At 41.9% G+C, this 144,179-nt stretch overlaps 4 protein-coding genes across 8 annotated transcripts in view; 3 read left to right on the plus strand and 1 right to left on the minus strand.

Moving 5' to 3' along the window:
• The first annotated feature begins 8,260 nt into the window (after nucleotides 1–8,260).
• On the plus strand, nucleotides 8,261–34,243 carry UNC93B1 (unc-93 homolog B1, TLR signaling regulator). The gene is made up of 12 exons (XM_070727984.1): nucleotides 8,261–8,421; nucleotides 8,880–8,983; nucleotides 15,141–15,282; nucleotides 17,903–18,056; nucleotides 19,506–19,667; nucleotides 20,977–21,106; nucleotides 21,312–21,405; nucleotides 25,784–25,908; nucleotides 29,250–29,432; nucleotides 30,106–30,379; nucleotides 31,288–31,406; nucleotides 32,696–34,243. Exons 1-12 carry the CDS (start codon nucleotides 8,412–8,414, stop codon nucleotides 32,999–33,001), a joined length of 1,803 nt encoding a protein of 600 aa, XP_070584085.1. The 5' UTR covers nucleotides 8,261–8,411; the 3' UTR covers nucleotides 33,002–34,243.
• Nucleotides 34,244–39,091: 4,848 nt separating this feature from the next.
• Nucleotides 39,092–66,479, plus strand: MAX (MYC associated factor X). Of its 4 annotated transcripts, none has more exons than XM_070728243.1 (5): nucleotides 39,092–39,379; nucleotides 39,592–39,621; nucleotides 53,956–54,062; nucleotides 63,579–63,709; nucleotides 65,226–66,479. In XM_070728243.1, the coding sequence occupies exons 1-5, from the start codon at nucleotides 39,344–39,346 to the stop codon at nucleotides 65,411–65,413; spliced, it is 492 nt and encodes a 163-aa protein (XP_070584344.1). In that variant the 5' UTR covers nucleotides 39,092–39,343; the 3' UTR covers nucleotides 65,414–66,479. The 4 variants fall into 4 exon arrangements, with proteins under 4 accessions (XP_070584344.1, XP_070584346.1, XP_070584353.1 ...); XM_070728245.1 differs by having other exon boundaries at nucleotides 39,094–39,379; nucleotides 53,956–54,063; nucleotides 63,586–63,709; XM_070728252.1 differs by lacking the exon at nucleotides 39,592–39,621 and having other exon boundaries at nucleotides 39,097–39,379; nucleotides 53,956–54,063; nucleotides 63,586–63,709.
• A 12,313-nt stretch (nucleotides 66,480–78,792) lies between these two features.
• FNTB (farnesyltransferase, CAAX box, subunit beta) lies at nucleotides 78,793–113,062 on the minus strand. Its single transcript, XM_070728281.1, has 12 exons — nucleotides 112,699–113,062; nucleotides 104,444–104,508; nucleotides 102,816–102,888; nucleotides 102,148–102,239; nucleotides 97,157–97,303; nucleotides 94,130–94,213; nucleotides 92,270–92,356; nucleotides 91,992–92,121; nucleotides 88,934–89,066; nucleotides 87,156–87,267; nucleotides 84,185–84,299; nucleotides 78,793–81,328 (listed from the first exon to the last, which is right to left on the minus strand). The coding sequence occupies exons 1-12, from the start codon at nucleotides 112,861–112,863 to the stop codon at nucleotides 81,221–81,223; spliced, it is 1,311 nt and encodes a 436-aa protein (XP_070584382.1). The 5' UTR covers nucleotides 112,864–113,062; the 3' UTR covers nucleotides 78,793–81,220.
• A 13,886-nt stretch (nucleotides 113,063–126,948) lies between these two features.
• Nucleotides 126,949–144,179, plus strand: part of RAB15 (RAB15, member RAS oncogene family) — a 33,392-nt gene continuing 16,161 nt past the window's right edge. Inside the window, exons 1-2 of one of the 2 annotated variants that reach the window (XM_070728294.1) lie at nucleotides 126,949–127,652; nucleotides 142,343–142,403. In XM_070728294.1, the coding sequence (XP_070584395.1) occupies nucleotides 127,529–127,652; nucleotides 142,343–142,403 (185 nt within the window). In that variant the 5' untranslated portion in view covers nucleotides 126,949–127,528. Of the gene's footprint in view, nucleotides 127,653–128,215; nucleotides 128,378–142,342; nucleotides 142,404–144,179 lie in introns of those variants that run through there. The other variant, XM_070728302.1, reaches the window with a different exon arrangement.

Genomic DNA, 144,179 nt, shown 5'->3' on the forward strand with positions numbered 1-144,179 from the left:
ACCCAGAGTTTTTGAGAGTCAGACTGCATGCAATTTTAACAAATTATTGCTAAATTATTGTTATATTGTTTTAAAGAATTTGTATAGATTAAGAATTCTGCAGCTTACCTATCCCCTCTAGTGGTGGCATTTCATATGGCCACTCACCTGAATTGCAAGCATTGTGGAAGAGCCATGTTAATTTGTAGCAGCAAAAACATAGGAGTGAGTAATTTTATTAAAAGAAATAATCTTTCATGAGCTGCTACACAGTTCATCAGCTGCACAGAATAGCTTGACTAAGGGTTAAGGTTAAACCCTGGTGTTTACTTTGCCCACACTAACAGCACACTAACAGCACTACCACTGGCCCCACATACATGCTCTCTCCTTCTAATGTGACATATTCCATCATCTGCTAGCAATGCCCCAAATGGATTCTACATAGGACAAAGGGGGAGGGATACATAAAAGTATTGATGGGTACAAGTTTGACATCAAGACTCCAAAGAAAGATAAAATAATATCAAATCATGTCAACTTCCAAAACACTCTATTGCAGGTCTGGTCAGGAAATGATCAAAAAGTGACTACATACTGTATTTTTCGGAATTTGGGGCACACCTTTTTCCCTCCTAAAAGAAGGTGGAAATGTCAGTGCATCTTATACACCAAATACACCTATTTTTGGCCTTCCAAAACCTGTCCCCGCGTCCCATTTTTGCAAATATTGTGTCTATTTTTCACAAAAATGGGGTAAACAGAGTGTTTAGGAGGCCTGCAGCATGCTCCTGGGGGCTGGGTAAAGTTAAAAACACCCCCGTTTTTGCAAAAATATGGGGAAAAAACAGACCATTTTTCGTAAAAGTGGGGGCAGTTTTGCCTTCGTCCAGTCTCCAGAAGCATTCAACCCTCTGCCCACCCCATTATTTACAAAAGTGCAAACTAGCATAAGTACAAATAAGTATTTTTTACCAAAAAATTGGTGAAAAGCAGGCACATTTTTGCAAAAAAATGGGGCACACAGAGGGTTTGGGAGGGTTGCAGAGTTCTCCCAGGGCTGGGGAGGACAAAAACTTTTTTCTTACTTTTTTTCTTTGAAATCTTGGTAAGTCTTATACACCAGTGCATCTTACAGTCTGAAAAATACGGTATGTTGTAAAATAAGACTTTAAGGATACTACTGAATGAATGATTGTTCTTGCTTTTGTTCTCTCTCCCCTCCTCTCCTCCCTCTACAAAATGAATAATTATACTTCCAATGATTTTAAATTATCTTACAAATACAAATTTTAACACAGCATCGCTGTTAATTGATAATTGTATTCACATGTAACCTGCATCTGCGTAACTAACCTGTCTCCTCCCCTATACACCATGACTGAAATCCTCCTTCAGAGAAGTGATGTTGCAATTCATGAACCCTTAGGCCTTTTAATAAAATGTGTTTGTCAGAAGAGGTTCCACCAGACCTCTTCCCCATGGTCAATTGAATTACCTTATGTAATCTGTGAGGACTTCCTCTCAAATTGCCTTTAGTCAACCAGCCTTTCTGATTCCACATCAAAATTACAAGCTGATATTGACTTGGCTGTTTTCATTATTTCCATATTTGTTTAGTTACCACACAATACTAACAGAACAGGTAGATTTTCATATTTGTGAGTCTATGGAATGCAGAGAATCAGCAACCAATCACGACCTATTCTTTGTGGTTAATGATTAATTATACCAAGTATTTAGCTAATTAGTGTTTAGTTTCTGAACCAGGAAGAAGTGCCTCATCCTACAAACCTGTTTCATACAAAAATAACCACCCTCTTTTCCTTTCTTTAAAAAAAAATAAAGCAGAAAATGAATAATGAATAATCCTTATATTTCTACGGGAACAGTACTGCCACTCCCCCTTATGCTGATTTGAGCCATTTTACTGCTTCCAATCATAATATATCGCCAATAAAGGAAGGTATAATTAACAGAAAAACTTCCTTTTGGGGATATCACCAATCAAACTTCTCATGGAAATTCTGCCCTGAAACTATTGCTTCAGTATGAGTCCCTGCTTCTTATCTTTAGGGAAGTCTCTCAAAGCAGGATGCGGGAAACTTCTGACTGACTCAGGAAGACTCTATCTGCAATAGATCAGAGGTCTCCAACCTTGGCAACTTTAAGACTTGTGGATTTCAAAGCCCTTCTGGCTGAGGAATTCTGGGAATTGAAGTCCTCAAGTTTTAAAGTTGCCAAGTGTTCTGTCTGGGTTCCCCCAGACGCCAACACCAACCAAAAAGAGTAGCCAGACACACTGGTAAAAAGCAAAGGCAGTTTATATACTGGAAAGCAAACACAGGTAACAAAAACTGTTCTTACAGACAGGAACACGATGAAGCTTCACAGAGGTTTCACGAAGGCCAGGCAATAAAACAGGATTCTTGCTGGCAAAAACAACACTGGAGATAATAAAACCCACGCCTCCCCCAAGTCTTTCAGCCTTCTAGGCCACAAGCCAAGATCAGAGATGCCAAGAATCGAAGCAAGGTCACAGGACTCCCAGTTGATAACTCTCCACAAGACTGTAAGGGCGGGCCTGCCTTTTCAACCCTGCTGAGCAGAACCACACCCAAACCCAGCTGTTGCCAATTCAGGGATGGAAATATCTTTCTAATTGGCCCCTTCTTTGAGCTGCACGTCTCTGCCTCATGTCTATTATAGCCTGTGCGTCTTCATCCAATGAATCCAGGCTACTAGCTGGGGAGAGCCCCCCCCCGGGGGGTCTCAGGCTGCTCTCCCTCCTCCTCTTCCTGACGTTCCTCTCCCCCGTCTGCCTGGTCCTCCCCCTCCTGGTCACTGTCCTCCTCCTCTGGGCATGGATCCGGCAGAGCTCCAGCCGGTTCCTGAGGAGCCTCAGGCTGAATCACAACACCAAGGTTGGAGACTTCTGCAATAGATTTACTGTAATTGTCCAAACATAATCTTTGCCACTAGTGTTACCAAGATACTTAGAGACAGATGCAATCCAAATTGTTAACTTCTCTTCCAAAAAAGGATGAAATCCATATAGGGGAAAAAAATGAGCCACCAAATCTGTTTTCCGAATAGTCAATAGACCTCTGTCTTGTTTTGATTTAAGTTCAACTTGTTCATTCTCAGTCAGCCCATTACTGAACACAGGAAATGGTCAAAAGAATGGTTTGCATTTTCTTGAGAATTGGATTACAAAGAGCAACAACTGTCCTGGTTTTGGTACTTCATTTCAAAATGCTAGACATTGTGTCCCAGATCTAAATATTAAATAGGACAGGCAACAGAATGTGATGGTCATCATAAACCATAAAGTATTAAATATTAATCCCCCCCCCCAAAAAATAACCTGCTTTCAGACATTATTTTAAACAACAGACCAGAAGGGATTCAAAATAGCATCCGTAAAATATAATATAATCCAGGTTAATATTATAGTAGTTAATGCTAACAGCTGCAAGAGATTTATGAGGAATGGTTGTTGATTGCCCAGCAAACCAATTGTCCATAATGAGCAGTTTTTGCCAGAAACCTGAAATAAATGCCAGTTTCTGACAAAAAAAATGTAGTAAAATTGTTATTACAAGATCGTAGAATGCTGCAAATAGTTCTAAATGTGGGCTAGTAGATGAGTATCCCAGAGGCAATCAAGTGACTGCAGGGTAAGCCCAAAGGCTGGAACTTTGAATCTTGGTCATAAGTACCTCCTTTTTTGGGTCCTTTGTAATTTCAAATGGTCACTAAACAACTGGCCAGAATTCCAGAATTACCTTTTATCAAGGAGTGAAATTAATCATGTGGTGCCTTCCCCTCTCCAGAAAATTCATTCACAGCCTCAAAAGCTACATCTGTGTTGTGGTTAGCTCTGGCCCAGCTCCTGCCCCAAGGACTGTGGATGTGGGGGAGACATCCACATGCTGCAGGCCTGTTTTGCTCCCGGTGGAATCTGCTGATGAAGGCTCCTCTGACCAAGAAGACATGAGTGACAGGGAGGAGGAGAATGTGGCAGACAGCTCAGAAGGAGATCATGTAGCTCCTCCTTGGATTCAGAACAAGAGTTAATGATACAGCCACGCATGTGGAGAGCGATGCATAGGCAACAACAACTGAGAGATTATTATCAAAGAAAATGAGGCCACCTGTGGTTGGGTGGGGCTGTGGTCATTAGTGAGGCTGCTATAAATAGCAGGCTGTGGGTTTGACCATTGTGGAGGATTATCTGATCGTTGTGTTTCGTGACTGCTTTACTGACTTTGACTTTTTGTGTGCTGATTTTCCCCCGCTTTGAAACTAAACCAGAGCAACGTGTGTTTCACTTTGTGAAAGAAGAACTGTGAATTGCCTCACAGCTGCAAGCTAAGTATCACAGAACTGATAAGGGACTTGTACAAATTACCAGTTTGTTTGGAGACGAGTGCTCTTTGCTATACCAAAAGAGGGCTTGGTTTAAGTGAATTTTCATTATAAAGAACATTGTTTTGAATTTTCAAACCTGTGTGTGTCTGAAATTTGTACCTGTGAATTTCTGGGAGGATTCTACCAGAGAGCCTGACAGAACACATCTGAAAGGCATCTAAAATAAGCATCTGAAAGAAATGCTGTTCCAAAACTGATCTGATTGACTTTATCGATCAAAACTATTTTTACAGATTGCAAATTACGGTATATCTGCAGTACACTATAATATCTGGTATACAATCTAGACTAGAGAGAATTACAATTTTGGTTTCCTTGTTACCATTTCCACCTCTGTTTTAAGTATTCTATTTGGCACACATTTTCTGAATTTCTATAAGATATATAGAACTGAAAAAGAAATTCTCAAGATGACTGTGTTTAAAAGCAGAAGTTAGTATGGGTGTCAAGCTGCAGAAATGAAACTTACAAAATATGAAATGAAATATCAATCTGTATTTACTTAATCCCTCATACAGGCGGCCTTGAGATGGCAACATGCTAAATTCCAAAAATATGGCGGTGTCATTGTTCACTCTTCACAGATCAAGTTTCTTCAAATATCTGTGGGATTCCTATGGAAATGTATAGGCTTTATTATGGCAAATCTTCTACAAGAGAAAAAAATATTTTTATCTTTAAAGTATATAATATTTGGGAATCATTGTTGAACTGTTGGTTCATTGAGAATCATTGGTACAGCTATTTATTTAATTATTTATTTATTTTATTAGATTTGTATGCTGCCCCTCTCCGTAGACTTGGGGCGGCTAACAACAATAATAAAAACGGCATATAACAAATCTAATATTTAAAATAACTAAAAAACCCTTATTAAAAACCAAACGTACACACAAACATACCATGCATAAATTGTATAGGCCTAGGGGGAAGAAATATTTCAATTCCCCCATGCCTGACGACAGAGGTGGGTTTTAAGGAGCTTATGAAAGGCAAGGAGGGTGGGGACAATTCTGATCTCTGGGGGGAGCTGGTTCCAGAGGGCCGGGGCCGCCACAGAGAAGGCTCTTCCCCTGGGTCCCGCCAAACGACATTGTTTAGTCGACGGGACCCAGAGAAGGCCCACTCTGTGGGACCTAACTGGTCGCTGACTAATCTGTATATCATACAAATTAGTCTTTGGTTTTCACTCTACCATACATTTCCAACTCTCATGAACCTCATTCCTCACAGAAAGCTTTAAAAATAGGCCTGGTATCTTCATTTCTGCTGACCATAAAGCATACAGAACATGTAGAGATCACCACAAACCCATCAATACTCATATTTTTTTCCCTGTCTATCTGCATCAGTAAGAAGATGCAACCAATTACTGTACATGCAACCAGGAATATGCCATAGGTATTTTTTTCGCAATAGCTGTCACTTCAGTTGCAAATTAGTACAATGAATGGACTGCAGGCTGAATTTTAAACATAAAGAAAGAAGCAAGGTATAGGAAAAGCTAGGTACAGTGGTACCCCTACTTAAGAACGCCTCTACTTAAGAACTTTTCTAGATAAGAACCCGGTGTTCAAGATTTTTTTGCCTCTACTTAAGAACCATTTTCTACTTAAGAACCCAAGCCCGGAAAAATTTCCCAGGAAATTTGAGAACGGCATGAAGGCCCGGCAGTTTCCTGCCACTCCCCCTTTAATCCCAGCCATCTCGGGCTTTTCTGAGCTGCCAGAGGAGCCTTTCGGTGGCGCTTAAGGAGGTTTTGGCAGTCCAGAGTGAATGGAGCATTTTCCTTTCTCCGGGTGCTTGAGAGGGAATAAACCACTTTGCTGTGGTGACTCCCTCGCGTAGCCTCCCATACACCGGCACGAGGTTGTCTCCCGGGGCATCTGGGCGCGGAAAGGTAAAAGGGGACGCTCACCTCACCTTCTTCCTTCGGCAGTGACTGTCCTCCTCCTCCTCTTCCTCCTCCTCCTCCTCCCGCCCAAATTCCGAGCTTTTATTTCTTTCCTAATGGGTTTGCACGCATCATTTGCTTTTACATTGATTCCTATGGAAAAAAATGCTTCTACTTAAGAACGTTTCTACTTAAGAACCTGGTCACTGAACGAATTAAGTTCTTAAGTACAGGTACCACTGTATAAGCAAATGGATACCATGAATGATTGCAAGAATCAGGTATGTCTGGTCTAACTAAGAGAAGGACTATGGGTGACATGATAGCAGTGTTCCAATATTTGAGGTGCTGTTACAGAGAAGAGGGGTTTGTTTGACCTATTCTCCAATGTATCTGAGAGAGAGAGAGCAGAACAAGAAGTAATGGTAATGGGTATAAGATTATTAAAGAGAGTTCCAGCCTAGAAATTAAAATAAATTTCCTGACAGATAGAAAAATTAATTAGTGGAACAGCTTGCCTCCAAACATTGTGGGTGCTCCATCACTTTTTAAGAAGAGTTTGGACAACTATTTGTCCAAAATGGTGCAAGGATAGGCAAAGTTGGCTCTTCTATGACATGTGGACTTCAACTCTTACGTAGCTTCTTCTCTAGAAACACTGATTTATTAACCAGAGCATACAAAACATTTGTCAGACCTGTTCTAGAATACAACTCACTTGTATGGAATCCACACTGCATATCAGACATTAATACAATTGAAGGAGTCCAGAAATACTTCACAAGAAGAGTCCTTCACTCCTCCTCACGTAACAAAATACCCTACTTCTCCAGACTTCAAATACTACATCTAGAAAATTTACAACTACGTCATCTCCGAACTGATTTAACTGTTGTTCATAAAATCATACATCACAATGTACTCCCCCTCAGTGACTACTTTACCTTTAACAACAACAACGCAAGAGCACGTAACAGATACAAACTGAATGTAAATCGCTCCAAACTTGACTGCAGAAAATACGATTTCCGCAATAGAGTGGTCACCGCTTGGAACTCATTACCTGACTCTGTTTTGCTTCCCCCGACCCCAAAATCTTCAACCTTACATTATCTACAATCGACCTCTCCCCTTTTCTAAGAGGTCTGTAAGGTGTGTGCATAAGTGCACTTTTGTGCCTAATGTCCCTGTCCTACTGTCTTATTAACCTTTCTATTACTACACTCTACTTACTTACTTACTTACTTATTTATTTATTAGATTTGTATGCTGCCCCTCTCCGAGGACTCGGAGTGGCTCACAACAACAATACAAATCCCATTAATATAAAAACAATCAGACATCTCATACAGACCATGTGTAAAGCGGAAGCAGCCCAGGGGAATCAATTACCCCACGCCTGACGACAAAGCTCAGTTTTGAGGAGTTTGCGAAAGGCAAGGAGAGTGGGGGCAATCCTAATCTCTGGGGGAGTTGATTCCAGAGGGTCGGGGCCACCACAGAGAAGGCTCTTCCCCTGGGTCCCGCCAGATGACACTGTTTCATCGACAGGACCCGGAGAAGGCCAACTCTGTGGGACCTAACCGGTCGCTGGGATCCGTGTGGCAGAAGGCGGTCCCAGAGATATTCTGGTCCGATGCCATGAAGGGCTTTATAGGTCATAACCAACACATGTTATGTTAATATGTACTTATAATACTATACTTGTTTGACAAATAAATAAAAATAAATAAATAAAATAAATTCCCAGAATTCCTGAGGTAGCATGATTTTGCCTCAGGAATTCTGGGAGTTGAAGTCCACATGTCCTATATCCCTGGTATATAGGGTCTCCTGCTAATCGATCAGCAAACCGCTCGCATTATCTCGCAACTCGACGGCACGCAACCCCCGAGCCCCAGGCTGTCCTTACTACCCCTTTAAGAGAGCGTCTGTATACGCGTAGCTCTCAGCCCATCCCACCCGAGGCGGAAAAGAGAAGTGAATCCTCGGTGTTTCTGAAGGATCGCGTTGAAAAACCGACAATTTTATAGCGTTGCTTCATTCAGTCTGCGAGGAAGAGCGTCGCGCTTGCAGGACAACTGGCCCCAAAGCGGGAGGGGTCATGGAGGAAGGTACGTTTCCCCCCTACCACCACCCCCAGCACCTTCTGGGTTGGAGAGTATGGAAGGGGATCGGGGGCAACTCCAAGATCTCCCCAGTCACCGCGTCCCTTTCGGGGTTTCCGCTCTTAGGTTTTGTCTCCTTCAAAGTGCACAGAAAGTGTATAGCGCGCGCGATCCTGGCGTGCCCTCCAGTTAAGCGCAACTTTGATCCCGAAGACAACTCGCGGTTTTTTTTTAAGCCCTGATCTGACTGGCGCTTTCCCTTCCCTTGTTTACCCGCTACAGGGTTAGTACAAGGTTTGTTTGGGAGCAAGGAGGAAGTGCAGCAGGGAGCGCGCTTTGTGGAAAGGAGAAACGGGGCGCACTGGAGATCCGAGGGCAAGGCTTGTCCGTCCCTGCCTGGGCGCAGCTCCGACGCAGGGGCGCGGACTAGTAGGACTTTCGTTTCCTCTGCATGTTTCCTACAGGCTGCAACATGTACGAGGAGCCGCGGGAGGGCGGGGGACCTCCGGAAGGACGCGAAATTGATGACGTGATGAATGGACCTGTCCCGAATGGGGCAAATGTACAGGTAAATAACTTCCTCGGTCAATGTCGCATTGCATAGCATACATTAATCCAGAATATTAATATCAGACATTAATCCAGAAATACTTCACAAGAAGAGTCCTCCACTCCTCATGCAACAGATTACCCTACTCGTCCATATTTCAATTACTACGTTTAGAAAATTTACAGCTACGCCGCCTCCGAACTGATTTAATTATTGTTCATAAAATCATACATCACAATGTACTACTTCACCTTTAACAACACAAGAGCACGCTATAGATACAAACTAAATGTAAATCGCTCCAAACCAGACTGCAGAAAATATGATTTCAGCAATAGAGTGGTCAATGCCTGGAATTCACTACTGGACTCTGTTGTTTCCTCCCACAATCCCAAAATCTTCAACCTTACATTATCTAAAATAGACCTCTCCCCTTTTCTTAGAGGTCTGTAAGGGGCGTGCATAAGTGCACCTTCGTGCCTATTTTCCCTGTCCTTAATGTCTTTTTATCTTTTCTATCTCTACTTTATACTTATATTATGTTAAACATACTACAATACTACTGTATATTTGTATTACAAATAAATAAAATATATAAATATATTTTATAAATATATAAAATATAAAAATATAAATATATAAAAATAAAATATATAAATAAAATAAAACAATTGAGAGAATCCAGAAATATTTCACAAGAAGAGCCCTTCACTCCTCCGCTCCCAACAAAATACCTTATTCCACCAGACTTGAAATACTGGGATTAGACAATTCACAACTGTGTCACCTCCAATCTGATCTACGGTAACTATAGTTCACAAAATCATATACCAAAATGCCCTTCCTGTTAATGACTACTTCACCTTCAACCACAGCAATACACGAGCACATAATAGATTCAAACTAAATGTAAACCACTCCAAACTCGACTGCAGAAAATACAACTTCAGCAATAGAGTGATCAATGCCTGGAATGCACTACCTGACTGTGATTTCTTCCCCGAACCCCAAAAACTTTAACCTTAGAGTGTCTACAGTTGACCACTCCCTGTTTCTAAGAGGTCTGTAAGGAGCGTGCAAAGAATAGAATAGAATAGAATTCTTTATTGGCCAGGTGTGATTGGACACACAAGGAATTTGTCTTGGTGCATATGCTCTCAGTGTACATAAAAGAAAAAGATACATTTGTCAAGAATCATGTGGTATAACACTTAATGATTGTCATAGGAGTCAAATAAGCTATGAAGAAACCATCAATATTAATAAAAATCTTAGGATACAAGCAACAAGTTACAGCTATACAGTCCTAAGTGGGAGGAAAAGGAAGATAGGAATGATGAGAAAAAAAACCTAGTAGAAATAGAAGTGCAGACTTAGTAAAAAGTTTGACAGTGTTGAAGGAATTATTTGGAATTATTTGAAGGAATTATAAGGGCACCACTGTGCCTACCGTCCCTGTCCTATTATCCTCTTTTATCGTTATTTTTTATTTATGTTATGTTTATACAAACTACTACTATATATATTTGACAAATGAATAAATACATAAATAAATAACATCCAAGGAGCTGGATGAGTTTGGCCCACTCTTTACATCCCTGCCCACCTCGCCAGCTTTGACTCTGACTTCAGAAACTAAGCGAGATGACCTTTAGTTGTGGGATAGTCTGGGTCACAGTAGTCCCCAAACTTGGCAACTTTAAGACTTGGGGACTTCACCTCCCAGAATTCTGGGAGTTGAAGTCCACAAGTCTTAAAGTTGCCAGGTTTGAAGACCTCTGGTCTGGGAAGTCATAAAAGCATCCCAGAATAAGACAGTGGGAAATCACTTGCACATTGTTAGGTGGAAGATCCACTCACAATATGGAGCTGTCTATGAAATCGCTGCGTGGCCAGCTTGCTTAAGTGTATCTTAGCTTACAGGACAGGACAGAACAGAATTTTATTGGCCAAGTGGGATTGGACACACAAAGAATTTGTCTTGGTGCATATGCTCTCAATGTACATAAAAGAAAAGTTCATCAAGAATCATAAGGTACAACACTTAATGACAATCCAGATACAAATAAGCAATCCAATCATATTAGGAACCAGTCAGTATAACACAGTGGTACCTCTACATTGGTACAGCTGTACTGTATATCAGCGTTTCCCAACCGGTGTGCCGCGGCACACTAGTGTGCCGCGAGACACTGTCAGGTGTGCCGCGGCGAGAGGCGGCGGAGGAGAGTGGGCGGATCGGGCGGGCAATGGGGCAGGGCGGAGAAGCCAGGGGCGCGTTTGGCCGGAGGCACCTACTGCTGCACCTCCCTGCCCCTGCCTCCCCACGGTGCCTCCGGCCAAATGCGCCCCTGGCTTCTCCGCCCTGCCCCATTGCCCACCCGATCCGCCCACTCTCCTCGGCCGCCGCCTCCTGCCTTGGGGCGAGCAATCCGGGAGTCCGGGACTGTGTGGCTTTGCGCCATGAAGAGAAAACGGCCGACTTTTCCCTGCTGCCGTTTTCTCTTCATGGCGCAAAGCCACACAGTCCCGGACTCCTGGATCGCTCGCTTCTCCGGTCAGCAAAGCCATCTGCCCAGGAAAGCGCCGCGCTGGCCGGAGAAGCGAGCAATCCGGGAGTCCGGGACTGTGTGGCTTTCGGCCGGGCTAACGGGAGGCGGCGCGAGGCCGGGCGCTGGGGACGTCTGGGAGGGCGAGGAGGCCGATGGCTGCTACGCACTCCACTCTCTCTCCGGCTCTCTCTCGCTCTTTCTTTTTCTCTCTGTTGCTGGCGTGGTGAACGAGAGAGAAAGAGAGAGAGAGAAAAAGGAGGGGAGAGAGAATGAGAGAAAGAAAGCAAGAGAAAGAGAGGGAAAGAAAGCAAGAGAGAGAGAGAAAGAAAGGGGGGAAGGAGGGAAAAACATAGAGGGAGGGAAGGAGGGAGAGAGAAAGAGAGCAAAAAAGAGAGGAAGAAAGAAAGAAAGAGGGATGGAGAGAAAGAAGGGAAGGAAGGAAGAGAGAGAAAGAGGGAGGGAGAAATAGAATGAAATGGAGGAAGAGATATATTTTTTGTCCAAACTTTTCTTTAGCCCCCCCGGTCCCCCCCTCCCTTCAGTGTTCCCCAGAATTTTGAAAACATGAATAATGTGCCGCGGCTCAAAAAAGGTTGGGAAACACTGCTGTATATCATACAAATTAGTCTTTGGTTTTCACTCTACCATACATTTCCAACTCACACGAACCTCATTCCTCACAGAAAGCTTTAAAAATAGGCCTGGTATCTTCATTTCTGCTGACCATAAAACATACAGAACATGTAGAGCTCACCACAAACCCATCAATACTCATATTTTTTTCCCTGTCTATCTGCATCAGTAAGAAGATGCAACCAATTGCTGTACATGCAACCAGGAATATGCCATAGGTATTTTTTTCACAATAGCTATCACTTTTCTAGATAAGAACCCGGTGTTCAAGATTTTTTTGCCTCTTCTTAAGAACCATTTTCTTCTTAAGAACCTGAGGCCGGAAAAATTTCCCAGGAAATTTGAGAGTGGCACGAAGGCCCAGCCAGTTTCCTGCCATTCCCCCTTAATCCCAGCCATCGCAGGAATTTCTGGGCTGCCAGAGGAGCCTTTCAGGGTATTGGAGGTGTGTGCTCTTCCTCGCCACCTCAGAGTCCCTCTTTTTTTTTAAAGTATTGGATTTTTTAAATTCCCCTTTCCTCACCTTCTTCCTTCGTCGGCGACTCCTCCTCCTCTTCTTCCTCCTCCCACCCAAATTCCGAGCTTTTATTTCTTTCCCAATGGGTTTACACGCATTATTTGCTTTTATATTGATTCCTATGGGAAAAATTGCTTCTGCTTACAAACGTTTCTACTTAAGAACCTAGTCATGGAACGAATTAAGTTCTTAAATAGAGGTACCACTGTAATTGATAAATCTAAGGTAGCTTTCCACAACTTGGTGCTCCTCTGAGATGTGGGTTTTCAGATTCCATCAGTTGCCAGACTGGAAAAGGTGTTTTTTTTTTAATTAGTTTGATTTATATGCCACCCAACTCCCTAAGGACTCTGGTTGGCTTACAACAATAAGAACAATATCTTAAAAAATCAATTTAAGGCATAGTTTAAAACTCATTAAAAATCATACATATCTCTTATGGATGGATCTAGATAATAACCTCATTTAATCAATGGCCCCAGGCCTACGGGAAGGCTAGTAGGGTTGGGGCGGTATGAATCTCCGAGGGTAGCTGGTTCCAGAGAGCTGGAGCCGCTACAGAGAAGGCCCTTCCCCGTGGCCCCGACAACTGACAGGACCCAGAGGAGGCCAACCCCGTGGGCCCTTATCCGTCACTGGGAGTTATGCTGGGAGCATAAGGAAATTATCTGAGGAAATTTTCTTGTGTGTGGTGTGCATTTGTCTGTGTATTTCGTCTATTGTAAATTGTTTACAGAGTTTAAAGAACATTGATTTTTGGAGGGGAGAAGGGCAAACATATAACAAGTGATTACCTTCCTCATTCTTATTCTTTCAGAACTAGTGCTGGAAAGATGGAGCCTGCCCAGTCTGACCGTGTGTATGTATGCATGTATGTGTGTATGTATGTATACGAAGTAATATTTTGCAGTATGGCTTTAAACCAGCCTAAGTATGCCGTTTCTTACAAGTTGCAACCTTCTTCAATGCCTTTTTCAGGGAAGTGTTTGTTTTAAAGCTGGAATACTCTGTGGCATTTTCCCAATGCATAAACTGCAGTATTTTGTCAAGGTATTAGAGGCAAGTCTTTGCTACCTTGATATGTTTATGCCTTTATAAGTGCTAGAGGGATATTTCATATTTTGTTGTAACTAGCACTTTCATGCATCTTCCAAATTTGCTCTGAACGTGATTGGATACAATTCTTGCATTTCCCCCCCATTTTTAAAGAATGATCATTTCTTGCATACAACATTTAAATGCCAGAATGTATCACTTTAAAAGCAACAAAATGAGATAAAGCTACCCTCATTCTTAGACCTATTAACTTTACCTAAACAATAAAAAAAAGCCTTTTAAAAAATTACAAGGGAGTTATTTGTAACCATTAGGAAACAAACATACATATTTATTTATTCATTCATTCATTCATTCATTCAATTTTTTATGCCACCCTTCTCTTTAGACTCAGGGTTGCTTACAACATGTTAGCAGTAGCACTTTTTAACAGAGCCAGCCTATTGCCCCAACAATCCGGGTCCTCATTTTACCCACCTCGGAAGGATGGAAGGCTGAGTCAACCTTGAGCCGGTGATGAGATTTGAACCGTTGATCTGCAAATCTAGCAGTCAGCTTTAGGGGCCTGCAGTACTGCACTCTACCTGCTGCGCCACCTCAGCTCCATATATTAGATCTGATGATGAAATTTATTTATTTAGTTATTTATTTATTTATTAAATTTGTATGCTGCCCCTCTCCGTAGACTCGGGGCGGCTCACAGCAGTAATAGAAAAAACAATGTACAATACAAATCTAATATTTAAAACTAAAAACCCATAATTTAAAAAACATGCAGACAACATACCATACATAAACAATATAGGCCTGGGGAAGTTATCTCAGTTCCCCCATGCCTGACGGCAGAGGTGGGTTTTAAGGAGTTTATGAAAGGCAAGGAGGGTGGGGGCAGTTCTAATCTGGTTCCAGAGGGTCGGGGCCGCCACAGAGAAGGCTCTTCCCCTGGGACCCGCCAAACGACATTGTTTAGCCACTTAAGGACTTTTAATTCTCTCAAAACGCTTTCTCTGCAGCAATGCCATATGTATTCTATTTCATAGAAATGATAAACATTTTTTTAAAAAAATTGAATGAGGCAGTGAATAAAATTCAATGAAGCAAAATAATGATTGGGTGTAACCTTCCCTTGACATCTGTTTCTGGAGAAGCCATCTGCATGTATTGTAATCATACTAAAAGTTTTACCTATACATACATATGTACATATGGGCTTGTATATGTGCTCCTCAACACTAAAACTACTTGCATTCATTGCCTGTCTTCCCCAAAACAGCCTTACATTGCAGAATAGAGCTCTTAGACGGCTACCAATCTTGGCTGAAATCCTAGCTTTGACTGCAGAGCTGTCTGTCTCCGTATAATCTTAACCACTTTGCAGAGCATTTTTCCCAACTCCTTATGGTGCTTCTGTCTTCAGCTGGAGGACTTTGTGGGGGCTCATGCAGAATATAATGAAGAAGAAGAGGAACGAAAGTACTTCCGCCGTAAGCGTCTTGGAGTTGTCAAGAACCTTTTGGCAGCCAGCATAGCAGGAATGCTGACCTATGGGGTTTTTCTAGGTAGGCATTGCAGGAGTTACCATTCTCTCCTTCTGCCATAGAATTGTTTATTTGTTAATTTATTGTTAGACAAATTTACAAGCTTTTTTTTCTGAATACTGTATCACTAAACATTGTACACTACAGGGTGCGTTCCAAAAGTAATGCAATTGAATTTCCCGCACTGCTCCTATTGGTTGGAGTGGGACCGAAGCACTTGGAGTAGGTGGGAGGGATGCTAAGCTTTGCCGCGGAACCGGTCTCAGTGCCCTCCAAGCTGTGAAAGCGGCAGGACGTCAGTTATTGTAAACTTCTGCACGTCGGCCGTGTCACACAAAAAATGGAATCGACGATCTTTGCAACGTATAGAAATCGAACCTGATTATTTGGACAACGTCATCACTGGTGATGAAACCTGGGTTTTTGAATACGACCCAGAAACAAAACGCCAAAGCTCTGAGTGACACACCGACCAGTCCCCCAAGCCCAAAAAGGCAAGAATGAGCAAATCAAAAGTGAAAACAATGCTCATTGTCTTTTTCGACAGTAAAGGAGTGGTCCATAAGGAGTTTGTTCCTCAAGGACAGACAGTTAACGCTGCCTACTATGTGGTTGTGCTGGAAAGACTCCGAAAAAGGGTCATCAGGACCAGAAAACACATCTCTGCTACCTGGCAACTCCATCACGACAACACGCCTTGTCACAACGCGCTACAAGTCTGCGAGTTCCTGGCCAAACACCAGGTGCCAACACTGCCCACCCACCCACCCCCATAGTCCTGATGTCACCCCAGCAGACTTCTTTTTGTTCCCTCAGATTAAGGCAGCCCTGAAAGGAACCCGTTTTTCATCCATAGAAGAGATCCAATCAGCCGTGACAAAGACCTTGCGAGAGGTCCCCGAAGACACCTTCCAGGGCACGTACTGGTCATGGCAAAGTTGCTGGAAAAAATGTGTAGAGGCCCAAGGACAGTACTTTGAAGAATTTTAAGTGTTTGTGCAAATCTGTTCAATGAATTACTTTTTTTAAATTACAGTAATTGCATTACTTTTGGAACGCACCCTGTATACACATCACCCGATCTGCTTGTATCCACTAAGCATTCAGGCTTATACAGATTGGAGGTGGAAAATATGCATACAGAGGATGATATGGTCAAAATACTCATCTAATAATTGTGCTTGTGGTGTAGTTCAGTTCCTACATCATGCAGAAATGTAACTTGGCTTGTTTGGTGTGGGATTGGTATGCTGTGAAAACTCAGTCTTTCTGATTTGTAATTTGTGATTTACTATAATCACAGAGACCAATAAGATCACACAGAGTCAGCCTCCCCCGCGGTCCCATCGACTAAACAATGCAGGTTGGCTGGACCACGAGGGAGGGCCTTCTCTGTGGCTTCCCCAGCTATATGGAACCAACTACACCCCCTCCCCCGATGTCTGTACTGCTCCCACCCTACTGGCCAAAAGGCCACGAAGACCTGGCTTTGCCGGCAGCCCTGGGGACCATGAATTGTACATCCTTCATGTCTAAACTGTGTGAATGGTGTGTATGCATGCGGTTATGTCTGTTTTTATAATAAATGGGTTTTTATTACAGGTTTTAGTTTTAGATATAACATTAGACTTCTTTTATTGCTTGTATCTTTTGTATTTGTATTATTATTTTGTAAGCCGTCCTGAGTCCTTCAGGATTGGGCAGCATAGAAGTGAGGAAGGAAGGAAAGAGAGGAAGGGAGGAAAGAGAGGAAGGAAGGGAGGGAGGAGAGGAAGGAAGGAAAGAGAGGAAGGGAGGGAGGAGAGGAAGGAAGGAGAGGAAGGAAGGAGAGAGAGGAGAGGAAGGAGAGGAGAGGAAGGAAGGAGAGGAGAGGAAGGAAGGAGAGGAGAGGAAGGAATGAAGGAGAGGAAGGAAGGAAAGAGAGGGAGGGAGGAGAGGAAGGAAGGAAAGAGAGGGAGGGAGGAGAGGAAGGAAGGAGAGGAATGAAGGAAGGAAGGAAGAAGAGGAAGGAAGGAAGGAGAGGAAGGAAGGAAGGAGAGGAAGGAAGGAAGGAAGGAAAGAGAGGAAGGAAGGGAGGGAGGAGAGGAAGGAAGGAGAGGAAGGAAGGAAAGAGGAAGGAAGGAAGTAGAGGAAGGAAGGAAAGAGAGGAAGGGAGGGAGGAGAGGAAGGAAGGAAGGAGAGGAAGGAAGGAAAGAGAGGAAGGAAGGAGAGGAAGGAAGGAAAGAGAGGAAGGAAGGAAGGAAAGAGAGGAAGGGAGGGAGGAGAGGAAGGAAGGAAAGAGAGGAAGGAAGGAAGGAGAGGAAGGAAGGAAGGAGAGGAAGGAAGGAAAGAGAGGAAGGGAGGGAGGAGAGGAAGGAAGGAAAGAGAGGAAGGAAGGAAGGAAAGAGAGGAAGGGAGGGTGGAGAGGAAGGAAGGAAAGAGAGGAAGGAAGGAAGGAGAGGAAGGAAGGAAAGAGAGGAAGGAAGGAAGGAAGGAAGGAGAGGAAGGAGAGGAAGGAAGGAAAGGGAGGGAGGAGAGGAAGGAAGGAAGGAAAGAGAGGAAGGAAGGAAGGAAGGGGGATCACAGGGCTAAACGATTGAAGCCTTCTACAGCAGCTGAATGACAAACCAAGGCCAAAAATGATTAATCCTTGATTTTCCAGGCCTGCTTCAGATGCAGCTCATCTTGCATTATGATGAGACCTACCGGGAGGTGAAATACAGCAACCTTGGGCTACAGAATATTGATAGCAAAATGCTGCTGGGCATCAGCCTCACACCCCTTGCGGCATTTCTCTATACTCCAATATTTATCAGGTAAAGCTTTTGCGCTAGATCAATTTTATTTCTGCCTCCCCGCCCCCATGTATTCTTTGAACTGTGGTTTTTGTTCTGCCGGCGTGTCTCAACCGCCTGTAATTACAGGGTAATTAGTCCCGGAAAACACACACCACACGATAAAAGGAAAACCCAAAAGTTTTTATAAACAGAAAAACAGAAACAGCTCCCTTTTTAAATGTCAAAGGGATTTTCTGGTACACACAAGGCACAGGTTAAATGCAGTCCAATTGCTCACCCAATAACTGGGAAATTGAGTATTTATTTATTTATTTATTGGATTTGTATGCCGCCCCTCTCCGCAGAGTCCAATTCTAAAGTCCAAAGAGTCCACACACACAATCCTGAACAGCAAAAACCACGATCATGACGAACCAATGAATCAGATAAACTGCCATGAGGCTAAAACACCAGGCTGCACTTTTATCTGTACCACTAATTACAGCAGCCCCACCCAACCACAGGTGGCCTCATTTTCTCTTGTAATGATCCTTCAGTTGTTGTCTCCTATGCATCACTCTACGCATGCGTGGATGTGTCATTCATTCTTGTTCAGAATCCAGGAATGATACAGATGACTGATCTCCTCCTGGGCTGTCTGCCAAACTCCCCTCTTCCCTGTCACTCATGCTTCCTTGGTCAGAGGAGACTTCGTCGTCAGATTCTACTAGGAGCAAAACAGGCCTGCGGCATGTGGATGTCTCCCCCACATCCACCTCCACATTCCTTGGGGCAGGAGCTGGGCCAGAGCTAACCACAACAGGTTTTAAAACGAGAAAAGCTCAAAAGCCGAACATTCAGAACATGTAGAATCCAGGCCCCTCTCTATATTTTATTTATTTATAGTTTGTGTTGGAAGGGACTCTGTGGGCTTTCTAGTCCAACTTCCTGCTGGTGCAGGAGACCCTATACCATCCTAGACATATGGCAGTCCAATCTCCTCTTGAAGGTCTCCAGTGTTGGGGTGTTCACAACCTCTGCAGGCAGACCATTCCACCGGTCGATCGCTCTCACTGTCAGAAAGTTCTTCCTTATTTCCAGATTGAATCTCTCCTTGGTCAACTTCCGTTCGTTGCTCCTTGTCTGCCCCGCTGGTGTCTTGGAAAACAGGGTGACCCCCTCCTCTACATGGAAACCCCTTAAGTACCTGTATACTGCTATCATGTCCCCCCTGGCCCTCCTCTTCGCTAGACTATCTACGCCCAGTTCCAGCAACCTTTCTTCATATGTTCTGGTTTCTTTATCACTCTGGTTGCTCTCTTCTGTACTTTTCCCAGAGTTTCAATGTCTTTTTTTGTAGTGTGGAGTCCAAAATTGAATGCAGTACTCTAGGTGATGTCTGACAAGGACATCATAAAGTAGTATTAGTACCTCTTTAGACTTAGGTTATATCCCTCTGTTGATTGATCCCTCTGTTTATCTTTCCAGATTTTTTGGAACTAAGTGGATGCTGTTCTTAGCAGTGGGCATCTACGCACTTTTCGTCTCCACTAACTACTGGGAGCGCTACTATACTTTGGTGCCATCTGCGGTGGCGATTGGGGCTGCCATTGTGCCTCTTTGGGCATCTCTGGGCAACTACATCCTCAGGTGAGCCAGATTGCAAAGATTGGGCTGGGCAGGAGAAACAAAGACTCAAGGCTGGGGCTTTATCATATTTGTTCAACTTTCTGCCAGCTTGATAGGTCTCCTCGGTGGTACTATTTCCCAGACTCACCTAGGTATTCAGGCTGTTTCACATTCTATGGATGGTGATAGGGGGAAATGCACTACCAACTACAGTGGTACCTCTACTTAAGAACGCCTCCACTTAAGAACTTTTCTAGATAAGAACCGGGTGTTCAAGATTTTTTTGTCTCTTCTTAAGAACCATTTTCTACTTAAGAACCCAAGGCCGGAAAAATTTCCTTGGAAATTTGAGAGCAGCACGAAGGCCCAGCCAGTTTCCTGCCATTCCCGGCCATCTCAGGCTTTTCTGGGCTGCCAGAATAGCCTTTCAGTGGTTCTTAAGGAGGTTTTGGCAGTCCAGAGAGAATGAAGCATTTTCCTTTCTCTGGGTGTTTGGAGAGGGAATAAACCTCTGCCAGCACCCAGAGAAAAGAAATGCTCCCTTCGCTCTGGGCAGCGACTGTCCTCTTCCTCTTCTTCCTCCTTCTCCTCCCACCCAAATTCCGAGCTTTATTTATTTATCTATCTATCTATCTATCTATCTATCTATCTATCTATCTATCTATCTATCTATTGGATTTGTATGCCGCCCCTCTCTGTAGACTCGGGGCGGCTAACAACAGTAATAAAAACAGCATATAACAATCCAATATTAAAACAGTTAAAAACCCTTATTATAAAACCAAACATACATACAGACATACCATGCATAAAATTATAAAGGCCTAGGGGGAAAGAGTATCTCAGTTCCCCCATGCCTGGCGGCTGAGGTGGGTTTTAAGAAGCTTACGAAAGGCAAGGAGGGTGGGGGCAATTCTAATCTCTGGGGGGAGTTGGTTCCAGAGGGCTGGAGCCGCCACAGAGAAGGCTCTTCCCCTGGGTCCCACCAAGCGACATTGTTTAGTTGACGGGACCCAGAGAAGACCCACTTTTTATTTCTTTCCTAATGGTTTTGCATGTGTTATTTCCTTTTACATGGATTCCCATGAGAAAAATTGCTTCTACTTACAAACATTTCTACTTAAGAACCTGGTCACCGAACGAATTAAGTTCTTAACTAGAGGTACCACTGTATTTGGATGCTTTTGCCCCATGTAAGCAAGTTCATGGCTGCTCCCATGTGAAGAAGTGGTATGCAGTTTAGCATAGGCTTTACAGCAGTCTTCTGGGAATGGGAAACGATGCTTTGTCCTACCAGACTAGCCCATGACCTCTTTTTCTGCACCAACAGGATGGCCCAGAAATACTATGAATATGTGAACTACAAACTGGAACATGTCCAGGAGCAGAAACGGGCACCACGTGGCGCCTACAATTCCTACATCATTATCTTCCAGGCTGTCTTCTACGGCTTCTTCTTTGTGAGAACTCTGCCAACACAACCTAGTGGGTTTGCGGGAGGAAGAGATGGTAGATAGCGCCCTATGCAGTCCCCTCTTGTCAATTGGGAAACAGCCGCTCCATTGCTAAGCCTCAACATTTCAGAAAGGTCCTTCGTGGGGGGCTTAATTTTCTCCTCTCCCACCGCTAATGAAGATGACAGCTTCTTCCATTCCTGTTTTCCAGTTGAGCTTTGTCTATGCCCAGTTTCCCATGTTTTTCTTCTTGAAGAACTATCTCTTCGGGCTGAACCACACACTTTCTCAAGTCAAGAATTGTGGTGAGTAGCTAAGAGGGCTGCTATAATTTGGCCAGAATGGAACATAATTGGCTTTTCCCTAGGGCAGTGATGGTGAAACTTGTTTTGCTCAGTTGCCAAAAAGACGCACTCACGCACAATAGCCTGCACACGTGTGTCCACATCCATGATGCAATGTCGTTTTCCCCCCCACGCATGCATACATAACCCACGCCCCGTGGTCCCCCCTACACATGCTCTTAGGCCTCACTGAAGTCTCCGGACTTCCAGTAGCCCTGTTGGGCAGTTTTTTTGCCCTTCCCAGGCTTCAGGAAAGCCTCTGGAGCATGTAGGTGGCGAAAAACAGGCTCAGTGTTTTTCACCATCCACAGGCTCCATATGCTTTCCTGCAGCCTGGGAAGGGCAATAATGCCCCCCTGCCCTCCATAGAAACATAGAAGACTGACGGCAGAAAAAGGCCTCATGGTCCATCTAGTCTGCCCTTATACTATTTCCTGTATTTTATCTTAGGATGGATATATATTTATCCCAGGCATGTTTAAATTCAGTTACTGTGGATTTACCAACCACGTCTGCTGGAAGTTTGTTCCAAGAATCTACTACTCTTTCAGTAAAATAATATGTTCTCACATTGCTTTTAATCTTTCCCCCAACTAACCTCAGATTGTGCCCCCTTGTCCTTGTGTTCACTTTCCTATTAAAAACACTTCCCTCCTGAACCTTATTTAACCCTTTAACATATTTAAATGTTTTGATCATGTCCCCTCTTTCCCTTCTGTCCTCCAGACTATACAGATTGAGTTCGTTAAGTCTTTCCTGATAAGTTTTATGCTTCCACCATTCTTGTAGCCCGTCTTTGGACCTGTTCAATTTTGTCAATATCTTTTTGTAGGTGAGGTCTCCAGAACTGAACACAGTACAGTAGTACCCCTAGATATGAGCATAATTCGTTCCAGAAGAGAGCTTGTATCTCGAGCAAACTCGTATCTGGAACAAATTGCTTTAGACTTTGTTTTTCCCCTCCGAGATAACCAAAAGCAAGGATTCTTGCGCCACCTAGTGGATGCTCGGCTCGTATCCCTTGGAACTTGAACAGAAATGTCTCTCCCCCTCCTGGCTCGTATCTGGAAATACTCACATGTGGAGCAGCTCGTATCTAGAGGTACTACTGTATTCCAAATGTGGTCTCACCAGCGCTCTATACAGCAGGATCACAATCTCCCTCTTCCTGCTTGTTATACCTCTAGCCAGGGCCGCCGATAGACGGGTATTACTGGGACTGCTGTCCCGGGCCCGGGCAAATTGGAAAATTGGGGGGCCCCGGGCCCCGCAGCCCCCGTTCCCCCCCCCCGCTTGCCAGTTCTCGCTTTGGTATTTCTCCGGCGGAAGCAAGGCGGTTGAGTTGCTCCGAGGTTCCGCTTCCAAGCAACCGTTTGCCGCCCCCCCCCCCCGCAAGCCCCCTGCCCGAAGCTGCAAGCACGAGATCCTGGGGTGAGGGGGAGGCGGCAGTCCTGCACACACACCGCGGCTGCCTAATTCAGTCCCGGATTCGTTTCACCCGCCGCGCCCCCCCTGCCCGGCTCTCCACTCCCGCGCACGTGGCGGGCGCTCCCGGGTGGCGCACTCGGCGGATCCAGCTGCGCGGGATGGAGCGGGCTCGGGGCGCAGGTAGGGCGCGGGCGACAGGCGGCGGCGGGGAGGGGGGGCAGCCAGGGTCCGGGTCGCGCCCTCCGCTCTCCCGGCGCTGCCGTGCCTGGAAGGGAGGAGCGGGGAGCCCCGAGGAGGAGGAGAGGAAGGGGGAGTGCAGGGAGGCTCCGGTGGCACGAAGGAGCCGCTCGATGGAGGAGGGCCGGACGGGGGAGGCCGGAAAACCGGGCGCTTCCCGGCAGCGCTCCCCCGCGGGTTAGGGGGTGGTGCCTGAATCCCCTGGCAGGCGGAGGAAGAAGTCGGCCGGCCGGCAGGCTCACACGCCCTTTGGGAACTCTCTCGGGCGCTCGATGGTGCTGAGCGGAACGAGGAGCACGTAGCTGGGGGTGGTGGGCAGGGGGCAGGCATTCTCACAGTGGGGGCCGCCGGCCGGCGAAGGCGATTTTGAATGTCGGGTGTGCGGGCTGACGCGCGCTCTCTCCATCTCCCTGCCAGCCCGCCCGAATATTCAAAGTAAGAGCGAAGGTTTTTCACTTTCGCCAGCCTCCGGAGAACGAGAGAGAGTGAGAGCGACGATAGAACAAGATAGAGAGAAAGTGTGTGAGAGAGAGAGAAATAGGGGGAGAGAAAGAGATAGCAAGAGAAATAGAACGAGAGAGAGAGAGTGTGAGAGAGAAAGCAAGAGAGAGAGAAAGAAAACAAGACAGGGAAAGTGAGAAAAAGAGAGAGAGAAAGAGGGGGAGAGATAGAGAAAGAGAGAGAAAGAAAACAGAGATGAGAGAGGAAGGAAGAGAGAGAGAGGAAAAAAGCAAGATAGATAGAGAAAGTAAGAGATGAGAGAGGAAGGAAGAGAGTGAGAGAGAGGAAGAAAGCAAGATAGAGAAAGAGAGAGAGAGAAGGAAAGAAAGAAAGAAAGAAAGAGATGAGAGAGGAAGGAAGAGAGTGAGAGAAAGAGAAAGAAAGCAAGAGAGAGAAAGAGAAAGAAAGAAAGAGATGAGAGAGGAAGGAAGAGAGTGAGAGAAAGAGAAAGAAAGCAAGAGAGAAAGAGAAAGAAAGAAAGAGATGAGAGAGGGAGGAAGAGAGGAAGAAAGAGGAAGAAAGCAAGATAGAGAAAGAAAGAAAGAGATGAGAGAGTAAGGAAGAGAGTGAGAGAAAGAGAAAGAAAGCAAGAGAGAGAAAGAGAAAGAAAGAAAGAGATGAGAGAGGAAGGAAGAGAGTGAAAGAGAGGAAGAAAGAGAGAGAGAGAAGAGTGGAAGGAAGAGAGAGAGAAATGATAGAAAAAAGGGGAGAAAAAAAGAGAAATGAGAAAATGATTGAGGCAGAGAATGACAGAAAAGAGAGAGAAACAGAGAGAGAAGTGATTCTTGATTTAAAGCATATGGTAAAAGCACTTAAATAATAACAGAGAAAAAACCCCAGCCCTCACCTGTTTTTATTAATAGTTTTGCTGGTTGTTTTAGTTTTAATAGTAATGGATTTTGGTTTTTTTAAATTATTATTGACAAAATTGAATGGGTCCAAAGACGGGCTACAAGAATGGTGGAAGGTCTTAAGCATAAAACGTATCAGGAAAGACTTCATGAACTCAATCTGGAGGACAGAAGGAAAAGGGGGGACATGATCAAAAAATTTAAATATGTTAAAGGGTTAAATAAGGTCCAGGAGGGAAGTGTTTTTAATAGGAAAGTGAACAGAAGAACAAGGGGACACAATCTGAAGTTAGTTGGGGGAAAGATCAAAAGCAACCTGGGAAAACATTATTTCACTGAAAGAGTAGTAGATCCTTGGAACAAACTTCCAGCAGACGTGGTTGGTAAATCCACAGTAACTGAATTTAAACATGCCTGGGATAAACATATATCCATCCTAAGATAAAATACAGGAAATAGTATAAGGGCAGACTAGATGGACCATGAGGTCTTTTTCTGCCATCATTCTTCTATGTTTCTATTAATTTCTTTTAATAAAAAAGAAGGTATTTACTGTATTTATTTATTATTTATTTATTTATTTCTATGCCGCCCAGTCCCAAGTTTTTCCTTATTTCCAGATTGCATTTCTTCTTGGTGAGGTCCCGCCCATTGCTTCTTGTACTACCTTCAGGTGGCATGGAGAATAAATAGATGCCATCTACTCTGTGGCAGCCCTTTAAGGATTGGGAAACTACTATTATATTCCCCCTCAGTTTTCTATTTATTGAGCTAAACATACTCATTCTCTTAGCCCTTGGTCATAGGATTTAGCCTCTAGGCCAGGGGTGTCAAACTCAATTTCATTGAGGGCAACATCAGGGCTGTGTTTGACCTCAGAGGGCCGGGGGAGGGCTTGCCTAGGGTGTGGCCATGGTGGCATGGCACGGGATTTGGGGGGCAGTAGTTTTAAAATGGCTGGGTGGGCCCCGGACACTTAGGCTGTATGGGGCCCCAAAATTCCTGATGGCAGCCCTGCCTCTAGCTATGCAGCCAAGCATTCTACTTGCTTTCACATCACCCGAATGCACTGTTCACCCATATTGAGACTGTCAGAAATCACTACCCCTAAATCCTTCTCCAGCATGCACAATGTACGCTGGAGCAGAGATAGGACAATCCCTCGCGTGCCCTCAGATGTGGCTGCCCGTGCCACCTTTGGAACATGTGCCATAGGTTCACCATCACTGAATCACTTGGAGCTTTATCTCATTCTCTTCTCCGCTGTTTGTCTAACTGGTCTCTCCTTACCATAACCCAATCTCTCTCTCTCTCTTTTCTAGGGACTGCAAGCCATGGGATCCTCGTTGGGTTCAACACCACAGTTCTCCAGAAATTGCCGCGCAGCAGTGAACTCATCATAGTGGAGAGTGTGCTGATGGGAGTAGCCTTCCTCTCCATGCTTATGGTATGTCCTGCAAAGGTTTATTTATTTATTTAATAGATGTACAGTATATGGGCCACCCAACTTCCACATGGTGACTTCAGGTGATGTACAGCATTAAACCCTACCTCGCATGTGACCAGATTACTTAGGGGACCATCTTCTCAGACATCCCAGTGGCTGGTCAGCTTCCACAGAGTCGGCCTTCTCCAGGTCCGGTCAGTTGACAATGTCACCTGGCAGGGCCTAGGCGAAGAGCCTTCTCTGTGGCAGCCCCAGCCCTATGGGACGAGCTTCCCGCAGAGATTTGTACTACCCCCCCCCCACTCTCCCTGCCTTCCGCAAAGCTCTGAAGATCCATCTATGCCGGCAGGCCTCAGGCCGTTGAAACTTTGATATCTTGCCCTGCCCAATGAATGAATGTAGGATGTAATGACACATGAATCTGCTTGCTTGTTTTTAACTGGGGTTTCTTATAATGCAATTTTTGTAGATTTCTAATATGTTGTAAGCCGCCCTGAGTCTCTGGGGAGGCATAGAAATTCAATTAATTAATTAATTAATTAAACAAACAAACAAACAAGTAAATAAGTAAATAAGTAAGTAAATAAATAAATAACCAATAATAGCATTTGGCTAACTTATTTTTAGATAGTGGAATTCAGCAGCAGGTTGCATTTACCTGCAAACCAGTGCGCTGCGCACGCATCCTCTTCATTTGGGCGCGCCCCTGCGATTTTGCTCCCGTGCATGTACAGGAAGCAAAAATGCACCGAAATGTTACGAGGGGACACTCATGCGTGTGTGTGTCCCCTGGTCACATTTGAAAGCAAAAATATCACTGAAATCTCACACGCGCGTCTCCTCATGAAATAAAATCAAGAAAAAAGAGGTCACCACCACCCGATGGACCGGCACCCGAGCGGTCGCACGCAAATTGTGCAATTTTGCAGCCGCTACCAGTGTGCAGTTGCCTTCTATAAGACATCCACATTCCCACCTGGAATAATCAGAAGTATTGGTTGATCAACGTGTTCCTGTTTTGCATGGGTTAGCAACTTCCGATCCCTAAAGCAGTGTTTTTCAACCAGTGTGCCGTGAGACATGGTCAGGTATGCCGTGGAGCTCAGCAAGAGAGAGAAAGAGAGAGAGAGAAAGAGAGATAAAGAAAGCAGGAGAGAGGAAGAAAGCAAGAGAGAGAGGGAGAAAGAAAGGCAGGGAAGGAGGGAGAGATAGAAAGAGAGCAAAAAAGAGAGGAAGGAAGGAAGAGAGAAAGAAAGGGATGGAGAGAGGGAAAGGAAGGAAGAGAGAGAAAGAGGGAGAGAAATAGATCGAAAGGGAGGAAAAAAGAGAGAGAGAGAGATACATTTTTTGTCCAAACTTTTTTTAGCTCCCCCACTCCCCGCCCCGCTCAATGTGCCCCATGATTTTGTATATGTAAAAAATGTGCCGCAGCTCAAAAAAAGTTGAAAATCACTGCCCTAAAGCATTACATACATGCAGGAGGATATTCTGCCTTTTTTGAATTATAAGACACTCTTATGCTCTGAATGTAGCTTTTTTCAGACTTTTTTCCCCAGCCTTAACAAGGTGCTAATGATCTTTCAGGCTCTTTCAGGCTTGTAGGCTTGTTTTAATTGCAACCCTCTCTGAAAAAGGTTTTTTTCAGCCCTAACGAGGTGCTAACAATCTTCCAGGCTTGCAGGATTTTTTCGTTGCCACTCCCTCTGAAGAAGGTTTTTTTTTTCCAGCCTTAAGTCTTTGCAGGCTTGTTTTCATGGTTACTCCCTCTGAAAACGTTTTTTTCAGCCTAACTAGGAGATATAAAATAATGTGCTGAAGCTGATCAGATTAGGAATGCTAGCCAGATGAATAACTAGTAGGTAGATCCCCCCCCCCCCTATTTCCCTCCCCCAAAACTAAGGCATGTCTTATACTCCGTTGTGTATTCTCCAAAAAAAATGCAGTATGTAAGCATGGACATTTGCACTACATGTAGCTATGCTGCTACACCATGACAAAAATAACTAGGTTGTAAATTGTCTCCTAATATATTTATCTATACTGTCCTTGACATACGACAGTTCATTTAGTGGCCATTCAAATTACAAGGGCACTGAAACTTACGTTATGACCATTTTTCACACTTACGACCTTTGCAGCATCCCCATAATCATGTGATCAAAATTTTAATGCTTGGCAACTGGTTCATATGTGTGACCCTTGCTGTGCCCCAAGGTCATGTGATCACCTTTGGCGGCTTTCTGACAAGCAAATTCAATGCAGAAGCCAGATTCACTTTAACAACCAGATTACTAACTTACCAACTGTGGTGATTCACTTAACAACTGTGACAAAAAAAGTCTAAAATGGAGCAAAACCCACTTAACAAATGTCTCACTTAGCAATAGAAATTTTGGGCTCAATTGTGGCTATAATTATGATCACCTGTATTACAGTTGTAAAGTTGAACAGAAATACCGTATTTTTCAGAGTGCAAGACACACCGGAGTATAAGATGCACCTTAGTTTTTTGGGAGGGAGGAAAATAGGGAAAAGTATCTGCTTACCAGGTATTCATCTGGCTAGCGTCCTTAGTCTGGTCAGCTTCAGCACATTATTTTATCCCCTGGTTAAGGCTTTAAAAAAACTTAATTCAGAGAGCGTAACAATGAAAGATCTTGCAAGCCAATTAGAGTTGGGAACATCATTAGCACCTGGAAAGAAACATCTGGAGCAAGTAGAGTAATGGGAAAAAACCCTGCAAAGATTTAGGGCTTGGAAAACATCCTTAGCAGAGAGTAACAATGAAAGAGCTTGCAAGCTGGTGAGAGCTAGGAACATTGTTTTCACCTGGTTAGGGTTGGAAAGAAACCTATTTGGAGCAAGTTAGAGCAATTAAAAAAACCTGCAAAGATTTAGGGCTTGGAAAACATTCTTCGCAGACAGTAACAATGAAAGAACCTGCAAGATAAGAGCTGGGAAGATCGTTAGCAGTTAGTTAGGGCTGAAAAAAAAAGCTACATTCAGAGTATAAGACACACCCAAATTATCAGCCTCTTTTAAGGAGGAAAAAGGTTTGTCTTATACTCTGAAAAATACAGTAATCCATTTCTCTATTTTGCCCACAGCACGATAGAATTAAACCTGAGGATAGGCCTACCGTTGAAAATGCCATTTTGTGTGCATCTGTTCTGTGATCTCTACTATTTAGGCAGATTTATTCAATACAAGCAACCATGATTTAAAATGTACTTGCCTGATCCAAATCTTTTGCTTTCGCTGATATGGGGGAAGAGAAAGTCAAGAGACCTACGTCTTCCCTCTCCTTGTCGTCATCCTTCAATGGCCTTTTGTTTCTACAGGTGCTTCTTCTGTGTGGCTCTGCTTATCGCCCCACGGAGGAGATTGACCTGCGCAACATTGGCTGGGGCAACATCTTCCAGCTGCCTTTCAAGCACATGCGAGATTATCGTCTGCGCTGCCTCCTCCTCTTCTTCATCTACAGTGGCTTTGAAGTGCTCTTCCTTTACACTGGCTTTACTTTGGTATGTGTATGTTCTGCACCAGCTAAGAACATAGCAAAACACACCGTTTGTTCGAACTTGTTTTAATCAATAACCGACGGCTAAAAACTGTCTTAGTAGAGGTCTCACACACATACGAACTTACAGGAAGTATTTTCTGGCAAAAGCCCCACTGTTAATTAGTCATCATTAACAGTTGGCATAAGTTCAGAAATCATAGAAGAGCAGTTAGTCTTTGATAGCTCACAAAGTTTGGCAAAATGCCCAGAAGTTGTCTACAAATAACTAACTGAAGCAGATAAACAAAGCAGAGATTTCCCAGACACTGAACCACACGAATTTCAGACTAGGGGAGTGGCCAATTAGCCTCAAGTCTTACTCCCGAGTAGACCTCCTCTGGAGTAACCACTCCTGCCTTTTGGCAGCTCTGTGTGCTTGTGCATTAAGAGGTTCTGGAGGTTCTGAAGGCCTTGGCTGAACCACTGCGTCTGGTACTGAGGCCTCTGCCAGCCTCCTCACTGTCCAACTCAGGTATCAGCTACATGGGCCGATGGCCCATCGATCTCCTCTCAAATGGGATCCACTAGCTGCACGGGCTGCTGGCAGGCCACAACAGTGTAAGCTCCTCAGATAGGAGGGAATGGGCACACAATGAGGTCCGTAAGCGGAAGCTTTCTTTCCTTATCTGTTACAGAACTATGGTGTCTGTTCTATCGGCCTGGAACACATGGCTTATATTCTCACCGCTTATGGAATCGCATCTGCTGTTGGCTCCACTCTGGTACTAACTGTGCTGAAGCTGCCTCGTCAAGTTCCCCTCCTTACTGGAGCTTTTATTCACGCCATCATCTTGATTGGCCTCTTCTGCTGGGAGCCTCAAGCCAAAAATTTAGCTGAAGCACCCATAATCTACCTGGTGGCTGCTTTCTGGGGCCTTGGCAGTGCCCTCAACAAGACAGGGATCAGCAGTAAGTAAATAACGTTGCTCTGTGACACGGGTTCCTCTCCTGGAACAAACAGATCTTTGCTCCTGCGCTGCTCCAAACCAAATGGTCTGTCCATGGAACTTGCTGGGCTCCCTGTGCAGCAAGAAACACATCCAGGCAAACTCTCTTCTCCCTCATACATCCCAGCGGCCTGTTAGGTCCCACAGACTCGGCCTTCTCCAGGTCCCATCAGCCAGACAATGTCATCTGGCAGGGCCTAGCAGAAGAGCCTTCTCCGTGGTGGCCCCGACCCTATGGAATGAGCTCCCCTCGGACATCCGTACTGCCCCCACTCTCCCTGCCTTCCATAAACTTTTAAACACCCACCTCTGCCGGCAGGCCTGGCGCCATTGAAATTTTAACACCTTGCCCCACCCAATGAATGAATGAATGTGTGGTGGACGATGTATGAATCTGTTGTTAACTTTTAATTATGGGGATTTTAATCTGTACATTTTATTTAAATTTCTACATGTGGTGAGCCGCCTTGAGTCTCGAGAGAAGGGCGGCCTAGAAATCAAATTAATAAATTAAATAATAAATAAATAAATAAACTGAATAATAAAAGCAATTTCCTCGGATGATGCACCACATGGTGATCATGCTTTGCTTCTTAAAGCAATATTCAACTGATTGCTTAAAAAGCAAAACATTTAAGTTTTTCAACTGCTTCTCCCCCGAATATCTTTAATCTTCACTTCCCAGAGAAAGATAGATTCTTCATCAGTGCTTTCTTGTTAGCCAGGTTCCCTCTCTGTAACTTTCCTCTGTAACTTTCCAGCCAGCTAGTGTTGGATCACTGATGGGAGTAAAAAAACATGAGAGAGAGAGAGAGAGAAAGTAAAAATGCAGTGTCACAATTCTGATGATGTCCCACTCTTTTCCTGTAGCACTTCTGGGGATGTTTTACGAAGACAAAGACCGCCAGGACTTCGTCTTCACCATCTATCATTGGTGGCAAGCCTGTGCCATGTTCCTTGTTTACTGCGGGACAAATATACCTATGAAGGTGAGGGAGGCAGCGGGCACAGAAGAGAATTCTACAGGTGGAAGGATAGAGCACATTTTTAAAAAAATTTGGGGAAAATGCAGATAAGATATAAAGCGGGAAAGGGGAGAGAATTTCTCTCCAGTCGAGTGTCAACCTGACCTGAGAAGAGTGACGTAATGAAGAGACCATTAAGGCAGAAGACTGACAAGAAAAGATGACTCTTCCTGAGAAAGAGAAAAGCATTAGAAAGAAACTCAACCGTGCCTTGATTATATTTGCATTCCTTCACACTTGGCAATACGAGAGAAAAACTCTAAAGCAAGGCAGGATGTTTTGTGTGCAACTTTCAGGATAGCGGTGGGCTCCTACCAGTACAGCTAATTGCGGACAACTCCGCGGCTCTGGTGCGTGAGTGTGGGATCCAGTGCAATTTTGCTTCCCGCACCTGTGCAGGTAGCAAAATCTCGCACGGGGACACAGGTGCATGTGTGAGTATTGTATTGGCAGTTCTGTGTTAGCAAAATCTTCAGAAGAGAAGGATTTAGGGGTAGTGATTTCTGACAGTCTCAAAATGGGTGAACAGTGCAGTCAGGCGGTAGGGAAAACAAGTAGGATGCTTGGCTGCATAGCCAGAGGTATAACAAGCAGGAAGAGGGAGATTGTGATCCCCTTATATAGAGTGCTGGTGAGACCACATTTGGAGTACTGTGTTCAGTTCTGGAGACCTCACCTACAAAAAGATATTGACAAAATTGAACAGGTCCAAAGACGGGCTACAAGAATGGTGGAAGGTCTTAAGCATAAAACTTATCAGGAAAGACTTAATGAACTCAATCTGTATAGTGTGGAGGACAGAAGGGAATGGGGGGACATGATCGAAACATTTAGATATGTTAAAGGGATAAATAAGGTTCAGGAGGGAAGTGTTTTTAATAGGAAAGTGAACACAAGAACAAGGGGACACAATCTGAAGTTAGTTGGGGGAAAGATCAGAAGCAATGTGAGAAAATATTACTTTACTGAAAGAGTAGTAGATGCTTGGAACAAACTTCCAGCAGACGTGGTTGGTAAATCCACGGTAACTGAATTTAAACATGCCTGGGATAAACATATATTCATCCTAAGATAAAATACAGGAAATAATATAAGGGCAGACTAGATGGACCATGAAGTCTTTTTCTGCTGTCAGTCTTCTATGTTTCAGTGAGGTTTTTTTGCTTCCCCGCATGCCCACCACTGGTTCAGGACAAAATAAAGCACCACCTGAATTTTGTTGTTTGGTAACTAACAGCGGCTTTCCCTTCCAGGCTAAATTATCCATCCTGCTTGTCACTTTGGTGGCGGCCGTGTTCTCCTACGTCTGGATGGAACGTAAGATATCCCAGAGTGTTCCCCACCGTCTCCCTAAGATTCCCAAGCCTCGCCACAAACTGCGAGGTTACCGCTACCTGGAGGAGGACAACTCTGATGCCACTGATTCAGAGGAAGAAGAGGAAGAGGGCGAGCAGAGGGAGGCGGAGGCAGAAGACAATGAACCTGATGGCCCACCACCCCGCCCTCGGCGGAGGAGACAACCTGCCTATGGGGAAGAAGTTGGGGATATCAGGGGGTAGTTCCTGTTTTGTCTTCACTGTGACCCTCACAATATGGGCCAAAGACTAGGAATTTCAAGTGCCTTAGATTTCAACTTCCCGCTACATCACTAACATTTTCTTCTTGGGATTGGTCTGACTGGGTGAATTACGTCCTTGGTATATCTGGGCCCATGTTTTAGTCTGAAGAATGGGCCATTTGAGTGCTTCTAAGCTTGGTCGTTTCCTTTCAGATGTTTCATTATCCAAATTAGATAACACGATCAGTGTAGCAAGAAGTGAAATTTGCTCTCATTTTATATTCTAATATCTTGCCTTGTCAGTGTTGGCCGGAATGGGGTTTGCTGGGTCATTTAAAATAATTTATTTATAATCAGTCAATTTTAGGACTTCCCCTGCTTTGTCCTCACTCTTTAACAGTGGGAGTTACTAGGTACTCAAGTACAAATTTCTTTGAAAGAGACTTAATTAATTTTGAAATATGAGTACAGTGGTACCTCTATTTAAGAACTTAATTCGTTCCATGACCAGGTTCATTAGTAGAAAATTTTGTAAGTAGAAGCAATTTTTCCCGTAGGAATCAATGTAAAAGCAAATAATGCATGCAAACCCATTAGGAAAGAAATAAAAGCTCGGAATTTGGGTGGGAGGAGGAGGAAGAAGAAGAGGAGGAGAAGAAGGTGAGGAGAGGGGAATCAAAAAAATCCAAAACTTTAAGGCTTAAAAAAAAAAAGAGGGACTCTGAGGCGGCGAGGAGAAGTATGTGCCTCCCATACACCTGGCGTGAGGCTGCCTCCCATACACTGCGCCAGAGAGAAAAACCCAGGGGAATGACAGGAAACTGGCTGGGCCTTCATGCCGTTCTCAAATTTCCTGGGAAATTTTTCCAGGCTCAGGTTCTTAAGTAGAAAATGGTTCTTAAGAAGAGGCAAAAAAATCTTGAGCACCCCGTTCTTATCTAGAAATGTTCTTAAGCAGAGGCGTTCTTAAGTAGAGGTACCACTGTACTTTCAAAAGTTATTTATGAGATAATCCTTGGGAAGCAAGCAAGGAAGGAAGAATATACTGATACTTAACGGGTACTTATGAGATATCATTTTGGAAACAAGAAAGGGAGAGCAATAGACTGGCCTTTCTTATCATTTTAACATACAATGATATATACAAAAATATATTAAAGCCGTTTCTAAGGTGACTGTGTCCATAAGTGAAATAAATAAAAAGATGGAAATGTCAAATAAACCATTCAATATTTACATTTAATCCTGGCAATTTAGTACTATCTTAAATATCGTTTGTGGTCACATGATTGCACATCTTGGCAACAGCGGCTCTGGTAGTCCTGGTTACAATCGTAGGCAAACACCTCACACTGTTCCTGATCTGCTGTAATCATCTGGGTTCAACTTCCCCCACCTCCTCCCCATCTCCATCAGCCCTAGTTGACCCTGACCATTTTCCTCCTCCTCTCGATGAGGCAGTTGTTGGCCCTTTGCAAGGCCTTTGTGAGGCCTCGGCGGTGTCTTGCGTGGCGTCAGGGAGGTCTTGCACATCTTATGGAGGTCCAGTAGCTGCTTTGGATAGGCCTACTTCCATCAGCAAGAGGAAGACATCAAAAATCAGCTGGGAGAGTGGGGAGATGGCAGGGGTGAGCTTCAAAAATTTTAGCAAGGGGTTCTCTGCCTGTTTGCTGGGTGAGCATGGCCACGGTGGGTGTGGCCTAGTTGGCTTCCTGCACCATGTAGGGCGGCTTTTCGCCCTCCCTGGGCTCTGGAGGCTTTCCTCAAGCCTCCAGATGGCTGAAAACAGCCTCCCCAGGCTCTGGAGGCTGGAAACTGGCCCATTTCCAAACTTCTGGCAGGCCTGTTTTTTGCCCTCTTGAGCCTCCACATATGGTCTGCCCTTACCTGCATCCAAAATGGGCCACATGGGGATGAGAGGGGTGGGCGGGGCCAGTGGGATTTGGGGGTTCCCTGAACTGCACAGAATCTTAGAGGTTCTCCTGAACCCCTACAAACCCCCTGCAACACACCCCTGGGCACGGATAGGTGGCAGTGGCAGAGTGCAGAGTAATTAAAAAGGCCAGAGATTGGGAGTAATAGACAGTTGAGGGTTGAATGATATACAATGGTGATGAATGCAGCAGGCTGCCAAGCTCCCAAATCTTGAGTATGTGACTGTGGAACAGTGCAAACGCTATAACATTGGAAGCCAATGGTAACTATCATTTGTTCAGCGCCACTATAACTTCAGTCACTGAACAAATGATCGTAAAGGAAAGACTATTTGTAAAGGTTTCCTTTCCCTAGTGAAAAATATTACTGAGAAGATCTTTTTTTAATACATTGTAGAGGCAAAAACAAGATAATTTAGAACTAGGATCATCTCCCCACCCCCTCAACAAAAATATGAAATACATATAAAAATTGTATATGTATATATACACCATATTTTTCAGAGTATAAAATGCACCTTTTTCCTCCCTAAAATAGGCTTAAAATTCAGGTGCATCTTATACTCTGAATGTAGCTTTCTCCCCCCCCTCTCCCCCCCCCCCGAAGCTTTTTCCCCCCAGACCTAACTACGTGCTAACAATCTTCCCATCTCTTACCTTGCAGGTTCTTTCATTATTACTCTCTGCAAAGAATGTTTTCCAAGCTCTAAGCCTTTACAGGGTTTTTTTCATTGCTCTAACTTGCTCCAAATAAGTTTCTTTCCAGCCCTAACCAGGTGCTAACAATGTTCCCAGCTCTTATCCACTGGCAAGCTCTTTCATTGTTACGCTCTCCAAATAAGGTTTTTTAAAGCCCTGACCAGGGGATAAAATAATGTACTGAAGCTGACCAGACTAAGAACGCTAGCCAGTTGAATATTTGGTAAGCAGATCCTTTTCCCTTTTTTCCTTCCCAAAAACTAAGGTGCGTCTTATACTCCGAAAAATACAATTTGTAAAACCTGAAGAAGCTCAGGATACCTAGGAATACTTAATTATTGCAAAAAAAGCCATGGGAAATATTTAGCATTTTTATTATTTGTTTGTTTGTTTGTTTGTTTGTTTGTTTGCTTGCTTGTTTTTTAATGTATATGCTGCCTGTTGTGATTAGCTCTGGCCCAGCTCCTGCCCCAAGGAATGTGCAGGTGGATGTGGGGGAAACATCCACATGCCGCAGGCCTGTTTTGCTCCTGATGGAATCTGCCGCCGAAGCCTCCTCTGACCAAGGAAGCATGAGTGACAGGGAAGAGGGGAGTTTGGCAGACAGCCCAGGAGGAGATCAATCATCTGTATCATTCTTGGATTTTGAACAAGAATTAATGACACATCCACACATGCGTAGAGTGATGCATAGGAGACAACAACTGAAGGATTATTACAAGAGAAAATGAGGCCACCTGTGGTTGGGTGGGGCTGCTGTAATTAGTGCTACAAATAAAAGTGCAACCTGGTGTTTTAGCCTCATGGCAGTTTATCCGATTCATTGTTTTGTCAAGATCGTGGTTTTTGTGCTGTTCAAGATTATGTGTGGACTCTGTGGACTTTAGAATTGGACTCAATTTCCCAGTTATTGGGTGAGCAATTGGACTGCATTTAACCTGTGCCTTGTGTGTACCAGAAAATCCCTTTGACATTTAAAAAGAGAGCTGTTTCTGTTTTTCTGTTTATAAAAACTTTTGGGTTCTCCTATTATCGTGTGGTATGTGTCTTCCTGGACTAATTACCCTGTAATTAGTGGCGGTTGAAACACGCCAGCAGAACACCGCCTAATACCTGTTGGACTCTTGGTGGCTTATAACAAGGTACATCTAAAAACTGATGAGCCATATGCACCAAAGACAAATTCCTTGTGTGTGCAATCACACATGGCCAATAAAGAATTCTATTCTATTCTATTCTATTCTATTAAAACTACCATGGGGGCAGTATGGATATCAGGAGGAAGCTGGTTCCAGAGAGCTGGTGCCGCCACAGAGAAGGCCCTCCCCCGCGATCCCACCAATGCTGCTTAACCGATGAGTCCTGGAGGAGGCCAACCTTGTGGGCCCTTATCAGTCATTAGAAGCTGTGTGGCAGAAGGCTGTCCCGAAGATAGTCTGGCCCTAAGACTTAATTTTTATGATAAATTATATATTTTTAATAAAGGCTATGCTGAATCAAAGATGATGGAATCTGTCTGTAATGGTGTACTAGTTCATTGCCAGAGGCTTAACTTCTCTGACACCCAGTGTTCCTTCAGTAAAACCATATAATAACTTAAGCTGGCAAGGTTGTTTCCACACTAGACAAAGCAGAACAGCTTTTGTTGGTCTGGTCTTATGATGTTAGAGACTTGTTCTTTTTCTATGGACAAAATATTTTATCCATAACAGGCAGTGCTGCCTTCTTCATACACAGAAGGCCATTTCTTTCATATTTATGCAAATTATTTTTGGTCAAAACCACTATTCCATTAATACTCATTGTTTTTCAACCAAGTATCTCAGATGGACTAGTTTACAGAGTAATGTACTGTATATCCAAAATCTGGAATCCATGACTCCCATGGAACTGAAATTTGGGGTTAATTTTATAAAATAAAAATTATCGTAAAACATATGAAATAATTTTTAAAATGTCATAAAACCCTTTCTGAGGTCAACTGGTGTTTGACTGTGCTATAGAGTTCAACATGGGCTACTTTCAAGGCAGAGATATCTGAACATCTGGAATTTTGAAAATGCTTTTAACAAACTTTTTTTATTACAAATTTTTTTATTTATACACATATACACATAACACAGAAAACAGAAGACATTTAAAAACACTGGACATTTGTGTAACAAATCTATGTTACATTTCTTATTGTGTTCACCACCTTAACGAACCTTTCAAGTGCAGTAGAAACTCTACCAAAGTTGAAGGTATTGAGGAATCTGGGAAGAAAATATTTCTGAAATTATGACTCAACAGGTGGCAGGTCATCTACTCACAACCAAAAACACTGAGTTTCTATACATAGCATAAATATTATTTAGAGGCACATCACAAGAGAGCTGGGAAATTAATATAAGATTGTACACTAATTACAATAAACCATGTGGGGACAAAATCCTGACACATAGAAACGTTATTTTGTCATGTAGCAATATTTTCTAAAGCCTAAGCACATTAACAGTAACTTCTATAGGGCATGTTCAAAAACAATGTGCCTACATTAGAAAACATACCTTTTTTAGTAAAGAAAATGCATTAATTTTTTTAAAGGTCAGATAAGAAAAGACTTATCTTCCTGAAAGTAATCTTTAAAAAAATATCCCAAAATATAACCTTTATGACTTCCTAAGTAACTAAAGGCAGCAAACATACTAATACCCCTTTTTCTAATTTTCTCCATTATAAGGTAGGTTGGGGAGCGAAAGTGACTGGCTTAAAGCATGCATGTCATATTACAATCAAGTACAGATATAAATAAAACTCATTTTTTACACTAAATAAATGAAGCTTTGAATTTGAACTTACTACATTTAATTGACAATGGAGCATTGTACATAGAAGTAGTTTAAAAGGGATACTGTTTTGCACTATACGTGACAAACATTTCCAACTCAGTCCAGCAACTTTAGATCTGAATCTCCGTCTGAAGCGTTTTCATTGGGCGTGGGGCAACTTTCCAGCTTGATACAGAATAGCAACAGGAAATGCTTCCTCTGCTGGATTGTAAATGTTACTATTCATCAAGTCACGTTTTTGTTTGTTTATTTTTCGTGCGTGGAAAATCAAAATCCGATTTAGTTGGTAGAAACAATTGCAAAGCACGGCATTTTCTCCCTTCCAAACAACAACAACCGCTCTTTAAGCCTCAGACTAGACCAAAATAAATAAAAACAACCCTTAAAACACATCTTCCCATCCGTCCTCTGATCCACGTGTCCTCTTCTCAAGCATGTCGGGAAACCGAGCCCTTCTTCCTTACCCAGGGACTTCATCCTCCGTCATGCACTGCGTGGACACTGCGCAGACTGTGACCTCAGAGGATAAGCCGCTCCCGTGAAGACCTCTGGGGATCGGAGTCCTAGAACCCGGGCGCTCGCTTGCTATTCGTATTGAGGAGCGGACTCCATTTCCCAGCAGGCCTCGCGGCGAGACGCGAGAGCGAGGGGACGGTGCGGGGCTCCGAGCCGTCACGTGCAGTACGAGGTGCGTGTGCCGTTGATGCTGGAGGAGGAGGAGGAGACGCCGACGACGGAGACGGAGGAGAAGAAGGAGGAGGCTGAAGCTGCTCCGCGCGGGGGCTTGTTGTTGTTGCGGCAGCAGCAACAGCAGCGGAGGCGGCTCTCCGCGGCTCGCTTTCCTGGAAAGAGCCCCGAACGGCTCGGTCGGCCACCACCATGAGCGATAACGATGACATCGAGGTGGAGAGCGACGTGAGTGCCTCGCTCGACTCCCGCATCCTTCCTCTTTCCCTCCCCCCCCCCCCCGTCGCTTTTCCTTCCTTCCCTCCCTCCCCGACCACGTCCGGGCTTCTCTTCCCCTTCCTCCTCTCGGGCGCTCAGGAGGCGGCGGGCGCGGCTTGGCTGAGAGGCGCTGACAGTAACGCCTGTCTCTCTCCTCTCTCTCTTTCTCTCTCATATTGCAGGAAGAGCAGCAGCCGAGCTTTCAGCCTCCGGTAACGTCTCTCTCTCTCTCAGCCTTTCATTCGCTTCGTTCCTCCCCCCAGATAGCAATAGCGATAGCATTTAGACTTATATGCCGCTTTGCTGTGCTCTTACAGCCGTCTCTAAGCGGTTTACAGAATCACCATATTATTATTATTATTATTATTATTACTACTACTACTATTATTAATTATTATTATTATTACTACTAATAATAATGATAATAATAAATTAGATTTATATCTCGCCCCTCTCTGAGCACTCGGGGCGGCTTACAAAATATAAAAAAGACAATATACTTGAAATCCAACTAATGAAAATTAAAAGTTACTTCTAAAAACTAAAGAACCAATTAGAATACACAATATCTGTTCAGTCAACAAACCCACTATACATTCATCGGCCAGGGGACCTAAGATCTAATTGCCCCAAGCCTGGTGACATAAATGAGTCTTAAGACTCTTACCAAAGGCGGGGAGGGGCAGTACAAATCTCTGCGGGGAGTTGATTCCAGAGGGCCGGGTCCCCCACAGGGAAGGCTTTTCCCCTAGGTCCTATAAAGTGACATTGTCTAGTTGACAGGACCTGGAGAAGGCCGACTCTATGGGACCTAAATGGTCAGTGGGATTCATGTGGCAATTGCGACAAAAGATGCACATATGCAGGATCCCTTAAGCTGACATTCTTTTATCACTGGGACCAATCCTGCTGACTATACCAGATGGGCAGAGAAAACTGAAGATAAGTAGAACTTTAGATAGCCAGGCTCCACATCGTGAAGGGTATTATTACCCCCCAATAATCTGGATCCTCGTTTTACCCACCTTGGAAGGATGGAAGGCTGAGTCAACACCCCCCCCCCTTCATTCCCGGACCCTCGGGCAGACAGTGGGGCCTGGCAGTCAAAGCGTAACTGAGGGTGAGAGGGTTGGAGGGGCACACAGGAACTGGCGGAAGGGAAGAGGAAGGCAGGAGGTAGCCTGGCCGTGTGTCCCCCTTGGAGACTGGCTGCCTCATTACATGACTTCAGGCTGTAGGGGCAGAGAGGTTCTGTGGTGAAACGGGGAAGGCGTTTGTTTGGTTTGTTTATTATTTAGATTTATATGCCGCCCAACTCCCCCGAAGGACTTTTGCCTCGCAGCCATATACCATTAAAATATAGACATGCCCATGTTTCTGCAACACTCCGCGGACTGCATTGGTTGCCGATTGGTTTCCGGACACAATTCAAAGTGTTGATAATGATATATAAAGCCCTACATGGCATCGGGCCAGTTTACTTGTGGGACCAAACTTCTGCCATATGAATCTCAGTGACCAGTTAAGACTCACAGAGTTGGCCTTCTCCAGGTCCTGTCAAGTAGACAATGTCTCGCCTTTTGCAAGAGTCTTAAGACTCATTTAAGTCACCAGGCTCAGGGCAGTAAGATCTTAGGCTCCCTAGCCGATGAATGTTATGTGTGGCTGGGGTCTGAGTGTGTACAATTGATTTTGAAAATATTTAGGTTAGATTTTTAGCTAATTAATTGGATTTGTCATTGTATTTTATTGTTTTTTATTATATGTTGTAAGCCGCCCTGAGTCTTTGGAGACGGGTGGCATAGAAATCCAATAAATAAATAAATAAATAAATATAAAACCATCTAAAAACAGTTCAGAACATCTAAAACCAACAGTCAAGGGGTTAAGACAAGTAAGAAAACCATGCATGTCTCTTGTGGCCCAATCCTGATCAAAGGCCCCAGGCCTACCAGAAAAGCCAGGTCTTTAAGGCTTTTCGGAACGTCAGTAGGGTGCGGGCAGTCTGGATCTCGGCAGGTAGCTGGTTCCAAAGATCTGGAGTAGCCACAGAGGAGGCCCTCCCCCACGGGCCCACCAGCCGACACCGTTTAGCTGACAGGACCCGGAAGCCTCCTTGTTTTGGAGAAAAATGTTTTATAGGCAGGTCTGCCTAGTGGTCAGTGGCAGGGAAAAAAAGACGAGGAGAGGGCAGGGCCCTGTCTTCTGAGCCGGAGGATTTGGACTTTGGAGCAAAAGGTCTGGAAATTAGAATTAAGCTGGACTTTGGAGCAAAAGGTCTGGAAATTAGAATTAAGCCATGTGTTTCCTACTGGAGCTTTTGCAGAACAGGTGAAGAGCACTAATTCAGAACAGGTGGTGGTGGTAATTTACAGGTAGTCCTCGACTTAACCATGGTTGGCTTAGTGGCTATTCCAAGTTATGGTACTGAAAAAAAGGACTCAGGGATGTTTTTTTCACACTTATGCAACCTCTGCCGCATCCCCATGGTCTCATATGACCAAAATTCAAATGCGTGGCAACGGGTTCGTATTTATGACAGTTGCAATATCCTGAGGTCATGTGATTGACTTTGGGGATCTTCTGACAAGCAAAGTGAATGGGAAATCCAAATTCCCTTAATAGCCATGTTATTGACTTAACAAATATAGTGATTCGCTTAACACCAGGCCAGACTGAATGAGGCTTACTGCTTATCAACATCAGCAGAAAGCCAGGCTGGTTATTTTGAAAGGAGGAACTGAGGATGCTATATAGACTGTCTAGGAAGCAGGAGGGAGATTGGCAGGTTAATGCTATGGCAGGGAAATGGCACGTGGAGCAATGATTAAACATTGTAATATCTTATAGTGGTATTAAATATCAGCTGAGTATGTTTCAGAGTGGCAAAGCACATTCTCTAAATTACAATGGCATCTGGTTTGAGAGATTTTATGTCTTAGTGTCTCACCAGTTACCCCTGTAGGCTGTGGAAAAACACTTTCTTTGTCACTGCTGTCAGAATGTAATGAGTGAGAAAATGGGATTTTTCTCATAGTGGGGTTAAAATGTGCTAAGATTGTTTTTTAAAAGCTGCGTACCACAGAAAATTTCCTTAAATTAGCTCCTTGTAACTTTAAATGTTGGATAATATCTATAAAATATTAATGATCTATATGTAGAATAAAATAATTGCTTGTACCCCTGGATTCTAACAATGAACTATGAACAGTGTCAAAAGATACTCTTTCTTGAAGTCTGCATTGTAGTACACAACATCTTACAACTTGTTTGTGAGTGACATAGAGGAAAGTTTGGTAGGGGAGGTTTGCCTATTTGCCGATGACTATAAAGTGTGCAATAGGGTTGATATTCTTGGAGGCGTCTGTAATATGGCAAATGATTTGGCTTTACTAGATTAGTGGTCAAAGCAATGGAAACTGCAGTTTAATGTTTCCAAATATAATACACTTGGGGAAAAGGAATCCTCAATCTGAGTATTGTATTGGCAGTTCTGTGTTAGCAAAAACTTCAGAAGAGAAGGATTTAGGGGTAGTGATTTCTGAGAGTCTCAAAATGGGTGAACAGTGCAGTCAAGCAGTAGGGAAAGCAAGTAGAATGCTTGGCTGCATAGCTAGAGGTATAACAAGCAGGAAGAGCGAGATTGTGATCACGTTGTATAGAGCACTGGTGAGACCAAATTTGGAATACTGTGTTCAGTTCTGGAGACTCACCTACAAAAATATATTGATAAAATTGAACGGGTCCAAAAACGGGCTACAAAAATGGTGGAAGGTCTTAAGCATAAAACATATCAGGAAATACTTAATGAACTCAATCTGTATAGTCTGAAGGACAGAAGGGAAAATGGGGACATGATCAAAACATTTAAATATGTTAAAGGGTTAAATAGGGTTCAGGAGGGAAGTGTTTTTAAGAGGAAAATGGACACAAGAACCAAGGGGGCACAATCTGAGGTTAGTTGAGGGAAAGATCAGAAGCAACATGAGAAAATATTATTTTACTGAAAGAGTAGTAGATGCTTGGAACAAACTTCCAGCAGACGTGGTTGGTAAATCCACAGTAACTGAATTTAAACATGCCTGGAATAAACATACAGTATATCCATCCTAAGATAAAATACAGGAAATAATATAAGGCCAGACTAGATGGACAATGAGGTCCTTTTCTGCGGCCAATCTTGTATGTTTCTGTTTCTTACTGCATACTGTTTGACTTGTTGAATTACTTCGTGCTGATTGCAATTGAGGTATAAAAAACTTAACAACATAGAAATAGTAATAACAGCAACAACCTTCTTTGTAACGAAGTAACCTAGTAATACCATAACAAGTTTTCTTATCTTGCCAGTGGCTGTAATTGTAGTGCAAGATGGTATGTGATTCACAAAAATAGTTCTTTCTGATTCTGTTTTGCTCATAGATGCAGTAATATCAGTGTTGCGTTTCTGAGTTTGAAATGCTTGTGAACGGTGATATATTTTATGCATGGCCTAGTTATTAATTTATGTAATTTTATTTCCTATAGCAAATAGATAAAAATGAAGGTAGAATGACTGAAGCATAGACTTTTTAAGTGAAAGAGTAGACTGCTGTTTTGCTTAAAATAAGCTTAAACAGCTAATTAAATATAGCCAACTTTAATCAAATTTTGTATTTTTAAATTCAAATTTTGTATTTTTAAATCCAAATTTCTAGTGAATGAGATTGCATGCTAACTGGTTGTTATAATAAATATTTATTTGCAACTGGATTGAGTTTTTGTACACATGTAATATAATTTAAAATATTTGGGGCATGGTTCTATACATCTGAAAAATATTTAAGAACATGTATGTTACTGAATACACTAGGGCTGTACAGGGCTTCACATTTAAGGAAAAAAGATTCTCTGGAATGCGAGAAGGTGTATCCTTCTCCACAATACCTTAAATACAATAGGATTTCTCTGGAGATTGAGTTCTAGCTGCTAGGAGGAAACTTCCTGTTCCTGGGGGAAAATGGAACTACAGTACTTTAAAGAATTGTGACAGGTGCTACACAAATGGCCTTGCTTGTTCAGAATCACATTTTTCCTTCAAATCTGAAGCCCTGCAGAGCTGTGCAACAGAACTAAGCAAAAATTCATTTAAAGACTACTCCAGCACACAGCATACTGTAAGTTAAGGCCATTAAATAATAGGAATAACTTCTGAGTAATGTGAATAAGACTGTGTCATAAGTGTTCAAAAAATAAATTTGAGGTTTTGACCGGGATGGGAAATGATAGTTTGATTAATAGCCATTAAAAGCCATACCTTGGGAATTGAACCATGTAGACTATGCATGGTTTTTGTGATAAAACTAAAATTTAATTGCTTTTATTACCTGGTGACTTTGTAGTTATTGGTTCCAGAGCTCCTCAGACTGGAATTCTTTGAGGAGCTTCAGTTGTCTAGGTTGATCAAATGAGCTTGCCAATAACTCCTTGCCTCCCGAAAAATTATTCTAAATTTTGGGTTGGCTGAAAATATTTTACCTCTACACTATTTTACATCTACACAATCTCCTGGATTACATTTCCTTCTGCAAGTAGAGCCCTTTACTCTAGATCCATAGCACAGACTTCTTTGGGAAGTCAACATTACATCTTGTATTATTCAGATCAAATTTTTGCCACTGCATGTTTTTATTTCAGGTTACATTTTTCTGTTTGTCTCCGAGGTAGAAATATACCACATGAAGTTAAGATGTCAATATTTATATCAAATGTCAGTTTATTTTATTAATCGGAGTTAATTGTTGAATGGATTATGACCTATGATGAAAAGGAGCTTGTCATTTATTATTTAAGATTCTTGACTTAGTATTGGCCAGTTTAACAAAGGAGTCAAGGCCTCTGTTTCTTCAATAGTGAGTCATTGACTCTTCTAAGAAATAATAAAGGGCTTTCTGTTTTCTTTCTGATATACAGTATATTACTAGTTTCATAATAGATTTACAGTAATAGAAAGTTAAAATGCATGTACTTCCTTTTTAAACAATGTGGTCTAAATGCTTGGGCAATAGCTTAGTGATGCACAGAATTTAGGTTGAGACACCAATGAATGGGTTGCAAAAAGGGGGGAAATGTTTTGACAAATATAATTGTTTACATTAATTTTATTAATTATTTAAAGATGAATTTTATTGAAGTTTATTTTGTAGATGTATGTGTACTGAATTTAAGATCATATGATTGAGTGCTGAGGGAAAAGGTTTGCTATTGGTGTTATATAATACTGTACTTAATTTGTGTTCAAAGTGCCGTATGCATCCTTGTAGTGTCTGGAGCATCTCTCTTCCTTACTATATTGAAGTAAATCCATTGAGTTGTAATGGAGTTAGATTTAAATCCCTGGCACCACACTAAAGTGATTTCAGGCGTCTTAGAGTTTTTGCTAGACAAAACAAACAAAATTGACCTAAGTGGCTTGTGTAGACTGGCTTGAAACATTTAATTTTGTCAGTTGAGAATCATGGTTCTCAACTGGGAATCATGGTATTTCCATCACTGAGAATGAACTTCCATTAATTAAAAAACAGATTTTAATATAATAACCCCTAGAAAACGCTTTTAGATATAGGTCCTAGTTGACACAAAAAAAGAAAATCCATGGCATGTGAACAATGACAGAGTTGTTTACAGAATATAACCTGTCATATGTTTTTATTACTATGCTTTAAAAATAATGAAAAGGGAAAAATCATTGGATAGACAGTGTAGAGTAGACTATATGTGTAAATATGCATTGCTTCAAGTTTTAGAATTTCTTAAATATATATATATATGAGCATGGGAGATGTTCTGTCCCAGAACATACAAACATCCAGATAATAGGCCATTCCAAATGGCGTAGAAATGGGTCATTCTATTCGTTGGATCTCTTCCAGAGGATTTGTAAATTACTAGTTCTGAGACTCAAGTGACCCATTTTAGGTGCATGTATATGATTCCATGACATAATATATTTATATTGCCCTAAAGAAAAGTTGGGTCACATTTCGTAAGTATACTTTAAAAACAAGCAGGCCAGGTTATATTGAGAACAAACTATTAAATCCTTTATAGTTTTAAACTTAGGGGAATGAATATTTGAATGAGACACTATCAAGAATGTTAAGAGCATAATTATTTTAAATGATTGAAAGAATATTCATTTTAATATGGAGGTACATAATTCAGAACTTATTCAGCAGATTGAAAAAAAAATCAAAATGGACGATTCCTGTACTTTGTATATAATATCTAGTATTAATGAATCATAATATACCTGAATGGCATCTATTTTGTACCTGAACAACTTAATGTCATCCATGATTACATTTATTCACCTGTTTTCTGACTTCATCTAAAATCAGCAGATGACAGTTATGATCAAATGCCATTATAGGTAGTCCCTGACTTATGACCATAATTGAGCCCAAATTTTATGTTGTTTATGTTTGCCCATCTTATTACCTTTCTTGCCACAATTGTTAACTGAATCATTGGAGTTGGTAAGTTAGTAACTTCGTTGTTAAGTGAATCTAGCTTCCCCATAGACTTTGCTTGTCATAAGGTTACAAAAGATGATCACATGATCTTGGGACACAGCAACAGTCTTAAGAATGAATCAGTTGTCGAGCATCTGAATTTTGATCACGTGATCATGCGGATAATAAAAGGGTTATAACTGAAAAATGGTCATAAGTCACTTTTTTAGTGCCATTGTAACTTTGAATGGTCACTAAATGAACTGTTGTAAGTTGAAGACTGCCTTTATTTCTGTTCTGATTTGAACACACATAAAACCTGTATAACATACAAGTTGTGATTATAAACAAATAGCTTCTGCTACAAAAAACCCCAACAATGTTGATTTCTTTCCTCACTTTCTTTTCATGCCAGAAATTAAGTTCCTGGAGAAATTATTTTGAAAATAGATGATAAAAGTAGTAATGGCACTAGGCCACTTTGCTCTCATGAATGGAAGCCAGTGTTTTTGTGTTCTCCTTATTCATCAGCATCTAGCATGCTTTCTGCCAACCAGAACTCATTGGATTAGATCTGGCAGCTTTTCTTAAATGCAATTTGTTTTCTCTCAGTTTTTGCCAGTAATTCATTACAGCAGAGTCAGGTGCCATGATCGACTATTTCTGGTTCTGTTTTTTACAAAGTAATTACAGAAACAGGACAATTTAGCACACTATAACCAGCATTGCTTTTACTGTTTTGGTGGGGAATCAGACTGCTCAGGGTGGGGGTGGGACAGAATCTTCTGTTGGGTTGACTTTATATATTTGTACAATTTCTTTAATGCACTCCAAAATTATGAACTTTGGAAGGAATGACAAGTGGTCTACTTAATGGTCAAAGTATTTTGGACTGGGAATAAGGGCACAATAACAGCTTCTAATAACCTACCATGCCCTTTTGATTAATGAAGCTTTCTAAATGAGTTCTCTGTGCATTTCATTTTGCAGTATAATTACTGAAAATGCCAGGGTTTGTAGATGAAATAATAAAAGAATCATATGTAATGAGGCAGTTTTATGCAGTATAGTCTTTTTCTTTTCTTTTTAAGGTTTATTTTTAAGGTTCTTTTAAAAGCTATTTCAAGTGTTAAATATGGATATAATCAAATAGAGTACTGTACCATCATCTGGAACAACCTTTATTGTAATCTATTTTCCAGCTAAGTCACATATATTCAATGGATCAATTATTATATATGAAATTAGAGAATTGTGATTGCTGTGGTCTGCAAAAGATTTCCCATGATATCAGCATATTTTGCTCCTTTGAGTGCAGATTTATCACCATTTTGCATTTATTTTCAGTTGATGGTACAGTACTCTATTTGATTACAGTATACCCACTTAACTCTTGAAATAATGTTAAACCTTAGAGCAGGGATGGGAACCTGTGATACGCAAAGCCATATATGAGGGCACGCAAGGCATTGCCCTAAGTCAGCTCCAGCACACATGGATGTGCTCGTTAGCTGATTTTCGGCCTTCTTTTCTGTCATTTTCGCTCACCCCAGGCTTTAGGAAAGCCTCCTGAACTCTGGCGAAAGGGAGCCTAACAGGCCAACCGAAACTTCGGAAACAAAGGCTTTCCTGAACCCTGGGGACGGTGAAAAATGGGCCAATGGACCAACCAGAAGTTTGCTTCCAAACTTCAAGTTGGGCCATTTTTCGCCATCCCCAGATTTCAGGAGGCTTTCCTGAACTCTGGGGGAAGCAAAAAACAGCCCAACAGGCCAAACAGAAGTCTAGAGGCTTCAGTGAGGCCTATGCCGCATGCATGGAGTGGGGGGGGGGGGCAATGCATGGTGGGGTTGTGCGCATGTGCAGGGGGAGGGCATTGCATTATGGGTGTGGGCATGTGCACACTATCTCTGTCGCACTCTCCCTTTTGGCTCCTGAGCCGAGAAAGATTTGCCATCACTGCTCTAGAGCAGTGTTTCCCAACCTTGGCAACTTGAAAATATTTGGACTTCAACTCCCAGAATTCCACAGCCAGCGAATGCTGGCTGGGGAATTCTGGGAGTTGAAGTCCAGATATCTTCAAGTTGCCAAGGTTGGGAAACACTGCTCTAGAGTGTAGTTTGGAAGGAGGAGTATCTTGCTATTTTGCACCCAGCTAATTTACTCTTTTAAAGCTACCGTATATGGCCCAGCTATTAAATCATACCTTTAAAATTTTATACACTGTGTTTACATCATTTTCTATTTGTGTTCAAATAAGAAAATTGGTGATTTTTAGTTTCAAATTATCAACAGTTTTACCCCTGGTACACTTTTTTCTGTTGTGGTCTTAATCCACACTTGTAGGAAATTTGTGAGTTTCAATTCTGATTCTTGTTCATGGATATAATTTATACCATTCTTTTATTATTTCTGCTGCATAATGAATTCTAGCTTGATCTTGGAGTTTAGTCTTTGTGCTAGTAGTTTTTCTCTAATCATCCACAGACAACTGTTCTTTTCTTAGTGTACATGTTGAAATAAGACGTTGGGCCGGTACTGAGTGTCATTTATTTCACCTACCTTTTTGTCCTTGGTTTCTTTGTTTTAATGCTTGAGAGCAGAAACAGTTTCAAGTAGCTTGAGTACTTTGTCTTTTCTGTCACAGTCTGGGCCTTTGGGTAAGCATATTGTGGAGAAGTAATTCAGAAGAGAACAAATGTTGCTTCTTAGTCTGGTTCCACCTGTAAATCCCTGCTATGCTGAACTGAAGGAAACAGTTACAGAAAAATAGCTTGTACTTTGGATTTGGGGTCCAGATACACCCAGAAAGTCCTTTTACATCTGTGGACAGTTTCTATGCTCAAAGTTGCCTGTGGAATCTTTGCCAGACCTTTGTACCTCAAGGCTACCTTGGTTTTTGGAAGCAAATCATCCACTCGTCATAATCTAATTTCATATTGCCACCTGGATTCAAACTGCAATGAGGATTACAACACAAACAATACTTGTGAGCAGAAGCAGGATGATGGAGATGTATTTGCTGCAGAAACTGAAAGCTAATTATAGTCAAATTAATTATTCTCAATTAGTGGTTAATTTTTAAGTAATCTTATAAAAAATCATTTTAAAATAAGTTAGATTCTTATCTATTGAACCATTGTGCTCCACATCAACTGCTGCTAGAAATATTAAATATTTTTATAACATCCTTATAAAGGAAGATAAGTAATTGCTTAGATGGCTCTATGAAAATTGGTATGATAAGAAATGGTAAGTGATGTGCTGAATTTATTTAGCTATTTGGTCAGGTACTTGGAACAGGATGAATAAGATCTGGATTAATGTGTGTGAATTGTTAAACTGATAATTTTATTGGCCAGGGATTATTTTAGCAATCCTTGGAACTTTGCTGGTTACGGTCACATTTTTTACTGTTCATAAATTCAGGTCGGAGAAATTATTGTATTTGTATAATATTTATGGAAAATGTAATTTTGAAATTAGACACCAAATCTTAAAGAGTACAGTTATCACACTGCATATAAAGTAGTTCAAGTTGCTTTGTAATGCATAAATGAAAATTTTTGAGTATCAACCAGTTTATTATAATTATAATAAATTTTTACTCAAAATTTTACTATTTACTATTAACTATTTTACTTATATAATTCTTACTCAAAAGTTTTAATGTCTGTATTACATTTTTATCTATATGAACAGAGAAAGAAGCCACTGCAACTATCTTCCAGCTCCTGATGCCACTGTATATATCACAATGTCTGCTCATCTAGAACTTTAGCATATATTAATGGGTATAGTTGTTTCTCCCTTGTCATGGTCAGATCATTTCCTGAGGTTAGACTTTAAGGCACCACTCCCCCACCGCAGGGAGGCGGGGCCAATTAGGTGGTTCTGCCCTAGACGCTTGTGTAGATACCTGAGTCCCTTGTCCACAAATCGGCTGAGTCCCTGGTGGCTGCCTGGAATATAGCGGCATCTGGGGCACTGGACCGGATTGCACTTTTGCGACCTCTCCGTGGCGGTGGATCCAGGAGAACTCCCTGGTTTACCAAAGAGCTCCAGGAGATAAAGCACCAGAAGAGATGTCTAGAGCGACGTTGGAGGATCAGTAACTCCAAATCAGACTGAACATTTCTGAAAGCCTTTATTAGGACTTATTTAGAAGCTATACGGACAGCAAAACGCTCACATTTTTCTGCACTTATTGCATTCACTGATTCATGCTTAGCCGCCCTTTTTAGGGGGACTCATTCCCTCCTTAATATACAGGGAATGGAGGAGCCTTTGCAGGGTAGAGCTGAGGAATTTGTGTAGTTTCTGTTGGATAAAGTCATTCAGATTCAGATGGACCTGGACTCTGATTGGGCAATTTCGACTGCGATGATAGTGGCGGGTCTTAGTCCCATTGTGTGGGATGAATTTGAATCTGTGACTCCTGAGGAAGTGGAGAAGGCAGTAGGAGCTATGAGTTCCTCCACTTGTCTGTTGGATCCATGCCTCTTCGGGCTGGTTTCGGCCAGCACAGGGGTGACACAAGGCTGGCTCCAGGCATTAGTTAACACGTCCTTGAGTGAGGGAGCCTTCCCGCAACCTTAAAGGAAGCGGTTGTGCAACCCCTTCTCAAGAAGCTTTCCCTGGACCCAGCTGTATTAATTAACTTTTGTCCAGTCTCCAACCTATCCTTTGAGGGGAAGGTTGTTGAGAAAGTGGTGGCACTCCAGCTCCTATGGTTATAGGATTATATGGACCCTTTTCAATCTGGCTTCAGGCCTGGCTACAGCACGAAAACTGCTTTGGTCGCACTGATGGATGATCTCTGATGAGCCCAAGATGGGGGTCACTTCTCAATGTTGGTGCTACTTGAATTGTCAGCTGCTTTCAATGCTATTGACCATGGTATCCTTCTGGGACGACTAAGAGAGTTGGGGCTAGGGGGCACCATGTTATGGTGGTTCTCCTCCCATCTCTGGTCAATCTCAGTCGATGTTAGTAGAAGGACAGAGATCGACTCCTGGGTCCCTCATTTGTGGGGTGCCACTGGGTGAGGTCACCCGATGATTTGTGGTGAGGTACCAGCAATATGTGGATGATACCCAGTTCACTGTTGAGTGAATGGAAACCTAGATTCCTAGGAATATGATTGAGAGTATGTATGTTGATGAGGTTTTATAATGTCTTTTATCCTGTTTTTATGTATTGTTTTATATTCATTGGAAGCCGCCCAGAGTCCTTCAGGAGTTGGGTGGCATATAAGAATTACCAATAACTAAATAAATAAGTATATCTCCACCCCGCGTCAATTCAATGAAGCAGTGGATCTGATGTGCTGGTGCCTTGAGGATGTGAAGATCTGGATGGGAGTCAACAGGCTCACACTTACCCCAGGCAGGACTAAGTGACTGTGGACTCCTAAAGACTATGTCAACTGTCTATCCTTGGCTCTTGGGGGGAAGAAATTGTCCCCCTCAGAATGGGTTCGAAATTTGGGGGTCCTCCTAGACTCACAGCTAAAACTAGATCAACATTTAACAGCTGTTGTTAGAGGAACCTTTGCACAAGTTCTTCTAGTACACCAATTGGATCGAGAGGCACTCCTCACAGTCAGTCATGCCCTTGTCACCTCACAATTAGATTGTTGCAACACGTTCTACATGAGGCTACGCTCGAAGAGTGCTCAGAGACTACAACTGGTCCAGAATGCAGCTGCACAAGCTGTTGTGAGTGCACCTAGGTACAACTACATGATACCAATCCTGCTCAAGCTGCACTGGCTCCCTATTGGCCTCTGGGCACAATTCAAGGTGTTGGTCATTATCTTTAAAACCCTCCATGGCTTAGGGCCAGGTTATCTTCGAGACTGTCTTCCCAGCGACCAGTGAGATCCCACAGAGTTGGTCTCCTCCAGGTCCCATCAGCTAAACAGTGTTGGCTGGCAAGTCTGTGGCTGCCTTGGATCTCTGGAACTGGTTACCGCTGGAGGTTAGGACTGCCCCCTTTTGGCCGAAAAGCAGTTAAGACCCCGCTTTTCCAGCAGGCCTGAGGACAGTGAGTTTGCAGTTGTAATTGGCGAGATACGGCCATGGAATTATATGTATAAGTTTTAATTGTTTTAATGCTTAAGATATTTTAAATATTTTATTCTGTTGTTAAGCCGCCTTTAATCTATAGATATGCCTATGGTGATTTCTGAATAGAGATTATATTTGAACTATTTAAGATTCTTTCAGGGTTTCCTGCTGTATTTGGGGAATTTTCGATGGGACCTCTATTCATTTTTCGCTGTGAGCCTTTTCTGTAGAATAACAAGTAGAAAATAGGCAATACTACTTGGAATTTCTTTTTAAAATTATTCCAGGGAGGAGATACTTATCTAAATAAGTATTATCTAAATGGACTATCTAAAATGGTGGAAGGTCTTAAGCATAAAACTTATCAGGAAAGACTTAATGAACTCAATCTATTTAGTCTGGAGGACAGAAGGGAAAGGGTGGGCATGATCGAAACATTTAAATGTTTTAAATAAGGTTCAGGAGGGAAGTGTTTTTAATAGGAAAGTGAACACTAGAACAAGGGGGCACAATCTGAGGTCAGTTGGGGAAAAGATCAGAAGCAACATGAGAAAATATTATTTTCCTGAAAGAGTAGTAGATGCTTGGAACAAACAATCTAGCAGACATGATTAGTAAATCCACAGCAACCGAATTTAAACATGCCTGTGATAAACATATATTCATCCTAAGATAAAATGCAGGAAATAGTATAAGAGCAGACTAGATGGGCCATGAGGTCTTTTTCTGACCTCAATCTTCTATGTTTCTATAAAAGACCAATATACAGTAACATGTTTGACAACATCCCTACTTTCATTAATAAAACTTATTTTTCTTTATTGCAGTTGTCCTGAATTGTTTGGGTGATAATTTTGTTGACCAATTTGTTTCTTTGCAGGGCTTGGACTTCCACAGCCCTTCCTTTCTCCTTATATTCCAGGGATGCAGTCATGTTTTTATGCCTATAGTAATATTTGTTGTTTTGTTTTTAATTTCCTAGGCTGACAAACGTGCTCACCACAATGCTCTAGAGCGCAAACGCCGGGACCACATCAAGGATAGTTTCCACAGCTTGCGGGATTCTGTACCTTCCCTTCAGGGAGAGAAGGTGAGTTTATTGAGAGAAGTGATATGCTTTCCGTGCACTTCATTGAGCACAAGGAAGCTGCATCCTAACCCTGTTATTTTTAGTAACTAAACAAGAAAGGACCAGGGCTGGGAGACAATTCTGCACGGTCTCAGGTAGTCTTCTGGACTAAATATCCTTGCTTTAGTTTGCTTTCTGCTTTTTGTTGGGCTTTTGAAAATGAAAATGAAATTACACTGTAGTAAGTACTTTGTTTAATTATCAACTTATTTCCAAGTACCTGAACGTTTTCCTCTTTTAAGGCTGGAGTGTTTTTCATGTGGCTATCTAGAACTGATAAGATGGATAGCAGGATATTTTTACATTTTATGACGTGGTTAAAAGTTATTGCAGGTTATTCATTTTTTGCACTAGCAAACATATAGATTAAAGTTTGAGGCTATAAAAATGAATTGCAAATGAGACAATTTATAGCATGGCTAAACCAAAAGGAGAAGTCATGAGTCCTCAGCTTTTTCCCCTTAAGCCAGGGAGTTCTGTAATTCCTTTCCCCCTCTGATGGAGCTATCATTGGGGTGCACAGTCATTTCAAGTTCTGTCTTATCTATGAACAATTGTTACTGTTTAATTTACATTGTCTGCTCTAAATGCAAGCTACAGCTTAACTGTATTTAAAATAATTAAAGTAGCATTTAAATTTGTGGCTTAGCAGCCTTCAACTTGGATAGGAGAAATAAATACTTAAATAAAGTCCTTATTTGACTTAAGCCCAAGATTTTAGAGAGTAAGCGCTTTCCATGTAATAGGGAGACTTTTTTCTTTTCTTTTTTGGTAGAATTGTGAAGTACTTAGGATAAACACCAGACTGGTACATGTTGTTCAGTTCTTCATTTGGCAACTCCTTCCTGTAAGCACAAATAAAAAATCTGGATGGCTTCTCTCTATGGATAGCTCCTCTGGATGACCTGTAATCCAAGAATTTTATCTTGTTTCTCTTTGAAGTCAGCAGAAAGCAGGAAGAAACTGTGGCTTCTGGCTATGATTTATTGAGAAAAGAGTAAAATTTAGTTGCTTTCACATCATGGTAGTTGCTGAAAATCCCTGTCTTCTTAATGGGTGCAAACATGAGTGGTGTTTAAACATGAGTCATTTTTCTTCCTCTTTATTTGACATAATGTTAGTAAACAGCTGTTGATCTGACTAAAGAAGCTGTCCCAAAAAGAACAAGGAAAAGATATCCTGTTAATCATCATAAATTAAAATCCCTCCTGAGTTGACTGTAGAAGCTTATTATAAGATAGTTTACTTGGTAGGCATCATTTTTATATGTAGTCACCTCTAATGACTCTTGTGTCGTAGACATTGTCAAGGCACACCCATGTATTAATCATGCTGTACAGGAAGACTTTTCAAGGCTGAGATCTGATACCTACATAACTTGTTAGCTAAAATATGTAGGTAGACTTTCTGCTTTTTTATTCCTCTCCAAGATGAATGCAAGCTGCTCTATTATTTTATTTTATTTTATTTTTTTAAATGCCGCCCTTCTCCTTAGACTCAGGGCAGCTTACAACATGTTAGCAATAGCGCTTCTTAACAGAGCCAGCCTATTGGCCCCACAATCCGGGTCCTCATTTTACCCACCTCGGAAGGATGGAAGGCCGAGTCAACCTTGAGCCGGTGATGAGATTTGAACCGCTGACCTGCAGATCTAGCAGTCAGCTTTAGTGGCCTGCAGTACTGCACTCTACCCACTGCACCACCTCAGCTCTTCTATGCTTAACACTGGAATTTTACAAGCCACTGATTGAAAGGTTTGTAGCAATTTTGGTAAGAATGAATGAGTTTGACAATCGTGTTACATAAATTACTGGTAGCATTTTATATAGGTTTCAGCCTTTTGCTGAGTGAGGGAAACCCATTCACGTAAGATTGAACAGGGAAAATCCCTCCTGATCTGACTTTTTAAAATAAACAACAGAACATTTGGTTATAAATAATTACTGTATGCTGGACATTTTCTTGCTGAAAAGATTGAATTAGGAACTTGGGCAACCAAAGAATTGCTAATCTTGATGCACATACACATGAATGGTCAATCTCAGCATATATTTATATTTGTGTTTGTGTGTGTACTTATATAACATGCATGCACATTAAACAGGATTTTATTGGTTGACTGAATATTCCAGGGGTAGGCAAAGTTGGCTCTTCTATGACTTGTGGACTTAGACTCCCAGAATTCCTGAGTTAATCATGCTAGCTCAGGAATTCTGGGAGTTGAAGTCCACATGTCATAGAAGAGCCAACTTTGCCTACCCCTGGCATAGTCTACTGCTGTCATTCTCAACCTTTTCTTCACCTCCGACTCCCTTTAAATCCCTTTTCTGGCCACAGACCACCAAGACTTAACTTAAGATTTAAATCTTAACATTTCTTCAAGTCTTTGTAGACCCCTCTAAGATGACATTGCAGCCCTCCAGGGGTCCGTGGACCACGGTTGAGAACCACTGTTCTAGTGCAATGACTCATAATAGATATGGGTATATAATTATGAGTAAAGTTTGCTCAAGATGCTAATATTTTGCTATGCCAATTGGGTTACGATTGAAAATAATGATCGCATTAGCAATTTAAATTATGAAATAAGCAAAAAGTTTTACTCTGACCTCAAATTGAAAGAGTCTCAAGAAATTCCATTCCAATGTATCTAGGTTCAGACATGACAAAATTCAAAATGTTTCTAATATTTTGTTCAGTAGAGTGAGGCATTTTGTTCTTCATGTTTTGTCCTAAGTGTGCTAAATGCTGCCTGGTAGTTAAGTATTAAATATGCTTTTTTCAGTTTGCATTATCTGTATAAACAGCCAAAGGACTGAAACAACAGTGGGTCCACGCAGCCTGTGAACAACATAACAGCAAACAAAAAACCTTGAACTTTTCTTGATACTAACTTGAGTTTCTTAATACACAACTTATTTATTTATCTACCCATCTCACAGTCAAATAATTCTGGGCAGCATACAAGAAAACTGGATGCACTTTTACATTGGATAGGCTGACTTTTTCTGCCATAAGAAATTCAAAATAAGACTCTTCCCCTGTTACTGAAAGCTGAACTCATGTTCAAACATACATGAGTACAACTCCTCTTTTTATTTCTCATGTGAACATATGAAGCTAGTATGTACCCTAACATACAGGGATAGATTATAGAATCATAAAGCTGGAAGGGATGTTGGAGGTTTTCTAATCCAACTCCCTCCCAGGGCTGTAGTCCTCATAACCATCACAGACAAATGTTTGCACAATCTCTTCCCCATCCTGGTTGGAGCCGTCATTCAGGATGGGATGTCCTCGTCCACTCAGAATGAGGACTGAGTCTGTTACTTTTTGCTGGATCCGCCCTCCTAGGACCCAGCTTCGACTCGGTCCTCAGACTGGAAGGACGTGGCTACCATTTCTCCCTTGACTAATTCTAATCAACTTGACTAATTCTAATCAAGTTAATTTCTTTGTGAGTTAAAAAAAATATTCTACTTGGTCATCTGGTCACCAATTTGAAGAGAAAGCACTTTTCTCTCCCGCACTTTGCAGTCGAGCTTTGGCTTCACGCCTGGGGCAACAGGCATCGACCGTCAGGGCTTGCCCTGGTCTGCCTTCAGAATGATTCACTCCCTCCAACCATTGAAACAACAGGCATTGACCATCAGGGATTGCCCTGGTCTGCCTTTGAACAGCTCGCTCTTTAACTTCTCAAGCATTAGGCATCGACCGTCAGGGTTTTGCCCTGGTCTGCCTTTGGAACGATTCACTCCCTCCGACCCTTGAAACAACAGGCATTGACCAGGCTTGCCCTGGTCTGCCTTCGGGGAGGTTCATTCCCTAAAGCTCCAGAAGGCATTGATCATAGAGGGAGGCTGGGCGGTCGCAGAAGTATAGCCGATTGCTCAGCTAGAGAGTTTCTCGTTGCTGCACAGTCACACCGTTCCAAAATTCAACTCCTTCAGCAGGATTCTATTCCCCCTCCCAGCCACTTGCTTATTATCAATCAACCGGCAGTGGCTGCCATCCGGAAAGCTCTTAACAGGCCCGATGGTGGTGATTGGCTGACACTGGAACATGGCCTCATGTCTCCTGCCAGATATTTCTCAGTCTCCCCTGCCCCCCAATCTCCACCGAGAGTGTCCTGAATCTGGAACACTACTGCAGTGCCTAGACCTTCAAGGGGTTGCCCTGGTCAGCACCTGCAGCCCCAGATTCTCCCGCCACCTTTTTCTAGGTATTACTTCCCGATGGCCATTTTAGAGGAACACCAGGATGCAAAATGGTGGACAGCGCTGGGCCTAGAGAGAAACCATGGGGCAAGCGGCTCCATAAATCATCTACAACCAATATGCCCTGCCCAGAGGAGGCAGAGGCCACTTCTAAACCTCCAGTGTCAGGGTCTTCCTTGACTTCTCGAGGATTCAAGGCCTCTGAGAAGGTTGAGCATAGCAGAAACAGGTGCCTGCAGAAAATTTGTGACCAGGCCTCCCAAGGAGTATTACCTCAGCCTAGCATGTCAAGCAGCAACTTGGACTTCTCCTTCCCACTTCATCCAATATTACAGATTGACAAGTTTGCGTCAGCAAATGTGGCATTCGGCCGCAGGGTCCTACAGAGAGTGCATGAGGATTCTCATTAATGGATGAACTTGGCCCAGGGGACTTCGGGTTTTAGTACGTCCCATGCTGAACGATAGCTCCACCCAGGATGGAGAAGAGGCATTGGTCTTACCTGATATGCCTCTTCTCATCAGGTGGAGCCATCCTTCAGTCCCACCCTTGAAGGGTCCGCTTCTACGTACTCCTTGTTTCTTGAGCAACATTGCTGTTATTTCTCCTAAGCCCTTTTTTTCCCCACGTGTTACTTGCCTTGACCTTTTGCTTGCCGGTATCCGCCCTTTTTTTTCCCCTAGCGGTTTCAAGAAGGGAGACATACATATATCTATTTGGACAGTTTTCCATCAGTAGCCACATCAAGTCTGCTTCTTCTGTCTCATTGAACCTTGGTCCTAAGAGGACGGATCCACCAAAAAGTAACAGACTCGGTCCTCATTCTGAGTGGACGGGGACATCCCATCCAGAATGATGGCTCCACCTGATGAGAAAAAGTGTATCAGGTAAGACCAGCGTTCCTTCTAGAGAATTTCCAGCAATGGAGCACTCAGAACTCCAGGAAGCAAGCCATTCCACTGCTTAATAGTACTCACACTTAGGAAATTCCTCCTTGTTTCCAGATTGCATTTTCCTCTGACACTTTTTGTCCTACCCTTAGGTGCTGTGGAGAATAAATCAATGCCCCTTTCCCAGTCCTTCAAATTTATTTATTTATTAGATTTGTATGCCGCCCCTCTCCGTAGATATTGGAAGACATACCTAGTTCCCTTAGTCATTCTTCATAGCCTCCAGATCCCTTATCATTTTTGTTGTTCTTCTCTGCACTCTTACTAGGACTTCAGCATCTGGTTTGGGGGGGGGGGGGGGTTGCGACCAGAGCTGATACAGCCCAGCATTGTGTTGTTTGTTGGTAACTCAGCACAGTACCTGTGCATCTGATTTTTCCTATCTGGGACCTTACCTTTTTACTATTGAACTGCATCTTGTTGGATAGGGCCCAATGCTGAAGCTGGTTAAGATCCTTCTGAATTTTGAATCTGTCTTCCAAGGTGTTAGGAATTTCCTCCAGATTTGTGTCATCTGCAAATTTGATGAACATTTTTTTTCAACCTCTTCATCTAGGTTATTTATGAAGATATTGAGAAGCACTGGGCCCAAGACAGAACCTTGAGGACCCCACTGCATTCCTCCCTCCACATAAGTATAGTTCCATTAAAGATTAGGCACTTAGTGCAGTTAGCCAACTGCAGATCCATCTGGTAGTGGTACGTCTATCCCACATTGTTCTTATCTTAGCAAGAAATAGGTTTTGGTCTACTTTATTGAATGTCTTATTGTGAATTATATTTACCACATTTCCATGGTCGACTAATTTAGTCACTTTATCAAAAAAGGCAGTAAGATTTTATTGACATGATCTGTTCTTAACAAACCTTAGCTACATCTTCTATTTTATATCTTAAGTGCCTTTCCTTTTTACTACTTACTTCCTCATTGTTGAACTCATTATTTGGGGGCTTATGCTTTGGGATTATTCCTAGAAATTGGCTTCCTTCCTTCTCCAGATTTAGTTGAAATCCTTTGGATGACTTAAGTTGTTTCCCAACACATTTTCTCCAGTCCTTGTGAGATGCAGCCTGTCTCTTGCCCTGAACCTATCATGTGGATGATATAGATAATGGTCCAGAAATCTAAAGTTTTCTTGATGGAGCCATCCCTTGAGCCATGAGTATACCTTTGAAATCCTTCATTCCCACATTGGATGTTGACTTTCATTGCAAATATGGATGAAAGCATCACGTGCCCCTAATGCTTTTGCCTTCTTGCCTAGTTTCTTAAAGTCCCTTGATTTTTTTCCAGGCTCTTTTTTGTTGTATCATTTGTCCCAGCATGAAAGAGGAGAAAAGGATAATTCATTACTTGGATAAACCTCCTCATATCCTTGATCTTTGAACCTGGCCTGCAGTTTGTTGATTCTGTTCCTCTGAGAAGTGAATCACTATTCCACTACATGCCTTTCCTCTTCAGGACACACAGAGATTTCTCTTCCCTGTAACAGTCTGAGCTATTTTTCTTCACATTACTGGAACACTTGATGAAAATCCTTCTCCAGGTGTCTCTGTGTGTTTTTCAAGAAGAGAAAATGAAATTGATTATTAAGTTCCAGTGACAAAGATAGTTTTCTCAGGGGAATGGCATGTGGCCATCCATTTCTACATCTCCATTTTTTGGGGGTAGCAATAGCTATATATGAAGGGAATCTCTTCATTTTTGCCAGCGCTACTTTGAATCCCAACGAGGGGAGCCTCAGGAGAATCCCAGCGCTTGGAAGTCCAGAGGTGGGGTTTCCTAGCGAGGGGAGCCTCAGGAAAATCCCAGCGCTTCGGCTGGCAGGTGGGGTTTCCCAGTGAGGGGAGCCTCAGGGGAATCCCAGTGTTTCGGCTGGCAACGGAAGTCCGGAGGCGGGGATTCCCAGCGGCGCAAGGCAAAAGGGATGACTTTTGGGATGGGGTTGCACGCATTATTTGCTTTTACATTGATTCCTATGGGGGAAATTGCTTCGTCTTACGAACTTTTCATCTTACGAACCTGGTCACGGAACGAATTAAGTTCGTAAGGCGAGGTATCACTGTACTTAGAATTTTAACATTTTTTTATTTAGCTTGGTCTTGGATGTTCCCAGTTTCCCTGTTGAAACTATGACTGAGTCTGTCCATATGTTGGAAGATTAAGATGTTTTTCTTTGTAGCCTTCAGACTACTAAGGGATGTTCATAGATGCAATCTGCTAATCTTCTCCTACATGGTAGTTGTTACAATCCTTATATTTATGTATGAATCCTGCTTTTTTCTTTTTGAACTTACGGGTCTTTTGATTTGATTAGGGTGTTTTGGAGGACTTTATGTTCTTAAGTAAACCAAAAAGCATTAACCAAAAAATAATCCAACTGACAGTTTGTGAGCATCTTAGATCATGCTAAACCCAAAAAAACCTGCTAAGGAATTCACTGAAACTAAGCTAAGAAGGAGATCAAAAGACCAGAACACATTCTCTCTAGTAACCAACACCCAAATGAGTAGGGATTAGCACCAGATAAACAATCTAGTAGGAAAACAATACTCTAATCAGTGTACTACAGGGTGAAACCACACCCCTACAAATACTGGTAGAGCAAGCTGCAGTACATACACAAAAAGCAAACCTCACAGTCAAATAGCACTGATGTTATTACCCAGTCAAAGAATATTTGCAAACAAACAACTAAGCTCAGTGAGCACCAGGGATTCTGCCATAATGATTTAGTTCAGAGAAGTTCATTTTGCTCTGCAGGGACCACTTGAGGAAAATGTTTTGTTTCCTTTACTTTCTATGGAATGAAGTATGCAATATTTCAACCAATTAAATTATATTAAGCTAGTTTGGTTGTTTAACTGGTTGGTTGGTTGATTATGCCATTGATACTAAGGATGTGTAGACTATTTAAAATCTATTTTGAAGTACTGTACCTCGTTTCCAGTGTAGAACACTCTTCTTGCAGAGGAAAGTAAAAGTTTTGTGTAATCAATGGGCAGCTCCAAACACTTTGTTATTCAACAAAGTGAACTATATTGTGCTTAAAGACAATAAGAAACTTGGAACCGAATTCTATCATTTGTTTACAAAAAAGGAAAAATGGGAGCAAAATTACTCCAATTTGTCATTTTCACAGTCAACAGGGAAGTATTTCACTTTCCATATCACACTCCAAAACATAAATGTTCGGTACAACATGCAGATACTGTCATATATGAATGCATAGATGCCAAGGACTGTAGGCTTGAAAGACTATAGGTAAGATATTTTACAATCATGAGTGCCTTACAAGAAGAGATGTGCAATTTTCAAACACATTGCTGCGGGGTTTATTGGCCAGGTTTGTTGGGTAATGCCTGTTGAATGAAGCTCTGACTGGCCCTACATGGCATCAGACCAAGATAGCTGCGAGACCGCCTTCTGCCGCACGAATCCCAGCGACCGGTTAGATCCCACAGAGTGGGCCTTCTCCTGGTCCTGTCGACTAAACAATGTTGTCTGGCGGGACCCAGGGGAAGAGCCTTCTCTGTGGTGGCTCCGACCCTCTGGAACCAGCTCCCCCCAGAGATTAGGATTGCCCCCACCCTCCTTGCCTTTCGTAAACTCCTTAAAACCCACCTCTGCCATCAGGCATGGGGGAATTGAAACATCTAAAACCCACCTCTGCCATCAGGCATGGGGGAATTGAAACATCTCGCCCTTGCCCGTGTAGTTTTGGTGTATGATTGATTGTGTGCTTGTTTTTTATATGCTGGGGTTTCTTTTTTTTTGGACTTTTTAACCTAAAACTGTAATTTAGATTGCTAAATATTAGATTTGTTACTATGTACTGTTTTTACCATTGTTGTGAGCCGCCCCGAGTCTGCGGAGAGGGGCGGCATATAAATCCAATAAATCTAACCTAATCTAATCTAACTTGATGTCTTCCAAGGAAGCTGCTGAACAACAATTGAGAAGGTTTTTTGCTTTGCAAGAGGATTCAACTACACCTACACAGAGTAGTTGACGATACAGGGAATGATCATTCTAATCTAGGGCTTCCTTTAGAATAATTGCTTAATGCTATAATCAGCAACTATTAACAGAGCTCCTGTATAAATAGGAAGTGAGTATGAAGTTGGAAAACATGATATGATACCTAATTAAGAATTTTAATACTGTTTGTGATTAATGAAATGTGGATTATTTTAATAATATATCTATTATCAAATATAAAAATAGATCTATGTAGTAATTTGTCAGAATTATATTTTATGTATCAGAACTAGGACTTTATTTGGTGCTTTTTTTTCCACAACTATTGCAACAGGCATCCCGTGCCCAAATCCTAGATAAAGCCACCGAATACATCCAGTACATGCGCCGGAAAAACCACACACACCAGCAGGATATTGATGACTTAAGGCGCCAGAATGCCCTGCTGGAACAACAAGGTCAGTATGCTTGAGCTGGGGTCTTCATATTCATGGATCTAAAGGCTATGCTCTCACAACAAAACTGTCTATAGTGTGTATATGGATCAACAATAAATTGCCTGTGTTGAATAAAACTATTGGTATTTTAAAAGCTTAAAGGTTTTAGGTGTTGGCAGCATATACTGTGTTTCCCCCAAAATAATACCTTTTCTTATATTTTCTTATATATTTTTTTAACCCTGAAATAAGCGCTTGGTCAAAAACTCAATTGAGCTTATTATCAGGGGATGTCTTATTTTGGGGGAAACAGAGTACAGTGGTACCTCTACTTAAGAACATTTCTAGATAAGAACCGTGTGTTCAATATTTTTTGCCTCTTCTTAAGAACCATTTTCTACTTAAGAACCCAAGCCCGAAAAAATTTCCCAGGAAATTTGAGAGCGGCACGAAGGCCCGGCCAGTTTTTTGCCATTCTCCCTTTACTCCTGGCCATCTCAGGCTTTTCTGGGCTGCCAGAGGAGCCTTTTCAGTGGCGCTTAAGGAGGCTTTGGTGGTCCAGAGCGAACAAAGCATTTTCCTTTCTTTGGGTGCTTGGAGAGGGAATAAACCTCTGCCAGCACCCAGAGAAAAGAAACACTCCCTTCGCTCTGGGAAGCGACTGGTCCTCCTGTTCTCCCTCTTCCTCCTCCCACCCAAATTCCGAGCTTTTATTTCTTATTATTTCAATGGGTTTGCACGCATTATTTGCTTTTACATTGATTCCTATGGGGAAAATTGCTTCTACTTGCGAACTTTTCTACTTAAGAACCTGGTCAAGGAACAAATTAAGTTCTTAAGTAGAGGCACCACTGTATCAGTTTTTATGCAGTCACTTGGTCTTTCTTCCCTGGAAGGATCCTTTATACAGACCAGTTATGTAGGATTTTAGAAATTGGTGAAAGGAGAAATCTAAAGGAAGGGTCATAAGAAACAGTTTAAGAGGGAGACAACGTTCCACTGGAAATGACTTTATTTGGGGGGGGGGGGGGTAATCCTATGACCTGAAAAGAAAAGACTACTTCAGCCTCCAGTATATTCCAGGAATCATGATATTGATTGAGAATTCAACTAGTTTAGTTTAGTTTAGTTTAATCAGATTTGTATGCCGCCCCTCTCCGCAGACTCGGGGCGGCTCACAGCAATAGCAATACAATGTAAGACAAATCCAATATTTAAATTACTTTAAAAAACACCACAAATTAAAACCAATCATACACACTAGCGTACCATGCATAGATTTTATAAGCCTAGGGGGAGGGAACATGTCAATTCCCCCATGCCTGACGCCAGAGGTGGGTTTTAAGGAGGAGGAGTACTCAAATTGGCACTCTTACCATATTCAAGGTAAGCTGCTTTGTGGAAATTGCTTCTTTAAAAAACAGCTTTAAGTACCTTATTTAGTGGCAGTCAAGTGGTTGCCCCCCTATCGTTTACTTTGTACACTTTGCTTGCCTTTCCCACATCCATTTCCATGTTCTTGCTTCTTACCTTTTAGTTCGTGCACTGGAGAAGGCAAGGTCAAGTGCTCAGCTGCAGGTCAACTACTCCTCTTCAGACAACAGCCTCTACACCAATCCCAAAGGCAGCACCATCTCCGCCTTTGATGGTGGCTCTGACTCCAGTTCGGAGTCTGAGCTGGAAGAGCCTCAGAGCCGGAAGAAACTTCGTATGGAGGCCAGCTAGAAGCAGCCTTGGTTCCCCCTGCCGTTAGACACTTGCTGGCTGCTTAAGGACTTTCCTTTTTTCTTTAGTAGAGGCTCTCGGACTGCAGCTTCCTCTATTCCTTCTCCCTTTCTGGCCCTTTTTAAAGATAACCTGATTCTGTGGTTTGGTAGATTACCGTCTGTATGATGCCAGCCATAGCTTGGAGCAGAATGTAATTCTGCCCTGCGGCTGCCGGGTTCTAGTACCAGGAAAGCCCAGGCCAGTTGATTAAACTGATGTCTCTGAGATTGCCTGGCATGTGTGGAGATAGTAAACTCTCCATGCTTCCACTAGAACTTCACCAGCCTCTATTGCTTTTATCAAAATATTGCTATTTATGATAATAAATCCAGATAGCCCCAGAAGAATCTTGGTAAAGGAAAGAAGCATGCAGAAGCATGTATGGATGATCCCTTTTGCCTGAAGGGATGATGCAAGATTCACAATGAGGCATAGAGATTCATTTCCTTTTTTTTTTATTTTGGCAAATGATGAATTGGTATTTATTTCCTCCAAAGGAATCTGTCTGGCCAGATTCCTCCTCCTGCTACGGACATTGGTAATGTGAAGCTACAAATTGAAACCATGTTAAATTCTTCCCTTTTCTGTTTTGAATTTCTCAGAAACAGAGCCAGCTTTTTTTAATGTAAATACACACAAGCTTTGTTACTTGGTACTAATAAATGCATTTAAAGTGTGGACCTGCTCTCTGGCAAACGGGCCAGTTTCCCATGTGAATTAAAGAGGCCTAGGCTGTAAGCAAGCAAAGGCCTCTTTGCGCGTAGGGGTGTGTGTGTGTGTACACACATATGCGTGGATATGCACATGCATGTGTGTGTGGTATGTGTGATATTTTTTGTCTTCTTTCCACACTTATTTGTGACGTTTTCTGAATTTAGCGTGTACAAATGTAGCTTGGTCTCTGTCCAGGTGTGAGTCTATTCCATGGAACTGAAGTATGTTGTACATACTGCCCAAGAATTGTCTTGCAAGTTAAGGCTTCCCTTTACTATAAGACTATAAATAAAAAAAATATTTTATCCTTTTGAGTGGTACTGGTGTCTTTATGGGATGATTGCAGTTGTCTTGTGTTCTCCAGTATTAAGATGGATGATACTTCATAGATTCACACAGGAGCTAAATACAAAGTGATATTTTTGGGGAAAACAGGTATTCTCATTTACTTAATATTTTTCTCACTTTGTAACTGGGCTATTTCTCAAAATGATTCACAATATTCACCAAACATAGATAATGCACATACAGTACAATTCAGTAAATAAAAATTTTGTTCAGTGTCACCAGGAGTAGGTGTCCAATAATGTATAAAAAGGAACTCTAAATTTCATCTTTGCTTATCTCGAGATTGCCTGGACTTACCAGTCCTTGCACATACTGAGAAGATACACAGATAGGATGAAAGTTTTTTTTAATTTTGTGGCGGAGGTTTAAGATGTAACATGCAAGATGTAAGATGTAACAACCATTACCAAAAAGAGAGAGTGACAGAGAGAGAGAATCCAGGCTTCATATATACTACTCAAAAAAATAAAGGGAACACTCAAATAACACATCCTAGATCTGAATGAATGAAATATTCTCATTGAATACTTTGTTCTGTACAAAGTTGAATGTGCACAACAGCATGTGAAAATGATTGTCCATCAGTTTTGCTTCCTAAGTGGGCCGTTTGATTTCACAGAAGTTTGATTTACTTGGAGTTATATTGTGTTGTTTAAGTGTTCCCTTTATTTTTTTGAGCAGTGTATTTCATTTCTCCACAGGTACGGTAACTCGCCAAGTCATTAGCCATATTCCCTGTGGTTTCCTTATAATTAGATAAATTTTGCTTTCTCCATGTAAAGTATTTCACTGGATTATTCGGAATTAAATCATATAGGATAATTGAGAACTTTAATGGGGTTTTTTTAACTTTAGGAGTTTGCAGATTTATGACTGGGATCTTACAAATGTATATTATCAGCCCTAGTGAGATCTGCAAGACTTGATCCCCAAACAAATGTTGCTAAATTGCAACTCTAGATTGCTAGATTGCAACTACAGAGAGTTTGGTCTAGAGCCAGTTTGGTCTAGCAGTTAATGCACCAGGCTAGCAACCAGGAGACACTGAGTTCTGGTCCTGCCCTAAAGCATGAAAGCCGGCTGGGTGACTTTGGGCCAGTAATACTCTCAGCCCAACCTACCACACATGAGTAATTGTTGTGGTGAAAATAGAAGGAAGAGATACGGTCACCCTTTGTTTATAAAAATAATAAAGGTGGGATATGTGCTCATACATGCATGTGTGTGCGTGTGTAAAATAAATTGCAAAACAGTTCAGGTTCATGTGATGCTACTATTAGGTCAGATGTCATCCTTATAACAAATGCATTTAGATTTTTTGAGGTTGTGTCTTAGGACCTGTAGTGCTTTTACAATTATTTAGAAAACTAATTTCATTTCAGTTGCTACTCTTTGGTTTTATTGCCACATTACTCCTTAACATCCTATATTTATTATTTTGTGCCAGTATTTATTCATTCATTCATTCATTCATTCATTCATTCATTCAATTTTTATGCCGCCCTTCTCCTTAGACTCAGGGCGGCTTACAACATGTTAGCAATAACACTTTTTTAACAGAGCTAGGCTATTGCCCCCACAATCTGGGTCCTCATTTTACCCACTTCGGAAGGATGGAAGGCTGAGTCAACCATAGTATATGGCTTCATTGATCTTAACTTTTTATTAGAAACAAAAGTTTACTGAAGCAATGGCCCCTACTTTATGGGGTACCACAGGGCTTGGTATTCTCTGCTCTTCTTTAACATCCACATGAAACTGCTGCAAGATTATCTGCCACTACTGGACAAAGTATCACTAATATACTGATGATACCCATCTATTTTCCTCTGTCGCAGGTGAAGTGAGTGATGCAGTAGACATCCTTTCACAATTCCTGAAGGCTGTGAGGCTCTCAGTGGGGAACATACTTTAATTGAACCCTAGTAAAATTGAGTGGCTGTGGGTGGGTCTTTCTGTGTCCAGGTGTTTATCGTCGTTGGTCTTGGATAGGGTTGCACTACTCCAGACAGACTTAGTGAATAACTTGGTCTTCTTGAATTCACATCTCCTTAAAGAGCGGGTGGCAGCCATGGCTAGGAGGGCTTTCTCCCAGCTTCATGTTATGTGCCAGTTACACCCTTCCTGGACAAGGGCCCCCTCAGTGACTGATGCCCAGATAATCTCCTGATAGGATTATTGAAATGCACTTTACTTGGGGCTACCCTTGAAAAGTATCCAGAAGCTTCAACTGGTGAAGAATGTGCCTGTGTCAGCTACACTGATAACTCAAAGAAGGTCACAGATAACACCTCTGCTTCATGAACTGGTGCCAGTTTGCCTCTGGGTCCAATTCAAGATGTTGGTTATTACCTATAATGCCCTATAGGGCTAGGCTACCTACGGAACTAACTTCACCCCATTTGCATCAGCCTATTCCACTTGTTCAGGCACGGAAGGCATGCTTCATACTGCATCAATCAAAGAATTTCAACCAGTGAGGTTAAGGAAGAGGGCCTTCTCTGCCGCTGCTCCTGCTTTGTAGGTGTTGTGGCTGATCCATGTCCTGCTCAGCTGATCATGGATTTTGAAGATCAAGAAATGGATGTATTTTAGTATCTAGACCAATGTTCTTGGCACCCAAGTCAGAGTGAAGAGGATGAGGAATTAGAGACTAAAAGCTAACCAGAGCCTATGGCACCCTCAGAGATGCTATCAAGTGACTCAGGAGTTGACAGCAAACCACTTATAGATGCAAGAGTGCACAGGACTATGACCAACATAATTATTTGAGAAGGAGAGGTTTGGGAGTGAATAGCTCTATAGAACAATTGGCCACGCCTTGTGACTATATAAAGGAAGGTCTCATGAGGAATCAGGGTGAAGGACAACATTCCACAATGACAAAGTGTTTATACCGTGCTCTAGAGGTCCAGTTTGCTTCCTGACTGCTTTAAAAATACACAGTGCCTATCCGAGACTTCTGACAAAATGCTGTGAGTTTGGAATGATTAATAGATTCTTCTCAGAAATTTTTAATGAGCTGTTGGAATCCAGCCGGGAAAACTCATTAGCCATGGACTGCTACCCAGTTCCTGATAAGATTCCTTTCACTTTTAACTGTTCGATGCTATGGACAATTATTATCAATATATATAGATTCATCTTATACCAGCTGGGTCGTGTGTGTGAACTTAGTTTCTGGGGTGTCCGAGCTTAGACAGAACCAAGGAATATCTTGCCCTCAGAGTTAAGAAAAGCTCCCATCTCTCGGCTTTCCACAAAGAGGTCAAAACCTGACTGTAACCTTGTGTGGAGGACACAGAGGCCCACATAGCCATGGGTTGGCTGGCCTCGGGAGAACACTACCAACCCGGCCTTGTATTACAAACTCCTAAGTTTTCCACCTTGCAACTCTCCATTTTTCAAACTTTTTCTCATCATTCAGACAGAATCCAACATCCTTGGAGCAACTGAAAGACTTAGAGCTTATAAAACATACCAACAAGCTTTGGGTTATAACAATGCTAAATGTCTAGAGAAGTAGCCCCCATCTGAGATTTTTGCCTGATATGAAAAAGAAATAGGTTTCACTTAGAAATGAAAAGTTGTTTTTTCACACATTACACTATATTTCAAAGCATTCAAAATGAAGTTCTAGTGGCCATAGAATTCTCTTTTACTTCAGGTTTCCCACCAGTCTGATTATATATTTTTTTAAAATAGGCCCCATTGGCATCTTTAAAAATAAAAAAGTTGAGTGGCTGTAGCTCTGGTCTGTATAAGTGTATTTCTTGGACCAAAAATTATGTACAAACAAAAATTGGGTTACAAAGGAATTTGAGGGGATGGCAGCCATTTTGTTGAACCATCTACAACATGGCAAAAATTCTGATAAATTACCGCTCTCCCCAGATATCTATGCTTAAACTATATTTCCAAAATTATAACATGGGATCATTATTTGGCCTTATATTAGCTCAAGAATTAGGTTGCCATTGCTTAGTTTTATGGTAGAGCATTTTCCAGTCCTAAAATCTGCATTATCCATTAATGTACTTTACCTTTGGGAACAAAGCAATTCTTAATGACAAGTCTTCACATGTATTGCTCCCAATTTTTTTTTCATATTTACATTTCTATAACTGCCCATGTCAAAGAAATGACTGGGTGGCAAATATAAAACATACATTTCTTCTTGAATTGCTCTAAAATATTATATCTCTTCCCAAAATGGAATAAATAATCCAACTGACTGTAGTATTTCTGTAAAATGCATGTTTATTGCCCAGAGACTATACAAAATATTTGGGATATTGGTGGTAATAAAGTAAAATAAACAATAAAATGGGTCATGTGTCAAGGGAGAGAATTTTCAATTTTCTCCTGGATTATTGGCAACTGGGTGTTTTGTTGTTGTTTTTTAATAAAGTGGTGGGGCGGTAGGAAAAGCAAGTAGGATGCTTGGCTGCATAGCTAGAGGTATAACAAGCAGGAAGAGGGAGATTGTGATCCCCTTATATAGAGCGCTGGTGAGACCACATTTGGAGTACTGTGTTCAGTTCTGGAGACCTCACCTACAAAAAGATATTGACAAAATTGAACGAGTTCAAAGACGGGCTACAAGAATGGTGGAAGGTCTTAAGCATAAAACCTATCAGGAAAGACTTAATGAACTCAATCTATATAGTCTGAAGGACAGAAGGAAAAGGGGGGACATGATTGAAACATTTAAATATGTTAAAGGGTTAAATAAGGTCCAGGAGGGAAGTGTTTTTAATAGGAAAGTGAACACAAGAACAAGGGGACACAATCTGAAGTTAGTTGGGGGAAAGATCAAAGGCAACATGAGAAAATATTATTTTACTGAAAAAGTAGTAGATCCTTGGAACAAACTTCCAGCAGACGTGATTGGTAAATCCACAGTAACCGAATTTAAACATGCCTGGGATAAACATATCCATCATAAGATAAAATACAGGAAATAGTATAAGGGCAGACTAGATGGACCATGAGGTCTTTTTCTGCCGTCAGTCTTCTATGTTTCTATGTGGTCACATTTTCAATCATATTTTAGTGCTTACAAGACCAAAATGATCTTAACTCACAGCTGCTTGTCATATTTGGCAAAAGGAATGGGAAGATACAGGAAAGCCCAAGGTTAGACGTCTGGCTCTTGCTCTACCTCAATTTTTCCTAGTTGGGTGCCTGCCATATTATTGAAGGTAAATTCCAATAATTTGTGTTCCCCAGCCACTTCTGGAAAGTATCAAGGTTTCTCATGATCATTGGGTTTTAATTAATGAATTGGTTTTCTTTATTCTGCTTGGGACAAAGCATGTTACACAAGTATCCTCCAGAGCCCAAAGCTGTCGTTGCGGCATTCTTGGTTCTAGTGGAAAATAACATTTCAAGCTATTTGTTATTTGGACAAAAAAAGAACATGCAGTGTACATTCCTGATTCAAGCATGATGCAATAATGAAAAGATGGGCATATTTTGCTCAAAAAGGAGCAGTAAGCATGGCAGCAGATACGAATCCCGGTTTGCAATCTAGCAAAGCATCTGGAGGGAAATCTTAATTGCCACTAAGCCAGTCAAATCTCTGTATATTTACTGTACAGAAGAAATTAGATGAAAATGTTTGTATATTTTCAGAAATTCTTTAGACAGCTATTTGGGCAACTGCTTTATTTACATGCCTAACATGTACAATTAATGTGTTCCTGTAGGGCTCCTAGTGTCATGAAAGCTGATACCCTCTTAGCAACATCTCAGTAGGATGCTAACAAAATATTTAAGCAAGCAAAATGACTGCTGCCTCATGTAACAGGAAATGGCACAGGTTCCCAATTTTAATGTAGCTGTCCCCGGCCTTCTGTTATTCTAAAATATTATGTTTGCAGATTTCCTGTCTATAATCTCACAAGCATAGGAAAAAGGGCTCATCTCCAGGATTGTGCTCAACTTTTGGTACATATATACAATGTGTGGAAAGTTCATGAAGCAGCTTTTTAATAAGATCTAGTTATAAGATCTGGTTATAAGACAGAAGTCAACAATATAAAAATCTGACCAGTTGTAACATTTGAGTTTTGTTTTTCAGTTTTTCAATTGAGTAGTTCGTTAGCCTTATATAGAGTTATTCGCTATGCTTCAATTCAATGCAACTTTTTCTCCTAGATCTACCTACTGTTGAGCTAACATTCCCTGTTTTCTAAAGCTGTGGAAGCCATGCTAAGTTTGTGAAAAGTAGACAATCAGGAATTACGGCATTAGCATAGTTCAGGAAAGCCCTGGAGAGTACAGTGACATTATAAGCCAAAAGACTCAGCAATCATTTCCTCTCCCAACCTAATTGTCAGCAGGTGGAAATTTGCCTTCTATAACTCCTATGAAACCCTACATGGCATAGGACCAGACTATCTCTGAGACCGCCTTCTGCCGCACAAATCCCAGCGACCGGTGAGGTCCCACAGAGTTGGTGTCTTTAGGATCCCGTCGACCAAACAATGTTGGTTGGCGGGACCTAGGGGAAGAGCCTTCTCTGTGGGAGCCCCAGCCCTCTGGAATCAGCTCCCCCCCAGAGATTCATACTGCCCCCACCCTCTTCACCTTCCAAAAAAGTTTAAAAACTCATCTTTGCCACCAGGCCTGGGGCTTTTAGATCTTCCCCCTGACCAATGAATGTTTTCTGTATGATTGTTGAATGATTGGTTTGATAGGTTTTCTCTTAATTGAACTAAATGGTTGTTTTAATGTATTATTAATTGGATTCATATTATTGTTCTGTTTTTGTACATGCTGTGAGCCGCCCCGAGTCCTCGGAGAGGGGCGGCATACAAATCCAATTGAATGAATGAATGAATGAATGAATGAATGAATGAATGAATGAATGAATGAATGAATGAATAAATAAATAAATAAATAAATAAATAACCATGATGGCGAACCTATGACATGTGTGCCACAAATGGCACGTGGAGCCATATCAGAGGGCAAGCGAGACTTTGCCCTGTATGCATGCGTGCGCTGGCCAGCTGATTTTCAGCCTTGGGAAAGGCCATTTTGCCCTCTGGACGCTTCAGGGAAGCTTCTCTGAAGCCCCGGATGCAAAACAACCGCCACCTGATGGACAAACCGGAAGCTTGGGGAAACGCACTTCTGTTTTGCTGTTGTGCTGTTTTTTGCACTCCAGAAGGTTCAGGGAAGCTTCCTGGAGCCCCGGAGTGCAAAAAACAGCACAATGGCAAACCGGAAGTGCGTTTCCCCAAACTTCCGGTTTGCCCATTTGGGTATTTTTTTCAGTGAGGGGAGATTGTGGGCATGTGCAGGGGCAGTGGGGGGGGGGCCCACATGCGGAGGGGAAGGATGTGGGCATGTGCACACATGGTAACACACACACACCCTTTTGGCATGTGAACCAAAAACAGGTTCGCCATCACTGTCCTATAACCAGCATTCGCTGGCTGGGGAATTCTGGGAGTTGAAGTCCAGATATCTTCAAGTTGCCAAGGTTGGGAAACACTGCTATAAGAATCCTGCATAGGAAATACCTGAGGAAATAGGGTATCGGAGATGCTGTTTTTTAGTACACAAACCTTTATATTACAGGGATATTTCTACCCATCCCACCACAACTCCTTAAACATTTTTTCTTTGCCCAGAAACAACTGCTTGGTTTGGTGTTTTCAACGGGTCCATTCTTCCTATGCTTGTTAAGAATTATAGATTTCAAAAGGGAAGTTGCATTTTATTTTTCAGATCACCACAAAGCTATAGTAAATTTCTCATCCTAAATTTAGGTTAATTGTGTTTTATGTAAGCAACGTCAAGCGACTTTAATAAAAAACATTTTGCAATCGGCTATGTGTGGTCCTTTGCATAACTTCAATTAAAGACAGCCAGGCAGCAATACTGACAATATTAATCTGTTTTACTCTTGGCACATAGTCCTGATAATACCTCAAGGGAATGGAGTTCCTCGTGCACATATATCAAGGTCCCCACCCTTTTTTATTTTAAGCAGCATTTTTAGCGATGAGTCTGCGTTATAGTATAATAGCTCTGAACTCCGTTTCAAAACAGTAAATGAACACTTCACTTGTCACTCTAAGTAAACTATCTATGCTATATACAGTATATTAACTTTCTAACGTGAACAATCAGTAAAAACACAGTAACTGGGACTCTGCAAAATACAGTGGCAACTTAATCAGAGGGCAATTGTTCCATTTCCTCCCCCTGCCCTGCACACACTTTTTTTTAGCACTTCCTGAATCTAACATTTCTGACATTTTACATGAAAGAGACCATTCATTTGTGGTCATTAAAACAAATGGTTCTTTAATACAAAGCATAGTTTACTACAACACACAGTATGAAAATTAGCATCCTTGCAGCTCTTTACTCTCATAAGTGGTAAAAAAAAATGCTGCCTGCTATTTTTTACAACCATCAGTTAAACAGCCTTTTCATGGCTGCATGGGAGCTTCTATTGCTGTCCAAAGTCTTAAGTATCTTATGTGGCTGCATGGAAACTACTTATAGGAATACTATAAGCACTATTAAGCCCACCTCCTTAAGTTATAGTATTTTAATCTTATAGGATTTACGCTTATAGGATTTGCTGAGGGAAGTATATTCAAGGTGTATTGAAGATGATAAATTGTACTGTAAACCCCTCAAAATTTAAGTTGGTATCCAAACAGCTGAATTCCTGCATCCTGGATTATACAAATACACTATGTGCACAATTACTGTATTATTATTTTTTGGAGGATTAATTTTATTATTCAACAACTACAGTGTTCTCGGTCAATCCAAAATGTTAATAAACCTCAAACCTGAATATTTAAGAACTTAAAGTGAGGTTATGGCTTTTTCAGGAGAGTATCTATGTGTACATAATTATTGGGTAAGTATTAGTGTGCAATTTATTATGCAACAAAATGAAAAATGGAAACTTCCCCATCTCATTTATTTTTATCTGTTAAAGTGAGAATAACAAACTACTTAAAATTTACAAATAAACTTTTCTGACATTTCACAAAAAAAAAATAAGTGACCAATATAGCCATCTTCTTTTCAATAGGAGTCATAATCCTTCCATTCATGAAACCTGAGTTTCTTGATCTGTTGACGATCAACGTTTTGTGCAGCAGCAACCACAGCCTCTCAGACACTGTTCAGAGAGGTGTACTATTTTCCTTCACAAAAAAAAAACACATTTAAGAAGGGCCAGCAAGTTCTCAATAGTGTTTAGGTCAGGTGAGGAAGGGGGCCATGTCATTATTTTTTCATCTTTAAGGCCTTTACTGGCTAGTCACATAATGGAGTACGGGGAAAATATAGCGCAAAGGCCAGCAGCAGTAGCAGTTGCGGTCAGGTGTGCACGCGCTATGCACGCACAACCAGAGTGATTCCAGTAAAAAATTACCGTTTTTTTTGCTTCTGCACATGCCCAGAAGCAAAGAAATCAGCAATTTTTGCTGCCGGAAAGAGATTTCGGCTGCTGCACATGTGCGGCAGCCGAATCTTTCTGGCGTGCCTAGAGCAGCAGCTGGGACCGGCAACAAAAGTGGCCTGCCCCAGCTCCGGGCTTGTGGCCTGCTCTTTGATCTCCCAGGCCGCAGGAGAGATGCCTGAAGCATGGGAGAGCATAGAGCAGCCCGCTTGGCCAGAATTGGGGCCACCCAGCCTGCTCCCTGTGTCATGGCCCCTCCAGGAGGTGATCAGGTAAGCAGGGGCGAGAAGAGTGGCAGGGCAAGAGGCGGGGGGAGCAAGGGCGAGGGGCATGGCGGCAGTTGGCAGTGAAGCAGGCAGCTCTTATCTCTTCCCTCCAATTTCCGATGTTGAAATCGATTGTGTGTGCATCTTCGCATGGGGTTCAACTTCTGCGCATGCACAGAAACCGAATTATGTGCTGGGCACAGGCGCAAGCTAGATGCATGCACAAGGACATGCTCCCAGCACGTTCTGGTAGGGCCAAAATTGGTGGCCTGACGCTGACTTAGATACATGTGATGGACCCTGCATAAAAATTATGGTTTTCTTGAAAGATGTAGATCCCTGTACCATTGCTTGAAGAAAGTATCTTCTAAAAATTGGTAGTAGATTTGGGGAGTTGATTTTGAGTCCATCTTCAACCCAAAATGGCCAACTCTGAGTCTGCAGAGAGGGGCAGCATACAAATCTAAAACTTATTATTATTATTATTATTATTATTATTATTATTATTATTATTATTATTATCATTATCTAGCTCATCTTTCATAATATCCGTCCATACCAGTACCCTACCTCCACCTTGCTGGCATCTGAGCCGAAGTGGAGTTCTGTGCCCATTACTGATCCAGCCACAATTCCATCCATCTGGTCTGTCAGGAGTCACTCTCATCTCGTCAGTCCATAAAACATTTGAAAAATCTGTCTTCAGATATTTATTGGCCCAGTCATACCATTTCAACGTATGTGTCTTGTTCAGTGCTGGTTGGGTTTCAGCCTTCCTTACCTTGACCATGTCTCCGAGTACTGAAACTGTTGTACTTCTGAGCACTCTGGAAGTTCTGGAATATGACAGCACTGGAGGATAATGGATTCCTGGTAGCTTCATGTTTGATTCTTCTCAAATCTTTGGCAGTTAAGGTGCATCTTTTTTTCCCAACACATTTCTTGAGACCCTGTTGACTATTTGCAACAAAACATTTGATGGGTCTGTGATCACGCCCCAATATCTTAGCAATTTCAAGAGGACCGCATTCCTCTGAAAGACTTTTTGCAATTTTTGACTTTTCAGTCAGTTAAATCTCTTTTTTAACCTATTTTGCCTGAGGAAAAGCTGCCTAATAATTATGCACTTTGATATAGGTGTCCTTAGGCCACACCCTCCCTCATTAAACAAATATACATTACCCGATCTACTTATAGCCACTAAGCATTTAAGTTTATACCGCCTGAAGGTGGAAAATATGCATACTAAGGATGGTATGGTCAAAATACTCAGTGGCCTAATAATTGTACAAATGGTATAAAGAAAACCTGCATTTATAGACATACATCATGCAGTTGTTTAGAATCAATTCCTTTTCCCAATTATGAAGAGGAATATATTTACTGGTGCTTCAAACTCACCCTTTCTTGCTGGCCAGAATTTGCTTAACTTTGGAGATTTCACCAAGCAGTACATTCAAACATCTTTGTAGTTGTAGGAAATAGTAACTTGAGAGATTTAAAAAGTCAACAGTTAAATCTACTTTCTCTCTCCCACACTCACTGTCTTTTGCTGTTCATTCAGAGATATGACTGTTGCATCTTTATGCTCCTTATATAGGAAGAAATAAATGCCTCAGATTTTGTTCCATTCCAGATCAACCTTTCCTGCCTTTCAAAGGCACCCACCGTTTTCACCTCTCATTTATTGTCCTTCCTGCATTAGAGAAACCATAGGATTGCATCCCAAAAGAGCTCATCCAAATGTAGATCAATCTTACCTCACCTGCACCTTCTAGATGTGGGGATGAATTTTTAAAATTCCTAGCATGCATATCTATTGCACAGAATGCCATGAATTGAACAGTCCATACCTCACGAGCCCTCAAACAGAAGATAGCTCTATATGGTTTCTACTGGCTGTTGCAGAATACAATTTTTCCTGCTCCACCTCCTTCACATCAGTTTTCCATAGTGTTACATTTATGCAAGTGTCAGGCAAAACTATTAGTGCTGTAGGATTCTTGTTGTGAAGCAGAATTCTACCAAACCGAGCTAAGTTTAATCTAGCCTTTGAGAGCCAGCAGCAATATATAATGGAAGTTTTCTAGAGTTAAGAATTATTTAATCATTGCAAATCCATTTGCAAAAGTCCAGTGGAGATATACCGGTAACTTGAAATAGCTTGAAATAGATCTATACTAGTCTCCCTTCATTTTCATTATCAGCAAAAATATGTTACATACACATATGTATGTATGATACAGATGTATATGTGTGTAGCATATTACACTTTTTTCTACAGGTCAAAAGCACCAGCCTGAAGATGACGAGTGGGACCTCAACAAAACGTCGCCAAAAATCTCTGAAACTTACATGGGAAGAAACCCAAATATGCCAAGACTTTCACACCTGTACCAATGACATATGAGGTGATATTATTTTCATGTAGGTGGAATATTTTCTGATGCCTGTTCTTACCACGCAGGACAAAAATACAACCCCAAGACTAAATATAATTATTTTTCTTAATGTGTAGCCCAGCACTAAAAGGGTTTTCAGGCAACCGTATGAATTAAAACACATTTACTGTGAAGAATTTTATTAAGTCATAACTGTACAAGTAATAAGAAAGCAATTATTGTATATACAGTATATCTAGAAAGCCATTCAGACCCCCTTCACTTTTGTCAATTTTGTTATAGTGCAGCCTGATTTTACAGTTGTTGAAATTCATTTTTTCCTCACTAATCTACATTCAGCACCTCAGAGTGACAAAGTGAAAATGTAATTTTAGAAATGTCTGTAAATGTATTAAAAAGAACTGAAATAAGCATAAGTATTCAGACCTTTCATTCTGTGCTTTGTTGAAGCACCTTTGGTAGAAATTACAGCCTTGAGTCTTTTTGGGTGTGACGCAACAAGCACCTGGATTGGGGGATTTTCTGCCATCCTTGCAAATTCTCTCAACCTGTCAGGTTGGATGGTGACCATCAGTGGACAGCCATTTTCAGGTCCCTCCAGAGATGTTCAGTAAGGTTCATGTCAGGGCTCTGGCTAGGCTGCTCCAGAACTTTCACAGAGTTGTCCCTAAGTCACTTCTGTTGTCTTTACTATGTGCTTGGGATCGTTGTCATGTTAGAAAGTGAACCTTTTGCCCAGCCCAAGGTCATGAGTGCAGTGGAACAGGTTTTTATTGAGGATCTCCCTGTGCTTTGCTTCCATTCAGCTTTCCCTCAACCCTGACCAGTCTCCCAGTCCCTGCTGCTGAAAAACACCCCCACACCATGCTTCAGTGTTGGGATGATATTAAGCAGGTGATGAGCAGTGCCTGGTTTCTTCCAGACATGTTTAAAATGGAGGCCAAACAGTTCAATCTTGGCCTCATCACACTAGAGAACCTTGTTCCTCACAACATGAGTGTCCTTCAGGTGCTTTTTTACGAACGCAAAGTGGGCTTTCGTGGGTTTTGCACCGAGGAGAGGCTTCCATCCGCTATAAATCCCAAATTGGTAGAAGACTGCAGTGCTCGTTGTCCTGGAGCTCCGCCCCATCTCCACAGAGGATCTCTAGAGCTCAATCAGAGTAACCATATTGGTTACCTCTCCTACTAAGGCCCTTCTCCCTCAATTGCTCAGTTTGACCAGCAACCCACTCTTGGAGGAGTCTTGATTGTGCCACACTTCTTCCATTTGAATATTATGGAGTCCACTGTGTCTTAGGAAACTTCAGTGCAGCAGAAATTTTATTGTAGCCTTCCCCAGATCTGTGCCTTGCAATAATCCTGTCTGAGCTTTACAGGCAGTTCCTTTGACCTCATTGCTTTTGCTCTGCTACACTATCCCTCAGCCCTGAGGCCTTCTATAGAGAAATGTGTGCCTTTCAAATCATGTCTGATCAATTTACCTCAGGTAGATTCTAATCAAGGTGTAGAAACATGTCAGCAACGATCAAGAGAAAGGCGAGACATTTCAAGTGTTGTTGCAAAGGTTTTGAATATTTATGCCAACGTGAGGTTTCAGGTTTTTGTTTTTTTAATAAATTCACAGATGTTTCCAAAATTCTGTTTTCACATCAACATGTGGTACCAAGAGTAGATTAGTGAGGAAAAAATGGATTCCAACGACTGTAGAATCAGACTGTAGCATAACAACACTGACTAAAGTGAAGGAGGTCTGAATACTTTCTGAACGTACTGTATTTATATATACTGTATATATCTTACAAAATGCATAAACATCATTGTATTATCAATCCCATCCCCAGACAAGCAATTTGCATGGGAAATAAAAGTCTTGCAGAAGCATTCCTATCTGCCTCTTTTTGATCTAGGCAGAAAGAAACCTTTTGGTGCCAATGTCCAAGACCACGCTTTCCCGGAGTGCTCCATCCAACATGTGATACACAACTACACAGTCAGGATATGCATACACCATTTAGCTTGGTTTTCTTTCTACCGGTGCATCCAATAGCTGGGAAACTAAATCTCCTGGCTAGAAATGTTTACAATCCCTCGGGGAATGTAAAGAGCCAGATTAAAGAAACTGCCTCCCAGAGTAGGAGATCAATGTACCATCTCTGGCCAAGCCAGTATGCAGCTGATGATGGAGCTACATCCCCCCACCCCCATTCCTCCCACCCCCATGATGCTTAGCATAGTGCAAATGAAACAACAGAGCTGCTTTGCCAGATGCTTACGATAGTAACATGCTGCATTGTTTCAAAAACAAAGCTGCTCCTTAATGAGAGCGCTTCCTGCCTAAGTGAGCACCCAGCATGACCAACCATACACCGTCACACAGCCAATCGGCTATTCCGTTCTAAAGACAACTGGTATATTTTTGGTATGGCTAGCAAAGCTCTCTCAAAAGACAGGCACGCACACTCAAAGTAGAGCCCGAGGAAGTTAACTTCATGGCTCAAGTCCCACATCGGCCAAGACGATATGCAGCGTTATTGCGCCGAACATCAGGACAATACACTGCAAAGTCTCTCTAAGGGCGGCGAGAAGGCTCAGTTAGTATAAGTCTCTTCTCTACTCGGAATTGGCTTTTTCAGGAAGTGCATCACAGCTTGCATCACTTTGCCAGGGGAGATGTTGTAGACAGGATGTGTTGGCTGCTGTTTGGGAATGAAGGAAAAGGAGAAAAAAAAGAATTAACTGCAATTCTGATGGCTGTTGGCAGTTCTCTAACCCAACACCCAACTCTTCCCCCCAAAGAAGCAATCACCAAATTTGGACATTTAAATGTTATATAAATGAATGAATGAATGTTGAATGCATGTTTTTATATTATTAGGATTTTATTATAGGGATTTTTTACATTGTAGGTGTTTTAGCTATTAATTTTAGTATTAGGTTGGGTCTCACTTTCATATTCATTGTATTTTTCTATATTGTAAACCGCCCTGAGTCTCTAGAGAAGGGAGGCCTAGAAAACCGACCAAGTAAACTAATAAAATAAAATAAACATTCAGTCAGCAGATGCATTCATTTTACTTGATAAAAGCTTGACCACCGAGCACCAGGAAGTCCTTGACTTACATCACAATTGAGTTCAGAACTTCTATCACTAAGCAAGGAAGTCGTTAAAGCGAGGCCGATCCAGTTTATCTTTTTTTTGCTATGGTCTTTAAAGGAATCTGGTTTCCATTATTTGACCATGTTTTTCAGGACCCTCTTGGGAAGGTCACAAATGGCAATTACGTAGCCCCAAGATGCTGTAAACATGTAAATGTGAGGTAGTTATTGTCAAGCACCCAGATCATGGTCATGTGACCATGGATCACTGTGATAATAAGTACGAGGACCAACTGTATGTAACCTTTTTCCGCATTGTTGTAACTTTGAGTAATTGTTAAACAAATGGCTGTACGTTCATCTCCGAGGCGCGGGGGATGAGTCTGCCTATCGGAATGAGGTGGACCAGTTGCTTTCGTAGTGTGGAGACAATAACTTGATCTTTAACATCAATAAGATCAAGGAGTTTATAGCGGAGTATAGAAGGAATAGATCAGACATCCAGCCCTTACTTATCAATGGAGACAGAATGGAGCAAGTGGCCAATTTTAAGTTTTTGGCTGTTAGCATAAAAGAGAACCTGACCTGGAACACTCACATTGCAGCACTGGTCAAAAAGGCCCAGCAGAGATTATACTACCTGAGACTTTTCAGGAAACAACTGAATGAAAAACTGCTGGTGACCTTCTACTGCTGCATCATAGAAAGTATTTTAACTTACCGGTACTTCACCTGTGTATGTTTTGCCAATTGCACAGTGGCAGATAGGACAGCGTTCTAGAGGGTTGTGTATATGTGTTTTATTTTTATAGTTGTTCACAGAAGATGGTGTTTAATTTTGTTGTAAGACGTCCAAATGACAATAAAGTAAAGTAAACTAAACTAAACTAAATCTACATCCCATGTTCTGAAGGCTATTAGAAAATTTCTTCAACTTTGCTCTGACCACCGAACAATGTATTGTCAAGCCCAGTTTATTGTGACTCAATACCCTGTAGATGTTTTCAAGCTTTAGCATTGCTGGCTATGTCAACAAAGCTTGCTTGCCTATCTCTACGCAACAAAACAGTAAGATTCCGCAAACTCCTCTGCTTGCCATCTGCCATTTTTCTAAGGCTGGTGAGGAAGATCTTTCCTTCTGGTTATCAAGTCAGAAAGAAAAATGTATGCAAGACTGCAGATAGACTGTGAATCTCAGGAAAATTAAGGTCCCTCATTTATGGAACATTGAGGGATTTCTAATCTAATGTGTATGAGGCAAGGACTCTGTTGGCACAGGAAGAGTAGTATCTTTAATCTTCTTGATGCTAGAGCCAGCTGGGACTGTGGAAGGGAAATGGGGAGATACTTGCCCCACACGCAACACAACGCCTGTCAGGCCCAAGCCGTCGTTGGAGTAGAGGCTTTGGCCTGCCAACCCTAGTATTCCCATCCTGCCTCATCCCCATCGCTATCTAAAAATTGCCTCACAAGAGTATCAGTTTATATATTGTTACATATCTCGCACCAAGCCATGTGTTTTAACATTACTAAGCCATCCGACCACAAATGACCACAAAAGCTTCCGACCACAAATGAAGCCAAAATTGACATGGCTAAGGGAGACAGTTGTTAAGTGAGTTTTGCCTCCTTGGCCAGGTCGTCAAGCTAAATCACTTCAGTTAAATGAATCGTGCAGTCATTAAACAAATCTGGCTCTCTTCCCATTGACTTTGCTTGTTAGAAGGTGATCGTATAACCCCAGGACCAGTATTGGGGTCCTACCAGACCGGGGGAGTGTGGAAATGGAGTTTCGGGTGACGGGCGGGTGCATTGGAGTGAGATTTGGCTTCTACACGTGTGCAGGAAGCAAAATCTCACGAGAGGATAGCCTGAAGGACAGAAGGGAAAGGGGGAATATGATTGAAACATTTAAATATGTTCAAGGGTTAAATAAGGTTCAGGAGGGAAGTGTTTTTAACAGGAAAGTGAACACAAGAACAAGGGGGCACAATCTGAGGTTAGTTGGGGGAAAGATCAGAAGCAACATGGGAAAATATTATTTTACTGAAAGAGTAATTGATGCTTGGAACAAACTTCCAGCAGATGTGATTGATAAATCCACAGTAACTGAATTTAAACATGCCTGGGATAAACATATAGCCATCCTAAGATAAAATACAGGAAATCGTATAAGGGCAGACTAGATGGACCATGAGGTCTTTTTCTGCCGTCAATCTTCTATGTTTCTATCTATTATGGTTTGTACATGTATAACACTAAACTGTGGTTTACAAGTCACATTACAGTTTAGTACACTACAAGAGCCTGATTAACCCATTTCATGGTACCTGATATCTACAGGTGGGTATAATTAAGAAAGCTCTGCTAGGGGGCTTGACCTGCATTAAAAAAACCATAACCAATCCTGGGCATCTACACACATAGATATCAAGTCCAGTTCAGATGAAGCTTACCAGACGGTTCTCTGGCACTCCTAGCACGACTTCATGTAAAAGATCTCCACTGCCAAAATGCTGTGCTATCGACAACCCACTCAGGCAGTAGCATGTATGGTAAAAATCTCGAGACCTGGAGGGGAATCGCACACAAGGTTGAAGTAACATAAATTGCAGTGGCTTTATGTAGAGTTCGTTTTTTAAATTAGCAATACAGTAGTACCTCTAGATACGAGCTGCTCCACATGCGAGTATTCCAAGCAAAATTTCTGTTCGACACCCAAGCTCAAATTCGGGATACGAGCCGAGCTTCCACTAGGCGGCGCAAGAATTCCTTGCTTCCAGTTATATGGGCGTGAAAAACAAAGTCTAAAGGCATTCGTTCGAGATGCGAGTTGATTGACATACGAGCTCGGGTCTGGAATGAATTAGACTCGTATGTCGAGGTACCACTGTAGTACTTAGACTTATATCCCACTTCACACTACTTTACAGCCCTCTCTAAGCAGTTTACAGAGTCACGATTGCCCCCAAACAATCTGGGTCCTCATTTTATCCACTTCGAAAGGATGGAAGGCTGAAAGACTGAGTCAACCTTGAGCCGGTGAGATTCGAACGGCAGGCAGTCAGCAGTCAGCAAAAGTAACCAACAGTACTGCATTCTAAGCACTGTGCCATTGCGGCTCTTGAAATTAGGTTTAGAATATGTAGAAAATCAAGCCAACAGGCAAAATCTAGCTAGAAGGAGACTCAAGTATCCACTTGGTTCAGTAGTGAAATCCATTTTTTAAACTACCAGTTCTGTGGGCGTGGCTTTGTGGGCGTGGCCAGGGAAAGATACTGTACTGCAAATCCCCATTCCCTCCCCACTCTTAGGGGAAGGATACTGCAAAATCTCCATTCCCACCCCACTCTGGGGCCAGCCAGAGGTGGTATTTGCCAGTTCTCCGAAATTTCCTCTACTGGTTCTCCGAACTATCAAAATTTCCGCTACTGGTTCTCCAGAACCTGTCAGAACCTGCTGGAATTCACTCCTGCCTTGGTCTCATCTTGACTATAAATAGTCCTCGACTTACAAACACAATTGAGCCTAACATTTCTGTTGTTAAATGATATATTTATTAAAGTAAATTTTGCTCCATTTTATGACCTTTCTTCCCTCAGTTGTTAAGTGAATCACTACAGTTGATAAGTTAGTAACCCAGTTGTTAAGCAAATCTGGGTTCCCTATTACTTTGCTTTTCAGAAAGGTTGCAAAAGGTGATCACATGATCTCGGCGCACAGCAACGGTCATAAATATGAACCAGTTGCCAAGCCTCTGAATTTTAATCACATGATCACAGGGATGCTGGAAAGGTTGTAACTGTGAAAAACAGTCATGTCACTTTTTTCGATGCCGTTGTAATCTGAATGGTCACTAAATGAACTATTCTAAATTGAGAACTACCTGGACATCACATTCAGTCAATGGGTATTCCAAAGAAAGGCAGAAAGATCTGGAGGATGATGATCAAATTCTATCTCCTTTCATTTCTCAAGTTTTTGCCTGGCCGCCAATGCATATATTAATCTGGCTACATTTATCTTCACAATAGAACACAAGGCAAATTTGAAGGGTCTTTAAGGCTTGGTTGAGTTCAATGGAGTTGCCAGTAAATTTGAAACAAGCTGTTTCCCTTGTTAGGTTACAGTAGAATTATGGCAACTTAATATAACTTACTTAAATGGATTGCTGAATTCTGCCGCTCTGGACAAAAAAATGTGGAAGTTGGATTTATTTATTTATTTATTAGATCTGTATGCCGCCCCTCTCCGTAGACTCGGAGCACCTCACAACAATAATAAAAACAATGTACAACAAATCTAATATTTAAAAATCTCTAAAAATCCCTTATTTAAAAACACACACAAACATACCATGCATAAACTATATAGGGCAGGGGGAGATGTCTCAATTCCCCCATGCCTGATGGCAGAGGTGGGTTTTAAGGAGTTTACGAAAGGCAAGGAATGTGGGGGCAATCCTAATCTCTGGGGGGAGCTGGTTCCAGAGGGTCGGGGCCGCCACAGAGAAGGCTCTTCCCCTGGGTCCCGTCAGACGACATTGTTTAGTCAATGGGACCCGGAGAAGGCCAACTCTGTTGGACCTAACTGGTCGCTGGGATTCGTGCGGCAGAAGGTGGTCCCAGAGATATTCTGGTCCGATGCCATGAGGGCTTTATAGGTCATAACCAACACTTTGAATTGTGTCCAGAAACTGATCGGCAGCCAATGCAGACTGCGGAGTGTTGGTGTAACATGGGCATACCTAGGGAAGCCCATGATTGCTCTCGCAGCTGCATTCTGCACAATCTGAAGTTTCAGAACACTCTTCAAAGGTAGCCCCATGTAGAGAGCATTACAGTAGTCGAGCCTCGAGGTGATGTTTCAATGCAGATTCCCCAATTCAGATTCTGCTGCTAATTCCTCCCTAACTCTAGCTCTCCAAAACGCTTCTCTGGCTATCATTTTAATGCACCTCTATCAGTATTGGATTCCTACCGATACAGGCCACTCTATGGCTCCGGTAGGGAAAACTGAGCTGTGCATGCAACTCCAGCTGACCAGCGAATGGGCACCCGCGCAAGATTTGGCTTCTGCGCATGTGCAGGAAGCGAAATCCGATGCGAGGACACTTGCACATGTGAGATTTTGCCAATTTTTGCCAGTTTTTTTGCTTCCGCACATGCACGGAACAAAAGGAATTGCTGAAAATCGGCAAAATCTGCACAAAAGCCAAATCTCTCACGGGCGCACACATCTGCCCGTCGGTCACCCAGAGCTGCGCGCACAGCTGCACCAGTAGCGGTGGCGACAAGGGACCCTTGCCTGATCGCTATTATGCAAAGCGTTTTTAAGCAACATGCGACCAGGACTTTTGATAATCCCAAATTTATAATTTCCAATTGCAAGGAAGATGCCTGTCAAGAATCACCCAGGACTACTCACTTTCCTGGCTTGTCCAAAAGACCTCCTGCAAGACATTGGCAACACAACAAGATATACTCTTGAAGGGCTTGTTGGTCAAACATCCAGTGTGTCATACTGAGAGCAGGATCACCTAAGAGAAACATCACGTCAATAAATACTTAAGAAAAATAGTTGAAAATAATTCCTGCACACCATATTAATGGGAATATAGAAAAGGAACTTGCTTGATTCAAGTTTATAGTTTATAGTTTATTAGATTTGTATGCCGCCCCTCACTGAAGACTCGGGGCGGCTCACAGCATAACAGTAATACAATACATTACAAATCTAATAATAAAAAATTAAATCCATTTAAGAAGGCATTAATAACATAATGAAACTCCTAACTATGCAGTCATACACATTCAACCTAATCTATCATACAGTAAGGTCAAAAACATAATAAAAAAGGGGAAAATATGGTAATTATCCCCACGCCTGGCAACAAAAGTGGGTCTTCAACATTTTACGGAAGGCGAGGAGAGTGGGGGCTATTCGAATCTCTGGAGGGAGTTGATTCCAGAGGGCCAGGGCCACCACAAAGAAGGCTATTCCCCTGGGTCCTGCCAGCCGACATTATTTGGTCGACTGGACCTGGAGAAGGCCAACTCTGTGGGACCTAATCGGCCGCTGGGATTCATGCGGCAGGAGGCGGTCTCGGAGATATTCTGGTCCGATGCCATGTAGGCCTTTATAGGTCATAACCAACACTTTGAATTGTGACCGGAAACTGATCGGCAACCAGTGCAGGCCGTGGAGTGTTGGTGAAATGTGGGCAGATCTTGGAAGCCCCACGATGGCTCTTGCGGCGATCTGAAGTTTCCGAACACTCTTCAAAGGTAGCCCCATGTAGAGAGCGTTGCAGTAGTCGTTTAGTTTAGTTCTGGAGCATGACCCTACTGGAGAACTATATTTCCTATGTTATTATTGTCTAGACTAGAGTCACCCTTCCCAAACCTGGACACTATCCAAGATTTTTAAATTCAGCTCTTCAGTTTTTTCCTAGCTAATGTAACCACTGCTGAGAATTTTGGGAGTCAAAGCCGTTTTGGAAGACAGGTTGGGTAAAGTTATTCAGATGGACTCCAACGTTCATCGTGCCCAGCTAGGGTTGGAGCTCTAGCCCAACACAAGAAACACCCCAGGTTGAAAATGTCCTCATGGCACACTCACAAGGGTCAATTGTAGCAAATGTAGATCACTTAATCATTATCAAGATGGCATGTCCTAGATTTTCTATTTCACTCTACGGAACTTTAAGGAGACTCTGCAGGCAAGAACTAAATTTCTAGCAGTTGTTGGCAGCTGCTGGTTTGTCGTCTAGTCTTTCCAATTATAGGTGGTCAATAGACCATCCAACAGTTGTATGCTGAGCTGCAAGACAACTGAAGGATCTAGTTGCTAAGGAAATAATTAGACCCAAATGAGTATTGAGCAAGAGACAGGTTGGAAAAGAGACAGAACTGAAGATGTACTTTGCCTATCCTCAGACATGACGTTTTGCTTTTGTCTCTAATCTTTGGCCAGTCAGCGGTCTGTAGCATTACATGCTTTCTAGCTTTATTACTAAGTTGAAAGAAGGGTATTTCCCAGTTGCTACAAAATCAGAATGCAAAAGCTAAGATTATTCTGTGCTCTTCATTCGTGAGCTTTCACTGAACTCCAGCATACGTGTCTACTCCAAAGAGGAAATCAGTGTCAAGAAACTGTGTGCAGTGGAGAAAGCATGGGTAACATATAGCAAAGTTCAAACTTACTTTTGGCATGCAAAGCTCGATGTAGGAGAGGCAGTAAACCAGCCTGCCAGAATGAGTAGCAGCCATCCACCAGCTTGTTGCAGCGACCTTGAAACCCTCCTTCAAAACGCATCTGACGGCTTGTAACCCAGTGCTGGCAGAGAAAGCAAAGCAATCACCACTCTCGCCCAAAGAAATCATACACATAGTAGACCCAACTTAGAGAGTCAGGCCTTTGCATATTTTGATTTCCCCTTTAGTTTAATACAGCCTTAGTACAACTATGTATCCAGGTGGCGACCCTTAGTTATAAACTTGAAGGAAGGCAACAAAAAATCAGACTGCTCAATCAACATATTAAAAATAATTTTATCTCACACCATTATAACATGGTAGAGTTGCAATCCAGCAAAGCCATTGAGAAATAATGGTATAGCAAATATTCTCCGCCCATTAATGAATATGAGTGGTTTTCCTCAGAGTGTTAATGGGCAGGAACATTCACTGCTACTATTTTTATTTTTTATTTATTTATTTTATTTATTTTAAATTTTTTATTTACAAATATACAAAACATAAAAAACATTCATAATAGTTGGTAATAGGATCTTTAACAAAACAGTGTGTGTGTATATATATATATATATATATATATATATATATATATATATATATATATAATAGCATTCAGTAAGCGTATAAACTTACGAAAAGGTAAGAGAAAGATAATATGCAAGGGAAAAATAAAGATAGAGAGAAAAGGAGGAGAGGAGAGAAAAAAGAGGTGAAGAAAGAGAAGAGGGTGGGCGAGTGTACAGTGAAGTTGTGTTGAGAATGTGAACTAATTTTAACTTTATTAGCTCATTACCTTAGATCAAGATTAGTCGTATAGATAGAGAGAAGCCAGCGTTGAATTTATCACAGTATAGAGATTTTATCTCTGCTACTATTTTTATTTAGTGTTGTGATATGCTTTGTTATTCTTTCCATTTTGTATTTTTAATAACACAACACTATTATCCATCTAGAATATTATTTAATAATTTTGAAAAGGTGCTCAGGGCCTTCATGAAACTGAATGAAGTGAAATTGGCAGTACTAAATAAATACAAAACGTTGTGTATAGAAACATAGAACACTGTCGACAGAAAAAGACCTCATGATCCATCTAGTCTGCCCTTATACTATTTTCTGTATTTTATCTTAGGATGGATCTATGTTTATCCCAGGCATGTTTAAATTCAGTTACTGTGGATTTACCAACCACATCTGCTGGAAGTTTGTTCCTAGGATCTACTACTCTTTCAGTAAAATAATATTTTCTCATGTTGCTTTTGATCTTACCCCCAACTAACTTCAGATTGTGTCCCCTTGTTCTTGTGTTCGCTTTCCTATTAAAAACACTTTCCTCCTGAACCTTATTTATTTATTTATTTATTTATTTATTTGATTGATTGATTGATTGATTGGATTTGTATGCCGCCCCTGTCCATAGACTCGGGGCGGCTAACAACAGTAATAAAAACAGCATATTAAAACAGTTAAAAACCCTTATTATAAAACCAAACATACATACAGACATACCATGCATAAAATTGTAAAGGCCTAGGGGGAAAGAGTATCTCAGTTCCCCCATGCCTGGCGGCAGAAGTGGGTTTTAAGAAGCTTACGAAAGGCAAGGAGGGTGGAGGCAATTCTAATCTCTGGGAGGAGTTGGTTCCAGAGGGCCGGGGCCGCCACAGAGAAGGCTCTTCCCCTGGGTCCCGCCAAGTGACATTGTTTAGTTGACGGGACCCGGAGAAGACCCACTCTGTGGGACCTAACTGGTCGCTGGGATTCGTGCAGCAGAAGGCGGTCCCTGAGATAATCTGGTCTGGTGCCATGAAGAGCTCTATAGGTCATAACCAACACTTTGAATTGTGACCGGAAACTGATCGACAACCAATGCAGACTGCGGAGTGTTGGTGTGACATGGGCATGTTTGGGAAAGCCCATGATTGCTCTCGCAGCTGCATTCTGCACGATCTGAAGTTTCCGAACACTTTTCAAAGATAGCCCCATGTAGAGAGCGTTACAGTGGTCGAGCCTCGAGGTGATGAGGGCATGAGTGACTGTGAGCAGTGACTCCCGGTCCAAATAGGGTCGCAACTGGTGCACCAGGCGAACCTGGGCAAACGTCCCCCTCGCCACATGTGGAACCGTATCAAAGGCTTTGCTGAAGTCCAAGCATAAATTTTTTAACTTGAAATGCTGACATGAAATTAATCATGAATTATTAATCATTAATTACACCCATTGCTTATTTTTGAGACTGAAATACAGACATGGACTTATGGACAGCAGATTAGAAAAAACACGTGGAAGACTGGTTTGGATATGGTGACTGCAGCAGGATTAGTATATACACAAAGGTAAAAACAACAACAGTGAGATACCCGCAATGGAGAAATATACAGTAAAGATTGGAGGGGGGGGGGGAGAGATCTGATGATTTATGGATTTCCCAATTTAAAAGGGTTGAATAATGGAAAAATGTGATGTAATTTTAAAGAGAGAAGTGTGCAGATTTCCGTGTAATTGCTAAAAAGGAGATATGGAGTCACTCCTTTATATATATTTTATTTTCTTCCTTCAGTTTGCTTTTCTCTCTCCAACTTTTCTCACTTTTTCCTTCTTTTTTTAAATTTTAGTTTAGATTATTTTTTCCCAAAGGTGCTTTTTTCAAGAGGCAACTGGACTTTCTGATTTTTCTTTGAAGACGTTTTGCTTCTCATCCAAGAAGCTTCTTCAGTTCTGACTGGATGATAGGGAACAGAAGGTCAGAGCTGAAGAAGCTCCTTGGATGAGAAGCGAAACATCTTCAAAGAAAAATCAGAAAGTCCAGTTGCCTCTTGAAAAAAGCACCTTTGGGACAACCAAGGCCATGGATGACTGAGAATCTCCACAGACATTTATATTATTTTGTTTTATATCTGAGAACATTTTAATAAAAATTATGGAACTCTAATTCAGTTGCATTTGATTTCTCTTCTTTGGATATCATGACATAGGTAAGCGAATTGATCAAATGGTTACTTACTAATAAACTTTTCAGATTCAAAACGTTTTCATTTTTGAGAATGACCAAAGCTGCCAGTCCACAAAATGTATATCCTCCATGGGCTTCCATGCCGGGAACGCCACCGATCCCGCCCTCCCAGTTCTGGCATCTAATTCAAAATTAAAACACAAAAGCAGAGGCTGTATTGTTGTTCCAAGATAGAAAATAAGATTAGTGTTTGTTTTTTTCTGCTTTTCCTGCTCTGGGTAGCTTAGAACAGTCTAAGTCTGTTAAATTGCCAACTAGGAGTTTCTTACCTTGCGATCCATTCTGCGGTTTTTTCAAAGAGAGACGGCGTAATAATGTTGGTAAGAGAAGCTACAGATGCAGCACAATAGGCACTCCTAGAATTTAAATAAAAGAATATTTTAAAAGCTTTAGATGGAGAAAGAGTATATATACATGGTTCTACTGTTGTAAGTAAGAAATCCTATATTACACTGAGCTGAGTGTGTCCTTGAAAAATAACATGCATCCTAAAAATAAAGGGGCTATGTTGTGGTTAGCTCTGGCCCTGCTCCTGCCCCAAGGACTGTGGATGTGGGGGAGACATCCACATGCTGCAGGCCTGTTTTGCCCCCGGTGGAATCTGATGATGAAGGCTCCTCTGACCAAGAAGACATGAGTGACAGGGAGGAGGAGACTGGCAGACAGCTCAGAAGGAGATCAATTATCTAGCTCCTCCTTGGATTCAGAACAAGAGTTAATGATACAGCCACGCATGCGGAGAGCGATACATAGGCAACAACAACTGAGAGATTATTATCAAAGAAAATGAGGCCACCTGTGGTTGGGTGGGGCTGTGGTAATTAGTGGGGCTGCTATAAATAGCAGCCTGTGGGTTTGGCCATTGTGGAGGATTATCTGATCGTTGTGTTTCGTGACTGCTTTACTGACTTTGACTTTTTGTGTGCTGATTTTTCCCCGCTTTCAAACTAAACCAGAGCAAAGTGTGTTTCACTTTGTGAAAGAGGAAGGACTGTGAATTACCTCACAGCTGCAAGCTAAGTATCACAGAACTGATAAGGGACTTGTACAAATTACCAGTTTGTTTGGAGACGAGTGCTCTTGGCTATACCAAAAGAGGGCTTAGTTTAAGTGAATTTTCATTATAAAGAACATTGTTTTGAATTTTCAAACGTGTGTGTGTCTGAAATTTGTACCTGTGAATTTTTGGGAGGATTCTACCAGAGAGCCCGACAGAACAGGCTATTACTTTTTAGTAATTCCTCCACTTGCAAAAAAGCCTACATGCAATGAAACAGCTTTGTGTAGTGGGGGGAGGACAGAGATGTAGATAAAGACGGCAACTCTCTGCTGACAGAAGATTTACATCACCAACACAAGGAAGGAGACAATTGCTGGCAGGTTCCCATTTGTGCTATGGGCAACCTCCCACTCCAGACTGAAAAAGTTCCCAGATTCTCAGAATAAAGCGCTGGGGGGAAAATGTGTTAAAGGGGGCATCATTAACAATTGGCTTCCTTCCTATATTGCTGAGAGCTGAATGAAAAATGCTTCTGTCAGCAACGCAACATCAATTGGGCACATTTTTTAAAAGAGTAACAGAAGGGAGATTTATACCAAAAGCTAAATTTGGACTTGACACTCACCCTTCAGTTAACCAAATGGTAATTTAATTTACAATTCTAATTACAAAACATATTGTGTGGCTATTGAAATCAAGACAGAGAGACCTCTCTTGTATCTTTTCCTTATAAATCTCATGGAGGAGAGGGGTCGTTCCAAAGAAGTTGTAGTCTTACACAAAATGTGCAATCACTTATTGGTTTCCCACAATGAACAGTGCAAACCGCAACTCTGTTTTAAAAAGTGCTTTCTTTCTTCAATTTGCTATACCAAAACAAAACCTGAGCAAGTGTACTGCTTTTATTCATAACAGCATGGAACTCCTCTGTATTGCAGTCATGGCGAGACAGCCTTGTTGACCATTCCATAGAGCAGGAGCCAAGGCCCCCATCTCTTACTTTACGTCTAGCCATGTCAGTGACCAACCTGTGCAGAATGTTAAATTCACTTCAGGAGAAACCTCCTAATAATCAATAGTTCCTGATTTGCTTTTTGGGTGAGCAATACATGGAAGGTTTTCGACATACCGGACATCAACTTCACCTCCTAGGTGCATGATGAAGGAGCCATCAGGTCGCTTCAGGGAGTACAGGTATTCCAGAAGCTTCTCTCTGAAAATGAAAAGAAGCTGATAAGATGAGGAACTTCGGGAATATTTATCCCAGTTAGGAGAAAATCAAAGTAGCAAGAATGGTTCAGAACCTCTACAACAACTTTTTCACTTTTTTGATGGCAACGCACAACATACTCTTCCTGAGTCCTCATCATCACTGCCCAAGGCAGGGTTTTCATTCCCCCTCCCCAAACACCTGGATCCTTCTCAACAGCTGCCTTCTTATCACCACCAACCCATGTATTGTAATATATCTTTTTTTTAAATTAGAAAAAGAATAGTTTTATATACAAATATAAGTTACATACAAGAATATACACACAACTTTAAAAACAAGAGCGATGACCTTGCTCTCTCTTTACTTAGGTGTTTTAACTTATGCATTTCCAAATTGTTTGCAGATTTTCATATCAATAGCGTATATACTTTTTCAATTTAGCTCTATTCCTTGTAATAATAATAATAATAATAATAATAATAATAGTAAGTTGTATTAGTAATAAAGATGTAATTATTGATAACAAATAAAAACCATTCTAAATCAAGTTAATGTAGCTTACTTATCATTGAAAAACTATCGTTTGATTCAAGATTTCCTATCTATATTCTAGCATATCTAAAGATGTTTTTTTCTTCATTCCCTTAAAGTCTCCTCAATTGATGACTTTAAGTTATTTATTTTCCTTCATAATCATTTTTGTTGTTGTTTCACTGTTTATTTTTTTAGTTTTTGCTGCCAATTGTACCAATTGTTCCATATTTTGCAAAAGGCCGGATCTTCTTTCTCTTTTATACACATAGTTAATCTATTCATTTCTGCCAATTTCATTATTTTATTTTTGATGTGTACGTTGGTGGGCATGGTTACCAATTTTTCCCCACAACATACTCTTTCTGAGTCCCTCATCATCACTGCCCAAGACAGAGTCTTCATTTCCCCCAAAACACCTGGATCCTTCTCAACAGTTGCCTTCTTGCCACCACCAGCCCATGTGTTGTAATATTATAGAAACATAGAAACATAGAAGTCTGACGGCAGAAAAAGACCTCATGCTCCATCTAGTCTGCCCTTATAATATTTTCTGTATTTTATCTTAGGATGGATATATGTTTATCCCAGGCATGTTTAAATTCAGTTACTGTGGATTTATCTATCACGTCTGCTGGAAGTTTGTTCCAAGGATCTACTACTCTTTCAGTAAAATAATATTTTCTCATGTTGCTTTTGATCTTTCCCCCAGCTAACTTCAGATTGTGTCCCCTTGTTCTTGTATTCACTTTCCTATTAAAAACTATTATATCTATCTATAACTATTATATCCTATTATATCTATACATATATTCTTTGTTATATTATATATCAGAAAAGACCAATTCTGAGCACTGAATCAGGTCAGACATCAGATGAAACATCATAAGGCCAAATCAAGCCACATAACACTAAATTGACTCCTACTACAGTACTGGAAATCAATGCAATTGGCCAGTGCAATGAGGTAGATGCTGTATCCAACCCGCTGCAGAATTCCTGGAGGATGACCTCAGAACCCCGGTTACATAGTTAACTCCATACATATTTTGTCTCCTTACAACACCCAGGCTAAGTTATTTTAGGGCCCAACTGTGATATTAGGAATGGTTACAGATAGTTCTCAACTTACAACCACTCATTTACTGATTGAAATTACAACAGCACATTAAAAATGACTCATGACCATTTTTTTATATTCACGACAATTACAACATCTCCATGGTCATCTGATCAAAATTTGACACTTGGCAACTGACATGTTTTTATGACGGTTGAAATATTCCCGGGGTCATGGGATTACTTTTTGGGACCTTCTGATCAGTGAAGTTAATGGGAAAAACCAGATTAATTTAGCTTTGTTACTAACTTAACTGCAGTGATTCATTTAACAACAATGGCAAGAAAGATCGTAAAATGGGGCAAAATTTTTATTATTATTATTATTATTATTATTATTATTATTATTATTATTATCATCTATTAGATTTGTATGCCGCCCCTCTCCGAAGACTCGGGGCGGGCTGTTTAACAACAGTCTTGCTTAGTAATGGAAATTTTGGGCTCAAATGTGGTTACAAGTCGAGGACTATCTATATTTCACTTCCCTTCTCCAACCTTTGTTAAAGAGCATCGTTTTATACCTTTCTGAGCAGTGCCATGTGTATCTTTTCAGATTTATACCTTGAAGATCAACTGTTCCTAATATGAATGCATTCTTGACTAGTTTATTCAATGTGCATGTAAATAAACACTCTATCAATAGATCAATACTTCTCCAAACTCCACTGGCAGAGTGGGAGATTGTACAAACATAGTGGAAGAATCCAGTGATGGATCAGCCATATGATGGCAACACATAAATCCAGGGATTTTGCTGTTTTTTTAGAAGAAAAGTGAACCTACTATATCAGATAGTAGATCTCTGGCAATTGGTGAAAAATGGTAACATTTCTGATTCTCAAACTGATTTAGATTAAGCAACAGAATAGTACAATTAGCTAGCAGACCAGGCTATTGAATGTGCTGCATATGCCTGCAGTAGGGACTACACACACACACAATTCTAAACAACGTGGACAGGCACTGCTTTCTGTTTGCTTCCCACGGTTCATCATAACCGATAAGTCCCAATTTGGGCTACGGCTGTTCTAATATGAAAAAAAAGAGTGGGAAGGAATGTAAACAACAGTAATGAAAGCAACTGAATGGATTCTAGTTGCTGAGCAGCATCTATTGGCAAAGTTTGTAAGAGAAAACAGTTTCTTGCTCGCTTATCAGTTGTCATTTCCTCTGTATTAAGTAAAATAGGGAAGCCTGGGAGAACAGTAGTATCCTTTAGGGATATCGTAGATCTTATATCATGAACAGAACAAACGATCCCTTGGAACCCCTTCTGAGCCACGATTTTACCTGTTGATAACACTGTATGCCTCTTCAGTGCCAATAATGCAGAGAGCGTTCACAGCTGCATAGGTTGGAGCAAGATGTGGGTGTTGGCCTGGTCCTCCTCCAAAGCCTCCGTTTGGGCTCTGGCAGCGGCTCAGGAATTGGCACACACTACACACACAAGGAAAGACAAAGGCAAAACTAGTCTGTAACAAGCAGCAAATGCTATGTTTTCTCCATAGTTCAGATTTGCTAAAAATCTCTCCGGTACACCCATTTATAGAAATAGCTATTATTCAAGACTTTTACAGATGTCTTCCTCCTGTCATGTTATCTTCATCATAAGGTAATTGAGGGAGGAAAACCCAGAACTTTTATTCTAGCACAAATTTTAACGTCATTTTTAAAATTATTATTACCGGTAATATTTTTATTTTTATTGTTATAGCGATTTTTACTAATAGTGTTTCCACATTGCTTATTTGACCCCTATGACAATCATTAAGTGTTGTACCACATGATTCTTGACAAATCTATATTTTCTTTTATGTACACTGAGAGCATATGCACCAAGACAAATCCCTTGTGTGTTCAATCACACTTGGCCAATAAAGAATTCTATTCTATTCTATTCTATTTGACCCCTATGACAATCATTAAGTGTTGTACCACATGATTCTTGACAAATCTATATTTTCTTTTATGTACACTGAGAGCATATGCACCAAGACAAATCCCTTGTGTGTTCAATCACACTTGGCCAATAAAGAATTCTATTCTATTCTATTCTATTCTATTCTTTTCTTTTCTATTCTATCCCTCCCGTGCCACTATATTCCAATGACACAGAATTTGTATCTTCAATTGATGGTATCAAATCTGAAAAAACACAAGTAAAACACCATAAGCAATACGGATAAGATACTGGAGTACATCAGGAGGTGTTTTTTTTGGGGGGGGGGGGCATTTTTGGTTTCTCTTCAACCATAAAATGTTTGCCTTCTACAGGAGGGGAAAATTCTGCAGAAAGAGGAAAGCAGGGGAAAGGCATAGAAAATAACCATCTTGTGCTCCTACAGGAGAAATGTACAGTGGGTGAACAACCAACATATCTGCACAAGGATGATCTCCCATCAATATTACTTACCATGTTTCCCTGAAAATAAGAACCTGTCTTATATTTGTTTGAACCTTGAAATAAGCGCTTGGCCTTATTGCCACGCACTCAAAAGTCCTATTGGGCTTATTATCAGGGGATGTCTTGTTTTGGGGAAAACAGGGTAGCTAATTGCATGATTTCCACTAAAGTTTCATTCTGGTCAGATACGATTTCTGAACTCTCTCCCTTAATTATTCAGAGTAACTTTATCACTTGCTATAATCTAATCAGGTTCCAACAAGTAATACTCCTATGAATTAAACTGCCTTAATTATAGTTTGTCAAAATAGACCAATTTCTCAGCAGAGTTCATGCAATTAAAATGAACCATAATTTAGCATTCAGACCACACAAGTTGCAGTTATTTTAAAACAAGGAGAGAGATGAGGCATATACCCAAAGCTCAAGATAGGTCACCCTCATCACATTAAACCAGCTTAATTATTGTCCAAATGCAGTCACAGCCTTGATAGGCTGCAGTAGCTGCTCAAACATGGATGATTTTATTATTTATTTATCATTGTTGTGAGCCACCCCGAGTCTTCGGAGAGGGGCGGCATACAAATCTAATAAATTGAATTGAATTGAATTAGATTTGTATGCCCCCCCTCTCCGCAGACTCGGGGCGGCTAACAGCATTAAAAAAGACAAATATAACAAATCTAATATAAAAAGTAATTTTAAAAACCCCAATTTAAGAGACCAATCATACAAACAGACATACCAGACATAAATTTTATAAGCCTAGGAGGAAGGGAATATCTCAATTCCCCCATGCCTGATGACAGAGGTGGGTTTTAAGGAGCTTATGAAATGCAAGGAGGGTGGGGGGAACCCTGATATCCGGGGGGAGCTGGTTCCAGAGGGTTAGGGCCGCCACAGAGAAGGCTCTTCCCCTGGGTCCCGCCAAATGACATTGTTTAGTCGACGGGACCCCAAGAAGGCCAACTCTGTGGGACCTAACCGGTCGCTGGGATTCGTGCGGCAGAAGACGGTCCTGGAGATATTATCAAGAAAGTTAAGCAGATTAACTTTGAATTGCCCCCAGTTTTGGGGGGGGGGGACAGACAGGGAACGGGACGACTTCCTAAGGATTTCAGGGCTACTGAAATATTGAGAAACTGAAAAACGCATCCCAGAGAAGGCAGTGGGAAACCAATTCCATAACTCTGCCAAGGAAACTGTGTGATTACAGTTTCTAGGAATTAAAATCCAATCAAGAGCATCCTTACCCTTTAAATGTATGGTTCTTACCTGTCTTCCTGTGTGTCAGAGTTTTAGGTACAGTACACAGTACTACCAAAGTATTCCAATGATGATGGGATTGAACATGTGAGTAGCACCGAGGGAGGGGAAATGTCCCCCATCTCTCTGCAGATCCAGGGCTCTCAAAAATCTGTTCCAAATGATTGATGGACCTCTCCAGGGCAGATTTTTTGGGAAGGGCTAAGGCAGCGGTTCCCAACCGTTCCGGATTAGTGGACCAGCAGAACGGGAGGGGAGGAGATTGGATGGTTCGGTATGAGTGGCATGGAGCGCATGAGTGCACACAACTCCATTTGCGCAAGTGGTGAGTGCCCACTGCTCGCATAGAGTTGCATGAGCGAGCAACCACTGCTCACCCAAATGGAGCTGTACATGTGTATATGCTCGTCTGCCATTTGCACGGCCTAGTTCTGAATGAGCCATGGCCTGGTAGTGGGCCATGGACCCGAGATTGGGGACTCCGGGCTAGGGGAAAGAGAGAAGAAAATCCTGACATCTGTAAGAAGTGGACTGAAAAATCTGCCAGTCAAGTAAGAAAATCTTGCCTCCCTGTTTGGATCCCAGGAAGTGAACGTCTACCAGCTTTAATGTATAATATGACAATACAACATATAATGCCCATGTTACACCAACACTCCGCAGTCTGCATTGGTTGCCGATCAATTTCTGGTCACAATTCAAAGTGTTGGTTATGACCTATAAAGCCCTTCATGGCATCGGACCAGAATACCTCCGGGACCGCCTTCTGCCGCACGAATCCCAGCGACCAGTTAGGTCCCACAGAGTTGGCCTTCTCCGGGTCCCGTCAACTAAACAATGTCGTTTGGCGGGACCCAGGAGCAGAGCCTTCTCTGTGGCGGCCCTGACCCTCTGGAACCAGCTCCCCCCAGAGATCAGAACTGCCCCCACCCTCCTTGCCTTTCGTAAAGTTCTTAAGACCCATCTCTGCCGTCAGGCATGGAGGAACTGAGACATCTCCCCCGGGCCTATACAGTTTATACATGGTATGTTTGTGTGTATGCTTGCTTTTAATAATGGGGTTTTTAGTGTTTTTTAAATTACTGTATTAGATTTGTTCTTACATTGTCTTTGTTATTGTTGTGAGCCGTCCCGAGTCTATGGAGAGGGGCGGCATACAAATCTAATTAATAATAATAATAATAATAATAATAATAATAATAATAATAATAATGTGTTGTATTTTGCTACCTTTGTTATGAAGCCTGTGGGAATGCAATATTTTTAAAACAGGAGAAAATATAAGAATTTCAGAAATGGGTCCATGTCTCCAAAGAACAAGCCAGGTTGTTTCTCCATTTTTCCCCTCATAAACTACAGAATTTTTCTCTTGTCTGAGAGTTGCTTGTGGGCAAAAGTAGCCTTTGTTGTGCCTCTCCTCATAACTTGCAAATCTGCTTTCCCCAGAATCTTTCCTCTATATAACAGAGCTTTTGCCACCACCATTATCTAAGCCAGGGGTGTAAAACTCAAGGCCCGGGAGTCAGATCTAGCTTGTGGAGTGCTTAGATCTGGCCCCTGGGGCTGCCCTGTAAATAGTGAAGGAGCAGCCCACAGTGCCAGCGTAAATAGAGCTCAGGAGTCCCAAGTTCCGTTTTCACCAGCAGAGGGCCGCAGGAGGCCGTCACAGTCGAAAACAGAGCTCAGAAGTCCGTTTTCACTGGCAGAGGCCTCAGGCCTCCACAGACACCCCTCACATGAGCAATGTTGAACAGGCTATGCTAACCCACCCACCCCCAAGGTCAAAAACAATCCTGATGAGGCCCTCAATGAAATCGAGTTTGACACTCCTGATGTAAGCCCATCACAAAAAGTAATAAAAGCTTCTACGCAAGAACAAATTATTAAGACGACGTTGAAGCAAAATGAATGAGACAATGCACTGTTGCATTTTTTAAAATAATCTGGATACGTATTGCATGGACAATGGGATGTTAACTCAGAAAGTCAGGTGCTCTGCATAGCTGATGAAGATTTCAGAATATCAATGCCTAGTGATTTTTTTTTTTTACCATAGAAATGTTAAATGTAGTGGAACAGAGCTCCACTTCATATTACACTCACTAGTTATTTCTCTTATGTGAATTCTGAGTTTTAACACATTAAGACAATTATTTACTGATAAGGTACTAATAATCTGTCTCACATGCATCCCGCTTCTGCATAATCACTAGTCTTTATCACCCTAAACCTCATCCCAATTTAAATGTTATATCAGTCTAGCCACTCTTTTCATCGAATGAACTGAACTGAAGCTCATGAAAGCTTGTGCTTTTCGCGCCACCAGGCTCTTTCTAATTTCTGATTTTAATTTAGGTAACTTTATTGAGTAGGTTATTGAGGAAAGAAACAGAATTAAAAGATGCACAGAATTCAAAGCTCTGATTAAACTTTTCTTGATTTCTATAGAAGAGGTTAACTGCATTTTTAAAAAATCTTCAATGAGAACTAGAAACTGCTAAGGAAATCAATCTTCAAAAGGGGATGAGTTCCTATGTCACATGTTGTACATTGTGCAATTTCTATGCCAGCCCCCATAATGCTAAAGAAAAAGTGGTAAAACCAAACTTACTCTGATGCAATTGAATCTGGGATTGGTTCCGCCAAGAGCTCCAGGCTGTGCAGGATCCAATAACACAGCCATGGGCGGCTGGCATCCAGACACTACAAAAGAAGAGAACTACACCTGTTCAAATCTCACACGATAAGCAGTACTATATTTGCCTCAAACGAGGGACTGTTTCGTGCAGAAGATTTATCAGAAGTACTGAAAAGCAAACAGCCCATTTTAAGATTGAACTTGGGAGCATTCTGACAGCACCAAAAGAAACATGATTTGTTCAGTAATAACCTTGTGGTAACCTCTCTTTTTATTTATTACTATCCTACAGGTAACTAATCAAAGCAGATTTTTCCCCCAGGCCTCTATAGATGGGCTGAGACTGCAATTCACATAATTCCTGTCTCTCATGGTCTTTCTGGGAGCAATAGCTTGGAATCTTAGAGCAAATTTGTCCTCCAGCTAACAGAGGACAAGCCCAACAAAGCCAGCCAATAGAACTCAATTTGTCTTCTTCTAGCCCACCTAATATTCAGGTATTTGAAAATGGTAACGATAGAAGCAAAAGAAAGGAGTATAGAAAACATCAATGGCCAAATACATCATTAAAAACCAACAAACTGCAAGCAAAATCAATAAGGGAAAAAAATATACATTTGGTTCAAATTGCAAAAATTTACCTCATAGGCATCAGTCAATTGCCTCAGTCCTCTCTTCAAGTAGTGGAAATGTTTCTCTTGTTGCAATACATATCTGATGGATTGACCGAAACATATACAGTTTAGCAAAGTTATAGTATCATCTGAGTGATGAACATACTAGCTTGTCATTCAGTTAATTAAAATGACAAAGAATAATCTGTATATTCCATAAATAACTGTATATATGGAAAGTGATGTGTTTGTATCTGTGTTCCTTGAACAACTACCCGGACACTTCACACAAAATGAATTCAGGCTTACCAGAAAGGGGGAGGGGCTAAGCCACAATTACTAACAAAGTAAAGTTTTAAAAAGAATAAGAAACAGAACTGGAGAAGAGGTAGAGATCAGGATGAGAAAGCTCTGAGGTTGGGTTTCCTCTCCTCTGTTGTTTGCACTGGAAGAAAAGCTCCTATTCAAAACAGCAGGCTGTCATCCAACACAAAAACAACAAGGGTGACTTCATGATGTTTCTCTAAGATTTAATGAATGGAACGCCATACAATATTCCACAAGTGAGTATTAAAGCTGCATGCACTTATATATGCTTGAATATTTAGATACATAAACATAAATCCTTCCCCATCTGCCCCCACTGATTGCCCCCAATTTCATCTTTCTCCATAGGATTCTTCACAGGATTAAAAGATAACCTGCAGGGATAAAAATTAATGCAGGAAGACTGGGAAAAAACATGGACTACAATATCCAAAATAACTCTTTCGGCAGCATATAAGGAAAATTATTATAAACTTTTTTACAGATGGTATATTCCCCCAGCTAGGTTAGCAAAGATATACCCAACATTATTAGACACATGTTGGAAGTGTAAAAACGAAAGAGGCACTTTTTTCCATATGTGGTGGTCATGTCCTATGATACAAAAAATCTGGAAAACAACTCATACCTGGCTTTCAGAGATTACGAAAGAGGAAATAGAATTCACTCCGGAAGCTATGCTATTAGGAGTTTGGAGAAAACACTACTCAAAACAAACAATGCTTCTTACAACACACATAAACACCGCAACGAGAATTGCAATAGCACAACTCTGGAAAAATGACCAGACCCCAACGGAAGAATTAATTATAGATAAGATATATACATGCGTGGAGATGGACGAACTCACTAACTCAATCAAGGGAAACAAAATCACTGAATCAAAACGAACATGGCAAAAATGGCATGAATGGATTCAAAAGAGAATATAGAAACAATATAATAAGAAGCAACAGTACAATGGAAACAATCTACAGCTACCTTGTAAAAAGTTTTATTTACCAGTTATTGAATATAACAAATATTAGAATATAAAAGTATGAAATATAATGTATATAATGGAATGTAACAGGTAAAAATCTATTATAAGAATTTTAATAGAGATGGTTTATAATCTGTAAAACAGAATAATGTGTGATTTGAACTATACTATATGAAAACTCAATAAAGAATTTTTTTTAAAAAAAATAATAATGCAGGAAATTGCTATAAAAGGAATGCATTCCTCAAAACAGTTAAGCCAGCACAATTTAAGATCCAAAGTCCTTAATGGTTTATGGTTTTTTTAAGTGTATATATCAGAAAAGGAACATTAAATAATAACTTACTGGGTATCGTGATGATTTCTCTTGTAAACATCAAAAACTTCTTGAACAATATCCTCCACTTTTGTCTGCATCCAGCCAAGGGGACAAAGAAGAGTCACAGGAAACATGGGAAAAGAAATCACTAAAATTAGCACAATAATTGTTATGTAAGGAGGTCAATCATCACATTGCAATACAATGATATCATAGTATAATATGTCAGAAGTGTTTTAATGACTGTGAATGCAGCCAGGTAGAATCTTTTGTGCCCCAAATACTTCTCCACTGGTGCAGAAGATATTTCCATGTTGATACACTGCACTGGTATCAGCATGGCTTTCCACAATCTTAATTAATGCTTCTAGGATCAATCCATTCCAGGAACCCCACGATGTCTCATTTCCAGCGGAACACAACCACAGAAAAATGCTAGCAGCAAATTCTTTAGGAGCACTAAAACGTGTCACATAGCATTTATTTTACTTGAATATAATGGCAGAAAATAAAATTTTAATAGCAACACTGGTAGCAGCAAGGAACATTAACTGAAGAATGCTCACAAGTAGAACAAATGACTTTTCAAACTAATAAAGATGATGCAGTGTATTGTTCCTTTAGAAAGGGGCAAAGAAAATCAATTTGCAGGGTTTCTATTATATTATTGGTTGCTCAACAGAGCAAACGTACAAAGAAGTACTTCCATGGCAAATTAAAGTGGCTCCAGAGCAGCAATTTGCCAGAGTTTTTATTGCGTCTACTGAATAAGGCTGTTGCTTAGTTTGCTGGCATCCCCTCAACATAGTAGATAATATTTTTTTAAATTTGTATTTATTAGTATCCCACCATTATTATTTTTATAAGTAATTCAAGGCAGAAAACATATCAACATATCTTCCTCCTTTCATTTTCCCTTTGTAACCCTGCAGGTTGGATTGGGCTAAGACAGAGTGAGTGGCCCAAGGTCACCCAGCTGGCTTTCATGGCTACGTCAGGACTTGAACTCATTGTTTCTTGCTTTCTAGCTTGGTGCCTTAACCATTAGACCAAACTAGCTTTAGCACTTCATATTACTGAATCAGATGCTAGCTTTTATTCTGGTGAAAAGTACTTCATTATAGGTGATCACCAAAATTAACATCTAGAGCAGTGATCGTGAACCTATGGCACAGGTGGCCCGCAGAGCCATATCTGCTGGCACACGAGCCGTTGTCCTAGCTCAGCTCCAACGTGCATGTGTGTGCTGGCCAGCTGATTTTTGGCTTGCACAGAGGCTCTGGGAGAGTGGTTTTAACTTCCAGAGAGCCTCTGGGAGGGTGAGGGAGGGCATTGTTACCCTCCCCCAGCTCCAGGGAAGCCTTTGGATCCTGGTGAGGGCGAAACAGAAGCCTACTGGGCCCACCAAAAGTTGGGAAACAGGCCATTTCCAGCCTCCAGAGGGCCTCCGGGCTGTGGGGGAACTTGTTTTCGCCCTCCCCAGGCATTGAATAATAGTTGTGGGCACTCTTTTGGCACCCAATGAAAAAATGTTCACCATCACTGATCTAGAGCCTAAAAGAGGAAATAAGATGAACAATCAAGAAGACAAGTTATTTATATTCATTACAATGCTCCAGAATTCTTCTAAAATTCTGTAATTCTAGTACTTGGTTAATGATAGAAAAAGCACTTATGAAGCTTCTATTTTTTTAAAAACTGTTGGGCATTGGAAGCTAAGGTCTTTGAGACTCATAACAAGGGGTAGAAAAACAGAGCAGGGGAAACTTGATGTCAGCCCTCCAAAGTAGACCAAACCTAAAAACGAAAGACACAATAGCTATTACTACTTTTACTATAAGATAATAGTAACAGAATCTTGCAAGTCTGAATGCATCCCATTCCTCCACCCTACCCCCTTATCTTTGTGAGAATTTGGGAGGAACATGTCTGAGACACTGTCAAATTACATTTCTGCCCTGGACACAAGATTCCTTTTATATGACCATTGTCAGTTCTTCCTCCTGTTCCTCAAGTTGTTCGTTACTGCACTGATTGGCCTGAGTATAGAAATGGTAAATGGATAGGAGAGAAAACATGTCATTCAAAACTTGGATGGCATAGATTTGTGATGACGAACCTATGGAGCTATATCGGAGGGAACGCGAGGCTTTGCCATGTTTCAGCTCCAGCGCACATTGGACAGCTGATTTTCAGCCTTGGGAAAGGCCGTTTCACCCTCTGGATGCTTCAGGAAAGCTTCATTGAAGCCCTGGAAGCAAAAAAAATATCGCCCAACAGACAAACCGGAGGTTTGGAAAAAACACACTTCCTGTTTGCCATTGTGCTGGTTTTTTGCATCCGGAGGGTTCAGGGAATTTTCTTGAAGCCCAGGAGTGCAAAAAACAGCACAATGGGCAAATTGGAAGCACATTTTCCGAACTTCCGGTTTGCCTGTTATGTTGTGTTTTTCCAGTCCAGAGCTTCAGGAAGCTTCCCTGAACCCTCCGGATGCAAAACACAGCAAACCGGAAGTGAATTTTCCCAAACTTCCGGTTTGCCCATTTGGGCATTTCTTTTCACCTATCAGGCTTCCAAAAGGCCTGTGCACATGCATAGGGGCAGCGCAGGAGAGGGTTACAGGTGGGGGGGGAGTGGTGTGGGTACGTGCACACATGCTAGGACACCCACACTCACCCCTTTTGGCATGCGAACCAAAATAGGTTCGCCATCACTGGTATAGATAATAAATGCATGGTATGTTTGTGTGTATGTTTGCTTTTAATATGGGCCTTTTAGTGTTTTTAAATTATTAGATTTGTTGTACATTGTTTTATTGTTGCTGTGAGCCGCCCTGAGTCAACGGAGAGAGGCGGCATACAAATCTAATAAATAATAATAATAAATAATAAAAGGCTTCACAATTAGGGGATGCAAAAGCCATAAAGGGATATGTACATCCCAATTTTCAAGCCAGCTTTGCTTTCCCAAAACACAGGTTAGGCAAAAGCCAAAACCAACAAAGATATTTATGAGCATCTGTTGCCTGTTTAAGCAATATATGCTTTCCGGGAAAGTTCAAATTGCATTCTATAACTGGTCTTAATTCTGTCCAATTAAAGAAATACTCTGATTGCATTTTTCTACAGGTTGTCTTGTACTATTTTATTGCCTTAATCTTTTAAAATAATATTCTCTTCTATCATGGAATGATCTCCTGGAATGATGACAGTGATTCTACCTCAAAGATATCTCAGGCTTCTAGCAACAAATCTCAAACTAAATTCAAATGAAGGTCACAGAATCTAAACACACTGGATAATACGGAACTGTTTTGACTGCTATGTTTATACTGACATGGTTCTCTTCGGGGATTTAAGAAAGATGTTTGGCACTTTCAAGTTTTCTATGAATGCATATTATAGAGGCGAGATTATGCATCTTTTAAATGGCAGAATAACTTTCAAATTGCAGAAAATACAGTAACCAGACCATTTTTGCCCTCTAATCTTTTATGGGGAAAATCATTTTAAATTCATAGACTTCTGTTTCCTTTGGGATTAATACAAAATAATGCTAGGACTACCAACTCAGGTTTTTAACACAGTCTTAAAAAGCATGAACCCATTTATCTCAAATTAAACTGTTCATATGTTACAGGCTTTTCCTGCCCCTGCTTAATTCCACAAATGAATGAGAGCTTGTATATGCCAGGCATAGGTGCTCTACTTCTAACTTCAAAATCACTTCACTGTCAAGCTTGAAAAGTCTTCAGGAACAAACTATTATAGTATCAGCACCAAATTAGATTTTATTAACCAAAAGGTACTCTGAACACGGAATAATGTATATTTTATTTTAAAAGAGAGAGAAAAGGACATTAATATAGTTGAAAATAAACTAAAATCTTCTACTCGCTCATTCTAAATTTCTCAGTTACCTTTTAAAACAATATGTATAACATGTATGCATGTCAGCAAAATTAAGTGTATTTGTAGGCAAAATACTTCTTTCCCAGGATTATATTTCATATATCTAATGAGATGGTCTGTGACCTATTAAAACCTATGATAATAAAGTGGTTCATTTGTAAGGTTTTACATGACACTGTTGTTTAAGATGTTTTATTTTCTGGAACAGACTAATTCAAAATGACAGCTATGCTGGTCTGTTATAACAAGTGCACAACGAATCTTGTAAGTTCAATGGACTTATTGTGTTATAAAAGCTTTTGTGGGCTACAAAATATAATTTGTCTTTAAAAGTACAGTATACAACACAATAAATCTTCTATGCTTCAAACACACTGAGAGGATTCTTGTTACACTGATTTATTGATGTAACTGCTATGAAGCAGTTATGTTATCTTTAAGAAAAAAGGCAAACAACAGAGAACCCTAACATGGTAATAGCTTTTAAAAGGATGTAACTCTTACATCTTCCACTCCTGAAAAAGAATTAGAGGTGCAGGTAATGCTGGTTTTAAATTTTGCCCATTATTTAAGCAAACATGTACAAAACATATGCTTGAGTTCTTGCAATTTGAAAACCTAGAATAATTATAGAGTTTATAACTTACTGAACCCCAAAATTCATGCTATTATCTTCCTCTCAATGACCTTTGATTGTCTGGTACAGTAAGTAAATTGAACTTCCACACTCTGAATCTATTTCCTTTTAATCACTTACTACCTTTCCAATCCATTCACCGCAAGTTAAAATTCTTACGGTATATTTCAGCATACATGTACACCAAATAAAAGGAATGCCTTTGTATTAGCTATTATAGTCAGTGTCACCCACTACAACCCTTATTAGCTTTAGCCATTGTTCTAAACTTATATTCCTTGAATGTTCCCCTAAAGTTTCTAGCTAGGAATATAGTGAGTTTCTTTCTCTGTGTTGTTCAATCCTGGTATCAAATATCTTAAACTAAATTCATAGAAGTACTGTCAGACCTATCACTTATCATGGGATGGATTGGAAAGACAGAAAGGACAACAGTAGTTAGGTGCTGGTAGAAATAGCTGCTTAACAAATAAGGCGTTTTATAATCTGATGTGTAAAGTTACATAATTTTCCTTCCTCTATCAAAATTATTTTGTTTTGACAATTAAGAAATTGTGAAACTTATCAAAGAAGCTAGTATTTAGATTCCAGGGATTTTCAAACTTTGGAAATCTTCCTTTAGATTTAAAATGTTCTAAATAAGTTCTTTTTTGCAACATCTTCAAGTAAAAGAATCTGTGTCATAACTGCAGGAATAGAGAAAAGGTCACTAAAGGAGGAATTTGAATGACCTGCAAAATCTTTATCTAATGCTTCTGGATGACCATTATCTGGACTTTCTACATTTCATTCTGCTCTCTCCTTATTGTGACTAAATACCTCTAATTGAGCCCAAAATTTATGTTGCTAAGTGAGGAATTTTTTGTGTTTTGCCCCATTTTGATTTTTCTTGCCACATTTGTTAAGCGAATCGCCACAGGGTTGCTAAGTGAATCTGTTTTCCCAATTGATTATGATTATCAGAAGTTTGCAAAAGGTGATCACATGACTGAAGAACAATACAACTGTCATAAATGAGACAGTTGTCAAGCATCCAATGTAAATCATACGACCAGGGGGATGCTGCAAACAGTTATAAGTGTGAAAAATGATTATGAGTCACTTTTTCACTGTCCTTGTAACTTGAAACGATCACTAAGTGAACTGTTGTAAGTCAAGGACTACCTGTACCGCTCTATATAAGTGGACATTTCTATCTCAAAGAAATGAATGCACTCTGTACCTTATGAAGTGATAGATCCACATAATCAATGCCTGGAATGCACTATTTGACTGTGGTTTCTTCCCCAACTCAAAAACGTTAACCTTAGATTCTAGGAGTTGAAGTCCAAATATCTTTAGATTGCCAAGGTTGGGAAACACTGGTCTAGTCAACCTTTCCCCGTTTCTAACAGGCCTGTAAGGGGCATGCATAGACACACCACTGTGCCTATCGTCCCTGTCCTACTGTCCTCTTTTATTGTTACTTTTTACTTATGTTATGTTTATACTACTACAGTGTTCTCTCGATTTCTGCGGGGGATGCGTTCCGAGACCGCCCGCGAAAGTTGAATTTCCGCGAAGTAGAGATGCGGAAGTAAATACACCATTTTTGGCTATGGACAGTATCACAAGCCTTCCTTTAACACTTTAAACCCCTAAATTACCATTTCCCATTCCCTTAACAATCATTGACTCCCCATTATTACTAGTACTCACCATTGAATAAGACATTTAGTGATCCTGATATTTATAAACATAATTATTTCTTAACAATAAATTTTTTTTTGTTATTTATTTGCAAAAAATATTAGTTTGGCGGTGACAAATGACATCATTGGGTGGGAAAAACCGTGGTATAGGAAAAAAACCGCGAAGTATTTTTTAATTAATATTTTTTGAAAAACTGTGGTATAGGCTATTCGCGAAGTTCGAACCCGCAAAAGTAGAGGGAACACTGTACTATGTTTATGTTTAAACTACTACTTTCCAGTGATGGGCTGCCAAAACTTTTACTGCCACACTGTGGGTGTGACTTGCTGCTCATGTGATCAGGTAGGAGTGGCTTACTGGTCATGTGATCAGGCGGGAGTGGCTTGACAATCATGTGAGTGGGGGGTGGCTTAAAGGTCATGTGACTGGGTGGGAGTGGCTTACTGACCAAGATAATTTTTCAAATAGGTGCTTGGACTCTTTTTCAGTTGATTAAGTCAAACTATTTGAATAGCCACAAAAAAGACAAATGATAGACAGCATTATTTGTTGAGGAGCAGAGTAACATTTTAAGCTTTTTTACTGAACCCACAAGGCTCAGTATGATAACAGATTAGGCAAGTAGCTCAATTTTCTTTAATTGCTATAAAATTCAGTTCTAGATATTGATGAAAATGATTAAAGCATTTATGGGTAAAAACATACTATTTAACATACTTCTGTGAGCCACCCCGAGTATTCGGAGAAGGGCATCATACAAATCTAATTAATTGAATTGAATTACAGTGGTCCCTCGATTTTCGCGGGTTCGAACTTCGCGAAACGGCTATACCACGGTTTTTCAAAAATATTAATTAAAAATACTTTGCGGGTTTTTTCCCTATACCACGGTTTTTCCCGCCCGATGACATCATACGTCATCGCCAAACTTTAATAATTTTTTTTTAATAAACTTTAATAAATAAACATGGTGAGTAATAATCTAAATGGTTGCTAAGGAAATGAGAAATTGCAGTTTAGGGGTTTAAAGTGTTAAGGGAAGGCTTGTGACACTGTTCATAGCCAAAAATAGTGTATTTACTTCCGCATCTCTACTTCGCGGAAATTCGACTTTCGCGGGCGGTCTCAGAATGCATCCCATGCGAAAATCGAGAGAACACTGTATTTCCTATTTTAAAAATAATTAAGAATCATACTAAGGTACTAGAGGACAATAAAAAAACTATTATTCAATAAATACTGCATAAACTTACTACCTCCATTGCGTCCCCCTAAGGCGGTAGCCCATTACTACTACTATCCTATACTTGTTTGACAAGTAAATAAAATTAAATAAAAATAAGCTGAAAGCATAAACAATGCATTATTTGATGTTTCTATTGCAACAAACCAAAATAGTTATTTAAAAACTACCGCAAATTTTAAGGACATGGGAACATACAGGCAACAGCAATGTGTAAAGGGTGTGTGTGTGAGAATTTACAACACTCAGAGTTAAACCATTTAGCTCCACCAAAATGTTTCCTGCAATTTCTCAACAAAACAGTTCTCTGCTTTTATAAAGTGATGTTCTAGGAAAGACGACAAGGAACTCAAATATAGAGGGGATGTATTCCCACAACACATTAACTGATTTACTTGAATTTACTGGGTTTTCAGAACCCCCTGGACAATAACCACTATAGGAAAATTCGCAACATGATGATGAACCATGAATGAGTCCGCTACGTTTTAAGTGCCTGGTACGGCCCAATTCCCTCCCAAGCAAGCACAGTCGAAGAAAACTGCATCTGGCATGAACTTCCCCGTGCAATAGACTGCCAGCAATGACCTCGCACGGCTCGCACGCTCAACTGAGGGCAATAAACCCATTGACGCGCCCCGCAGCCCGGATAGTTCTGAGACGCCGCGAGGAACGCGCCCCGCGCGCGGCACGCTCATCTAGCCCGGTAAAGCCAACGGGTTCCCTGAAGCCGCGCACAAATGCACCCTGGGAGCTGTAGTTTCCCTGCAAGAGAAGCGGGGGCGGTGTCCAGTCCCACCTGCTCCGCCGAAGTGAGGGTCCGGACTCCGTCGTCGTCCAGCCGCTCCCGATACGCGTCCCCGCTCCCGCCACACTGGTGGCGCCTTCTCTCGGCTTCGCCGTGATGGGTAGAAGCTGCTGCTGCTACCTCCGCCTCTGCCGCCGCAGCCGCCTCTGCCGCCATGCTCTTTAAGAAAAGGATTCAATCCGCACGAACAATTCCGGCTACTCGAATCCCGAGAAGCAATGAGCGTAAAACCCAACTACGGCAGCTCGCAGAGGACAATGGTCTTCAACGCGCAGCTATGGTTTAGTTTTGCTGATCTTGCTTTCAAGCGCTTGTTGAAATAGCTGTAGCTCGCTATCGACCTCACGTGGTGTGTGGTTTGATCTCCCTGTTCAAGTGGGGCCCAAATACCAGTATTAAGTTTAGACACCATAAAACGACTCCGCTGGCCATGTGGAGCGAATGGAAATAGCAATAGCATTTAGACTTATACAGTATATATCTCCGTAGTGCTTTTAGAGCCCTCTCAAAGCTGTTTACAGAATCAGCATATTGCCCTCCAACAATCTGGGTCCTTATTTTACCCACTTCAGAAGGATCGAAGGGTGAGTCAACCTTGAGCTGCTGGTGAGATTTGAACTGCTGAACTTCATTTAGCAGTTAGCTGAAGTAGCCTGCAGTGCTGCACTCTAACCACTGTGCCACCCCAGCTCTTAAATGACTCCCCAGCTATGTGCAGTGAATGGAAATTTTACCCTGCTTACGACCTATATAGGTAGTGCTCGAGTTAATGACCATAATTGAGCCTAAAATTGATGTTAGGAAGTGAAATGTTTGTTGAGTTCGCCTTGCTTTTATGATTTTTCTTATCATTGTTGTTAAGTAAATCGTTGCATTTGTTAAGTTAGTACCCACAGTGTTGTTGAGCGAATCTGCTTCTGCATTGACTTTTGCTTGTCAGAAGTTTGCAAAAGCTGATCACATGGCCCCAGGACACTGTAGCCAATCGTAAGTATGATGAACCAATTGCCAAGCATCTGAATTTTGATCATGTGGCCATCGGTATGCTGCAAAGGTTATAAGTGTGAAAAACTGTCAAAAATCACTTTTCAGTGCCATTGAAACGTTGGTCACTAAATGAACTGTTGTAAGTCAAGGACTACCTGTACTGTTTGATTTTGGGGGTTTTGCTAGATTTTTAAAATCGATGTAGCTCTACGTAGTAGAATATTGAAAGGACTTGGTTTTCTGAGTAACACAGTGGCTTACATCATATAAACAAACCATATTATGGTGTACAGTAGTCCCTCGCTATACCGCGCTTCACCTACTGCGGCTTCACTTCATCGCGGGTTTCTGAGGAAGCCGATCAGCAGATTTAACAGCCCGCCGAACTCGATCGGCAGGTTTTTCAACAAAAAAAATATATCTAAAATTGTAAATACTGTATTTAAATACTGTATCTAAAATAAATACTGTGTGGGAAGGGTTTATAAACACTTAAAACAATGAAAACTTACCAAACAATTACAATATAAATACTTAAATAAGTACTATCAGTCGATAAATTCCCCATCGCGGATTTCACCTATCGCAGCCAGGTCTGGAACGTAACACCAGCGATAGGTGAGGGACTACTGTACTGTGCTTGATTTCACAAGTACACTAAGCTTTACTATACAGTGGTACCTCTACTTAAGAACTTTTCTAGGTAAGAACTGGCTGTTCAAGATTTTTTTGCCTCTACTTAAGAACCATTTTCTACTTAAGAACCCGAGCCTGGAAAAATTTCCCAGGAAATTTGAGAGCGGCACATTCCCCCTTTAATCCTGGCCATATCGGGCTTTTCAGGGCTGCCAGAGGAGCCTTTCGGAGGCGCTTAAGGAGGCTTTGGCAGTCCAGAGTGAATGAAGCACTTTCCTTTCTCTGGGCACTTGGACAGGGAATAAACCTCTGCCAGGGCCCAGAGAAAAGAAATGCTCCCTTCGCTCTGGGCAGCCGAGGAGTCACCACAGCGAAGGAAAGGTGCTGGCTACAAAGTGAGCGAGCGAGAGGAGAGGGGAGCCCTTCAGCATGGGAAGGAAGAGGAAGCAGGTAGCAGCAGCAGCAGCCTGTGTATGGGAGGCAGCCTTGCGCCGGGTGTATTGGAGGCGTGTGCGCCTCCTCGCCGCCTTAGAGTCCCTCTTTTTTTTTAAGCCTTAAAGTTCTGGATTTTTTTTTTATCCCCCTCACCTTCTTCCTTTGGCAGCGACTCTCCTCCTCCTCTTCTTCCTCCTCCTCCTCCCACCCACATTTGGAGCTTTTATTTCTTTCCTAATGGGTTTGCACGCATTATTTGCTTTACATTGATTCCTATGGGAAAAATTGCTTTTTAAGAACGTTTCTACTTAAGAACCTGGTCACGGAACGAATTAAGTTCTTAAGTAGAGGCACCACTGCAGTTTATTTTATTTTGGTTTTGTGTGCTCAGCAAACCCAGCCAATTATACTTCGTTCAAAAACCCAGTTATATTTAATTGAGTATATTGCAAAATTCATAAATATTATTATTATTATTATTATTATTATTATTATTATTATTATTATTATTTATTAGATTTGTATGCCGCCCCTTTCCGTAGACTCGTATACTTTATGACAGCATTATATAGAACTTGTAATTTATAATTAGATGTGGCATGAAGCAAATATCTGTTTATCCATAACACCCTAGGCAAGCAAATTATGGCTAAGCTGTATAGTATAAATACAGAGCCATGATGGCAAACCTATGTCAAGCATGCCACAGATGGCACACAGAACCCACTGTAGGCACGCGAGCCGTCACCCAGCTCAGTCCCACTGCCCATGCATATGTGCCTCCCACTGGCCAGCTGATTTTGAGGGATTGCTGCACATGCGCGGAGGGTGGGGCACATGTGGAAGACAGATGTGCATGTGTGTGTTGGGGTGTCACACATGCATGCCACAGGGATGGTATGTGCAAGTCCCCCTTTCGGCCTGTTTTCAGTCCAAGGAGGCTGTAGGGAGGCTTGTTAGTGCCAAAATGGGGCAAGGGGATGTGGAAGGTTGCATGCAAATGGGGGCGCATGTCATTCATAGGGGCAGGACATTATGGGTGCCGGCACACGCGTGTACTTTCTGCACACAATGAGAAAAGGTTAGCCACTGATATAGAATATGTCCATTTATTAGCTTAGCGAGAGCAATCATGGGCTTCGCTAGGTATGCCCATGTCACTCCAACACTCCGCAGTCTGTGTTGGTTGCCGATCACTTTCCGGTCACAATTCAAAGTGTTGGTTATGACCTATAAAGCCCTTCATGGCACCAGACCAGGATATCTCCGGAACCGCCTTCTGCCGCACGAATCCCAGCGACCAGTTAGGTCCCACAGAGTTGGCCTTTTCCGGGTCCCGTCGACTAAACAATGTCGTCTGGCGGGACCCAGGGGAAGAGCCTTCTCTGTGGCGGCCCCGACCCTATGGAACTAGCTCCCCCCAAGGATCAGGACTGCCCCCACCCTCCTTGCCTTTCGTAAACTTCTTAAAACCCACCTCTGCCGTCAGGCATGGGGGAACTGAGACATCCTCCCCCCTTGCCTATGTAGCTGTATGTATGATATGTTTGTGTGTATGCTTTTTTATATACTGGGGGTTTTAGGCTTTTTAATGTAAAATTGTTATTTTAAACTTTAATATTAGATTTGTTACTGTATATTGTTTTTGTCATTGCTGTGAGCCGCCCCGAGTCTGCGGAGAGGGGCGGCATACAAATCTAATAAATAATAATAATAATAATAATAATAATAGCTTATTAAAAGATTATTTTTTCCCTTGCCACAGGCTGATTTATATTGCATGCTTTTGCTCACACAGCTATTATGTTTCGTAGATTACTCCTTCTGTAAACCTTTAAGCAGGCTGCTTTGCCATACAGCTCCTTCCTGGCATAGACAGGTGGCATGTGGGAAGAAATCCATTTGTTCAAGTTGTAAAATTCCAATTTTATGGCTCTTTAAAACTCACCTTGTCCCCTGTCTGCAGGCACGATGAGACCAGGTGATTTCATATAGATGGAAGATTGTTTTTTCCCCCAGAATTGGGTAAACTTGTTTGATATAGATAAGAAAGCATCAGGATTCCAATGAAATGTCAAAACTGATGGAAATATAATTTTAGAACAATTTTTAAAAGTGCATTTCATATTCCTGACTTTACAGGGACTAAAAATATATTGACATTAATATTATTATCCTTGATTGCTTCCCTCAACCTGGTATCTTCCAGATATGTTGAACTTCAATTCCCATTATTTCCACACACAAGGGAGGAAAGAAAATGTTCTGCTGGCGTGTTTCAACCGCCCGTAATTACAGGGTAATTAGTCCAGGAAGACACACACCACACGATAAAAGGAAAACCCAAACGTTTTTATAAACAGAAAAACAGAAACAGCTCCCTTTTTAAATGTCAAAGGGATTTTCGGGTACACACAAGGCACAGGTTAAATGCAGTCCAATTGCTCACCGAATAACTGGGAAATTGAGTCCAATTCTAAAGTCCAGAGAGTCCACACACAATCTTGAACAGCAAAAACCACGATCTTGACGAAACAATGAATCGGATAAACTGCCATGAGGCTAAAACACTGGGCTGCACTTTTATCTGTAGCACTAATTACAGCAGCCCCACCCAACCACAGGTGGCCTCATTTTCTCTTGTAATAATCCTTCAGATGTTGTCTCCTATGCATCACTCTACGCATGTGTGGATGTGTCATTAATTCTTGTTCAGAATCCAGGGATGATACTGATGACTGATTTCCTCCTGGGCTGTCTGCCAAACTCCCCTCTTCCCTGTCACTCACGCTTCCTTGGTCAGAGGAGCCTTCGTTGGCAGATTCTACTGGGAGCAAAACAGGCTTGCGGCATGTGGATGTCTCCCTCCACATCCACCTGCACATTCCTTGGGGCAGGAGCTGGGCCAGACATAACCACAACAGAAAACATGGTCCAACACGCATGGATTATTGTTAGAATGCTTAGGAATTATGTATAATATTCCAGAACAAACCTATGCAGAGTAGATGTGGCAGTGGTAGATATTCAGACAATAAACCAGACTAATATAAGTAGAGTATAAATATTATTTACATATATTCAGATATATCAAGCAATTATATACAAACCAGATATCCGAGTCTGCGGAGAGGGGCGGCATACAAATCTAAATAATAAATAAAAAATAAATCAGGACACACAGTTCTATATACACAGCATCTAAACAATAACACTCCCCCTCAGAACACACAGTTCTATACACATATATACTTCTATAATATTTCTCTCCTGCCGAACAGACAGTTCTATATAATACCATGTATTATTTACATATAAAATACATAAACCAACATATTAGCAAACAGCAAGACTATAGAATAGTCACACAGACAAAACTAGGAGAGAGAACAATAAAGAGCAATAGCCAGCAATAGCAAGAGAGAAATGCACCTGACTCCCTTTTATAGCTAATCTTTAAACATACATTGCTGGTTAGTTCATATTATTATTATTATTATTATTATTATTATTATTATTATTATTATTTATTAGATTTGTATGCCGCCCCTCTCCAGAGACTCGGGGCGGCTCACAACAACAATAACAACAATATATTGACAAACCCAACTGGTAGTACTAACAATTATGCTCATATATGCTGTGGCAGACAACTGCTCACTTAGACTGAGGTACTGTTAGCGGAAGGATGAGGAAACTTGCTTATTTGTTGAGTTTTAATGGTTAGATTGCTCATTTTTATAAATTTGTTTTTCAAAATGTAAACAAAGGATACCAGAAGAAAAGATGGATGGACAGATGCTGGGAGCCTAGCACTAATAGCATTAAAAACCAAGATAAAATATATTTGGGGGCTGGAAAGCAATTACTGTATAGAGGAAGTAAAACGCAACACCACAACATGGGAGTGCTGAACGAACAAGAGAACCAAAGAGAGAGAGAGAGAACAAAAGAATGGGAGATAAGAAAATTCCAGAGGAGCCAAATAAATTATTTTCATTGAAGAAGACATGGCAGATGTCAGACCCTGAACTGGTATCTTTAGAAAGAAATATGATCAGGCAGCATTACTACAAGACCTACAATTTTCATCATAATATTACAGAAGAGTGTATTTGCTTATCATCCAATATTATCTTTGTGCTCATATGTCATTGCATTTGACATTTGACAAAATTGCCATTTTCTGACATGAGATAAAGCAGTATCTTACAAGCAGTGAGTAAATATTTCACTTCCCCAGAACACTGACTTTAATGTGCCTAGTCTTGAAAAAACAATTACAAAAGTTATTTGTATCAAGAAACGTTGGAACTGAAATTTTTCATTTAAATTTAACATTTATCAAATATTAAACAGAAATAAACATTTCTTGTTACAAGTAGATAATATGTAGATGTGATTGTATGTATCATACCTATTTGCTACTTTTTAGTGATCAATAAACATACTTCCTGACCTTCTGTAGTATAAAGTTTCCAAGTTGCACTCAACTTGTGATCATTTCATGAATAAATCCAGTTGGTTTTCTTGGCAACTGAACAGAAGAGCTTTACCACAGGTGATTTCTGGGTGATTTTCATTTTGAGTTTAGGCTACAGTGCAAATATCCTAACCAAATACTAACCAGCCCCACTCTTTTGAAAAAAAAATATTTTATTTATTATGAAATTTATATGCCCCCTATCTTGCTAACCAAAGTGACTGGGCTTTTTAAATTTAAATTTCTGAATCCAGAAAAGTCAATGAAATGTTGCCACAGCCACTGATTTCATAATCACACCTATGCAATTTTTTACAACTTTTAATTGGGCAAAATGGCGCCTCCAAGGGCAACACTAGAACTTCAAAATGGGCTAATTTACAGAATCCATTGAAAAATCAGAGATCCATGAATATGGATCTGTGCAACTGAAATTTGGCATTTGAAATTTGGCAAATTTTATAAAATGTTTGTATAACATTTTATAAAATGTTTGTATATCATGAAATTATCAAAAAGCGTTTAATGACATAATACAAATGTCATAAAATATTTCCTATGGTCAACTCCTGACATTTGACTATACTATACAATTCAAGCTGGGCTATTTTCAAGGTAGGCACATCTCTAAATATTTTTATGAATGCTTGAGAACTTTTCAAGAACATTGGAAGCTCTGCCATTGTGGAAGGCATTAAGGAAATATCTCTGAAATGATGACTGAAGGGATCAGAGGTATGTAGAGTGAGGTAATAGATTTGTAAGATGTTAAGATATCACATGAATCATTTTTTGCTGCAGAAAGACTACCTTACTGTTACATATTGATAACAATTGAAATTCTCCTTACTTTATTTAATGGAAAAAAGTTCCATCCATTACATGGGAATGGGATATGCAAACCAATCACAGGATGATTTTTATCACATCTAAATTTAACTCTAACATCTAAATTTAACTCTAACATCATTTGGCAAACTAGGTTTGATTTTTCAAAATCAAAGTTAAGATATTTTTACCAGTGCTAACCTCAGTATGATGAATGTTTTCACGTATAATTTTAAAATCTATAGGAATTTGTCAATACATAGTACATAGTACTGAGCCTATAACCTCATAGTACTGAGCCAATAGGTTAGATGGCCTACAAACTGAGGAAATTATGTAGGAAGTAAATCAGAATTGTGATTTATTTCAGTTGGTACATCTTTTGGCAAAGATATTTGATTATATCGGGTGTTTCAACCCCCATTGCACCATGGACTGTGTCATGATGTATTGGGATTGGTTTTGACCAGGGTGGATGTGGCCTGCGGCGGCCATATCTGGCCCGTGGCCACTTGTTTCACATGCTTGGACTCGGGCGAAATGCTCTTGGTCTGCTTGTGCATGTTGGTCATTGGAGAGCCGGTTGTGAAGGGAGCGTGAGGCTCCGCCCACCTGCCCATACGATGCCATTTGGGTTTTTTTATCCTCTGCGCATGCGCAAAGCATAAAGTAAGTTAAATTCAAGTTTGTTTATTTATTTATTTGGATTTCTAGGCCACCTTTCTCCATCGGACCCAGGGCAGCTTACAAGATAAAATTGATACAAAATACTGTACAAGGTTTATGAAACCCAAACATAAAACTTTAGTTTAAAAACCCCATGCTATTAAAACCATTCAACCAGATTCATCCAATCACAGCCATGCGATCAGCCGGAGCAAAATGGCAATGCTCAACAGCCCCATTCCATAGCATCATATCAAAATAGATCCTCTTACACAAAAATATTTAAATATGACTAGTGATGAAAATGTATTATGTATAGTAAACCATACCTAAGCAAAAATGGATTGTCGAGAGAATTTACTCTAAGATACCCCTAGAGTTATATGTGTATAATTCTAAATGTAAATGTTTGTCTTGTTTTGTTTAATGTTTGTTGGTCTTTTTTTAATGTATATAATTCAATAAAAATTATTTTAAAAAACAAAAAAATAGAGCCTCTTAATATAGACTGAGATTTCTTGCTATCCCAACATGCAAATTATTTTTATTGTATATTTTTACCCACTCTGATTACACTTTATCAGTCTGACATTTGTCATTCAGAAATAACAAAATAGCCCTGTAAGAATGGGATGTCTTGTTCAGCAGCCTATGAATCACAATGAACTGGTTCTTTCTAAATGTCCTCTGTCATGGTGCAGAGACGATGTTAAATGATGATCCATAAGATAAATAAGGTCTGAACATTTCCAGTTTGCAATGGAATTGAGATTGCTATCATAGAAATTTACCATAGCAACAACACAAGTTGGCTAGATTCAACGGAGCATACCTGTGTGTGATTAAGGAGTTTCCTATCCAGAATGGAAATCCTTACACTAGTCCTGTTATAATTATTGTTATTTGCAGTATATAAGCATGCTTAGTTATAAATAAGCACCATTTGAAAGGTTATTATTTCACAATATAATTCCCCAGAATTATACTGGGCATATTGTAGACCCTAACTGCATATTCAGAGTTACAGGTCAGTCATCTATCCTTATTTATGGATTGCGAGACAGTGTTTAATTGCTTGCATTATGCATTGGTAATATGTAGATTTACTTGTGTGGCATTTAATTTGCAGTTCTTAGGCTCATAAATTATAAACTGAGCAGTGAACGGTCTTAAAGAAAAAACAATGAAAGTTCAGTTGCCTTTTGGGGAAAAAAACTGCCTTTGGAACTTTTTAAAAAAGGCACACTTTTGGGACTGAGAATTATGGGTCTATTGTTCAACCTGCTCTGTGATAAACAGCAAAATGTGTAACATTTCTTAAGTGTTGCAAAGTATTAATTTTTTAAAAAATTACTAATAAGGGAGAATGTAGGTCAGAGTTGACATGAGGGGTCCTTGGTGCTCTCTGAGCTTGCTAATTTTCTTGCAGACGTTTCATTACCTAAACTAAGTAACTTCATCAGTGCCGCAATCTCCCAATGTATGAGGGTTATTCGGAAAGTAAGGTTACATTGATTGGTTGTTTTTAATATTAAGGGGTTTTAATTCTACTTTTTATTAATTGAATTTGTATCATCATTACTGTATTTGTTGTTGTGAGCCGCCCCAAATCTTCAGAGAGGGGCGGCATACAAATCTAATGAATTATTAATATTATTATTAATAATAATAATAATAATAATAATAATATTACAAGGCACGTAGCTATTACAGGGAATGTTTGTGTGTGTGTGTGTGTGAGGGAGGGGGAGTTGGTATTACTATTGTGTAGCAGGAAGCCAGCGGAAGAGAACGATCAGTGCCAGTGGTCAGTAGATTATTATTATTATTTTTATTATTTATTAAGACTGGTTGACTGGCATTGTGGTGAAGGTTAGAAATGAGCGTCCTCATTCCGTTTCCCTCCAAGTGCGAAGTGCACTCTGTAATACGCTATCTGAATGCTAAGAATAGAATAGAGTAGAATAGAATTCTTTATTGGGCAAGTGTGATTGGACACACTAAGAATTTGTCTTTGGTGCATATGCTCTCAGCGTACATAAAAGAAAAAGATACATTTGTCAATAATCATGAGGTACAACACTTAATTATTGTCATAGAGGTCAAATAAGCAATGAAGAAAAAATCAATAATAATAAAAATCTTAAGGATACAAGCAACAAGTTATAGTCACACAGTCCTAAGTGGAAGGAAATGGGTGATAGGAATGAGGACAAAAAATTAGTAGTAATAGTAGTGCAGACTTAGTAAATAGTTTGACAGTGTTGAGGGAATTATTTGTTTAGTAGAGTGATGGCGTTCGGGGGAAAACTCTTCTTGTGTCTAGTTGTCTTGGTGTGCAGTGCTCTGTAGCAATGTTTTGAGGGTAGGAGTTGAAACAGTTTATGTCCGGGATGAGAGAGGTCAATAAATATTTTCACAGCCCTCTTTTTGATTTGTGTAGTATACAGGTCCTCAATGGAAGGCAAATTGGCAGCAATTATTTTTTCTACAGTTCTGATTATTCTCTGAAGTCTGTATCGGTCTTGTTGGGTTGCGGAAACAGACTAGATGGTTATAGAGGTGCAGATGACAGACTCAATGATTCCTCTGCAGAACTGTATCAGTGGCTCCTTGGGCAGTTTGAACTTCCTGAGTTGGTGCAGAAAGAACATTCTTTGTTGTGCTTTTGTGATGACGGTTTAGATGTTAGGTGACCATTTTAGGTCTTGAGATATGGTAGAACCTAAAAATTTGAAGGTCTCTACTGTTAATACTGTGTTGTCTAGTATTGTGAGAGGTGGTACGATGCGAGGGTTTCTCCTAAAGTCTACCACCATTTCTATGGTTTTGAGTGTGTTCAGTTCTAGATTGTTCCAGACGCACCACGAGATTAGTTGTTCAACCTCCCATCTGTATGCAGTTTCATGAAAATTCACTTCAGCGAATGCTCAGAATAGTGTTTCAGTCCAAAACACAGCTGAGGAGCTGCTCAACTGTGTTTCAGGTGAAGAAATAAAGATTAGTACGAACCCAGGGATGGGTAGGAGGGCTTTTTTCAAAGCAGAAGACGAGGAGAAGCCATCAAACACCGAAGCCTCCAGATGGCAAAACAGCCTCCCCCAAGGCCAAAAATCAGCTGGCTTGCATGCGCACTGGAGCTGATATAGGGCAATGCCTCATGTGCCCTCCAATATGGCTCCGCATGCCACCTATAGCACACGTGCCATAGGTTTGCCATCACGGTCCTAGGGTCATGTCATTATCTTCTGACAAGCAAAGTCAATGGGAAAGGCAGATTCACTTAACAACTGTATTACTAATTTAACAACAATAGTGATTCACATAGCAACTGTGACAAGAAAGATCATGTACAGTGTTCCTTGACTTTCGCGGGGTATACGTTCCAAGACCGCCCATGAAGGGTAGTAATTCAGGCTACTTTCTAGAAGGGGTGAGGCAAAAACCTATTAAAACTCAAGATGAAACTTCCTTAAGTACAGTACTGAATGCTGTATTTCATTGACACTTAAATGTACAGTAATTGCTCTCTACTCTGACAAAATGCCTAAAGAAAGCTTGACATCATAAAACCAGCTAGGTGGTTTTAGGTGCCACCACTTGGGATATTATTCAACTTTAAATATATATTTTATACACTTCATTTACATCCTGCCAATCTTCCAGAAGCTCAAGGCAGCAAGCTTGTTTCTCCCACTCATTTTTCCTTTTATAATTATTTCAGATAATCAGTTGAGGTAGGCTCAGAGATAGGTCCCACAGAGTCGGCCTTTTTCGGGTCCCGTCGACTAAACAATGCCGTCTGGCGGGACCCAGGGGAAGAGCCTTCTCTGTGGGGGCCCCGACCCTCTGGAACCAGCTCCCCCCTGAGATTAGGATTGCCCCCACCCTCCCTGCCTTTCGTAAACTCCTTAAGACCCACTTCTGCCGTCAGGCATGGGGGAACTAAAACATCTCCCCCTTGCCCATGTTGTTTTGCCATTTGATTGATTGACTGTGTGCCTGTTCTTTATATATATTGGGACTGTTTTATGAATTTATTAATTTTAAATTGTAATTAGATTGGTGGGCATTGGATTTGTTATTATGTACTGTTTTTTTATTATTGTTGTGAGCCGCCCCGAGTTTGCGGAGAGGAGCGGCATATACAGTAAATCCAATAAATCTAATCTAATCTAATTGGCTAAGTTATATAGCACACCAAGTAATAACATGGTTTGACTTTGCCTTAGCAAGTTGTGTGAAGCTAGTTAATATTAGTTTATTCAGCCACCCATAGTTAAGCCAGTCATGAACCCAATTAATTTCTCAATCCAACACTTTGCATGTACCTAACTATGAAGTTTTATGTGCATATATGCGTATATAGAAAACTACAGTTGCTCTGAGGGTGGTTATTCCACTTTCAGAAACAGCATAGTGCCTAGTTTGCTGCATTATAATATGTTCCAGTAACCAGTTTTAGATCAAGGGCAACAAATCCCCATTGACATTATATCAAATGAATGTATATGCCCAAGTATTAATATCAACCCCCAATGTTTTGAGCAACTGTTCATCAGCACTTGCTGCATAGAAAATATGATCACAATCTATTAAATGGAATAGAGTCTACCAAATATAAGTTTATATTTCCAACAGTGGCCAAGTTAATGGATTTCAAGCCTTAGCCTTCTAGCAAAATCAAAACAAAACCCTCCCAATCCCACTTACCACAGTTTTAAGCACTGGTTTAACAGTTTTAAGCACATTGCTTAACTCTTTTCCTTTTTCTAAAAAAATGTTTTGTCAAAAAGGACCTAACTTTGACTTGACTACAACAGTATGGGTTGACTGAGATAATAGTAGTCATTACTTATATTACCACTTTTGTTGGCACAGATAAATTCCCAAGTGGCTTCAGTGGAGAAGCGGTTAATGACTAAATGATTACAGAGAAATATAATCTTTGTTAGTACTGTGTATATAACTAGTTGGGTTTGGCAATATAAACCAACAATGAATGAGTACATGTATTAAAACACTATTGCTTTAAGAGCTAGTGTTATGGATTGCCACAAGAGGGAGCCAGAAGCGTTATTCAGTCTCTGGGCTACTCTGCTATTTCTGTTTTGTCTTTGTGACTATGCTGTAGTAAGTGTTTTCAAATGATGGGTTCTGTATTTGTAAACTGGAAAAATAAGCTTATAGTATTGTATGTTTATTGAGCTGTATTGACTGATTTAACTGTGTTTGACTAAGAATATTTTTGACTAAGATATTTGCCGAAGTAAATAACATTTTACAATTAATATAATTGGCTTGTAATTATTTATTTATTAGATTTCTATGCCACCCTATTTCTCAGACAGGGTGGCTCACATTACTGGATATGTTGCTGAATTATTACTTGTATTTCTGGGCTATCAGCTGGATATCTGCAAGACTTCCATTCCTCTGCCTTTTCTGTCCCTGTTTCCTCGCAGGAGATTCCTAGAGAGGCCCCATGGAGGCTTCTTCCTGCCTTTTCCAGCCCTGTTTCCTCCCAGGACATTCCCAGAGAGGTTCCATGGAGGCTTCTCCCTGCTTTTTCGGGCCCTGTTTCCTCCCAGGAGATTCCTAGAGAGGCTCCACGGAGGCTTCTCCCTGCCTTTTCCAGCCCCGTTTCCTCCCAGAAGATTTCCAGAGAGGTCCCATGGAGACTTCTCCCTGCCTTTTTCAGCCCTGTTTCCTCCCAGGAGATTCCCAGAGAGGTCCCAAAGGTAGGCTTCTCCCTACCTTTTCCGGTTAATTTCGGAGGCTCGGGTTTATAAGTGGAAAATGGTTCTTGAGAAGAGGCAAAAACATCTTGAACACCTGGTTCTTATCTAGAAAAGTTGTTAAGTAGAGGCGTTCTTAGCTGGAGGTACCACTGTACGTGCATCGTGGACCATTCAGAGATAATTCTGCACTCTCCTTAACATTCTTTCCAAACACATATCCCAAGATATTAGCCAGACCTAATCCTTCCATCCCTCCACCCACCATCATCCAGAACCGATGAAGCCTCTTATATGAGAAGCGAAACGCCTTCTTCCTCAAGGTGGGGGTGGGTGGGTGTAACCAGCCCTGTTGCCTTTTGAAATACCAAACGAGATACAGACATCTAGCCCACATTCTCAAATTTGAGAATGAGAATCTCCAATTTGAGGCGGCATAAAGCTCCGCCCACTCGAAGGTTCTCAGCCTCCACCTTCCCTCCGTTCCCCGCCTTTTTTTCCTCCGCCGCTCGCCAGCACGCGGGCCAAAATCCGCCGGATCTCGAAGCCGGGCGCGCGGGAAAGGGGAGGCGCGAGGGGAGGGGGGCCCTCCTCTCGGTTCCGCGCGCCCGAAGCACTCCTTGCGTGGGTTCTTGTGTCACCTTCCCCTCTCCAATAGGAGCGGCAGCTGCTGCAAGCTTGCCTTCCACTCCTCCCCGAGAGCCGCGCTTGGAGGAGAGAGGTGGTTTTTCTCTCTACCGGCGGCGCCACCACCACAGCCACCCGCCTCATATATTCCCCCCCTCCCCCGTTATTTAGATTTCTTCCCGGTGGATCCTAAGTGATCGAAAAAGAGCTATTTGCTCGTGCGCGCTCTCTCTCTCTCACCTCTTCCCGCTCTCCCTCCCTCCCCCCCCTTCCCCGCTCCCTGCAGCGCCCGCTTTTCCCGCTCGCCTCGGGGGCTACAGCCGCTACCCAGACCGAGGGACGCCGGGAGCCGCTCGGCTTGGGATGGCAACGCGGGGCTGAAAAGCCCGACCCGGGGGGCGCCCGTCCCTCCCGCCCCGCCATGGCCAAGCAATACGACGTGCTCTTTCGCCTGCTGCTCATCGGGGACTCCGGCGTGGGCAAGACCTGCTTGCTGTGCCGCTTCACTGACAACGAGTTCCACCCTTCGCACATCTCCACCATCGGTACTGGGGCTGGAGAGGGGGGGGGGGGTTGGAGAGAGAAATAAAGGGGGGGGGGACTCGGTAGCCTCTCTCCGCCGCCTCCGTCCAACAATGCAAACAAAGGCGTCCGGAGGGGCTCAGTCTGCTCCCCACTCCCGCTTTTATGTGCCTTTTCTTAGATGACGGCCGATGGTTTTTGAGGCTGGAGTCGGACCCGATCCCTTCTAGAAATCTCACAAAGGGGGGGGGGGCATCGCACGCCAAGCCACTGCGCCTTTGGCGAGGGCTGAAACCGCGAGGGTTATATCTGCACCGCCGCTTCTCGCAAGCCGGAACGGGGAAAGCGTGGCGGGCGAGGGTAGTGTTGGGGAGAGACTTCAAACCTGAGAAACCGGCCCCCGCCCTCCACTTTTTAGGAGAGCGGGAAATTAAAAAAAACAAAACACCAAAACTAGCCACGATCCTTTCCCGCGATGCGCGAGGTCCCAATTTATACCTGTTCGACGCTGCCTCCGTTTATATATGCCGGGCCTGCTGGGGTGGTGTGTGTGTATGTGGGGGAGGGGGGGGGTTCCTTCCATTTGCAGAGACTTCGTTTTGAAGTCAATCCTGGATCTTTGAGTTTACGGGGCGGCTGCTGGTGCTGCTGCTGGTGCTTTCGGGATGCAGTAATGCCAGCTCACCTCTGAGGTGAAAAATAAAACGCGACGTCAGTGTTGTAAAAAGCAGGAGGAAGGCATGCACCCGTGAGTCAGATGGGGAAGGCGGAGGCGGGGTGGTGGCAGGAGGAGGGAAACCAAGCAGCAGGGGGGGAAGCTTATCTATCTATCTATCTATCTATCTATCTATCTATCTTTATATTTATTTATTTGTCAAACAATTATAGAATGGTAATATGTACAAATAAACATAGATAGGTAATGATAAAAGACTAATGATAGAAGACAACAAAACATTAGGACAGGAACGGTAGGCACGATGGTGCGCTTATGCATGCCCCTTTGCGCTTACTTTTTCATTGGGATGGTTATGTTGGTTATGTTATATTAGGTCCCACAGAGTCGGCCTTCTCCGGGTTCCGTCGACAAAACAATGTCGTTTGGCAGGACCCAGGAGAAGAGCCTTCTCTGTGACGGCCCCGGCCCTCTGGAATCAGCTCCCCCTGGAGATTAGGATTGCCCCCACCCTCCTTGCCTTCCACAAACTCTTAAAGACCCACCTATGTCACCAGGCATGAGGAAATTGATTCCCCCGGCTGTCCCCTTTTATGCATGGTTTGCTGAGTTGTGTGATTGTTTTTAATAAGGGTTTCTTAACATGTTTTGTTTTTAAATATTGGATTTGTCCACTGTATTGGATGTTAGAAGCCGCTCTGAGTCCTCGGAGAGGGGCGGCATACAAATTAATTAATAATAATAATAATAATAATAATAATAATAATAATAATAATGTTGAAAGAGGGAAATAAATCCCACATTTTTGAGAGTTTTTGGGTGGTTCTTCTGAGAAGACCGCTTACTTGAATCCATACTTGGGGGGGGGAGCCCCTGCTCTGTTGAAGAATGTGTGACCTAAGGGCATGTTTTGCTGGAGGGGGGGTTGATGTATATGAACCAAAGAGGAAAGAAACGGGATCTGTTGAGAGCTACAAGTGATGGTATTTTCTGCCTTTCTGATAGCTACCTTTTTCTCCATGAAGCAGAAAAAGTTCCAGGAAAGGGAGAGAGAGAGAGCTCCTGTCAGAGGTCTGAATGCTGTCGGTTTGCCTCTTGTGGCAGTTGCTGAAAGTGTTCACAGACATATGAGTAGAAGTCATTGGAAAGTGTGAGGAATAATAATGATTTTGGTTGATTAGCCATCATTGGAAGTCTGTAAGTGGAAGCTGGTTTGGCACTTGAGGCCTCTGTGCTTCCATCTTTTCTCAACATAACGTAGTGACAGAGGCATGAAGTAATGGAAAGGTCTACTAGCAATCACATCTAAAGATAACAGCGATTGTAGCGTTCCTACTAAAACCTTCAGTCACTAAAAACTGTGATGGCGAACCTATGGCGTGTGTGCCTCAGGTGGCACGGGGAGCCATATTTGAGGGCACCTGAGGTGTTGCCCTATATTTATTTATTTACTTATTTACTTACTTACTTACTTACTTACTTACTTACTTACTTACTTACTTACTTACTTACTTACTTACTAGATTTGTATGCCGCCCCTCTCCATAGACTCAGGGCGGCTAACAACAATAATGAAAACAGCATGTAACAAATCTAATATTTAAAACAACTAAAAAATCCTTATTAACCCTTATTAAAAACCAAACATACACACAAATATACCATGCATAAATTGTATAGGCCTAGGGGGAAGGAATATCTCAGAGGTGGGTTTTAAGGAGCTTACGAAAGGCAAGGAGGGTGGGGGCAATTCTGATCTCTGGGGGGAGCTGGTTCCAGAGGGCCGGGGCCTCCACAGAACAGGCTCTTCCCCTGGCCCCCGCCAAACGACATTGTTTAGTTGACAGGATTCGGAGAAGGCCCACTCTGTGGGACCTAACTGGTCGCTGGGATTCGTGTGGCAGAAGGCGGTCCCGGAGATATTCTGGTCCAATCCCCTGCGCAGGAGGCTCTCCTGAAGCCTGTTGACTTTGAAAAACAGCCCAAAGACCCAACCGGAAGTACATTTCCAAACTTCCGGTTGGGCTGTTGGGCCCGTTTTTCATCATCCAGAGGCTTTCCTGAAGCCTGAGGAAAGAGAAAAGGACCCCCCCCCCCCCATTCTCCGGAAGGCCGAAAATCAGTTTTAATGTGTTTTTCCACCATCCACAGGCTCCAGAAGTTTCAGTGAGCCCTATGCGCATGCGAAGGAGGAGCACCGGGGGTTGTGCACACATGTACTGGGGTGGGCATTGCATTATGGGTATGAGTACACACGCATGCACTGTCGCATGTGCGTGCGCCCTTTTGCACCCGAGCAAAAAAAGGTTCGCCATCACTGCACTAGATCATTTATCTAGATCAGCATTCCCCAAATTTTCCGGCTGGGTGGGGGAGATGTGATGGTTCCATGCAAGCAGCAGATTCATGCACTCACAGCTACATTTGTGCAAGAAGCGGCCATGTGTACCTACCACTCGCACAAATGAAAGTTTGGGCACACACACCACTTGCACAGCCTACTTTTGAATGGGCCATCGCCCAGGGGTAGGAGACCCTGGATCTAGATATTTCTGGTTTGTGAGACTTCTAATGGAGCTTTTGACCAAAGGAAGCCAAGGAATTCCTTTGCATAAATGTTTTGCTTGTCCATAAATTCTGGATATGGGTAACCAATAATCTGAGAAGGTTTACACATGTGTTTCCTGGCTGCATAGTTAGTGGGATTTTTGAGAGCTTCTGCCATTAAACATTTAAAAGGCACCTCAACCTTATATCTGGCATGTTCAGGACATAGCAGAATACAATCAAAGTTTTCTATTGCCAAGATGCTCAACATTATACTCTCTGTCATTTTTTCAGTCCGTAAGGGACAGGGATGTTAAAGACTGTGTGGCAAGAGGCAATAAGTGGTTGTTATAATCTTTAGTATATATAAATGTACCAGTATGTATGTACAGTGATACCTCGTCATACGAACTTTTCGAGATATGAACCTGGGGTTTAAGATTTTTTTGCCTCTTCTTCCGAACTATTTTCACCTTGCGAATCCGCCACCGCTGCTGGGATGCCCCGCCTCCGGACTTCCGTTGCCAGCCAAAGCGCCCATTTTCACGATTGGGGCATTCCCCTGGGGCTCCCCTCCATGGGAAACCCCACCTCCAAATTTTGCAATGTTGCAGGGGAATCCCAGCATTGCAAAAACGGGCGCTTCGCTGGCAACGGAAGTCTAGAGGTGGGGTTTCCCAGCAAGGGAAGCCTCATTTGTGATGCTGCGATCTTGCTGAGGCTTCCCTTTTGCCAGCCAATTGGGGATGGGTGGGTTGTCCAGCTTCCCTGCTGTGTGTTTTTCACCTATGGAATAGAAACATAGACGTCTGACGGCAGAAAAAGACCTTAAGTCTCTTGTTTTATGCACAGAAACAGATCAGCGGCACAATCTTCTTGGAAGACCAACCAGTTAAAATGGGAGAGAAAGACAACCATCTCAGATATCAGTGGGCTTCTGAGCATCCCTCTACTCTTAATGTGTCCACAGCTGAGAGCTTTCTCTATTCCTTCTTTTGCTGACCTGCATTCACTGATCCTACTGGTTCTCCATTCACATCAGATTAACATAGAACCACAGATTAGACTAGAATTGGAAGGGACTTTGTAGGCCATCTAGTCCACTGTTTCTCAACCTTGGCCACTTGAAAATATTTGGACTTCAACTCCCAGAATTCCCCAGCCAGCAAATGGGAAACACTGATCTAGTCCAACTCCTCGCACCACCAGGAATCCCTACACCATTTCAGGCAAATGGCTGTCCTATCTCCCCTTGAAAGTCTCAAGTGTTGGAGCTCTCACAACCTCCGCAGGCAAGCTATTCCACTGGTTGATCAGTCTCACCGTCAGAAAGTTCCTCCTTATTTCCAGGTTGAATCTCTCCTTGGTCAGTTTCCATCCATTGTTCCTTGTCTGGCCTTCTGGTGCCTTGGAAAACAATTTGCCCCCCTCCTCTGTGTGGCAGCCCCTCAAATATACTCAAGTAGAAAGCCTTCTAGCCTTTCATAGACTCTCATCAAGCCCAATCTCTTGCTATTGTTTTTCCATGAAACAACTCCATAATCTACAGTTTCAAGATGAAGTCGTGGCAATGCTGTAACTCTTCCTTTCTTTTGATCCTCCTTGGTATTTTCAGTTTTCTGATACCATCACACAGGCTATTTCTTCCTTCCACTTGCACTTCTCTCCTTTCAAATGCTCTTATCCAGTGCTACCTCACCTCTCACTTCATCTACCATCTATCCACCATGCCCTACATGGCATTGGACCAGAATATCTCCGAGACCGCCTCCTGCCGCATGAATCCCAGCGGTCGATTAGGTCCCACAGAATGGGCCATTCAAACAATGTCGGCTGGCGGGACCTAGGGGAAGAGCCTTGTCTGTGGCGGCCCTGGCCCTCTGGAATCAACTCCCTTCAGAGTTTCAAATAGTCCCCACCCTCCTCACCTTCCGTAAAATGCTCAAGTCCCACTTTTGTCGCCAGGCGTGGGGATAATTACCATCTTTCCCCCTTTTTATTATATTTTGGGCCTTACTGCATGATAGATTAGGTTGAATGTCTGTGACTGCATAGCTAGGGGTTTTATTATGTTATTAATGTCTTAAATGCATCTAATTTTTTATTGTTAGATTTGTAATGTATTATATTATTGCTATGCTGTGAGCTGCCCCAAGTCTTAGGAGAGGGGCGGCATAGAAATCTAATAAACTATAACTATAAACTATTCACTGATGTCAAACCCCGCCCTATCAAATGCTACATCAATCCCTCTTATCCATACACACGCTCATCTTAACGGTGTGTTGCCCCAAGTGCAATCTAGAATCCCCAGTATATTCCACTTCCACCATCAGAAATATCTATTTGTATCCTACCTTATCTCTACTTCCTTTAGATACTGTATGATCCAGAATTGCAGTGAAAGAAGTTTCGGTTATGAGTTTAGAGAATAAAGTCATTAAAAGTCTACTGATGAAATACAGAAAGTTTTAATAATCAAAGGCCACATTTTGCTTTGAATTTGAGATAGGTTACCAAAGCCTAGATGACAGACTAGGACAAAAACTACATTTGATAGAATTGGATTGTAATTGTACAAGATAGAAATTTCCTCTTTCGAGGTATATGTGACCCTGGTCTGATAACCTTCGTAGGAAAAAGTATGTTAGCCATGAGGGTATATTACAATCTGCATCTGCAGAGAACTAATATGAATTAAATGCTAATCTTATATTGAAAAAAAACAACTTTATTGGTCATGCCAATTGTAAAACAGAAAATTTTACAACTATGACAGTGGTTTAGTTAACTGTTCTTGCCTGTTGCTTAGAAACAATGATGGCTACCTTGTCTTTCTTTATTTTTTATTTACTTGTACTGTAAGATATTTTCCCTCTAGTGTTGCATAGAAATAATATTTTGTTGTATCTTTTGTGCCATGGTAGATGTCATCCTAATTCACCAAGGATTTTTCTAAGCTGCTATTGTAAATTTTTATAGCAATAGCAGTAATAAACATGCCACTTCCTCTCATGATAGACTGTGGCCCACTGTTCCCTGTAGGCTGCGCGCGTGAGCGCGCGCGCACCCCAAAATACCGCCCCGCGCGCCCTTTTCCATGGGCGCGCAGTCTCCATCTCCCTGCCAGCCCACCCGATCCGCTCCCTCTCCTCCTCTTCCGCCAAAAGAAACGCGCAGAAGCTGCCTACTTGAGCCTCGCGTTGCTCCACCCAGCTTCGTGCTGCATGTCATCCTCCGTTGTGTTTTCGGGGGGAGCGGCGGGAAAGCCGGCTTTGCTTTCCATGAAAGCAGCGCGCCTTTTAAACACGCTGCTTGCAAGAAAGTAGCGTGTTTAAAAGGCGCGCTGCTTTCACGGAAAGCAAACCCGGCTTTCCTGGCCGGCACAGGGCTTTCCTGCCGCTCTCCCCCGAAAACACAACGGAGGTCCAGGATGACAAGCGAAGCGGGGTGGAGCAACGCGAGGCTCAAGCTGGTGGCGGAAGACCTCCGTTGTGTTTTCGGCTGGGGGGGGCAGGAGGACCTTCCTGGCTTTCCCGGGCAGCTGGCTTGAACCTTGTGCCGGTCAACAAAGCCGGAGACGTGGAGAGAAAGGAAAGAGAGGGGGGGGGGAAAGAGGAGAGGAAAGAAGGAGGGAGGGAACAGAGAGAAAAGTGAACGAGAGGGAGAGACAAAGGGAGGAAGGAAGGAAGAGATAAATATAAAGGTAGAGAGGGAGAAAGAGGGAGGGGAAGAGGGGAAGGAAGGAAAAGAGAGAAAGAGAAAAAAGTGGAAGGAAGAGAGAAGGAAAGAAAGGGAGAGAGAGAGAGAAGATAGGAAAGAAGAGAGAGTGAGAGAGGGAAAGAAAAAGAAAGAGTGAGAGAGGAGAGAGGAAGAGAGAGTGAGAGAGAGGAAGAAAGGAAGAGAGGGAGAGGAGTGGAAGGAAGAGAGAGGGAGAGAGAAATGATAGAAAAAAGGGGGGGAAGAGAAATGAGAAAATGATTGAGGCAGAGAATGACAGGAAAGAGAGAAATAGAGAGAGAAGTGACTCTTGATTTAAAGCATATGGTAAAAGCACTTAAATAGTAACAGAGAAAAAAGCTCCCAGCCCTCACCTGTTTTTATTAATAGTTATGTTTTTGGATTTGCTGGTTGTTTTAGTTTTAATAGTAATAGAGTTTGGTTTTGTTTTATTAATTTCTTTTAATAAAAAAGTAGTTATTTATTTATTTATTTATTTATTTATTTATTTATTTATTTGTACTTCTATGCTGCCCAGTCCCAAGGGGACTGCCGCTCAGACACTATACTTTTCCGCCCACCCCGGAAAAAAATTAGAGGGAACATTGCTGAGGTCTGCAAAAAAAAAAAGATACTTTAATCATTATCTTTAAACAGCCATGGGACATTCTGATAAGTGTGAAGTCTTGACTCATTCATTATTCTTTCTTTTTTTTAAAAGCTATTTAACCAGGGTGGAAAAAATTTATTTTGATGCTGCTTTTTGTAGGCTTGCAGCAAAATGAATTATTGCCACATTCTTCATAATGCTATCTACATTTTTTCTTACATTGAGAAGCCTTCTCCATGTAATAGCATCCTAATGCTGACGACCTCTAGGTCAGGTGATAATGTGCTCCTATAATGCAGCGGTCCCCTGTAGTATTCCTTATGTGGGTCAAAGGTCATATGGATGGGCATGCCCAGATATCACCTGAAGCCGCACATGAGTGCTTGGTTCACATTATGCTGTTAGCATAAGTTAGCATGTGTTTTGCTCAGGCTTTGCAATTAGAGATTTCTGGGTAGGCCTGGAAAGTTTATGTTCTCAGGAACAGACAGTGTTGTATGAGATCAAGAGAAGGGATGGGAGTACTAGCTGGTACCATTAGACAAATTCCTTTGCCTGGCTTTCTCACAGGTTTCCTGTAAACTCCTATTTATTTATTTATTCAATTTTTATGCCGCCCTTCTCCTTAGACTCAGGGTGACTTACAACATGTTAGCAATAGCACTTTTTAACAGAGCCAGCATATTGCCCCCATAATCTGGGTCCTCATTTTACCCACCTCGGAAGGATGGAAGGCTGAGTCAACCTTGAGCCGGTGATGAGATTTGAACCGCTGACCTGCAGATCTACAGTCAGCTTCAGTGGCCTGCAGTACAGCACTCTACCTGCTGCGCCACCCCTATCATATACCTGTAGCGTTATCTATGATATTGGCATGCTTATGAATTACAGCATCATGTAGAACTGTGCATGTGTGTTAGCTGGATTGGGTCATAAAGGACAGTATTATAAAAGGGTACTGTGTGATATAAATTAGGATAAGTTAGGATTAGTTAGGATAAATTAGGATAAGTTGGTTCTTTTGGCTTCTCGGCTCTCTTCACTAATAAAGCCTTTGGCTTTTTTCACCCTGCAGTGATCTTTGTCTATCCTTGAATTCTTCGCAACACAATAGTCCTCAATCTTTCTGACTTTGCGGACCAGCTGGGAGGCAGGAGAGAGGAGATGGTTCCACGCAAGTAGTGGGTGTCCGTATGTGGCTATACACTGCTCCATTTTCATGACCAGCAGGCAAGCATTGTTGCTTGTGCAAATGGGGCTGTGTGCATGCATGCGCTCCACCTTTGTGAACAGGCCACATCTCTGGTTCTGAGCAGGTTGTGGTCCAGGGGTTGGGGACTCCTGCCAGAATGGAGCTAGAATAGTCCAATATAATTGGATCAGCATTACAAGAGTTGAAGATCAGTCCATTTGCAGGGCTCCAGCTTCGGAATGGGTATCTCCTTTGGGGGTGAGGGGAACCATATATAGTGCAGAGTTTTCTTTTAGCTGAAAAAGCAGAGAAGATTATTGCCCGGCTAGACATTCAGGCCTCACATTTCTATTTTCCTGAATTGCTGAGATTGGAAGATTAGCAGAATCACAAGGGGTAAAATTACAAACATGCTGCCTGTCTTGAAAAGCCTGTTCTGCTCCAAGGACTGGTTAGAATGTAAAACTGACCACAAATGACTTTGGACAGGTAGCTATAAGTATGGATACTTTTGCAGTAAGAACTTTCCATTCTTGAAGATACAATTTCTTCCACAATGAGACATTTACAAAACGGTCTTGTTCTCCCTCCCTTAATGATGTAAGACTAGGAATCCTCACTTAGGATGGATAATGAAAATAATGAAATTTGGACAACTAGGGAAAGTTTGCATAGTACAAAACACTTTGTTCTTAGTGAATCTAATGCAGAGGTCTTCAAACTTGGCAAGTTTAAAACTTGTGGACTTCAATTCCCCAAATTCTCCAGCCAGCTATGCCGTGTCCCTCTGGGTTTGGAGGGCATAGAAGTCTAAGTGAATGAATTAATGAATTCATGTAGAAAAGATGAAGTCCACAAGTTTTAAACTTGCCAAGTTGGGGACAATTTGTGAGTCATTGTCAAAGACCAGTATGATTTCCTAATATAATATACTTAATCTTCAATCAAAAAATTATTCGGAAGAATGTAGCTATTGGGGTCTTTGAGCATCACAGTTCAACCTTGAGCTACAAATATTATCTTTTAATGTTACTGTTATTTAGCCTATTCAACCAAACTAGTCATCTTACAGTAAATTGAATTCTATTGATTCTTTCCATTCAGTATCAAGTTATGGTAGAGGGATTATTTGGATGTTTTTATTGATTTGTTCTTTTTAATTGTTTTAATTCTTTTTATAGTTTTAGAATTGTAAGCCACTCGGAGTCACTTGAAAGAAATGGGTGACTAAATAAATAAACAATAGTTACCAGAAATGACTTTACCCAAGTGATACCATCAGTCCTACTAACTTAATGCTGTAAATGTTTCCAAAGAGTTTACCACTTTAATTGGACATTTCATTTTTAAACCTGGCAAAGCACTCATGAAACAGCATCCTTCTCTACTTAGAATGTTAAAGTCTTGCTGCATAATGGTCCTCTTCCTGGATTTTAACTTCTACACAGTTTCTTATCCTACAGCTGTCATGAAGGCTGTGGCCACAAGGGTCTGTTCTGGGTCCTATTTTTAATATGTTTGCCTATTTGCCGATGACTCTAAAGTGTACAATAGGGTTGATATTCCTGGAGGCGTCTGTAATATGGTAAATGATTTAGCTTTACTAGATAAATGGTCAAAGCAATGGAAACTGCAGTTTAATGTTTCCAAATGTAAAATAATGCACTTGGGGAAAAGGAATCCTCAATCTGAGTATTGTATTGGCAGTTCTGTGTTAGCAAAAACTTCAGAAGAGAAGGATTTAGGGGTAATGATTTCTGACAGTCTCAAAATGGATGAACAGTGCAGGCAGGCGGTAGGGAAAGCAAGTAGGATGCTTGGCTGCATAGCTAGAGGTATAACAAGCAAGAAGAGGGAGATTATGATCCCGCTATATAGAGCGCTGGTGAGACCACATTTGGATTACATACTGTGTTCAGTTCTGGAGACCTCACCTACAAAAAGATATTGACAAAATTGAACGGGTCCAAAGACGGGCAACAAAAATGGTGGAAGGTCTTGAGCATAAAACGTATCAGGAAAGACTTCATGAACTCAATCTGTATAGTCTGGAGGACAGAAGGAAAAGGGGGGGACATGATCGAAACATTTAAATATGTTAAAGGGTTAGATAAGGTCCAGGAGGGAAGTGTTTTTAATAGGAAAGTGAACACAAGAACAAGGGGACACAATCTGAAGTTAGTTGGGGGAAAGATCAAAAGCAACATGAGAAAATATTATTTTACTGATAGAGTGGTAGTCTTCTATGTTTCTAAGGCTGTTTTAAGGGTTAGTAATGATATTGCTTTCATTCGGGATCCCTACACTTCTACATTTTGCACTACAAGCAAAATAAAATATAGGCCTGAGGAGAGTTTGGCAACATGCCTGAAATAGCAACCCAGATGTCCTTTCTCAACCTGTAGGGCAATTCTGAGCAATCCATAAATGTTTATTGAAAATTTATCTTTTCCTGGGTGACTTTAAAAGCTGCCTGCCAGATAAAATAGGGAGAGATTTATATCCTGCTGGTTTATATGTGTAACAATTTAGAGACAAATAGGGAGCACCGATTGAATTTCTGCACTATCCATTAATATTTTCTTCATATTACTTGTTTGTATTTGTGAGTAAGTCCCTTAAGGAGAATGTTAAGAGACTTAACATTTTCATGCCTCTCTGTTACTTGTGGGACCCAGGTTCTTTGACTGAGATTGATAGAATCAATGCCAAATGAAGCCCTTGAAATCTAACATAGGATTCAATCTTTTATTACTTATGAGAATTTCATATTCGGTTGACTGCAATGAATTATTGGCTCTACTGCTGAGGTGTTATGGAATGGTCACAGGTATTTCAAGTACAGTCATACCTCGTCTTACAAACCTAATTGGTTCCAGGGGGAGGTTCGTAAGACGAAAGGTTTGTAAGACGAAACATTGTTTCCCATAGGAATCAATGTAAAGTCAATTAATCCATGCAACCAAAAAAAAACCCCCGGAAAAAAACGCTGCCGCCCGGCTGTCACCTTTTAAAACAGCCTGGGGGCGTCTCAGCGACCTCCCGAACGCCAAACCCGAACCTCTGGGTTCGGCGTTCGGGAGGCCGCCGAGAAGCCCCCAGGCTGTTTTAAAAGGTGACAGCCGGGCGGTGAGGCTTCCCAGCAGCCTCCGAACGCGGAAGTTCGGGTTTGGCGTTCGGCTTCGGGAGGCTGCTGGGAAGCCGCGCGGCTGTTTTAAAAGGTCACAGCCGGGCTGGGGGGCTTCCCAGCAACCTCCCGAACTTTTGCCGAACTTCCGGGTTCGGGGTTCGGGAGGTTGCTGGGAAGCCCCCCAGCCCGGCTGTCACCTTTTAAAACAGCCGTGCGGCTTCCCAGCAGACGCCGAACGCGGAAGTTCGGGTTTGGCGTTCAGCTTCGGGAAGCTGCTGGGAAGCCGCCTGGATGGGAACTCTTCCCCCTTTCTAAGAGGTCTGTAACGGGCGTGCATAAGCGCACCATTGTGCCTACCGTCCCTGTCCTATTGTGTTCTTTTGTTACTTTTTATCATTACAGTGGAACCTCAACATACGAGCTGCTCTATATACGAGCATTTCGAGATGCGAGCTAGGAGGGGAGAGATATTTTTGTTCTACTTAAGAGCCCAAATTCGGGATACGAGCACTCACCGCCTGTCCCTGTCAGCGGCCCAGCCACCTTCACCCGCCCGGACAACCGCCAGAGGGGCTCCTCCGGAGGGGCGCACGGGGAAGGGCTTGAGCCGCCGCCTTCTCCTTTCCCCGTGGGAGCGCCTGAGTCAGAGGCAGGTCTTGCCGGACCGATTGCCGAGCGGGGGCGGGGCGCGGAAGGAGGCGAAGGCGCTGCCGCACCAGCCCCCTCAGGCCGCTCCGTCCCCCTCCGAAGACATCCTTGGCCATTACAGATCTGGCAGCCTCGGTCGAAGGGAAAGTTCCTCCGTTCCGCTCCAGAGCCGCCGACCCGGGCCCTCCAAGGCGCAGCGGGTGTGCGGGGGAAGCTGAGGGAATCCACCGGACTCTGCCTCTGGCTGCAGCTTCCTCTCCAATTGGTCCCCCCTGCGCAAACCAAACGGGAGATCCGGTCCAGGTTTCCGAGCGGGGCGCCTTTTGCCAGCCGCCCGCCCGAAGTCAGGTGCGTCCTCGGGGCGCTAAAGGGGCTCCGGCTGACTGCGCTGCAGAGGATTCCTGGGCAGGGAGACCGGCGGGCGGGAGAGACAGCCGGCACCGTGCCCAGCAAGATGGACCTTCGCTTGGCTCGCCCGTGTCTCCAGCGTCCCCCAGAGGCGTCTCCGGCGTCTTTCTTTCCCCTTCTAAAGTTAAAAAGAGCAGCCGCAGCACGCTCGCTGCTAGCCGTTTCAAGTCGGGATGGACTGCCTCTTTCTTTCCCCTTCTAAAGTTAAAAAGCAGCCGCAGCGCGCTCGCTGCTAGCCGTTTCAAGTCGGGATGGACTGCCTCTTTAGTTCCCCTTCTAAAGTTAAAAAGAGCAGCCGCAGTCCATCCCAACTTGAAACGGCTAGCAGCGAGCGCGCTGTGGCTGCTTTTTAACTTTAGAAGGGGAAAGAAAGGCAGTCCATCCCGACTTGAAACGGCTAGCAGCGGGCGGCTGGCAAAAGGCGCCCCGCTTGGAAACCTGGGCCGGATCTCCCGTTTGGTTTGCGCAGGGGGGACCAATTGGAGAGGAAGCTGCAGCCGGAGGCAGAGTCCGGTGGATTCCCTCAGCTTCCCCCGCACACCCGCTGCGCCTTGGAGGGCCCGGGTCGGCGGCTCTGGAGCGGAACGGAGGAACTTTCCCTTCGACCGGCCAAGGATGTCTTCGGAGGGGGACGGAGCGGCCTGAGAGGGCCGGTGCGGCAGCGCCTTCGCCTCCTTCTGCGCCCCGCCCCCGCTCAGCAATCGGCCCGGCAAGACCTGCCTCTGACTCAGGCGCTCCCATGGGGAAAGGAGAAGGCGGCGGCTCAAGCCCTTCCCCGTGCGCCCCTCCGGAGGAGCCCCTCTGGCGGTTGTCCGGGCGGGTGAAGGTGGCTGGGCCGCTGACAGGGACAGGCGGTGAGCGCTCAGAGGGGGCACAGCCCGGAGCGAGACTTGGCCTCCGCTGCGGCTGCTGCCCGTCTGCTTCTCTCTCCTTCCCTCTCTCTCCTGACATGCATGGCAAAGGTGCGGGGAGGATCGGGAGGCTCAAGCCTCCTTCGGTGGTGGCGGCCGGTTTCTTATTTTTGGGCTTGCACGCATTAATCGCTTTTCCATTGTTTCCTATGGGAAACAATGTTTCGTCATACGAGCTTTTCGACTTACGTGCCTCCTTCCGGCACCAATTAAATTCGTAAGTCGAGGTTCCACTGTACTTACCTAATGTTTAATTTGTACAAATTATCACCCTATAATTGTTTGATAAATAAATAAAATAAATAAATAAATAAAAACAAGTGGAGGACTATCTGTTTTAAGAGTAAGGAAGTAAAGATTTGGACTCCATTGGATTTCCTTGTGTTGCCTTTGGACTTTGGTCCAACAGAGAATAATTCTTGTCATGATTACACTAAGTAAAAGTTGATTTTGGGAACTGCTTTCACAAGCTTTTAAGCTTTTGTTATTTTACCCTACTGGCAATAAAGATATTTTTGAAAATCTAGGTAGTTTTTGATCCTGAATTTGTCAGACTTGTAGGGCTTGAGAAGCTCACAGACTTGACATTTATTCGTTCGTTCGTTCGTTCATTCATTCATTCATTTTTGTTTGTTTGTTTGTTTATTATTGCCACCCTGACACTGCGGAGAACGGTGGCATAGAAATTCAACCAAATAAATAAAAATTAATTACGGTAATTAATTTGGACTTGTATCCCGCCCAACTCCCCAGGAACTCGTATATCTCTGCTTTAACATTCTAAGCAGAATTTAATTTCATACAGCAATACATTGGATAATTGCTAGGATTACTATTTGAACTTCATGTGATTTTATTTTATTGTTCACAGGAGTTGATTTTAAAATGAAGACTATAGAAGTAGATGGAATTAAGGTCCGAATCCAGATCTGGTAAGTAATTCAGGTATTAAAGTTTTTCTTTGTTATGGATTAAGCGAGAGATCTTAGACAACTTACACATTTCAGTATAAACTGACAGAGAATATGATCTAATTTAAAGGGTAATTAGAAAATAAATATCAACATATACAAGTATGAAAACTGCAAATCACAAGCTCTTTACATTATTAGTAGCAGGAATTGATATTCTATGTTGAACATCATCAGGTAAAGAGGTTCAGTGAAATTCAGATGTTGCTTGGAGTTAGGCGTGAGTATCTTTGTGCAGCTGATGAGCTGCATGTCATGCACCGGTGGGTTTCTCCCAGTTTGGACTGGTTCTTAGAACTGGTAGCGGCAGGAGACTCCGCCACCTACCCTGAATGCTTCTGCACATATGCAAAAGCTTCTGCGCATACACAGAAGCGTCACACATGCACGAACCAGCAGCAAACTAATTCAGAACCCACTACTGTGGTCATGATGCAATTAACTTAGAACACATGATTCCCATTACAGTGGTACCTCTACCTAAGAACGCCTCTACTTACGAACCTTTATAGCTAAGAACCGGGTGTTCAAGAATTTTTTGCCTCTTCTCAAGAACCATTTTCTACTTACAAACCTGAGCCTTTGAAACTGTATGCGGAAAAGGCAGAGAGAAGCCTCCTTGGGGCCTCTCTAGGAATCTCCTGGGAGGAAACAGGGCTGGAAAAGGTGGGGAGAAGCCTCTATGGGGCCTCTCTAGGAATCTCCTGGGAGAAAACAGGGCCGGAAAAGGTGGAGAGAAGCCTTTGTGGGGCCTCTCTAGAAATCTCCTGGGAGGAAACAGGGCCTCTTCCCTCCCTGTGGTTTCCCCATTCGCACACATTATTTGCTTTTACATTGATTCCTATGGGAAAAATTGCTTCTTACAAACTTTTCTACTTAACAACCTGGTTACCGAATGAATTAAGTTTGAAAATAGAGGTGCCACTGTATTTCCACTTTGGTTTCATGATGCTTTTATTGTGTGTTTATGGTGTCAGCTCAGCAGTTCACTTGTGTAGGATTGGGAGATCGATTCTTTGGCAGAGGATAGCACAATGCTGGGATTGAAAGCCTGTGCTGGGTTGGGCCGGAGCCAAAGCTGACGAGACAGGCAGACTCCCTGCCCAGTTCTCTCCCTAAATCTGGGTTGAGGGTTCTTCTTAGCTTCCCTTCTATCTTCCATTCTCTGTGATGGATGCAATAGGACAGTGATGGCGAACCTATGGCATGGGTGCCACAGGTGGCACGCGGAGCCTTATCTGCTGACACACGAGCCGTTGACCTAGCTCAGCTCTAATGTGCATGTGTGTGCCGGCCAGCTGATTTTTGACTCTCACAGAGGCTCTGGAAGGGTGTTTTTGGCTTGAAGAGATCCTCCGGGGGGTATGGGGGAGGGTATTTTTACCCTCCTCCATCTCCAGGGAAGCCTTTGGAGCCTGGGGAGGGTGAAACACGAGCCTACTGGGCCCACCAGAAGTTGGGAAACAGACCGTTTCCATCCTCCAGGGGGCAAGGAAAGCTGTTTTCACTTTCCCCAGGCATTGAACTATTGGTGTGGGCACTCACGCATGTGCAATAGCATACATACATGCTCTTTTGGCACCCAAGGAAAAAAGTTCGCCATCACTGCAATAAGAGATCTCCTTTCCATGGGACTGAATAATTTTAATATTTTGATCATATAGCGGCACGTTGGAACTTGGCTGTGCCTTTTTTCCTAGTGCAAATTGCAGATATTGAGAGCTTAAAGAGAAGATG

The sequence above is a fragment of the Erythrolamprus reginae genome, chromosome 1 (genome assembly GCF_031021105.1).
Source record: "Erythrolamprus reginae isolate rEryReg1 chromosome 1, rEryReg1.hap1, whole genome shotgun sequence".
Taxonomy (NCBI): domain Eukaryota; kingdom Metazoa; phylum Chordata; class Lepidosauria; order Squamata; family Dipsadidae; genus Erythrolamprus; species Erythrolamprus reginae.

Excerpts from the sequence above, each read along its gene's own strand:
- UNC93B1 (XM_070727984.1), top strand. Across the intron at positions 18,057-19,505 it reads TATACTCCAATATTTATCAG|ATTTTTTGGAACTAAGTGGA; the intron begins GTAAAGCTTTTG and ends TTATCTTTCCAG. Across the intron at positions 30,380-31,287 it reads CAACAAGACAGGGATCAGCA|CACTTCTGGGGATGTTTTAC; the intron begins GTAAGTAAATAA and ends CTTTTCCTGTAG.
- MAX (XM_070728243.1), top strand. The coding sequence starts at position 39,344 with ATGAGCGATAACGATGACATCGAGGTGGAGAGCGAC. Across the intron at positions 39,622-53,955 it reads AGCCGAGCTTTCAGCCTCCG|GCTGACAAACGTGCTCACCA; the intron begins GTAACGTCTCTC and ends TTAATTTCCTAG. Across the intron at positions 63,710-65,225 it reads TGCCCTGCTGGAACAACAAG|TTCGTGCACTGGAGAAGGCA; the intron begins GTCAGTATGCTT and ends CTTACCTTTTAG.
- FNTB (XM_070728281.1), bottom strand. The coding sequence starts at position 112,863 with ATGGCGGCAGAGGCGGCTGCGGCGGCAGAGGCGGAGGTAGCAGCAGCA. Across the intron at positions 87,268-88,933 it reads TCGAGCTTTGCATGCCAAAA|GTGATCCTGCTCTCAGTATG; the intron begins GTAAGTTTGAAC and ends TGTTTCTCTTAG. Across the intron at positions 84,300-87,155 it reads CTTTTGGACAAGCCAGGAAA|GTCTCGAGATTTTTACCATA; the intron begins GTGAGTAGTCCT and ends ATTCCCCTCCAG.